Source organism: Lynx canadensis, chromosome B4 (assembly GCF_007474595.2).
Source record: "Lynx canadensis isolate LIC74 chromosome B4, mLynCan4.pri.v2, whole genome shotgun sequence".
Classification (NCBI taxonomy): domain Eukaryota; kingdom Metazoa; phylum Chordata; class Mammalia; order Carnivora; family Felidae; genus Lynx; species Lynx canadensis.
Window position 1 is genome coordinate 72,647,645 of NC_044309.1, and position 144,179 is coordinate 72,791,823.

Below are 144,179 nucleotides of genomic sequence, written 5' to 3' on the forward strand. Positions count from 1 at the left end.
AAGGGATATGGCAACCCTTTTAAGGCTGTTTATACTTATTTACAAGTTGCCTTTTAGAAAGAAAAATTGTACAAATTCTAACCAGTACTATTTCCTCATGGCACTCTTGCCAGAATTAAATTTATCAATTTGATAAAAGAACATTTTATAACATTGTTTAACTGTGAAGTTGAACACTTTTTCATGTTTATAAACCACTTTTAAGCCATTGAAAGATTATGAGTGGAGTAATCTTTCAAAATGCATATCTGCCCATATCAAACACCTCCTGCTTGAAAGATTTCAAGTTTTTCTTTACAAAATGTATTGCCCTAAGAAGTCTCCACCAGTCTTCACTCTAGCCAATTTAGGCTTGGGGTTGCCACGCTTTGAGACCACAGACCATTTGCACCTCTTTCCTCTGCCAGCTCTTTTCTCCTTGCTTAGTTCTTATCTTTAGCTCTTAAGTGCCATTTCTCCCAGGGATTCTCACTGATCACTGTTAAGTCCAATTACCCTATCACAGATCCTTGGATCACCTTATAGTCCTGTCATTCCTTACCAGTTATATAAATAGATAGATGTTATTTCCACATTATGTAGCTCTGTGAGTAGAAACAGTATTGTTTTGCTTACTCTTCCCTAGTGTGTAACACACGAGGTGGGCACTCTGTTGAATGATGCTGTGTTATCAGAAGATTAGTCTTTAGTGTCTACAATGAACTGGCGCATATAGACTCTAAGTCATAGTTGGGACTATTAAAAGAGGTCAGATGGCAACACTCTGGGAACTAAAGGAGTTGGATTTCACTGCAAAGGAATTCCAGTTTGATATAGAGAAAACAGCAATCGTTTGAGAGAATGGAGATGGGATGCGAATGGAAAATGCATGAAAGATGGCTTTAATATTAAAACCTTAATATCTCCAGGACAGGAAATATGAAGTACTGTTAAAAAGGCAATGAAGAGGTGCGCCTGGGCGGCTCAGTCAGTTAAGGGTCCAACATTGGCTCAGGTCATGACCTTGCAGTTCGTGGTTTTGAGACCTGTGTCGGGTCTGAACTGTTAGCTCAGAGCCTGGAGCCTTTTTTGGCTTCTGTGTCTCCCTCTCTCTCTGCACCTTCCTTGCTCTCTTTCTCAAAAATAAATTTAAAAACTTAAAGAAATTTTTTTTAAGTAACGGTACGTACGATATGTAATAGAATACTATATAGCCGTTAAACATCATGCTGTAGAATTTTTATTAAAATGTAAACTTCTAAATACATCATTAAGTGAAAAGGGTAAGTTACAACATAGTTCTGGGCAGTTTGATTGGCATTGTTACCTTTAAATGGCAGGATTACAGGTGATTTTTCTCATTTTTCCGTTTCTTCTACAAGTTTTTTTAAATAAAGCTTTTCTAATTTCCTACAATGATTTTGTAATTAGGAAAAAATGCTATTAAAATATATGCTTATAGCTAACTCTAAGCTTGCTTTACAACTTGGACATTAATTTATGATGCTAGTTATGTGTACAAATCTGAGAAATACTTCAACATGTCTTTGGAAACAGTTATAATGAGGCAAAAGTCAGCATTTCCCAGGAATCATAATAATAAAATGTTAAAGACACTTCTTTGTTTATCAAAAGAATTTATTAGAAAATATTACATACTACATTTCTGTTTTAAGAGTATTGTTTCAGTAGACAGAACTCCATCCTTGTACTACAAACAAGGTCTCATGGACCATGGGGCAACCACTGTGCTTCTGAAGCTCTATCTTTTGGATGGAACATTCAAACAGTACACACTGTGGCCATTTAATGGAAGATAATGGAGAAAATGTGGTAACCAGGAAAAAAAGAAATCACAAAACTTTTGGAATGTTAAAATAGTAAGTAACTACTTTTAGTCAAAATTCTAGGCATCACTATAGCCTAAAACATTGGTCAATGTGACTAGTAAGTTAATGGGACCAAGGTTTCAAAGGTCAAGTTAATACTGAATCTTAATAAATAATGAGAAATTTATAATTCCACAAAATGTTTTTGATTCAGTTTGTGCACATGCAAAATTAATGTAGATTTCTGAGAAAAGCAAGAATGGGGAATGTTAAAGCGTTTTTTTTTTAACATAAAGCATGCACTTTCTAATACATTCTTAAGTATTTCTAAGTTTTAAAAGTTTGAATTCTAATCCAGTAACATTCTTCATTAGCATTTTAAATGCAGTCTAACCAAGTACCCCAAGCAGATATGGAATACACACTTGTTATTTTCAAGACAGGTGGAAATAATTCATGGCACTGCAACCAAAGATGTGAGACTTGACCATCATACCACCTAGTTTTTCTTCAAAACTTTTAAATGCTATAAAGCAAATTTTAAAATATAACTGTATTCCCAAACATCACTGAAAGAAAATGTAGGAAAAGTATGCACTGTGTGATTAATCATCTTAGGCAATTTGCTACAAAATTTTCAGTGTGAACCCAGCTTTAACTGAAAACAGATTGAAAATTCACACAATTGTTTCTAGAGTTCAAAACAAACAAATGAGGAGGTGTGTGTTGATATTTAAAACAGTCTTAATATTTTATTAGAAGAAATATACTTCTAAACTTCTTTCCCCTTCATATCTAAACACAAACTTTAATTAAAAATATATATATAAATCAGTAGAATACCATATTACAAATGCCCAGAAATGCAGAATAAAGATCAAGACTGCTTGGAAATATTTCTAACACTTTTTGGAATTACACTCTTAATCTAGTAAAGATTATGAACTAGCACAATCATTATTGGGGCCAACAGTTCAAAATATTTGCCTTATCAAAGCTAGCACCAAGAAAGTATTATGCACATAAACTTGAGAAACAGATCATCTTTACTTCAGAAAAGCACAGTCCTACAGAGTATTGCTCTCTCTAGTTTAGCTAATACAAGGGTCATTCTGTCTCACTGATGCATATATCTTTCTGAGCCATTAACATCTTATCTGAATAGCTTTTGTTATTTGGTATCTATTGAAAATTATTACTGGAATGAAAGACAGTTTATCATGGATAACCCATTTTTTTCTTCTAAGATGCCAATTAAAATAGTGGCTCTATAACCTTCTGAACTTACCTTTTGTAAAAATTAACATATTCTAGTATTTAAAAAAAGACAATCAAATCCCTAGTCCCTGAAAGCCTAACCAAGACTCCATTAAGTCCTCTCCCTTTCCAAAACCCAGGTTTTAATGTCTAGAATTTTGCAACATGGTTAATGGCCACCATATGGTCACCTAATTAACACTTTACTCACTGTAAAGCATTTGGATACTTCTCAAGTGTAAAAAGAAATTCATTAGTGATTAGATAGATGAGCCAATGAAAGCCACTGAAGTGCGTCTCATAATTCTACCTTTGTCCCAAGGAAGGCAGGGTCACCACTCAACTGCAATTCTCCAGTTGGCACAGATAATTTATCATTTCTCTGACAGGTAGAAGATATCATGAAAGTACATAATTTTTATAAAGTCAACACTTTTTCCAAACTGTTCTTCTAAATTCCACAAAGAGTTTTAGACTTCCAAAATTGTAAATCTAGCAAATCAAACTGCTTCATTTCAATTGGTGGGGAAAAAAGGCACAAAAGAAAAACAAGCAGCATAACCTTTATTTGGTGATACAATAACAGTGTTCCAAAGTTTTGAACACTGAATTTTACTCAGGTGATAATCTGTTTTCTATCTAAGCAATTTATTCAGACGTGTGTTTTAAAAATACACATTAGGAACCCTGCAACTGGTATATTCTGTTATTAGAAATATTCTTCATGGTAATACATTATTTAACTTTCTATAAAGGGAAAAATCATAAAGATCATTCATACTTTATTTTTAGCCTGACAGAATAAATGTATTATATATATCTTTTCCAAAACCAGTGCACTTAGAAGACTCTAATTTATGCACTCCATTGTTCAAATCAAAAAGCTGTACATCTTCCAGTATCCACACTATAAGAGTCCTAGTAAAAATGCACACTCCTTTAACCCCTTTACTTTCCCTTGAATTGCTTTCATTTTCGGGAGGAGGAAAGGATAAAGAAGTTGCAGTGCAGAACTATATTTATTTAGAACAAAACTTTATATTCTACATTAAAAAAAATAATTTTATCAAAACCAAATTTCAATCACAGTTATGTATGATTTTCAGTTAAAGGTACAAGTTGAAATTGCACTTTGCAGATATCTTGATAGTGTCCTTTACAGTGCTCCCCATTTCAACCTATGTTTTTTTCGGTGGACACAGGTTCTTCCAGGGTTTTCTTTTGGCTTCCCTTCCGTGAATATTTGTATTTGTCTACATAGGCTTTAACCAGATTTGCCACCTTAGTAGAATTTACTTCTCCACTTTTACTATGACAAACCTACGAAAAAAGGAAGGGGAATATTTTTCTCATACTTTATAAGGATTAAAGCAAAATGGAAAGATTTGTGAAAACCAACCCCAAAGAGATAATCAGACATTTTTATATGTTCCATATCTCATATGATCTTACTCAAAAGGCAGAAAAGCAGACCAGAATTAGAAGTCAGTGGTTATTATTTTAATTAGACTTAAGCATTCCTTTATTAAAATAGAGATGATTCAAAACAATTACATATATAACTCTGCTAAAGCTAGAACTTACTTTATCTACTGCTTTCCGTACAATCTCTTTATATTCTTCCTTGGTGATATCTTTATTTTGGTAAAATGGCTTAATGGCCAATTTTACCTCCTGTGCTGCTTTTTCTTGGATTTGTAATTTCTGGTAAGAGGAAAAAGTATAATTATTATTTGCCCACATACTTTAAAAAAATTTCTTTTAAAATATGAAATTAAAAACACCTCACTTTTATATTATTTCAAGGAATTCTTCACATAATAATGTCATGAATATAAAAGTTATTAACACACATACCAAACATTTCTAAAAATAATTATGAAATATTACCAGTAACTCACTGGACATCAACATATCTAGACAGGACCCTTCAAATAGCATTGGAATTCAAGACTATCAACAGTAAATTCCCTTTACCAATTATACAATATATAATTTATTTTTTCATCTTTAGCATATACAGAATTATGTAGGTTGCTCTCAACCTTGAACTTGCCTTGTCTGTCTTCGAGCTATCTGCGCTGGCTTCCACTGTAACACTTACTTTGCTTTCTGTCAATTTTACAGCAGCATTAGAGGCTTTGCTGTGACTTGATGATGAAGTATTACCAGAACTTGGTCCCTGAACTGTTCCCAAATTTCCTGGGGCTGCGGTCGGAGCAGGCAAGACTGGTGTACTCATGTTGTTACTTACATGAGAAGCACTAGGAACGCCCTGTTTTAAAGAGTTATCATTAGTTAATGAATTACTGTACTCTTTTAGCCATATATTAGAAATAACAAAAAAAATTCAAAGTGAGTCAAAATTCGTATTTCAGGTCATGTATATCTAAAGGACTCTGAAGAAAAATAAGTAACATTCTCAAACAGAGACCTATGTAAATATGTCAAGTGACTTTTAAATTACACATGTGACTTGTGATGTTCTGACAGCAGCACTAAAAGCAACAAGAAGGAAAAGAATAGCACTTAAAAAATAGTTATCTTTTCCAAAAGGCTCTTTCTGAAAATTAACTAAAGTGTGTGCCCCCACTTTAAAGACGGAAGAAAAGGAGACAGTGAAGTCAAATAGCTTGCAGAGAGCTGACAGCAGAAAAATGTATAAGGTCCCAAATTCTAGAACCCTATCCCCCTTATCTTCCAATTATACACTATCAGGATTCTAGAATTTGTGAAATGCAGGCACAGAACTATAAGGAACACAGTGTTTACAAAGTATTATTCAAATTTCTATATGCCTCAGAGGCACTTCTTTTTTTTGAACACGGTAAACTCATGAACATGAAATACAGACAGTAATGGATAATGAACAGCTTTCTCTGGCGTTTGTCCCAAGAAGACAATAAAAGCATCATCACAAGTTCCCACCCCCTAAAAAGTCCAATAAATTAAGAATTATTTTAAAACACCCATCATTTGATTCTCAAAATTTTGTCTTAACCTGAAAAAAACCTGTTTGGACATAAACAACAGCATATATGTAGCTTTGGTTCAATAATATGCATCCAATTCATTTTATTTGAAGAGTGGGAGGTTTGAGGAAGGACAGTGAAGAGGGGCTATGAAAGTTTACCGTAAACCTAATCAAATAATTGTTTGGGGATGCCAGGAAACCCTCTTTTGAACATCTGTTGCTAACAGTTCAATTCTTATAGCGACTATGTTGATTACACTTTAGATGCTAAAAACATACCTGCAATTGCTTTCCATCTGGCTGTGAAGCAATGTAGCTGACTTGCTGGGATGGTGGGGGAGGGGGTGGTGGCGGTGGCAGTCCCTGAGATACACTTGTAGGAGCAGCTACCTGCATGAGAGGCACACCTGTGTGCAGATGCAAGGGTAGCGGAGGATGAATGTTAAATGGATTGCGCTGGATGTTCATCAAAGGAGCGTGAACACCCACTGGATATGGGAAGATATTCATAGGCGGCTGCTGTGCAGTCATTTGTTGCTGCATTACATTCATTTGTGGTTGCATCATATTTATAGGTAGCTGGGAACCATCTCCATGTTGGTTTGTTTGGTCTTTTAGGTTAGAATCTATCAAAAGAAAAAAGGCTTATAATAAAAAATCATGTTAAAATTTCTTTAGAGAAGCAAAGAACCACTGGTTACAGTAAGAGTCAACAGCAATTAACAGACTCAGAACACCAATCTCCAATCATTTAGTCTAATCCTATCTTTCTAAATAACGTGGACTGGTTAAAAAAAGCATTCAACTAAAATTATTATTAAGAGCAGGTTCATGTTGGTTCAACATTACCAAAGAATCAGTACCTCAAGAAACTTACTAAAGAAGTAATCATATAAAATCTAATCAGGTGGGGCACCTGGGTGGCTCAGTCGGTTGAGTGTCTGACTTCCGCCCAGGTCATGATTTCACAGCTCGTCAGTTCGAGCCCTGCGTCAGGCTCTGTGCTGACAGCTCAGAGCCTGGAGCCTGCTTCGGATTCTGTGTCTCCCTCTCTCTCTAACCCACTCACATTCTGTCTCGGTCTCTCTCAAAAATAAATAAACATTTAAAAATTTTTTTAATCTAATCAGGTTGCTAAATTACAAGAGTAACTTTTTATCTTTTTTTTCTTTAATCTTTAACAAAGCTTTTTTCTTGCAATGTTCTTAATAAGAAAAGCCAAGGAAAGATAAATTATTAGAAGACTAACTTATTTATATGAGAACAATGATCAAAAAAATTCAAGTGTGCACATCTGAGATAAAAGAAATCAAAGTTGGGACACCTGGGAGGCCCAGTCAGTTAAGCATCTGACTGTTGGTTTCAACTCAAGTCGTGATCTCATGGTTCATGGGACTGAGCCCTGTGTTGGGCTCTGCACTCACAACAGAGCCCACTTGGGACTGTCTCTCTCCCTCTCTCTCTGTTCGCTTGGGATTGTCGCTCTCTCTCTCTCTCTGCCCCTCTCCCCACTTGCTCACCCTCTCTCTCAAAATGAACAAACATTAAAAAAAATTTTTTTTAAGATATCAAAGTTAAATCTTACACAAGAACCTCCCAAATTCTTCTAAGGGAAATAATAAAGATTAGAGCAAAAATAAATGATATAGAAATAAAAAAACATCAGAACAGATCAATGAAAGTAGGAGTTGGTTCCTTGAAAGAATTAACAACATTGATAACCTCTACCCAGATTTATCAAAAAGAAAAGAGAAAGGACTGAAATAAATAAAATCACGAATGAAAGAGAAGAGATCACAACCAACACTCCAGAAATACAAACAATTATAAGAGAATATTATGAGCAATTATAAGCTAACAAACTGGGCAATCTGGAAGAAATGGATAAATTCCTAGAAACTAAACTACCAAAACTGAAACAAGAAGAAACAGAAGATTTGAACAGACCAATAACCAGCAAAGAAATGGAAACAGTAATCAAAAATCTAACAAGAGTATGAGGCCAGATGGCTTCCCAGGGGAATTCTACCCAACATTTAAAGAAGAGTTAATACTTATTTTTCTGAAACTGTTTCAAAAAAAAGAAATGGAAAGAAACTTCCAAATTCATTCTATGAGGCTAGCATTACTTTGATTTCAAATCCAGACAAAGACCTCACTAAAAAGGAGAATTACAGTCCAATATCCCTGATGAACATGGATGCAAAATCTCAACAAGACACTAGCAAACTGAATCCAAACAGCATATTTAAAGAATTATTCACCACGATCAAGTGGGGTTTATTACTGGGCTGCAGGGCTGGTTCAATATTCGCAAATCAATCAAATGATACACCACATTAATAAAGGGTAAGAACCATATGATCTTCTCAATAGATGCAGAAAAACCATTTGACAAAATACAGCATCCATTCTTGATAAAAACCCTCAAAGTAGTAGGGACAGAAGGAACATACCTAAGAACATAAAAGCCATATATGAAAGAACCACAGCTAATATCATCCTAAATGGGGAAAAATAGAGCTTTTCCCCTAAGGTCAGGAACATGACAGAGATGTCCATTCTCACCACTACTGTTCAACATAGTACCGGAGGTCCTAGCCTCAGCAATCAGACAACAAAAAGAAATAAACGGCATCTATACCGGCAAGGAAGAAGTCAAACTTTCACTATTTGCAGGAGACATGATACTCTATGTAGAACACCCAAGAGACTCCACCAAATAATTACCAGAACCAATACACAAATTCAGCAAAGTCATAGGATATCAAATCAATGTACAGAAATCTGCTGCATTTCTACACACCAATAATGAAGCAGCAGAAAGAGAAATCAAGGAATTGATCCCATTTACAATTGCACCAAAAACTGTAAGATATATATGAATAAACTTAACCTAAGACGTAAAACATCTGTACTCTGAAAACTATAGAACACTTATGAAAGAAACTGGAAAAGAGACAAAATGGAAAAACATTCCATGCTCATGGATTGGAAGAATAAATATTGTTAAAATATCGATGCTACCAAAAAAAACACTACACATTCAATACAATCCCTATCAAAACAAAGCATTTCTCACAGAGCTAGAACAAACAATTCTAAAATTTGTATGGAACCAGAAAAAGACCCCAGTAGCCAAAGCAATCTTGAAAAAAAGCAAAGCAAAGCAGGAGGCATCACAATTCCAGACTTTAAGCTGTATTACAAAGCTGCAATCATCACTGGCACAAAAACAGACACAAAGATCAATGAAACAGAACAGAAAACCTAGAAATGGATTCGTAACTATATGGTCAACTAATCTTCAACAAAACAGGAAAGAACATCTAATGGAAAAAAGATGGTCCCTTCAACAAACGGTGTTAGGTAAACTAGACAGCAAGATGCAAAAGAATGAAACTGGACCATATTCTTACACTATATATAAAAATAAATTCAAAATAGATGAAAGACCTAAATGTGAGACAGGAAACCATCAAAATCCTACAGGAGAACACAGGTAGCAACCTCTTTGACCTCAGCTGGAGCAACTTCTTGCTAGACATGTCGTCAGAGGCTAGGGAAACAAAAACAAAACTGAACTCCTGGGACTTCATCAAGATAAAAGTCTCCTGCACCATGAAGGAAACAATAAAAAAAACTAATGGGAGAAGATATTTGCAAATGACATATCGGATAAAGGGCTAGTATCCAAAATCTATAAAGAACTCATCAAACTCAACACCCAAAAAATAAATAATCCAGTGAAGAAATGGGCAGAGGACATGAACAGACTTTACTCCAAAGAAGACATCCAGATGGTCAACAGACACATGAAAAGATAGATGCTCAATATCATTCATCATCAGGGAAATACAAATCAAAACCACAACGAGATATAACCTCACTCACATCTGTCAGAATGGCTAACATGAACAACTCAGGCAACAACAGATGTTGGCGAGGATGCGGAGAAAAGGGGAATCCTTTTGAACTGTTGGTGGGAATGCAAACTGGTACAGCCACTCTGGAAAACAGTATGGACGTTCCTCAAAAAGTTAAAAATACAACTATCCTATGACCACAACTGCACTACTAGGTATTTATCCAAAGGAAACAAAAATGCTCATTTGAAGGGGCACATGTACCCCAATATTTATAACAGTGCTATCAACAATAGCCAAATCATGGAAAGAGCCCAAAGTCCATCTACTGATGAATGGATAAAGAAGGAATAGAATTTAATGATTCATCACTTATATACAATATCTAGTGCTCATCATAAGTGCCCTCATTAATTTAACCCAGCACCCATTTAGCCCATCCCTCCACCCAACACCCCTCCAGCAACCCTCAGTTTGATCACTGAATAATATTCATGGAAAACTCAATGAAATATTACTCAGTGATCAAAAAGAATGAAATCTTGCCATTTTGCAACAACATGGATGGAACTGGAGAGTATTATGTGAAGCGAAATCAGTCAGAAAAAGATATATATCATATGATTTCACTTATATGTGGAATTTAAGAAAGAAAACATGAACACAGGGAAAGGAAAGGTAAAATAGGATAAAAACAGAAAGGGAGGCTTTGGGGCACCTGAGTGGCTCAGTCGGTTAAGCGTCCGACTTCGGCTCAGGTCATGATCTCATGGTTCGCGAGTTCAAGCCCCGCGTCTGGCTCTGGGCTGACAGCTCAGAGCCTGGAGCCCGCTTCAGATTCTGTGTCTCCCTCTGTCTGCCCCTCTGCTGCTTGCACTCTGCCTCTTGCATTGTCTCAAAAATAAATAAACATTAAAAAAAAAAACAAAAAAACAGAAAGGGAGGCAAACCATAAGAGACTCATTATTTTTTTTAATGTTCATTTCTAAGAGAGAGAGGCAGAGCATGAGCGGGGCAGGCAGGGGTGGGGGGGGGGGCACAGAGAGAGAAGGAGACACAGAATCCAGAGTAGGCTCCAGGCTCTGAATTGTCAGCACAGAGCCTGATGTGGGGCTTGAATTATTGAGCTGTGAGATCACGACCTGAGCCAACATCAGACGTTTAACCAACTGAGCCACCCAGGTGCGCCCATAAGAGACTCTTAAATAAAGAGAACAAACTGAGGGTTGCTAGAGGGGTGTTGGGTGGGGGTATAGGCTAAATGGGTGATGGGTATTAAAGAGGGCACTTGTGATGAGCACTGGATATTGTATGTAAGTGATGAATCACTAAACTCTATTCCTGAAAACCAATACTGTATGTTAACTAACTTGAATTTAAATTTAAAAAAATCCCAAGTTCTTCTATTGTAGCCAACTGTACTTTAACTAGTTAAGCCTTTGACAAGATTGGAGGGAGGGGCAGTAAAAAAGGCAATAAATACTGACATATATGTATATATTTATATAATGCAAAGTGACTTGTTAAATGGGATTTAACATTATAAAACTGTAAGTACAGATCATTATAATTCATATATATGAAGTTTTAAATTTATAATCCCTTTCCTCAAATAAAAGTGTTACTAAATAAACACAGTATGTTACCTTGTTCAGTTGCTTCTTCTTCTTGTCTCATCCATCCAGACTGTGGACCTGAAGAATTCCTCCCTCGTCTTGAGTAATAGTTTTGTACATCTGCTGGTAGAGTCTTTCTCACAGCCCAACTAGATGCAGATGTCCACCCAGATCTATCTGCCGGTGTATCAAATGAGAACTCTTGCTCATTTTTCCGTTTATAGGGTTGCTGTTCCACAAACTTGAAAGACTCATTCCCTGAACTATTTGAATTCCCTGAGAGGGGTTTTCGGTTTTGCCACCGATTTTCATTCTGATCTGTATAGGCAAAACCACCTCTGTAAGTGCCTCTGCCACGGTTACCTCTACCACGGTTAGACATCCAACCTGAACCAAAGTTTTTATTCCAAGAATTCCCTGAATTTTCATTTCTGTTTTCTTCCCAGTGAGAATCTTTTAACTTTTCTGGATTTCTGGTCCTTGGATCAGGCCCAGAATTTATTTTTTCTGTTACCCAACTAGGACAGTCATTTCTATGTTTGTCAGCAGAATTTGGATCCTCAGCATCTGGACTGATGTCATTTTTTTCTTTTCTTGTATTTTCATTCTGTTTCTCTGGATCATTCTTTCTGTACCGATCATTTCCTCGTGGACATCTCCAACCATCATTTGCCCATCTTTCCTTCCACCGAGGAGAGTAAGTGTCTCTGTCATTTCTACTGAATGATGAACTCTTAATTTTTGTTCTAGATCTTGATGGTGACCTCGAACGAGATCTGGACCTAGACCATCTCCTGGTTCTTCTTTCTCGATCTCGATCTCTCCGTGACCCATCTCTATCACTTTCTCTTTCTCTGCTCCGAGACCTGGATTTTTCTCTTGGGGAGGAATCTTTCACTCTTGACTGAGATCTTCTGTTTTCTCTCAAAGTGTCTCTTTTGGGAGAGAGTGATGCAGATCTTTTGCCTTCCTTCGTGCTATCTCTTTTTGGAGATCGAGACTGAGATCGTCGCCTTTCTTTTGCGATATCCTGCTTTGGGGACTGAGAACGAGATTTTCTACGTCCTCTTGCAGATTCTTTCTTGGGAGATGGTGATCGAGACTTCCTGCTTTCTTTTCCAGTTTCTCTTTTGGGAGATGGAGACTGAGACCGCTTCTTTTCTCGTGCAGTGTCTCTGTTGGGAGACCAAGTTGTAGATGGGGAGTGAAATCTAGATCTTCGGGTACGAGGCTTTTTGGCTTTCTCCATCACATCTACTGGGCTTTCAGATGGCTGAGATACAGTTTCAACCTTTCCATTTGCAGGATCAGAAGATGGCATATTATTTTGAGAACTGTGCTCCACAGAATTTTCATTCAATTGTGTGGTATCAGCATTTACAGGAGGTTCAATTTCAGATTCATTCTGGTCACTGCAAAATGAATCACATTCCATAGGTATCATTTCATTGTTGTCCTCATTAAAATGCTTCTGAATTTGTTCAATGTGTGTGTTAGGCAATTCTGTAGATCTGGAATGTTCAACAGGAGATTCAGTCTTTTCTTCTAAAGATTTGTCTAATTTGGTGTTAAGATTATTTTTTAATAAATTATTTTCAGAGTCTTGAATACTATTCAAACTTTCTTTCTCTGAAGTATCACATGTTGCAATTATTTCTACATCTTCAGTTTCAACATGCTCAAGCAACTGAGCCTCTGAGCCCTCTATGGATTTTTTGCTCACTGTTTGTATAATTCTTCCCTCAGAAGATTCTAATTTGGGGCCATCTACAAGCTGTTCTGTTTTTACTGTTAAATCTTTATGATCAGCAATTTCTACTATAGGACTTTCCATAACTTTTTCTTCATTAACCACTGACTCTGAATTTTCTGGTAACTCATCTGAGCTTGGTACAGGTTGGAATACTTCAACTTCAGATCCTGAACATGTAGGAAGATAATTTGAAGGATGATCTGTACATTTGTCTGCTTTTACCTCTGATTCTGAAGGTCCAGATGTTTGGTCTTGATTTTCCAATGGATCACCTCCTTTTCCAGAAATATTTTTAGGAGTCTCACTTTCTAAACATAAAACATTAGCCTCTACACTTGTATTTTCGACTTTTTGAATATCCTCTTCCTCTCCAACTAGTACAGAAGGATCTTCGGTATGAGACTCAGAATATGAAGATTCCACTGCTTCCTCTGTATCATGGTTCTCAGTATGTTCCTCACTTTCTTCTACCTGTTCATTGCAACTTCTCAAGCCATTAGCAGACTCATTTTCGACACTTGCTGGCACAGTACAACTGTTACTACTTTCTGCATCTGATTGGTGCTCTTTCTCTAACACAGGTGGTGTGTCAGATTCTGCTGTTTCTTCATCTACTGAATCACTGGAAGATGATTTTTCAGGGGGAGGTATAGAGCTCCGAAGTTTCTTTTTCAATAAAGGTTGTTTTCTTCCTCTTCTTACAGACTTCCGTTTTGGAGCCTGTCTTGTTTGCTTTTCTGACATGGCTGAAGAGGACACACTTACAGATGGATTGTTGTTATCTGGGGCATCACACCCAGAATTATTTGATACTGGGGATTTCTGGGACTGACTGACTGTTTCAGCTCTTGTATTACGTGTAGATCTCCTTGTAGGAGTTGTTGCTGCAGGTTTTCGTCTTGATCCTCTGGTGTTTGATGTACCAGAAGTTTGCTTCTTCTCTTCTCCTTCTTGAGTATGTGCTAATGCATATCCCTTGCAAGAGGTACCTAATGATATATATTTTTTTAAAGTAAAAAGTTTGTTTCAATAAATGATAATAGTTTGGCTTTAGCTTATGTTAGCATAAAATACATGTCTATAATAGAGTGAAACAAAATATACTTATGAATCAAATTATGAATAAGCACATAGCTACTAACATCTAAGTAACAGCAGGTATTTACCTAGTTCTTTTAATGCTATGGAAATGAGTTATCACAAGATTTGAATTCATGTGGGCAATTTAAAGGGGTAAAAAAAAAAAAGAAAATATGTTTGGTCTGACAACTACCATCTTGGTATTACGTAAGCAAAACGTAAGAGGAAACAAGAGTCATCCACAAATATATAAAGACTGAAACTATTTGTTCATAATTAATAGGAGATGTAACTTCTAAAGATCTACATTTTGGACACTGAAGCCCTAAACAGAAAGGAGACTTCTAACCAGTTCCTCAAAGTATTGAAGATGTAATTTCTTAAAGTAAAAAAAAAAAAAAAAAAAAAATTTCTAACTGGAACAATTTAAAAGTCAATGCCTGTCCAAATATTTACAGAAATCCATAGAACTTACTATCTACATTTTATTTTTATAGCTTTTCTAAGTCATTAACACTTTTTAGGATATCGAAAAAAGCTAATAATTTTTTAATAACTAGAGAAACATTTCACAAACTTTACCAAAATTTTCTAAAGATATGGTACTTGTTGGAAAAATAGTTCTTGGCAACACAGAAGAGATGAGAGGAAGCACTTGTGTTTCAATATTCCAGGGTCTAAAACCAATTCTGAAAATTCAAAACAAAACAAAGACATTTTTGTTTAAATGTTTTAAAAAAATTATACCAACTATTTAAAATTATTCATTTTTCCAAATGAGGTTAGCAACTTTAAAATACAGTGTACTTAAATGATTTTTTGCCAAAATAAGTAAAAATGTAAATTCAAGGTTACTCATTGTTCAAAGATGGCTGCCAACTGGCTACAAAGAAAAACCTTTTAAAAGCATGTTTTTCTGATAAATTAATGGCAAGAGGGTTGAACGGTAACTTCATATATAATACATGTTTTTCTTTTAAGTAACTGAATGTAATATTTTGTCAAAAAATGTTTTAGCTTTTATTCTTCTCCATTCTAAAAAAAGTCAACTTGCATAATAAAATGTATAAATAAATAAAATGCACAGATTTTAAGTATACAGTTTGATGACCTGTGACTAATATATATATATATATATTATCTGTGTAATAATATATATATCTGTATATATATATATATAATATATAATAATATATATATTATATATATATATATCTGTGTAAGCACCACCACCACCCCAAACCAAGAAATGGAACATTTCCACCAACCAGAAAGTGCCTTCATGCCCCTTGCACCTCCCCCCTTCCCTTTCTGGACAACCAAAGAGATAATTTAGCCAAGTTAATCAAATCAAGGTTTTAAAGAAATTAGCAAGGTTAAAGAGAAATCAGTCCATGAATAAATAACAAAACTTAGAAACAGAACAGTATCACTTGAATTTGAAGCATATCATACAGACATGATTATCATATTTTTGTTAGATTTGTTTTATAGCATGTATCAAAAAGTAAAAACATCAAAATAAATAATTTTTTTTAGAAAAGAACTGATTTCGGGGCGCCTGGGTGGCGCAGTCGGTTAAGCGTCCGACTTCAGCCAGGTCACGATCTCGCGGTCCGTGAGTTCGAGCCCCGCGTCAGGCTCTGGGCTGATGGCTCGGAGCCTGGAGCCTGTTTCCGATTCTGTGTCTCCCTCTCTCTCTGCCCCTCCCCCGTTCATGCTCTGTCTCTCTCTGTCCCAAAAATAAATAAACGTTGAAAAAAAAAAAAAAAATTTAGAAAAGAACTGATTTCTATTGCTTTATTATATTGTAAAGTTTCTCAACCTAAGCTCCTAGTGTTCTTATGGACCTAAGTTTCTGCATCAAAATCCAATCCACTCTCAGCTTTTTTCTGATTCTTATTTGTTCAGTTCAGGTCTCCTAACAAAAAACTACTTTATCCAGTATAAGGTGAGATTATGGACTAGGTGGAAAAAAGCTTCAAAAACACTGTGCAACTTGTACACACACACAAATATATAACTCTGAGATTTTACATTATATATATCTGGACTTCCTATTTTTACTTCTATTGATGCTCCACCATCATCTAGATGGTGAAGGTCCTATGCAGAACCATACTGCAGTTTATATAAGGTAAAGTTATAACGTTACAGGAATAAATATAAAACTCAGGCAAGGACCTTAATCTTTACATGGGAACTTGAAGTATATATATAACACACCTAGCAATGTGACAGTAGCTTCAGGACTTAAACTAAGAAAGGTCTGTATTATAGAAAGTCATGAATGCCAGGGCAAAGTATAAAGAGTTGATCAAATAGTTATTGAGAAGACTCTTATAGAGATGTAAAGGTCATGACAAAAGCAGTGCATCAGCTAACAGCACAAAGGTAAGATTGGAATGGGGGAAACAGAAGGATGACAGATCTGAATACTATTATTAATAATGAATCTTATCATTTTGGTGCTCTCTCTTTTAAATGATTCAAATATCTTAATACTTATTAAACAGATAAATAGGGGTACTTTTTAAGGAGTTCTTTAAATAGCAATCTTCTTTAGGTATTTGAAACACCACGTTTAATTTGCACAAAACTTTCTTAGAAACACAACTATTGATTAAGATACCTCTGTGCTTAAGTATTTTAATGGTATCCTGTGCTCATGTTAACATGCGAACACTTTGGTAAACAATTTTCTTACCTTCCAATCCCAGGTGATGTATCAGGAAACCATGACAATTCCAATTCCTGTCTCTTCTGCCTAATCAATGTATTCATTTCATTGACCTCTATAAATTCTGTACTGAAAGATAAATTTTAGACCTTCATCAGAACTCCAAAAATTTAAGTTCGGCATAACAAGTGGGTTATATCATGAATAGGAAAAATTTTTGTACCTAACATTATAAACCACATTTAAAAGAAGTACCTTTTTCTAAACACCTTCAAAATGAATTCATTCCTGTAAATTTTTTACATTACAAATCAAAATTATATTGATTTGATTCATAAAAATAATGCTTGAATTTATATCTTAGGTGACAGGATATTTTTAAAAAGTCAATTTAGAATAATATCCATGTTACTGAGAGAAAAAAGCAACACTATTTTCTATGAACCATGAACCAAAGCTGTAGCAAGCAATCCCAGTAGAAACTGTATCTGCAACAATTTCCCAACAGAAACTAAGTGTAAGACAAAAGGAAAAAATAGAGGAAGGTATAGTTACTGTAATCAAAACGGATATAGTTCAGCTTTTTTTTTTTTTTTAAATTTTTTTTTCAACATTTATTTATTTTTTGGGACAGAGAGAGACAGAGCATGAACGGGGGAAGGGCAGAGAGAGAGGGAGACACAGAATCGGAAACAGGCTCCAGGCTCCGAGCCATCAGCCCAGAGCCTGACGCGGGGCTCGAACTCACGGACCGCGAGATGGTGACCTGGCTGAAGTCGGACGCTTAACCGACTGCGCCACCCAGGCGCCCCAGTTCAGCTTTTTTTTTTTTTTTTTTTTTTTTAATTTTTTTTTCAACGTTTATTTTATTTTTGGGACAGAGAGAGACAGAGCATGAATGGGGGAGGGGCAGAGAGAGAGGGAGACACAGAATCGGAAACAGGCTCCAGGCTCTGAGCCATCAGCCCAGAGCCCGACGCGGGGCTCGAACTCACGGACCGCGAGATCGTGACCTGGCTGAAGTCGGACGCTTAACCGACTGCGCCACCCAGGCGCCCGAGTTCAGCTTTTTAAAAGGCTACTCAGATGTTACTGTTTTCTTTGGTACCTTGAGCGAAGCTCTAAAATTAAATCATACAATCTTAAACCTGTCTTCTTCATTTAACCAAAGCTAAGTGATTTTAAAACCCCAACTTAATCTTCAGATTCCACAAACATCTACTTAGTATCCATATGCCAGTCACTACAGATTCAAAGACGACTGGATCTACTCTAAAAGGGTTCTTCTTGATTAAATTTAGCAAGTAGCTTTACTTATCTATCAAATAAAAAGCCTGTGTAGAACAACTCATTATTAATGAAAACAAAACCCACTAGATCATAGGCAGTCATCACATAATACAGAGGGTCACAAAATAATAGGTGATCTCCTTCCTTGAACTAATTTATTTTCCAGGAGAAACAAAAACAAAATACAAGGTGAGCCTTTATGTTTATTGAGCCAAAACTTAAATTTTTACTGAAAGTTAATTATAATAATTAAACATTAAGTATAAAAGCATCCATTAAAAGTAATAAATACTAACCAGTAAGTTCTACAGGTAAAAGAAGATTCTCCAATGTGATTACTAGAAGAAAACATATTGGAGAAAAAATTTCTGAAGCACTGACTTGTACACTGATTTGATCTTCGGGGCTAGAAAAGTAAAAAGAAGTTAGTGAAACAGCAAACAAAAAACCTCCATAATTGGTAATAGTTATAATTTAAACATTTTGATATACCTGAGTTACAGAGTTATGGATTAAACAACCATAAGGTGTTATTATATAAGAAAAAGATTTTTCTTTGTTTGAACAAGCCTTATTAATTTTTTTAATGTTTATTTTATTTTTGAGAGAGAGAGAGAGAGAGAGAGAGAGAGGCAGAGAATCCCAAGCAGGCTCTGTGCTGACGTAGGGGTGGAACCCATGAACCATGAGATCATGACCTGAGCTGAAGTCAGACGCTTAAATAGACTGAGTCACCAGGTGCCCCTATTTTTACAAACCTTATTTATCTTTATTGTTGCATTTTTCTTTCCTTCCATTTCACTGTGTGTAGGGTTTCCTGTACAAAGACATAAAAAGATTCCGTTACCTTGTCTTAATTTTTATTTCAAAAGGTTGTAAACCAGTACTGATACTGGCATATACTGGCATACTGACAAGAGAAAATTAAAATATGTAGAAAAGCTAAATTTAAAATAATAGTATTTGCATTTATGTAATTTTTCCAAATGCTAATTTTATCTTGTTAAGCTGCAGGTACAAAGAAAAAGCCACAACACAAAACAACTGGTGTGAAGCATGCTCAGAGCATCAGTATGAAAATTCTAGTCAACATTTTCTGGCAGCCTACGCAAACTTAAACCATCTTGTTACAAAAAAAAAAAAAAAAAAAAAAAAAAAAATACACATACACACACAAGATGTGAAATTATTTAATATCAGTAACACACTTAATATGTTCTTTCCAGCTATAACCTAAAAACCAGGCAGTTAACTGACCTCAAGTAGGAGCTGACCAGAGAACTGGGATCATCAGCCCTTGTCAACCATAAATTATGATTTAGCTCCTGGCACCAACATCAAGTACCCTCCTTCTTCCTCAAACTTTATAATTAAAATTAAGAAGTGCAGAAGTGTTGATAAAATAGCCCTCTGTTATAGCAATGTTTATGGCTACACTGCTTATGATTTGGGTATTTCTGGTTTTACCTGTCACATCTGCAAATTTATTTCAATGGATACAAATTTCCACACTAAGAAAAATAAAGGACAATTTCTGCTAACCACAAAAATTGTGTTAACATCTTTATAGATTACGGCTTCTAGTTGTTCTTCATGAAGCCTATATTAGTAGTCATCTTTACCTATCAATACACTTGTTGTCTGCAATAAACCGCTACTGGTACTATGGTCATTGCTCTCACCTCAGAACTCTAGAAAAAGTGTACAGTGAAAATGACAATAGGTCTTTTCAATCTTCTGCCTTGCTTGCCTCACAAAGGGCCTGGTGACTTTGTTAAAAATAAATCATTCTAGTGAGGAGGCCTGTTTCCTGCTCATGTAAAGACCATATGTATTTGGGGTGTCTTCTGTCAGTCCAGTTGGTAATAGGCTACTTTCTACTTAATAGCATACTAATTTCCATTTAAGTTACTACACAACAGCTGTTTGGTTTCCTGCTATTTTTGCATCCTTCACACATTTCCCATCCAGAAGTGTTCTAACAAATGTAATTTCAACAATGGGGAAAGAGGGGTGCTGGCTGAGTTCCAGGAGCTTATTTTCTTATTCTTCAATGCATATTTAAAAGATGATAATGATTTTTTTTAATTGCATAAAGAAGCCAGGAATAAAAAAGTGTGATAGGTACCCAGCCACATTCTTAGAAGTAACTATTTCCTTCAGCTAGACACAGTTTTGCTGTATTGTAGCTATACAGCGTCTTTTACACCCTAATGGGTAGGTAAGATTTTGTTTTCATTCAGGTTTCATTCATTTACTACTTACTGAGTATATTGCGTTTACATAGCATTCCTTCACTTGCAAACCTATCTCAGGAAGCCATTAGAACGCTCTCTACAGGAAGAACTGTTTGTTTTCTGCCAATGTTAAATATGAGTATCTAGTCCAAATGGTATTTCACCTATTTCTGGGTAATTTTCAGGTAATTACTGAGCAACTCCAATAACAATCTCAAAAACATTCAATACTGGTGGATTTATCTAAATTGTGGTCTCCTAGAGACCATTTCACAAATCCACCCTACTAATCTACCTTTGGACAGCAATGATAGGCCTTTTCATTTCTTTATTTATTTTTGAGAGAGAGAGAGAGAGCAAGTGCACACGAGCAGGGGAGGGGCAGAGAGAGAGAGAGAGAGAGATAGAGAGAGAGACAGAATTCAAAGCAAGCTCCAGGCTCTGAGCTGTCAGCATAGAGCCTGACGCGGGGCTCGAACCCATGGGCCACAAGATCATGACCTGAGCCGAAGGTGGACGCTCAACCGAGTCACCCAGGCACCCCTTTTCATTTCACCCCCCAAGCACCCCTTTTCATTTTTTATCAATCAAGTAATACATGTATATACTTTAAGAAGTCATACAGCACTTCTAGGCTTAAAGAGAAATTCCCATTCCCTAAAAGCACTCATCAAATCCCTTCAGTGTTTTTTCTGATATTTGCCTCTTTATTTCTAAATAACTCTACCTTGATTTTTTTGGTTTCAGGTATTTTCTAATTTTTTTTTTTTTTTTTTTTAACCATAGCAGATAAAGGCTTTATTCTTCTACCACTTCCCTACCCACGTCCTTAGGTGCTTCCACCCACTGTTCCTTTTAATATATCAACATTTGATATAAGCAGTACTACATTATTGTAACTATATAAACATTATTCACAGCTGAACCATGAACTTAATTATTATTTTTCTTTTACAACATCTTGCTTTTCCTAAGGTTAATAACTACTTTTTTTTCTCTATATTACCTATCATTGATTTAACTAACACTACAAGTATACATTTCCTCTTAATACAAACACATAAATGCATCTACCTAGTCTGTTTCCCACTCTCTTGGAAATACTATTCCTTTTTCCTGCTCCAGTCTGAACTGGTAACTCTCTAAAAGTTGTTTAACAGATCATTCTCAACTATCTTCTATCATTCTAATAATCCCATTTATCTTTGTGCTGGGTCGGAACTCATTTTCTGAATCTCACGTTGTTCATTTATTTTCTCATTTAGTGGAGCATGCACCCCCTCCAGTAGAAATCTGAGAAAGGGTGTATGAGAATCAATTTTTGAGCTCTTACATGTTTGAGAATGTATTTATTCTACCCTAACACTTGACTGTCAGTTTAACAAGGTTTAGAATGTCCTTGGTTAGTAATTATTTTCCCCCAAATTTTCAAGGCATTGCTCTAGTGCTCCATCCGTTGTTGATAACATTCTTTTATACATGGTCTATTCTCTCTCCAGAACCTCTTAGGAAATTGTGATCTGTAGTGTTCTGGAATTTTATGAAACATGTCAGTTCTTTCCTAATTTACCAGGTGTTAGGTTAAGTCTTTATCTGGATACTCACACCCTACTATTCTGAGAAGTTTCCTTTGTTGTAACTTTTCTTGATAACTTTCTGCCTTTTGGACTTTTTCCTTTTTGAAATTTTATTATTCAGTACTGAACCTCACAGACTAATATGTTGTCTGGTTAACTTTTCATCCCAGTTTCTGAGATTTCTCAGCTTATCATCTATCCCTGAATTTTTAAAATTTATACTATATTTTTCATTTCCAAAAGTTTTCTTTCTTTAGTCTTTCCTGTTTCAATGAAGAAGTATTCCTTCTCTTATCTCTGAGCATATTAATTTTTAAGTTGTTCCCTATTTCCCAACACTTGGTTTGTTCTATCAGGTTCCTTTTATCTCTGTTTTGACCTCTGTTATATTGGAGGTTTCCCTCAAATACCTGGTGATCCTTAATTTGTGGGACACCAAAATACTGATTGAAAATGGTGAGGATCGGTGGTCAGAGCCTTTCAACTAATGGGTTTCACTGTAGGATGATCAAGCAAAGATCTGGCTTTTTCATTTGTAGACTCCCAAATATCAATATTTCAAGTCTTTTCTCTTAGGCAAGACAATAACCCAGAAGATGTCTCCTATCTCCCACTTTGGAAATACACAAGACTGCTAGTGCTTTGGGAAAAGACCATGGGTAGAGAACTAGAGGCCTTAACATTTGCCTTAATTTCCCTCTCTTTAGGGTTATTTCCTCTATCCTCATTTGTGCCAGACTTTAATCTGGTTTAATCATTCCTTCTAGAGAGTAAGCCTCCAGTCTTTGCCTGGGTGTAGACTACTCCCCCTACCCTGTTCAACCAAGAATCTGCAGGATAAAGTCCTTTAAAACATTTTTACCAATTCTGTTTTTTGGCACCACCCATATCTCTGCCTTCAAAGATAATGGAGACCTTCAGATTCAAGACAGTCTCAGGATCTGTGGTATGTGAACTGATTTCTTCTAAACTCCACTCTCCCCATGAAAAGTTTAGATTTCAGCTTTCTGCTAAGACAAATTTTTTTAAGTAAACTCCACGTACAACGTGGGGCTTGAACTCACAACTCAAGAGTTGCACGCTCTACTAACTAGGCCAGCTAGGAGCCCCATCTGCTAAGACAATTTACCATTCACCTCACACAATCACTTTCAAGACTTGTGAACATCTTTTATCTGCTGTCTCTTCTCTCCAGTTCTTTGTCTTGTGGCTTTAAATTTTTCATTCCTTTGTTCTCAATTTGGTAGGGTTTTGGGAAGGATTAGAGAATTAAACAGGTGCTATGCTTATCAATCTGGTATGCTTAGTTGGAAGCTTGTCTTTGAATTCAGCATATCCTAAAACATGTTTCATGAAATACTAATCCCAAAAGATGTTTCATGAAAACATCTTTTTCTACAATAGAAACTAGTATAAAAAAGGCTCTTAGCTTAGAGCCCAGTACTTGGCAGGAACCCAATTACAATTTGATTAATTGATTCCAAAGTTAATAAAGCCATAATTAAATGGATTTAGCATATACTTAAAGGAGTACTCCATTAAGAAATGCCTGAAAAGGGTATACTTTTTATAAACTACATCAATTATAAAATATTAGCCCAAACCAAAGATTAATGTTCATTCTAAGAACAAAGTAGATGAAAGAGTTCAAAATTAAAAAAATATGACAACTCAGTTATCTAGCATTAGTGAAGAATGAAAAGTGACATTTCCTTAACAAATCTGCCAAAAGGTAGGTTAGCTGACCTTCCTCAGTATCTTCAGTGAGGCAACACTATCTTCCTTAAATGAAGAAACTAAATTAAACAGTTTACATAATTTTCCTAGAGTCACAGATGATTTAATGGAAAAACCAGTACAAAACCCAAGAGGCCCAACTTCCAATAAAATTCTCTACGAGGCCTGCTAGACTTTTACTAATGTTATACTAATAATTTATAATCTAGATAAAAAAATTTCATAGCCTCTTATGCTCTATTCATTAGTTTGAGTAGTATATAAGATAAAGATAAATAACTTCAGGCATAAATTCACATTCCTGCTTCTAAAATTAAGCAGTCCCAGGTAAAGGGACAAGGTTTTCTCAAGTTTTTTTATAAAAAGAAATTTAAAGTACCCTTAAGACACAATGGCTCCTGTTCAGTGTAACTGGGTAAACAAATAAAGACGTATTTAATTTGTATAACTTGCCATTAACTCTACCTTCACATTAACTTAATCTCTTAGTCCTGTAAGACATTTCCTCATAATTAACTGTGTATCAGTACTTCTGTAGTACCTACTCATAAACTACAATGAAGATTTCTGACTATCCTAAATCACACAAATAATTCAGGCATCTTAAGTAGGCACAGCACTAGGTTAGAGGCCTTGGACAGTGTTAGATCTTCTGGCAGAAATAGTCTTCTCCCTAAAAATAAGTCCAGGCAGAAGATATATGCTACAGGAAATTACAACAGTCTTAAAATTAAGATTACTATAGTGAAAGCATGCCACATTATAGTGAGAAAATCTATAACATCATTTAATCTTCCTCAGCAGTAAATTTTATATCAGTTCCTAGAGTTACTGAGCAAAGACTATCCATAAAAAAAAGGATGCTAATATATAGCAATGACAGAAAAACAAAGTTTTGATATCTAAGGTTTTTAACAAAAGAAAAATGCTATCTGACCATGGAAGTCCTTGTAGTGCAATTCATGTTAATAGTAAATTCAGAGGCAGGAAATGTGAGGATCTATAAACCTGAGAGGTCATGTTAATTCCAATCAGAGAAAGTAACAACATCCAAACTTCATAAATGTATAAAAAATGAGTTGATTATCATTTAAGAACAATGAATTCATTACTTCTATCTATAAATAAAAATTCACTGTACCCTAACCTGCAAAATAAATGCTCACCACTTGTTTACAAACAGCTCAGTAAGTTGTTCTTCTGAACAGCCTCAGTACCGAGGAGGAGTCACAAAGCACTACCATACCATTTTTCTCAGGCCCTATTGCAAAGCTTTCCTGTATGAGAGAACCATGTACTACACAAGAACAAAAGACAGTAACATTTAACTGCTCCTGTAGATAAATATGTAAGAGGTGCTTTGTTTCCCAACAAAGTTTCAAATTAGAAGTGTAGCTAGAGGCCAAACCACAACTTCTGGAAACTGTGAACTACTCACTGTCACAGACCTCCCAGCAACTGTAAGGCTGCTACTTACAGTTTCTGGCCAGCAAGGTATTTTATCTCATCTCCCCTAAGGACTTCTGCACTAATGACTGGGGTAAGACCATGTGCACGCTGCTAACCACCCACTAATTAGAAGACACACTTCTCTTCCTTTTCTAACACAAACACACATACACATGCGTATACACATGTACTCAATCACAATCTCTTCCCTCCCTCCAAGCAGAGCACAAAAAGGGTTGGAACAGAGAACAGCAAAAACCACTCCAGGAAGAAAACGGTTTACATAGGACTGACACAATGTACAGAGCTCAGTGGATTCTAGGGATGACTATTTTCCAAACCAAGAGTAAGAACTTTAACACAAATAGTAAAGTAAGAAACAAAAAAAGGTAGGAAATACAAATAAAAAAAAAAAAAAAGTCACTTACTGTGTGTTATCTTCAAATCATAAAGTTTTGCACATAATAGATCTTCTTTTATGACTTTTTTCCTGCAAACATCAATAAAGAGGCGAAATAACTAAAAGAAAATTGTCACTCTGCTCATTTATTTACAATTCACCGTCAACCAAAATGAAATTATGCACGAGGTTTTAAATTCTTGCAAAGAAAGCATGACTAGCAGCCACTCCCACTCCTATGACTTACAATGGAGGTTCATTACCAAGAAACAAAAAACCATCGCAATCTCTTCCCCTGGAACTAATAGAAGTATCGGGAAAGGGGGAGGGGGGGTGTCAGGGTTTTTTACTGCTTTAGAAGGGAGAGGCAACAATGAATGGATATCTAAGTGCTGTAAAGACTAGGTTACATGCAGGAAATATAAGACTGAATGAGATGCTAAAAACATCCACAGAGTCCAAAATGAATGTACTATATTCAACAGTTGATAGACTTTCCACCTTGGGAGGAATCATGAAGGGGATGACTTGGTGGATAAAAGCAAATTATTATTTCTGTATACCATCCCACTACCACAAATCCCTGAGAAAAAGCAGTCAAACATACGGACTACCTCAGCTGTGTTAGACCCACGATATGACTCTGTTACAGGATGTACAGTGATGACCACTATACTCTCAGGTAGGATAATTCAGAGAAAGCACAAAAATGCATGTCCGTGACAGTCATAGCTAGTGATAATGTATCAAGAATGAAGCTGCAGAAGTTCTTCAGTGTGCCTGAGGAAAGTGTGCTACTATCTTCTATTTAAAAATAAATGCAAAACTCAAAAACTGACTCATACAGTTAAAAGAAAATCTTAATAAAATTTCTGTAATGCAGTTACTAACTTGGATTTATGGTTGGGCTCTCGGAATGGGTGTCCCATAAATCCCTTAAAATCATATACAAACGTAGGTTTTATGACATGTTTTTCTGGTAGAAGGTGTCTACAGCCTTCTTTAGATTCTCAAAGAAGTCCATAACTTCCAAAAAGAGCTGAAGAGTTGCAGGATTATAAATTGTGGTATGATTTAATAAACCTTAAGAATTACTGTCAACTGTTTTAGTAACTAAATATACTCTGTTAAGAAATTAATATTCTGATTAAATGTACTAATGAATCAGATTTAGTTAGGTATTTTACAATATATATTTCTTAAGAATACAATTTTGGACAGCTCTGAATATATGTCAGATCAAAATGGGCTTAAATTTTAAATGTATTAGAACAATATAAGTATTAATAATAAATTAATTTCCAGTATACTATTAACTCAATTTACTTCAAAAAATATGTTAAATACCTATTAAACTCAAGTACTAATAAGCACTATATTTCTAGGCAATTATGTTTTAAAAACAGTACTTAAAGAAATAAATCCAAACATGTTAAAACATTTTTTAAAACACAAATGGTTGTTATGGTAGGCACCAAGTGCCTGCTACACTTGCTACAATACAAAGAAGTAAAATCAAAAAGATAATAAGCAGCTTCAATTGTAACTGTCTCATGAAGAATATGTGCTATATTATTAGTTACTTCCTACTTTTTGTCCATAAATACTAGAGCAGTGCTACTCAAAATGTGCGGTCAGTGCAACAGTGCTTCTTCATTCCTGGTTTGTCATATACAAAAAATGAGTAAGCTTTAACTTACACTGCTATAACATTTTTATTTCACAAAAATATCTGAACAGATTACAGAAAAAAACTAAAACAAAACAATTCATCAAAGATACAATTCAAATTCTACTCTCAAGATTTCAACTAGTCTTTTTTAAAATTACCAAGTATGTGCTTTAAAAGAATTAAATACATTTAAACTCCACATTGTTAAAAAAAAAAATAATAAAGCACTTTTTTTTTCTTAATTTTATTTATTTTTTTTTAGAGAGACAGAAAGTGCAAGTGGGGGAGAGGGACAGAGGGAGAGGGAGAGAGAGAGATCTCAAGGAGGCTCCATACTCAGCACAGAGCCCGACGAGGGGCTCAATCCCATGATCCTGGGATCATGAGCCGAAATCAAGAGTGGAACGCTCAACCAAATGAGCCACCCAGGCGCCCCAGCACTTTTCTTATTAGCTATCTTATGGTTCTACACATTTGGACTCCACTTCTACAGTTCATCACTAACCTCATACAGCTTTTAGAATTTTCACGATAGAAGAGCGGTTTCTTAAAAGAGCTTTCATTTTTCTTGTCTTTTGTTTCTCTCAACTGTCTTTTTACTTGAACCTAGAAGAAAAGCAAAATCATGTATTTAGAGTTGATAATCCAGCATCACAAATGATCACATACCAATTCTCCTTTGAAAGGATAAAAAAATTAAAGAAACAAAAATTGTCTGAATGAAAAGGTAGCCCAAACACACATGCTTATTCATTCACAAGCATGCTAAACCATAAGGCTAGTAGTAAGTGTGCTAAGCTCTGGGGAAACAAAATAGTGAGAGGCATGTAAACAGATAAAGTGCTCATGAGCGCAGATCTATTTATACATGTAGGACTAAGAAATTAACTCTATTTGAGGATAACAGAGAAGACTTAAATGAGTAGGTAATTTATGAGTTGGTCTTAACAAGTAGGAATTTATCTAAGGAAAAAATATTCTGAATGGAAGAACAGTGAGAAGCCAATACAGACAGGGAAGAAAATATCAGCAGGATATAAAGTTGATGTAATATATTAGGACCACACTGTAAAGACCCTCAAATAAGAAAACAATTCCATGGGAACCAGGAAATAAATGGAGTTATTAAAGCAAGTGAATAAGATGATCAAACTTGATTTTTAGGATAAGCTTTGCCAGTGATGTGGAGAATGAACCAGTTAAGGAGAGACAATAAAGGCCAGGAAACCAGAAGAAAGTTCTTATAATTGTGTAGATCTATACTGTCTGAGACAATAGTTGTTAGCTGCATGTGGCTACTGAGCCCTGAAATGTGGCTTGTTTGAAATGAAATTGTACCTTAAGTGTAAAATATACACTGGATTTCAAAGACATAGAACAACAACAAAAATAGGTAAAAATCTCAATAATAATCCTTTGAAAATACTATATGTACTCATACTACATATGTTAAATAAACTATATCGTAAAATTATTTTTTACCTGTTATCTTTTTACTCTTTTAAATTAAAGTGGCTACTAAAAATTTTACAGAGTGGCTTGTAGTATATTTCTATTGGCAGAACCAGTATGGATGACAGCATAAGAGCCTACAAAGAAGTAACAAAAGAGGAATGAAGAAGAAACAAATTTAAGATAGTACACAGGAGGACTAGGCAAAGATGATGGAGAGAGAAAAAAAATGGAAAACTCCCAGATGAATTCTGGATTCTAAATAGGGATGACCACAAGTAGTTAAAAACATAAATCTGGTTCTAAGGAAAGAGGTCTCGGTTAGTGATAGAATTTTAGAAGCCATACAACATAGGTAAGAGTTTAAAGCTACTGGAGTACTCGAGAAGACTTAAAAAGTATCCCTAGAAAATTGAAAGGCATTTAAAATTTAAGAAATTATTTCTAAAAAGGCAGAGAGATAGGAAAGAAGATTGTGAAAGGTCAGATAAGTAAAACAAGCAAGCATACATACAAACATTCATAAAAGGATATCCTATAATAGACCAAGGAAAATAAAGGGCAGTCAAGAGCACCACATGCAGAAAACAAAAAATTATTCTGAACCTTAGTGAGGATAGCTTTAGGAAAATAAAACAATAGGGGTGAATGTTCAATGGGAGTTGAAAAGCAATTGTGAAGAGGGAGCCAAGTACAGATATCTCCTTCAAGTTTAGTTGGAAAGGGATAAAGATAATAAAGTGAAGATTCAGAAGTAAAGGTCAAAGGAAAATATTTAAGAGTATGTAGGTAATATCATGTCATAAGAAATATTTTTTAAGTCTAACCAAATTAGGCTAACACTACACCAAACTTTTAATTTAAGTAAAATATAAACCATATTAAATAAAACATAAACTTCTATTCTGAGCAACAAAACAGTATTTCACATGAAGCAACAAAACAAAATTTTATAGGAAAATATCTTTGGAAGTCAGTTCATGACAATACATATTCAGCAACATAATATACATAGTCTGGAAAAATAGAGAATCTGTCTTTCAGAGAAGCCATGCTTTAAATTTGATCATAATATTACACATTTATACAGTGTTGTATCTTTTCTCTAAGACATACTAATTTATATAAATTAATTTAATAGAATTAAATAGTATTACAACAAGCAAAATCATTTTTTACATATGTTTTATTTGAATTGCAGTCTCATTTGTTCCTTATGTCAATGAGACACATCTGGTAAGAATATATCAAAACAAATTATAAATATCTATATTTATATGCTTAAATAGCTGTATGTTGCTTCCAAGCTATTATGGACTTATAGTGCTATTTGAGAACAGTTTTTTCCCCCATCAACAACATCACATTTATATATAGTAAGAATTCTTCTTCTTCTCCTCCTCCTCCTTCTTCTCCTCCTCCTCCTCCTTCTTCTTCTTCTTTTTTTTTTTTTTTTTAAACTGTACCCACAACGTGGGGCCTGAACTCACAACCCAGAGATGGAGTCGCATGCTGTACTGACTGAACCAGCCAGATACTCCCAAGAATTCTTAATTCTTAAAGTAATTTCAGCTATACACCATTCCTGACTTGTTACTGATACCTCAAGAAATCTTTTTCTCATACAGTTTACTCACTCTCCTTTTCTTTTCACCTTTTACTCACTGACTCAGGAATATGTTCCTATTTCTTTTTACTTCTTTTATTTGTAAGCCAAAAATAAATCTAAATACAAATCATAATCATGGTTCATAATCATAAATAACATCAACAAGGTATGTATAAGTGAATTTCATGAAAGTGATTAGGATTAAGCATTACAATAAAATTGTACTTCATAAAAGAATAAAGTCAGCTGCCCATGCCAACCTGGAAACTATGAGAAGTCTCTCAGGATCCCTACAAACCCCCTTATCCTTCTCTAATCACTCACTTTCCTTCAAGCAGCAGCATTTAAAAATTTTTTTTTTTTTTTTCAACGTTTATTTATTTTTGGGACAGAGGGAGACAGGGCATGAACGGGGGAGGGGCAGAGAGAGAGGGAGACACAGAATCGGAAACAGGCTCCAGGCTCTGAGCCATCAGCCCAGAGCCTGACGCGGGGCTCGAACTCACGGACCGCGAGATCGTGACCTGGCTGAAGTCGGACGCTTAACCGACTGCGCCACCCAGGCGCCCCAGGCAGCAGCATTTAAAAGCAAAGACACCATTTTATTTTTAGTTTTATTGGCTTACTCTTCCAAACATTGTGATGTTTTTCATGAAAAAACAATTTGTGGGTATTTTGAATTTAAGTTTTTGTGTGCTTGGTTTTTGAATCTAATATTCCATTTCAAACCTTTTCAATGAAAAAAGTATTCAAAGCACAATCCAATTAATCAGTAAATGTTTCTGACATACAAAAGTCCTTAAATATCTTGCAATTAACACTAAATGTGAAACTTCTTTTAAACCATCTAAAATTGTGGAAAATCATAAGTGGACCACCATGGATTTGACCTCTTTAAGGAGGACAAAGAAAAAAAAAGGTTCAGAATTTTTGTCCTTGTAGTAAAGCCTAGGCTTTACATGCTGAAGAGAAATAATAATCACAGATTAAACCTAAAGTTGAACAATTCATAAATATACTCAAACTGAAAATCTATTAAAGCAAAATCATCTCAACTAAGTTTATACGGTTCATGTTGCAAAGTAAAATATAAGCTTTACCTTAACACAACCTTCCAATGCACTCAATTTAAACACTGCTTGAAATGGTTTTCGATCAACAGGACATGAAGCCAGTATCTGAAAAATGATTAACAAATTATAACTTTATAAACATTTCTTAGATCAACATTAAACTATAACACATTAAGTTTTCCACTAGAATAAAGGAAATAGAAAAATAATTTTTTCTTCTTTCAAAGATAAAGATAAAATACTTTCCATTTGTATCATGTCACAGAGTAATAAATACCTTAAACTTGTTCAATTCATTCAAATGTTTACTGTGCTCCTACCCTACGCTAGGTTAAGTGCAATACAAAGATCAACAAGAGAGATAAAATCTCTGTTATCAAGATAATACCTACAAAGACCTGCTTGCCCAGTTGAGAACTACTGGCAATTTGAAAGGAGAACTAGACTGAAATCAACAGCTCTGCAATCTAAAGAAAATACTTGGGCAATTCTAAGTCAGAGGTAGAAGGAATGCCTTGGGCAGGTCCCTTACAGATTTTAATTTTTTATGACTTAATTAATTTCTCTCCAAATCAATTATTTTGAATAGACAGTTGCACCAGCAAGTCATTCCTTATACTATCCTTTAGGAGATATCCAATGCATATATACATATATGGTGTACCTTTTTAATATACAGCTAAACTGAATTTTGTTTTTCTCTTAATTATGTACCTTACATTGGTTTATATTACTATTTCTGAGTGGCCCCATTCTTAATAGCACGATATGCTGTAACAGTTTCAATTTACATTTCCTTTTTTATAAGTAAGATTGAGCATATTTTCCTATTTTTAAGGGCTTTTCAAAATTCCTTTTCTTTAAATTGTTTATTCACGCCCTTTGCCTAACCTTGTTATTAGGTTGCTGGTCTTTTTCAAATAGAAATGTAGGCATTCTTTATAGATTAAGGAAAGTTGTCTTTTGATCACTCTGATTCTAAATGAACTTTATTTTGATAAAAATACTATTTTCCTGTACTTTCAAAATTAATGTGTATCAACTATTAAGTGTTTCTCTGTTAATACTATTTAAATATTTGTATAGGTTTATATTATTTAAATAATTTAAGGGCCATCTGGCTGGCTCAGTCAGTAGAACATGCAACTTTTGATCTCAGGCTCATAAGTTTGAGCCCCACGTTGGGTGTAAAGATTACCTTAAATATAAAAAAAAAAATCTTATTTAAATAATTTAAAATGGAGTATATTGTCCACTAGGGCAGGAGGGAAGATTCTCTACAATATGAAAATACCAAAAGGTGACATTAATACACATGATTACAAAAGTAAAACAGGATTTTAACAATGTAATTAGCAATACTCTAAAAGACCACAAGACTGGGGCGCCTGGGTGGCGCAGTCGGTTAAGCGTCCGACTTCAGCCAGGTCACGATCTCGCGGTCCGTGAGTTCGAGCCCCGCGTCGGGCTCTGGGCTGATGGCTCAGAGCCTGGAGCCTATTTCCGATTCTGTGTCTCCCTCTCTCTCTGCCCCTCCCCCGTTCATGCTCTGTCTCTCTCTGTCCCAAAAATAAATAAACGTTGAAAAAAAAAAAATTATAAAAGACCACAAGATAGTAATGGAATTTTAACAAATTATCTTATGTTCCCTAGTGAAAAATGCTGTGATTTTTGCCTTTCTGGACCTTGGAAGATATCAAGATATGCTTATACAAGTTCAGATAGATCAGACAAATGTCGCCTCTAGTCATAGAATACATTTTCACAAAGTCTGTGAATCACTTTGAGAGCAGCCAAAATATAAATTGAGTTACTTTACTACTGTGCTAAAAAGTAATTTTTATTTTCCTGTTAAGTAAGTAGGCCTTGAAAAAATGCTTTACCACATCTTATTAGGAAATGTGACCTTACTAAATTAAATCGGTTCAGACTGGTAGAAGCCAGCTCAGCTTAGTTCCAAGTACCATGGATTTAGGATGCTATTACTTTCCCTACAGAAAACAACCATAAGAAGCTTTGCAACAAGTAGTGACATAAAGCTGTCCATATCTTTTTTAAAACTGCACTGCAAATAGCAATTCTAGTTCAAAGAATTTGACAATGTGAATGTTTACATTAGCATTTACTATATGAAATTTCTTAAACTAGAATTTGTATTAATATATTTATAATTAAAAAGAATATTTAAAAGTAAAACCTTTCACATACTTCTTATAAATAACCAAAGTTTCAGAGTATACTTATTTCTATTTCAAAGGTAAATTTAGATAAACATTCATAAAAAGATAAAACAATGCTTCCTTCATGTTTTTTTGCTTCCTTCAATGTTAAAAAAAAAAAAAAAACTATTAAGAAAGATGTACAGAAGCTCTGGATTGCTGTCTACTTTCAAATCTTGCCCTAATGTATAACCTTAAGCAAGTTACACAGACTCTATGTATCTCGGTTACCTCATTTGTGAAAATGGGGATAACAGAACTTATCTCTGAAGTTCTTAAGGGAATCAACGGAATTAGTTTAGAAGTGTATGGCATACATTAAGCATTGGGTAAAGTCTTCTAAATATCAACTAACTTCACTGAACAACAACAACAACAGACTGGTTTATTAACAAAAATGATAATACAATATGATGTATTATTATACATGCATGTGAGAGACAGGAGTTCTTAATGATTTTCTGTTGGGTTTGCAAAGTTCATGGCATACATGGAAATTAATATGTTTCATTTTACTATATCTATTTCAATTTGTAACACTAAGATCTAAAGAAAGCCACTGTGTTCAAGAAATTTACTCTATATCAGATGCACCCAATCGTTCAAAAACTCTGAAATTGCATAACCTTATTTTCTTATTAAATTTTCTCGGATGACATCAGTTAAGTGGCACTCTTGCCTTTAGTGTTCAAACTAACAGTTTCAACCTGAGCCATTCCATTTTGATCTGTTTCAAATAATGGGGTTCTGAGTAAGATTTTGTTTTTGTTCTTTTTTCCTTAAGCATAACTGCCACAGATTTGTTTCAGGTTTCATCTGAAGAAAGGGTTCTACTGCTATTACAAAACAGAAAAAAGTAGTTGGAAAACCACTGATATATATTATCACAATCTGTATATACTTAAAGTTTCTAAATCTAGTTGCTACTAGAAAACAAGTAAATAGGTTTTCTTTGGCTCAGGCTTGGCCATCAGAAAAGATGCTGAAAACCAAGTTATCCTCCTCAGTTAAGGAAAGCACATGTCAGAAAACAAGCTACCTATAGTAGACACAGTACATTTGCAATGGCTGTTGAGAAATGATGGTATACCTTTCTGACCTTAGAAGAGTTTAACAAAACATTTCAGAGGGGAAACAGAAAAGAAATTCAGTTATCCTCAAGTCTTCATTGAATACTTCAATAAATTAAGAGTAAAGAATGAAAAAGAAATCAAAACATATTTTTAAAAATTAAGAGGATCTTTAATTTTTTTGTTAATGTATACTATAATAAAAGTACAAGGCTACCTTAACATGGCAAAGTTCAAAGACACCATCAATGACAGGTATTAATAAAATTACACATTAATTTTTGTAAATTTTTGTTAATTTTTGTAAATAAAATTTACAAACAGGTTTTTAAAAATGGTTTATACTGTCTTACTTTTAAGGCAGCCCCAAGGGTATTTCACGCTTATAACCCAGCAGATATCCATTCAGAAAATGTCAGATATTTTACTTAGTTTTCATAGTTTGTTACTAACATAACTAATTTTGTTTTTAAGTTGTAGGTTTTTAAAAATACACATTTAAAGTAGAAAATTTTGAATATACTTAATTGTGCTTAAAAAATGTGATTTTAGCTTTGAAGAAAATTATCCCAAATTTTGTTTTCCTTACATACAACCAAAATAAAAACCCCATGATTGTTCACCATTTTTATTCCTTATATACAATAAAAATTAGTCTTCAATTAATCACCTATTTAAACCAATATGACTCTCATTTCAATACTTTGTAAGTATCTAATTTAGTTTCATAAAGTAATTCAATCACCATTCAATTTTGTGATACAGCTACAAAATTAATAGAATATGATCACTGCTTTACACCATAATGTGTATTAAAAAACAGAGCATACATTTTATTGTGAATGCTCTGTACTAAGGCTGTATCAGTTAAGTAGGCAATTTTGCTAGGAAAAAAAATCTTCCTAATGATTTCAGTAAAACATACCCTAGTATTCTGAAGCGTTGTAAATTCCCAGCTCAGACAAACCCATATTTAAATGTAAGAACAGGAAACCTTCCTTATTTGGAATTCAGGATTCTTGATTTCTAATATTTCTTGCTTCCTGTTGCTGCTCTATCCTCAATCACAAAGGCTGCCTACAGATAGCCCCTCCTAGAGAGAGAGAAGCAAGTGTTAAAGATAAGTGCTTAAAGACTAAATCTCAGTACCTATGCTTATTAAGTAGGTTTGTCTGTTCATGGGAATCTCTAGAAAATCTATCTTTCCTTCTAACAAATAGAGCATGTTATATAAAACTACAGTTCAAAAGCAAATAAAGATGATTTAGGAATGCATAACATTAGAAGCTTATTTTAAATCTGTTTACAAGAACTTATTTTTCTTGTTGATGGTGCCAATATACCTAGCCTGGACCTCCAAAGAAAGTGCTCACCTGTAGTCAGACTACATGTTCCCTATCACACAATTAACCACTTCTTTCAATACATCCTTGTCAATCCATAATTAGTAAAACTGTAGGTTTTTTTTTAACAACTCTCAGGAATGTATTCCTAAAGGACAAATGACTGTCGGTGACAAAATTAACACCAAGAAAGCATTTGATCTAACTACTCAAAAGGAACCCCTTCACAAGACACAACAGTTGGGTAAGAATAACTTTTAATTCTTCTTTTTACATGTAATAGTTAATACTTTCTTTTTCTAGAAAAATAAAACAGAAAATTCCATAAACTACCCGTATAAATCATTTTCAAATTCTAACATTTAAAGCTAGGCTATACAAAAATACACATTAATTTACCCAACTGGTAAAAACAGTATTAAATGAAAATGTATTACATTTATGCTTTAGATAATGAGTGTTCACTTTAGATAATGAGTGTTCACATTAAAAAATGTGTTCAAATATAAAAAATAGTCTTTGCTCTATCAAAGGTTTTTACCAAAGGATTAATCCACAAGGTGAAAACCATAGGGGATTTGGAATAATTAGTCACAAATCCAAGTTCTGGAGGGCTCAGAACTAGCAACCTCTCTTATCCACTTTAAGTATGAAGGTAGACAGTCCTGAATCACCAATTGCACGAGTTGTAAGAATTGAATGAAATAATGTATTTGACAATGCTTTACAAATTTTAAAAGATAAGGACTAACAGTATTCTTCCACAGATGTTTAAATTCTTGTTCACAGAGAACTACATAACATAGGTTTAGGAATAGAGAAAAATTAAAATTCCAGGAGAAACTGAAGAAATCCAGACAATTAAAGCTTTGCTGATTATGTTATTTAAAAGTATTCTAATTACCACAATGTGTAAATTTCTCCTCACTGCATAAAAGAACATCTGTATATAAAACACATCAGTAGTCAGGATATAAGTCAACTAACTGTTCATATTCTGATTTTTTGGTATGTATTATTAATTCAAAAATATAGTCCTCACCCGACTGCACTGAATACTGTCGTCTGACTTCTTCAAGAACTGTACTCATTGCAGTAAGACTCTCTTCATTTCTAGCCTCACAAAAGAAAACATACCTTTGCCAGTTGTCCAATTTTGGCTTCATTAACCTTACTTTCTCAAACTGAAGCTGTCAGCATTTGATATGAAATGCAGGACTGGGATAAATAAGTTGAACAAGGATAATTTGCTTATAGCAGGAAAGTTAATCACATTAAAAAAATATTTACAAGATAAGGGAAATATTTTATATTACTTTACAGATAAAAAAAAAAACCCAGTGGGTAATCAGAACCTCCTAATCACATATATTGTGTGTCCCTTTGAACAGGATAATAATAACTCTTAAATACTTCAAACATGAAATGCTTCCAAGGCCTTAAACTTTAACTGTTTTAGGGCCAAAAATTTTAACTTCTCGGCAATCCACCAAATAATAAATCCTATTGTCTCAACCAGTGTGTGTGTGGAAAAGGTATCTTACTGTCTATAGAAAATCACAGTTATGATCAGCTGTCACTACTACAGTCGTGTGTAGACTTCTTCTCTAGCCTTCACCTTTCTAATTATCTACTTTAAAATGTGCAAACTCAGAGGATCAAGGTTAAACTTATGCAAAGTAAAAACTGTCAATATGCTTAGACTGTATTGGTATAACACAGGTAAGATATATATATATATAATAAGTAAAATATAGGTAGATAATTTAGATAAAATAACTTTTTGAGTGGCTGCTTAACTTTAATGTATTGCTCTATACATATTTTATCACTTCAAAGGTCTTGTTTAGTTTCAGATTTCTCAGCTCTAATACTAATGCTTTAAACTAATAAAAATTTCAACTTCCCTCAAGTGTCAATTACTGTTTAGTTCAATATTCTATTTCCACATCATTATCATTATTATTTTACAAACCAATAGAATTCCTTGAAATTAACATGGTCATAGTGGACATGCTTAATTTCAACTTATTCTAGTGTCCCCAAGGGCAGGAAACTACGTTATGGGCCATGAAGGCCACCACAGGTTCCATTATCCTCAATCTTTCTGCCCTGAGTAAGGTGAACTATGTAAAATACCTACAGACTAAGCTCAGTTACTTGATCACTTTAAAGTCCTTACATGGCTTTTGTATTAAATAACCACAGAGCCAAAATTTTAGAGCATGAAAAGATTAAAGCTACATTTGACTTTGGATATAGGTATTTTAGGAGCATGAAAAATTTCAGGAGGGTGTCTAAAATAAATACACTACACTACCTTCAGTTAATTACAGAGGAGAATTTCTTCAATGCCTAAAATATTAAGGTGAAAGTAAATAAATGAGTCCCTCTTTTTGGTTCTTGATATCCATTCTGAATCATATCTCAATGAACCTGAAGTACAAATTTCAGCTAGCTCAGCTCAATTTCTAAAAGACACATAAGCTAGGAAGATGATTCTCAATACATTTTGCACCGTTTTCTTATTATGTAGATTTTTAACTATAAAACTCACTTTGATTTCTACCTTTTTACTAAAAAGGAACATTGGTAAAATTTTAAACAACGGATCAATTTTTTAAATTATTTTCATTTCTGGCTATCCCTTGAAGTATTTAGCAAAAAATTAGAGTTCAGAATCCTTGCCATAAATATCAAATAAACACTGACATGGTAATTTAATGAAAGAGTATTTTATTTTATTTATTTTTTTTTTTAATTTTTTTTTCAACGTTTTTATTTATTTTTGGGACAGACAGAGACAGAGCATGAACGGGGGAGGGGCAGAGAGAGAGGGAGACACAGAATCGGAAACAGGCTCCAGGCTCCGAGCCATCAGCCCAGAGCCTGACGCGGGGCTCGAACTCACAGACCGTGAGATCGTGACCTGGCTGAAGTCGGACGCTTAACCGACTGCGCCATCCAGGCGCCCCATGAAAGAGTATTTTAAAAGCCTTTGTATAGGGCCTGGCTGGTTACAAGAATCTGAATACAGATATACATATCCTAATCATGAAGTCCAAAGTAAACTGCATGCATCTCCTTAAAAACAGAAGGCAGCTAAGGAAAACGAGAGGCGCGAGCTTAACAAATAACGGCCATGAAAAAAACAAAACAAAACACCAGTGAATCTGAGAACTGATTCTATTTGTCAAAGTACATATATACTTCAAAACACATCCAATTTTTATCATACCAGTAAAAGATTCAAACAGAAAATTTAATTCAAAGCCTAAGTGATTTTGTTAACCAATATTCATTTATTATTTATAATGAATAATTTATTGGATTGTGCTCTTGTTACTGCTCAATTTAATGATGGCTGCTATCCCAATTAGGGACAATGAAATAATTCAGAACATTCTCTGGTTATTCTCTGCTTCCAAGGTAAATCACTTTTGTTTAAACAATACCACAACTACCCTGCCGCCTCTCCCTACTTTTTTTTTTTAAGTTTATTTATTTTGAGAGAGAGAGAGCATCTGAACAGGCTAGGGGCAGAGAGAGAGAGAGAGACAGAGAATTCAAGCAGGCTCCTCGCTGTCAACACAGAGCCTGACTCAGGGCTTCAACCCAGGAACCTCAAGATTATGACCTGAGCTGAAACCAAGAGTCGGATATGCCTACCTGACTGTACCACCCAGGCACTCCTCCCCCTACTTTCTTCTAAAAGCAAATTGGCTTTGGGGCACCTGAGTGGCTCAGTCGGTTAAGCAACCAACTCTCGATTTCAGCTCAGGTCATGATCTCATGGTGCTGGTTTCGAGCCCCACATTGGGCTCCACGCTGAGCCTGGAGCCTGCTTTGGAATCTCTCTCCCTCTCTCTCTGCCCCTCCCCCATGCACATGCTCTTTCTCTCAAAATAATAAACATTTAAAAAAGTAAAATAAAAGCAATTTCCAGGCTCCTGGGTGGCCCTGTGTCAGGCTCTGTGCAGACAGCTCAGAGCCTGGAGCCTGCTTTGGATTCTGTGTCTCCCTCTCTCTCTGCCCCTCCCCCACTCACACTTTGTCTCTCACAAATAAACAAACTATAAATAAATAAATAAATAAATAAATAAATAAATAAATAAAATAAATGCAATTTGGCTTCAGCAAAATGTTTCTATCCAAGAGAGTAACACAAAAGAAAGAAAATATTACATGTAAGAAAAGTGTTGATTGCAACACTACATGTTATCAAATATTTTTAATTTAAAAACATTCAACAAGAGTTAAAAACATAGATAAGTTTAGGACTGTCTAGTGGAGTTGAACATATGTACAGTCCACAACCTACTAGTAGTTCCACTTCTAGATATATACCCTAAAGAAAACTGGAGCATTTACACCATGATAAACACCATGACTGTGTTAAAGATGCATGTACAGTATAAGGATAAAGAATCAGGTCTATTTGATACATTCTAATTTCACAGAGAAAAGCACATACTCAGACTATGCTGCTGAACCTTACAATTATGTGATCACTAAATACAATCTTATAAAAGCACTGAATTGAAACCTTCTACCCATCTCATAATGTTGCTTCTCTACTGGAAGCAAAATGTCTAGTTTTAAAATATTTAATCACAAAGCAAACCAAGGTACATTAAATCTTTAATTTGGTGGCAGAGAAAAATATGCATTCCTATTTCATTAGTCAATGCCCCTTACAAATACATGGAGATTTATAATTATATTAAATAATTAAATTAAACTCAATATATTTTTCCCAAAATACATTTGTACCTCTCCTTAGTCCCTTCTTGCCAAGAACAGTTTAGGCTTTAACCTAATTAGAGCTGTTTCCAAGTATACTATGAATTCAACTGGTATAACAAATCTTCTTTCCTCCTTCCAGAACTAGGTCACAGAGTCAGTATACAGTTACCTTCTTCTTTCTACACTATTAATGAAAATGTAAGTAAAACACAGAACTCTGAAAACCCCAACTATGTAATAAGCAATTAATTCCAATGTGCTTATAGGGACATCAAACAATTTGAACGCAACTACTGCTAAAAATATTTTTGAGATTCATCTCATCTCATTTTTACACACTGAAAAACTACTAACTCAAAAATACAGCATGATTCCTATGACAATAAATTTTTACTTCACAATTCATAACAATGGGGTTTATAATGCATCTTCAAGGTACCAGTACCATAATCTACTTGGCCTGAACTAAGTCAACATAATACACTGTAAGCCTAAAATGTATTGTTTCTTAATCACTTACTATCTATCTATGAAGAATCTCAGTAATGTCTCTAACTCAGACTCTGAAATTAGTTCACAATATATTAAAAATGGTATCAGAAAATACAGTTCTAAATTCAGCCTCTTGAAGCTATGAAATCTTGGTCAAGTTCTAGGAACACAAAATTCAAGTTCCTCATCTGTGAAATCTAAGGACACTACTTCATCTGCTCTTATTCCACAAAGCTGATATAAGAAGAAATCAAATAATCTATTTAAAAATTCTCTCAAAGGGGCACCTAGATAACTCAGTTGGTTAAGCGTCCAACTCTTGGTTTCGGTTCAGGTCATGATCTCACAATTCGTGAGTTCGAGAGCTGCATCAGGCTTTGCACTAAGAGCACAGAGCCTGCTTGGGATTCTCTCTCCCTCTCTTCCCTCCACCCTTTCCCTAACTAAATTAAATAAACAACAACAAAATTCTCTAAAAAATATAAAGCATAAAACAGGTAGAAGGTAATATTAGTAATAAGCAGTATTATCCCAAGAGTTGGGTCAAGTACACCATGTATGAATTACTGCATTTCTACCAAAGAAAAAAAATTTAATCTATTATTCCCATAAGATTTTTTTAAAGATATGCACTTAAAATCTAATTATAAAGAACAAAAAATATGTGTTAAAAAAAAAACAAAGAAAATATACTAACAGAATTTGAATAATACAAGGAAATTTGTCCACAGTAAGGGGAAAATACGTTACTGTGAAATAATTTATAAAAGGCATTACCAACTCTAGGTGGAATGATACCACGTTAGGGAACTAAAATACAGTAATATTTAATTTACTGCCATACTCACCTCTGCCCATTTAAGAATACAGGTCATGCAAAAGACATGATTACAGCTTTCTGGAAAACCAACTTCTTTCTCTAATAGGCAATTAAGACATATAGGACATCTGTCAGCTTCACTGTACAACAGACCAGTGGTAGCAGTATTATCTTTGTTTTCTTCACCTATAAAGTAAAGCAGTCACATATGCTTTCAAGTTCTCCAGACCAAATGACATATGTTTGTGGCAGTAACCAGAACTAGATATTCTAAGGGGCCCTCCTACTACAAAGTAATTAGATAAACATACTCCTTGAGCATAATACCTTCAACATTTACTTATTTATGCTTTTTTAATAGGGGAGTGAAAAGAATTTTTCATTAATTTTAAAATAAGTAATAGTAACATGGTTCAAAAACTTTAAAGTAAAAAAATGTTACAGTGACAAATCTCCCATTCAAATCTACTCCATCCGTCTAGTCCCACTGAATGCAACAAGTAACAATTATTAAATTCTTCCGTGTTCTTCCAAAGACCTTTTTTTTTAATGCATAGACAAGCAACTCTTAAAACATGCCCTTTTAAAGCTCTACTCCATCCATCCAGTCCCACTGAATGCAACAAGTAACAACTATTAAGTTCTTCCGTGTTCTTCCAAAGACCTTTTTCTTTTTTAATGCATAGATAAGCAACTCTTAAAACATGCCCTTTTAAAGCTCCTTCTTCATACAAATACTAGACCACTATATACACTAGTCTGCATTTTTCTGTTTTAACCTATTATTGATGGACATTCTCTTTGTTTTCCACCTTTGGCTATTACAAACAATGCTGTGATGAAAAACTGTCATTTCACATTTTTAAAACAGCATATCTACAAGATAAATTTCTAAAAAATAAATTGCTACATCAACATGTATGTACATTTGTAATTTGAATAGATACTGTCAAATTACATCCCTTACAGTTTGTACTAATCTAAATGCCCACCAGCAATTAAACCTACAAGAGTATCCATTGTTGGCTCAAAACTAAAGGAAACTCCAAGGTTCAACATAAAATGAAACAAAAATAAAGAAATGGTCAGCTGAAATGCAAACAATGTACACAAAGCAAATGGAAAAATGGGGATTATCCTGGGAGCAAGTGTCCATATTAGTGTTCATATCTACAGACTAACCCTTACAACCAACCCAGATAGGGGAACTGATCCTAAGAAACTTTTTTTTTTTAATTTTTTTTTTTTAATGCTTATTTCTGAGACAGAGAGAGACAGAGCATGAGTGGGGGAGGGGCAGAGAGAGAGAGGGAGACACAGAATCCGAAGCAGGCTCCAGGGTCTAAGCTGTCAGCACAGAGCCCTACGCGGGGCTCGAACTCACAAACCGTGAGATTGTGACCTGAGCCAAAGCTGGACGCTCAACCGACGAGCCACCCAGGCGCCCCAAGAAACTTTAATATTAAGTTAAGATCCCCAACGGGACTAAAGTAAAACATGGCTTCAGAGAAAAGCAAATACAAATCCTCTGAAGAAAAACATTCCTTATTAGGCCCTCAGAATTCTAGAGATAAAATTTATCAAATGTGAGTTCATAATCAAACAATACCAAACCTAACAAAATAAGTTGCCTTGAGTAAGAATCAGCAGAAATAAGAATTTACTTAGATTTATTTTTTATATTAATATTTTATATATTATACTTATTTTTTTTTATTTTTTTTTTTTATTTTTTTTTTCAACGTTTTTTTAATTTATTTTTGGGACAGAGAGAGACAGAGCATGAACGGGGGAGGGGCAGAGAGAGAGGGAGACACAGAATCGGAAATAGGCTCCAGGCTCTGAGCCATCAGCCCAGAGCCTGACGCGGGGCTCGAACTCACGGACCGCGAGATCGTGACCTGGCTGAAGTCGGACGCTTAACCGACTGCGCCACCCAGGCGCCCCTATATTATACTTATTAACTATAAATGTACTTAGATACCCATTGGCTTCAAATATAAGAATTTTCAAATACCACACAGAATAATTAAACACCATGTTAGACCCAGAAGGAAAGAATATTTGTGAACTGGAAGAAATTTCAGAAAAGTAAGAGACATAAAAGGAGAAAGGAGAGTGTGAAATGAGGTCAGAACAAAGTCTAACACACTAATTGAAGCCCAATATGCATAGTTAAAGCAGTAATGGCTGAGAAAGGAGAAAGTAAACAAAAAAGATCTAACAGATAAAGGACATATAGGTATGCTACAAGAAAAATAAAAATAATCCATGCTAGAAAAAATGTAGCAAATCAGTACAACATCAAAGATAAAAAGATCTAAGAAGGAAGGGGTTGTGGGAGGGAAGATGGGCTAAATGGGTAAGGTGCACTAAGGAATCTACTCGTGAAATCATTGTTCACTATATGCTAACTAATTTGGATGTAAATTTAAAAAAATAAATAATAAAATTAAAAAAAAAAGATCTAAGAAGTAAAATGTGGGGTCCACAGGTGCATCCAACTCTTGATTTCAGCTCAGGTCATAATCTCACAGTTCATGAGACTGAGCCCCAAGTGCGCCTGCTTGGGATTCTCTCCAGCTTTCTTGCCCCTCCCCTGGGCACATGTGCATGCTCAGTCTCAAAATAAATAAACTTTAAAAAGTCAAATGGGGGAATGGACAGATCATCTATAAGGGACTGACAATTAGGCTGAAAAGAGATTTCTCTTTTCTTTTTTTTATCAAGAAGGAAAAAATAGTTTATTACTTTGGCAGGCAAAGGAAGCAGTCTAAGACTTCAAAAAACCTTCAAGGCTGCCCTGAGGAAGAGACTGGGGGGTTTTATAGGGAAATACAGGATCTAGCCAGCTTTAAAAGGAATTGTGTGCTGCCAGCTTCTTTCCTCATGTCTTTAGGGTTCCTGTGGTGTCTAAACAAGGTGTCTGTCCAATCAGATGGGAGCCCTCAAATTTGGGGCAATGGCTGGGTAGAAGCCAGTGGCAAAGGCAGTGAAAGGATTCAGCTGAGGGCAGAACAATGGAGATAGAAGTTTACTGAGTACACCCCAAGGGAGCAGCAGACAGGACAGCAGAGGAGAAGCTGTCTGCCTGAAAAGAGATTTCTTGATAGCAAGAAAAGAAAACCAGAAAATGGTTAAATAATATCTTCAAAGTGCTAAGAGAAACAAATCAATCCAGAATTATATATCTATCTTTGAACAGTTTTGAAGAAAATAAAATAAATACAAAAAGTTTAAAGTTTACCACCAACATACTTTCACTAAAAGAACTTAAAAGTCTTTCTCAGGAAGAAAAAAAGACGTGGAAGAAGAAATTCCCCCAAACACTATCTATATTAAAATATCAACTAATTTGTGGTGCTTGAAAAAATCAATAATGGATGACTATAACCTATAAATCAAGAGTAGAAAGATCAGAGTTAAAGTGTTCTAATTCTTCTCCTATTAACAGTTAATATTCAAATATTAGTTTTAGAAGCAGAGGAAAAGATCAATGCTATTTTAAAAACCAACAAAGATTTCAACATCAAAAACCAAAAAAGGTATATTGTAAGACCAGTAGGGAATAAAAATTTAAGAGGAAAAAGAAAGAGCTGAAACAAACCAAAAACCTTGGCCAATCAAAAATAAGACATGGGAAGAGGAGTAAAAAATGTGTGCAGTTCTTATTCAGGAAGATTATTTCAGAATTTAAGAACGATAAAAATAAATGAAAACAAAAAACTCTTTGTATATTTTGAAATGCATACAAATGAACAGGCTAGAACACTAAGTTTTACTTTCCACACACAAGCTTTATAAAAAATAAAAGGTTACCTTCCATGTCTTCATACTCCTGATCTCCCACATTTAGGGTATATACAGTTTTCTTCTTCATTTCTCCTTGAAAAAGGGTATCCTATAGGATGAATTAAAATAGAGAATTTTTATGTTTGCCTTCTCCCAATATCAATGAAAAACAGAAACAAAAACCCAGAACTGTAAGAAATTACTTTACACATAAAAGAATACAGTACAAGCCAAGACAGTAAATTTTATGGATAATCCAGTACTCTTTTATATTCTTTGCCATCAAGCACAGTCTTTCAAGTAAAAACCTTATACAAGTATTAAGCAACAAAGACTAAATGATAAATTTTGTGGTACAGGCATAAATATAATTGGAGCTTAGGGAAAAGAGATCGATTTGAACTGGAGTTTTCATTGAAGGTAATAGGTTATGTGTGTTGAGCAGCTTAAGGCATTTAAGGTACAACATAGTATAAAGGAATAAAATAGCATTTAACTAGGCCAATCTGAAAAGAACAAGAAGAGTAAGTGCATAAAAGTATGAGAGAGAGACTGTATGTGTACTAAGGAGCAATATATGCCAAGAAGTTCATCTGAAAGACTACAGTAATGGGTAAGTAAAGCGATAAGCAGAACAATGTAAATCAAGTAGGGACAGATGATCTCCAATGACTGAAAAGTTTAGATCCAGTCTTAATAGATTCCTCTGAAGAAGACTGAAAATGATAAAAGTGATGTAAATAAATAAATATTCTATAAGAATGATCTGCCAGCAAAGCACAGAAATGGATTAGAGCAGGGAGAGCTTAGAACCAGAGAGATTTGCATAGCTAGAGTAACTGGCTGTGAAGTGAATGGAAAAGCAAAGAATTAGCAAACTGAAGAATCTGAGATATGGTGACTAAATAAATACAGGGAAGGAGTCAAAGATTATGCTGGCCTAGAGACTAAGAAAATGGTGATTACAAGAGGCAAAATGAGAAACATGGGGAAGGAAATTAATTTGTTAGTCAAGGGGAACAAGTTTATGAGGTTAAATTATTTTTTAAGTCAACTCAGAATTTTTTCTTGAATTGATGCAAGACACATGATTATTACAATGAGCTGTTCAAATACATTTTGGAATATCTAGGCACAAGAAATCCCCAATCTCACCAGTTGATTCTCCCATATTTATATGAAGTAATTTTTGTATTACGTATGTATTGCCCAGGAAAATTCTCTTCTAGGCTAAATAAGCAGAAAAGCAAATCCATACTTTGGTTCAAAAACCAACTATAAAGCAGAAGATAAGAACATAGAAGAATGATTTAGAGGTTTTAGTAGAATGAAAAAGCCAGAATCGGTGAGGATTAGAATTACTTTAAAAAGTTAATTTAGGGGCACCTGGGTGGCTCAGTCGGTTGAGCGTCTGACCTCGGCTCAGGTCATGATCTCACTGCTCGTGAGTTCAAGCCCCTCGTTGGGTTCTGTGCTGACAGCTTGGAGTCTGGGAGCCTGCTTCGGATTCTGTGTCTCCCTCTCTCTCTGCCCCTAACCCACTCGCATTCTGTCTCTCTCAAAAATAAATAAACATTAAAAAAAATTTAAAGTTAATTTAATAACAGTCTGCCTTAATAAAGGCAGAAAGTCAAAAACAAGAGAAAACTTCCCCCTCAGCGTACATTTGCAACGTTTTAGTTCTGATGCTGTTGTTTAGAAACAACAAAATGATGAATGTCCAGGAAAGAGGACTAAACTGGTTAACAGCCTTGGAAACTATGTCATACACAAAAAACGTAAAGTAGTAGAATGGTCAGCCTGGAAGAACAGAAAGCTTAAGGAGAAGGTCAGCAGTTACCTTCAAATGGAATGGGCTATTCTGAAGGGAGGTAGAAAGACGTCCAAAGACTTTCTTGTGGGCTTTTTTTTTTTTTTTAATTCAAAGATTTACTGAGTGCCATAGGTATACTCTAGTCAGTGTCTAAGTATAGCACTGAACAAGACAGACAGAAATTCCTGCCTTTACATTCAAGTAGGAGAGAAACAATAAACAAACTAAAATATCTAGTATACTGAGATGCTGAGGAAAATAAAATAATACAATTATAAAATAAATATACACTTAGTGTGGTTAATAAGTGAGAGAGTGGAGAAGCTGTTATTTCATACAAAGTATTTAGGGAAAACTTTTCTGATAATGTGACATTTTAACTGGCAATCTGAAAGAAGCAAGAAAGAAAATTATGTGAATACCCAGAGGACCTGCATTCTAGGCAGAAAAGAACAGCAAATATGAAAGTCTAAAGGCAGGGGGAGGGGGACAGGTCTGATATGTTCAAGGAAAAACAAGGAGATAAGTGTAGTTAGAACAGAATGAAAAAGGGGGAAAGTAGCAGATGAGGGCAGAGAGGTAATAAGATCATGCAACACCTTAAAGGCTGAGGTAAACACATTGGCTTCTTCTCTGAGTCACATGGGCCAGTAGCAGGTTTTAAGCAGAGGTGGTGGCCAAGGAAAAAGGAAGGAGACTAGTCATCTAGGGAGGGACAGTGGCCTATATCAGAATAGTAGCAATGGTGATGAAAAGTGATCAAATTCCAGCTATTTTCAAAATACAGCCATCAGAATTTTAGACAGACTGAATGCGAGTATGTGTTAGAGAGTAAGACTACAGGATAATTCTAAAGTATTCTGATCTGAGCAACCACAACAGTGGAACTGACAGAAGATTACTTTAAAAATATTCAGATAGTCATAGGTTACTCTACTTGATATTCATTCAGAATCACTTCATCAATTCATTAACACTTGACAACTTGTTACAAAAGCAGGATACCTCAGGCACCACTCCAGACCTAGTGAATAAGAATCTGCATTTTATCAAGACTTACACCTGATTCATTATCTATGTTAAAGCCTGAGAAACATTGTTCTAGACAAAGTCCCAACTTAACTGATTTTACAGGCATACTGAGCTCTTGGTATGATCTATATTTGAGTATAATCTTTATTTGAGGAAATTCATACCATACCATCTCCCCTGGCATCCTAAATATCTAAGAATAAAAAATATTTAAGTTGAGAGTTAATTAAATGTGATAAAATGTCAATTTGAAAATTAAAACAATATTTTAAAGTTCTAGTCAGTTCTCAAAAGATGCAATATACCATTCCTTTATGTAGCTAAATAATTTATGTCCTATTGGATAGTCTAATCTATGCTGTTTTCACATTTCCATCCTTAATAATATTAAGCTTGTATTTTTATATTAACATATAAATTATAATTAAAATTTTACAGTAAATACTGTCTTCTCTATTTTAACTCATGCAAAGAAGTACATAAGCAACAGTTTATCAGTTACAGACTGCCCTTCCTCAAGTCAGAAATCTGCTTTAAAAACTGTGTTCCAAATTCTTACAAGTTATGTGCTTCTTCTTGAATACATTATGAAATAACTACTGTCATAACTTAAAATAATTATGCCACATTACCAGTTTATTCATTCAAAATGATAAGGGTTTTAGAATTTCACTAGATAAAAGTCAACAAGTTTTAGTTCAACAACTTATAAACTTTTAACTTGTTCATGTTTATTTGTTCTATCTGCCTAGATTCCAGTTTTTAATCTAAGAATCCATAGTTTTTAATACCTATTTTGCTTTAAATTTCCAGTAAAGCGAGCATAGGAATACAATACAGACTCATGGTCCTAAGCCAGTAAAATCTGTGGTCAGTAAAAAAACCTAAGAGATAAGCTGTAGGTCGGCAAGACTATCCCTCCTTGTGGTTACCCGAAAAGTTAGATATAACTCAATTTCATGATATTAACTATTTATGACTCTTAATCATGTCACATTCTACCTAGACTACTTATGAGTTTGGCTAAGTCTGGTAAATTAATTATCTATACATTAAACCAAATTTTCTTTTAATTTTGGTTTACCTCAAATAAATTTCAAAGAATGGTTGTTCATTCTTGGCTTTAAGTTAATTCTGTTTACTTTTCGGAGGACTTTAATTTACAAATTTCAATCTTTAATGTCTCTTCCAGGTTCCACCTTTCCAAGATCTGTAACATAATCTTTTAAAAAAAATTTTTTTAATGTTTATTTATTTTTGAAGGAGAGAGAGACAGAATGTGAGTGGAGGAGGGGCATAGAGACAGGGAGACAGAATCTGAAGCAGGCTCCAGGCTCTGAGCTGTCAGTGCACAGCTCAACCAGGCTCAAACCCACGAGAGCCATGAGATCATGACCTGAGCCGAAGTCGGACACCCAACCTACTGAGCCACCCCGGTGTCCCCCTAACATAATGATCTTAATTATATCTTCCAGGTTACCCTTTTTATTTCATTATATATTGCTTCTGTATGTATTTGAAATACTACTCCAAATATGTTCATAAAAAGTTTAGGAAGAATGACTTAATTTAAAAAATTTATCATAAAAGCCATCAACTTTTAGACATGGAATAAAAAAAAAAAAAAAGCACTGATAGAAATAAGTTTTCAGGAACTCAAAACTCATTCTCCCACACAAACCTTGGAATACATGGAAGTGAGAATCCCAGGCCAGCCATTACAGTGCATTCAAGTTAACAGCAGTGCAGAAGAGAGTTCAGTTCTCTAGAACAGGACTGCCCAATGGGGAATTGTTCAATCAAGCACTTGAAATGAGTCTAGTACAGCTGAGGAATTAAATTTTTCATTTTATTTAGGTTTTAATTAATTTAAATTTAAGTAATCCAATGTGGTTACTGGCTACTGTGCTGTACAGCACAGCCCTAGGATATAACTACCATCCTCTATAATAGAAAATGGTTTCAAGTTACAGGTGAGATGCTAACAGTGTATTTTCTATTGTAGTAGTCACTGAAGCACCTCAGTTTCAAGGAATCAGGTAGGGGACCAGAGGTTCCTGGTAATAGAAACCAAGCATTTTAGCCATGGCTAGCTCCATTTAAAATTCCTATCCTTCCCTTCTCCTCCTCTTTCTCTTCCAAAACCTGTTTCCTTCCATCTACTACAAAACAGAATTTCTTCCCTCTCCAGTTCAACTTCAAACCTCGCTCTTCTTGCTTCCTCCCTACTGTCCTTCAAGCAAGTCCATGGTATCTAAAGATATCAACATCCTAGTTAAGACTTAGACCTAGATTCAAATCCCAGCTCCACTGCCATGCAATAAATGGCTATTATTATTATCATTATTATTAGTGCTAGTAAGAACAGAAAAATAGGGAAGAGTAATAAAAATGTCAATTGCCCATTTCTTTGTTTTCCCTAGACAGAAGCGAAAGACAAAGGCAAACACAAGACTGAAAAAATACAAAATAACATTTCTGAGTAACAACTAAATTGATCCAGTCTACCAATATTCTTTCAAAAGAGTACAATCAGGGGCAGGGGGTGGCTCAGTCAGTTGAGCATCCAACTCTAGATTTCTGCTCAGGTCATGATCCCAGGGTCATGGGATCAAAACCCACATCGGGAGATTCTCTCTCTCCCTTGCCCCTTTCGCATTTGCACACTCTCTAAAAATTAAAAAAAAGGAAAAAAAAAAAGAAAAAAAAAAAGGCGGGGTGCCTAGGTGGCTCAGTTGGTTAAGCGTCCGATTTTGGCTCAGGTCATGATCTTGCAGTTCCTGAGTTCAAGCCCCAGGTCAGACTCTGTGCTGAGAGCTCAAAGCATGCAGCCTGCTTCAGATTCTATCTCCCTCTCTCTCTGCCCCTCCCCCACTCACGCTCTCTCTCAACAATAAATAAACATTAAAAAAAGTTTTATTAAAAAAAAGTACAATCAGATCCTTTGGGTACAAATAAAGAAGGCATATGAAAGGCTATGTGGCAGTTTAACTCTATTTCCCACCCCACTTCCAAACCCAATCCTGCCATTATGAAGGGCACGGATATGATAAATGGGAGCCAGGTCTGAATGAAAGGGATATTGGGAAAAAGTAAGAGCTGCCCTGTGTTGGGTATACTTATGCCAAGGACATCTTCATGAAGATGCTAAATATAAATACTACGCTGATTCACATGGCTAAGGTATTCAGAGAATCCAGTGACTCCCAGAACCTCTCTCAGATACTCTATTTTTCTTTCTCCTTTATTTCCAATCTTCTATCCAAGATAAACCAGTCCCCAAATTCAATCCTCTGTCCAAAAAATTCAATTAAAAAAGAGCGGGTATTTAGTAAGGTACTCTGAGTGGTATATTACAGTGATTAATGACTTGGGCACTGGTGTCAGGCAAACTTGTGCTCATGACATTGTCTAGCAGTAATAAGCATTTAAATGTGAACCATTACTATAAAATGCAGGATCTTCCATCCCATTTCCAGTCTTAAATAAAGGCATTAAGTGCCTTCCAATCATCTACTCAAAAATTTGATCTTCCCTTTGATAATGTTATTTTCAGCTGAAGAAACCATAGGAAGGCTATTTTTCATTGATGTCTAGGGAGGGACAGTATCCATTATGGTAGACCAGTGGTCAAAAAACTGGTTGAGTATTTCTGTAAATAAAGTTTTGTTAAAGCACAGCCATGCTCATTCCTTTATATATTGACCAAGGCTGCTTTTGCACTACAATGGCAGAGATGAATAGTTACGACAGAAACCATATACTCTGCAAAGCCTAAGGTAACTACGTTTTGGCCCTTCCCATAGAAAGTTTACAGATGTGGCTCAGTCCCTCATTGCAGAGAACTCTTCAAGCTTTCTTAAGCATAGGCATCTATCTATCTACATTCATATTCAACCCATACTCTGGCACAACAGTAACTTATTACACATCTGAGTCAATGGTTCTGCAATGTTGTCCTTGAGTTCCTTTTAAAACTCCCCTGAAGGCTCTGTGATTTTGTTGATTTATTTACATTAATTTTATCATTCTGGCTTAAACTATCACAGATATTTGCTCTAGTGCCTCCAACTAATTCACTTCAGAGTAGGGTTAAGGCAATGAACTCCTTCAGCTTAATAATTATTTCCTTTCCAGTCTCTCTGCTACATAATCAACTCAGTCCTGCACTGTCACTGTTGATTTTTAAGTCCCTTACAAAATGCTCCCAAAGTTTTGTTTTTTCTACCCAATTTCTACTGTATAATTTTATTAGACTTTGTAAGTACACTTCTTTGCTTCTAATGGGCTATTCTGACAAGTTTTTGTTTAAAATATCCCTAATCTACATGTTGGTTGCTGGAGGTTTAACACCAGTAGTGTTCAGTATAGAGACAGGAATGTCCCTTCAAGTACAGGTTTTACAAAGAAACCTGTCTAGGTTCAAATTTCAACTAGTCTGCCACTTACTAGCTGAGTGACCTTAACATCTTTAAGCCTGTTTCCTCATCTATCAAATGGAGATAACAGTAGTAACCAGTCATTATGAGGACTAAATTACATAATCACATAATCCTTTTAAAGTGCCAAGCAGCAAGACTAGCAAAAAAGAACTCAACAAATAGCACAGAGGCACAAACACAAGAACATGAACACCACCCTACCCCAAAAATCTTAGGTATACCATAAGATGTAAGATTGGTAAACCTATATGCTCTAAGAACAGATTTTCATTGTTAAAAAAACTTCTGTATTTCAAATATCCACATATAGAACGAATGTGAAGAGTAAAAAGTTCACAAAATTTAAATTGTCAAATTGCTTTTCAAACAGATCTTATACAAGGATAAATACGTTCTGTATTCTATACTGACAGTATTTATCAAAATTCCTATTTATCTAGAAGTAAAAAGGTTGAAGCAAGACAAAGTTTAGAACTCCAAAAAAAATAATCCTAGGATTTTTGTATCATATTTCCTATTTTATATAATTACAGGAGATAAAACACTACTAAGCAGTTTTAATATGGCAACTCCAGCAAACCATGTATATAAAAATACAAGTATATTTTTATATATATATACAAATATTCACAAGCTCTCTTACCTTTAAAATTCTTCAGGTCAAGCAGTTATGCAATCAGTTTTCCATCAAATGATTCTAGGGAGGGAATTATGAAAATCAGTCCTATTTTACTTCACTTTACTTCACTTTCAGCTGTTCCCATATTTATCTTGGGTTTAGAATAAAAGAGAACAACAAAATATGAAGAAGGATTTATTCCAGAGGGCCCTGAATGTGATAATTTATTTAGAATGCATGACACAGTTAAGCCTATGCCTTCACATATGAAGATACAAACAGGTAATGGAGGCAAAAATAATAATAACATTTTGTTTAGTGAGAGAAGCACAAGAAGTCACATTTCAGCATACAGGAAAAAATCAATTGAAAACAATGTAATGGAGAATTAGAAAAAATCTACCCCAACTAATAGACTGGTCATATCACCTATGAAGACAATTTAGAAAAACATACAGAAATTTAACAACTACTAGAATTTAAATTACTTCCTCAACTCCAGATATTAAGTACACTTAACCAGTAATCACTTTTTTCCCCTCTTTTTTCAAATAGGCCTACACCAGACTCCCCACTTTCCTACAGCTTGTCTTTAACTTATTTTTTCATTCAATAAATATTTAGTCAGTGCCCCTATTTTCTAGGTACCATTAGGTCTTCCATACTGACACACCTGACAAAAACAAAAACAGAAACCAACAGTTACAATGCAGTACCCAGGTGCTGTAATGGGGGTAAGCACAAGATTTAACAGGAGCACATAATGAACACCAAATCCTTGCAACATATGTGCATTTGTAAAAAAGGCTTCCCAACTGAGACCAAAAGATTTAAAAGTATATTTTTCTAACCCCCTGACCATTCTGTACCACTGTGGCATTTCCATCCTTAAAGGACTCAGAACTGGAATTACCAATTTTAACATGACAGAATTTTAATTTTCAAAACAAAGAAAGGATACACAGGTAAGTTGAAGTTCTCACGATGTTAGACTTCCTATACGGAAATGACCATCAGGCAAACATAAAAGACACCACTGTGCCTGAACCCACACCATGAAGGCTTATCCTCCAAAAAAGTTTTTCAGATTAATGGTTGGGACATACATACTGATAGAAGTATCTTTTTCTTCAAATTTTATAAAATAATACATTTCAATGCAATTATCCGAGTATATGAATTATCTAACTGAACATCATAAATTTAAAAAAATAACAGATCTTTAATAAACAAAATGTTCATTCCTTTAACACACCAATTTCTCTTTATTCGTGATCACAACAGTTATGTATTTTTTCAACATCACGTTTTTTTCAGTTAAAAATAAAATTTTTGACCAGAAAGTACAATAAAGAACCAAGAAATTATGATATCTAAATTTACAAAAACAGCAACAAAATTTTCATTTCTACCAATAGCTTCAATTTCACCCGAACTTTATAACTATCAACAGTAAAACTGAAATGGATATGAAATGCAAGACTTTGAATCAATTTTAGTTTTAGTGGGTTCATTTACACGCCGTTACAGTCTGAATGTTTGCATCCCCTAAAATTCATATTCATATTCATATGCTGAAATCTTAACTCCTAAAGGTGATGATGTTAGTAAGTGGAGCCTTTCAAAAGTGCTTAAGTCATAAAAAGTAGAACCCTCATGAATGAGATTAGGGCCTGTATTATAAATGAGGCTAAGAGAGATCCGAAGCCCCGTCTACCACACGAGGATGCAAGGGTTAAGTCTGTGACATGGAAGAGGCCCTCACCCAACCCTCCTGCCACCAGAACTATGAGAAATAAATTTCTATTGCTTATAAGCTACCCAGTTTGTGGTATTTTATTACAGCAGCCTGAACAGATAAGCCACGAGCTCTGCTTTAAGTTACTACTGCACATTGGTCCCTAGAAATACTTTCTGGGTCAGTTTTTGAGAAGATTATTAGTGAGTTGGTTGCTTGTCAGCAGCTGATCAACAACAGGAATTTCTAGGAACCTCATATTCAATTCCTTGGTTCTAGGCCTCTATCCAGAAAAAAGCTTGTTTTCCAAGCACTATTCACTGATGAACAAATAATCTCGTATCTTGTTGCTTAGCAAGTAAACTGAAAATAAAAAAGATGAAGTCATCTACACTTACCAGTCTTATAACAAAATCAGCTTCACATAGCAATCTAGGAAGTGAAGATATGCTTCAGAATGTCTCTAAAATTCTTGTGCAGTGTCTGCAACATGTGAGAGCCAAAAGAGTCAACTAATACGAGGTATGCCACCTCATACTAAGCTTTACAGTGACCTATAACTTAATTATTGAAACAAAGCATTTTTAAAAAAATTTTTTTTTTCAACGTTTATTTATTTTTGGGACAGAGAGAGACAGAGCATGAACGGGGGAGGGGCAGAGAGAGAGGGAGACACAGAATCAGAAACAGGCTCCAGGCTCCGAGCCATCAGCCCAGAGCCTGACGCGGGGCTCGAACTCACGGACCGCGAGATCGTGACCTGGCTGAAGTCGGACGCTTAACCGACTGCGCCACCCAGGCGCCCCACAAAGCATTTTTAAAAGGTTACAATGAATAAAGAATAAAACATCTCCAAAGTGAAAGGCAAGCCAGAAATCCTCAGGCAGAAAATATAGATTAAACTGAAAACAGGAAAACAGTTTTTCAAATGTTAAATAATTATGGAAAATTAGAGTTCATGAACACTATGCTCTAAAAGAGAAATTAAATTTCCTATTTCCTTTTACATTTAATGTAACATCATCTCCTCAACAGAGGTTACACTGCTACACACAAGATCACACATATACTAAAAAAAAAAAAAAAAAAAAAAAAAGTAACTGACAAACCATATTTAACCAAAATAAGGAGATTCAAGTAGCCATTACATTCCAAAATTGATAAGTAAACTGAGAAGTTCTGGTTCTGAGTAAAATGGAGTAAGCACATTCCACCTTGTTAATCTCACTGACTGAAACTATAAAACCTAGACAGAATAAATGGAGCAGCTAATTGAAATTTAGAAAGTAAATAATAGCAGGTAGACTGGGGAAGAGCCCAGAATCTGATATATTATCAAACTGGTAGTGGGCTTTTAATTTTTCCCATCCAGTTTTGCCCCAGCCTGGGCTTAACGGAGCCTAAAACCCAGAAAGTGGCTGTTGGTAACAATGGAGAAAGCAAAAGCTCTAGGAAAAAGCCCTCTATTTCTATCCAAAGAGTAGAAAAGGAGTCCCCTAACTGCTTAGAAAGAGTAAGGGAAATCTCTTCTTTCTTCTGTTCTTCACTCCCCACAACCCAATTCCCAAGCAATCTTACGGTGACAGCTGCAACAGTGGCAACAGCAGAGCCAGCAGGAGCCTAAAACTCTTAAGGAAAGGGACCATCTTCACTGACTGAAGAAACTGGAATAATTTCAATTTTTCTCCTGTCTTCTGGCACTTGGCTCCAGATACAACTGTAGAAAATACGCACCACAGTGGAACAAATGAAATGAAGATTGGGGTTTCTAGCCAGAGGATAGAAAAGGGATGGGGGGGAGGTCCCAGGGACCTAGAAAATACCATGGACATAACAGAGAGGAAAGCACTTAGCAACTTATAAGTTGTTTATGAACTCCTAGCTCACCCCTAAGCTGCACACCTATAGATTTAACCCTAAGTAGCATACTGGAGGCTCGGAAGACTAAAATATAGGATAAACCCCCATGCAGGTCAGATTGGCTACTGGGTAGTACACATATGGGAAAAATCCAAATAGTACTGCAAAGCTTTTGAAAACAGAACAGATTAAAACTGCAACCTAAAGAAAGCTGGTTGGAGCTTCTGGCCTAAAATCCAACTGAATCAACTACCTGTCCAAACAAAAATCTCAACATTCTCCATATCATTTAAATAAGACACTAAGATTCATATCATAATGTTCAAAATCTCCATAACACAACCCAAAATTACTTGGCAGAGAGAACAGAAAAATCTCAAAACTCCTGTGGGAAAAAAGAATCAACAGAAACAACACTAAGATAACACAGATATTAGAGCACTGGATGAATTATCTGACAAAGACTTGAAAGCAGGTATAAAAATGCTCAAGAGCATATATTCTTGAAACAAATTGAAAACTGGAAAGTCACAGCAAAAAAAAAAAAAAAAAGAATACTTAAAGAACCATCAAATGGAAATTTTAGAACTGAAAAATGCAATAACTAAAATAGAAAATATACTGGACTCAATAGCAGAAAGTCAGTGAACTTGAAGACAGATCAAAAGAAGGTACCCAATGTGAACAACAGAAAAAATATTGAAAATATCAGTGTTTCAGGGACCTGTGGGAGAACACTAAAACCCTAACATTCACATCAAGAGTCCGAGCAGAGGAAAATGAGTGCAGTACAAAAAAAGGAAGACGAAGAGAAATAATGGCCAGAAACTCCCAAATTTGGTGAAGATATATAAACCTCTAAATTCAAGAGTCTCACAAACTCCAAACAGGATAATGATCATGCCTAGACATATCACAGTCAAACTGCTAAAAGTTACAAATAAAAAAATCTTGCAAGCAGACTGAAAAAACAAGGAATTAATTATGAGGGGAAGGTGGGTTAATGATTTGAATAACTAGTGACATCTCATCATAAACCACATTTATCCAGGGCCAGTTGGCTGACTCAGTTGGAAGAGTATGTGACTCTTCATCTCGAGGTTTTAAGTTGGAGCCCAACATCAAGTGTAGAGATTACTTAAAAATAAAATCTTAAAAAAAAGAAAAAGAAAAGAAACTACATAGACCAGAGGAAGTGGAACAATATTCTTGAAGTGCTTAAAATAGAAAAGAACTGTAAACCTAGAATCCTCAATCTAGTGAAATCATCCTTAAATACAACATGAGAAATGACAAAAGAGCAACAGAAATGATAAATATATGGATAAATATAACTAACTATCCTCCTCTTGAATTCTTTAAAATGTTTGGCAATTAAAAGCAAACATCACAACACTTTCTAACAGAATTTCCAATGCATGTAAATGTAGCACAAGACAATTACAACATACAGAGAAAAGGGTAAAGGACCTACAGGGTGATAAGATTTCTGTATTTCACCTGAAATGATAAAACACTGATTCTAAGGAAACTGTGAACAATAAATGGACATATTACAATCCTTAGAGTAATCATTAAAAATGTGATATATAGGGGGCGCCTGGGTGGCGCAGTCGGTTAAGCGTCCGACTTCAGCCAGGTCACGATCTCGCGGTCCGGGAGTTCGAGCCCCGCGTCAGGCTCTGGGCTGATGGCTCAGAGCCTGGAGCCTGTTTCCGATTCTGTGTCTCCCTCTCTCTCTGCCCCTCCCCCGTTCATGCTCTGTCTCTCTCTGTCCGAAAAATAAATAAACGTTGAAAAAAAAAAATTTTTTTTAAAAAATAAAAAAAAAAAAAATGTGATATATAGGCAAAAACACAATTAAGATGGAATACTAAAAAATGTTCAAATAATCCAAAGAAAGAGGTTACAGAAGAAAAGAGGGAACCAAAAAAATAAAATGGTAGAATTAAATCCAAATATATCAATAGTTAAAATACATGAGATGTAGCGAAAGCATGACTGCATCAAAGGTCAGAAAAGGTCTCAAATCAATGACCTAAATTTCTATGTTAAAAAACTAAACTAAAATTAAATAAAAATGTATACAAAGAAGGCAGAAGGAAGGAAATAGAGTAGAAATCAATGAAATTGAAAACAGAAAAACAGAAAAATCAATGAAACCCAAACCCCATTCTTTAGGGGAAAAAAAAAAAAATCAATGAAATTTAAACCTCTGGCGAAACTAAGCCGAATACCACTGAATAGCCCCAGTACTGTTTAAAGAAATTAAATCTAGTCCTCCCAAAACAGGAAATCCCTAGGCCCACATAATTTCCCTGGTGAATTTTACTAAACATTTAAAGAAGCAATACCAGTTCAACACAATCTCCTCCAGAAAATGGAAGATAAATACTTCCCAACTACCCTGATACCAAAACCAAAGATAGTATAAGAAAGAACTGATAAACTAGATATAATCTAAATAAACGAACTATGGTGCATTCAGCCATACAATGGAATACTACTCAACCAAAATAAAAACAAAAACAGAAACAGAAAAAAGGAATGGACCAGAGCTTCACTCAACAACTTGAATGAATCTTAAAGACAATATACTGAAAGAAGTCAGTCCCAAAAGGTCACATACTACACAGTTGCGTTATTATATGATATTCGCAAAAGGTAAAAACTGTAATGATAAAGAATTGTTATCAGTGGTCACCTGATAACAATTTGAGAAAGGTTTGAGAAAGGTTTAACTACAAAGATAGCATGAGGGAGCTTTTTGGAGGTAATGGAACCGTTCTAAATCCTGACTCTGATGGTAGTAATACAAATACATGTATTAAAAGTCACAGAACTACACACCCAAAAAAGGTCAATTTTAACATATGTTAGTAAAATTTAAAATGTTTTAAAAGTAAAGACTAACATGAAAAAACAATTTTGGGCTAGAACATAAATTGTTAACATTTTTAACAAAGGTATGGCTTCACTGACACCTTCATAGTCTGTCTTTCCAATGGTCTATACTATCACCAACACAGAAGCCACCCACGGTTATATCACCACTGATAAGCTTGAGAGGAGGTATTTCAATTTTCTATTTCTGGTTCCTACATTTCTGTAACACTAAAAGATCGTGTATTCTATAGCCCATGGAGACAGAGAGATTAAAAGCAACAGGCACAATTTTACAACCCCACTAAATTGTTTTTTTTCCAGTATTTTTTTTATGTTTATTTTTGAGAGAGAGAGAGCAAGCAGGGGAGGGGTAGAGAGAGAGGGACAGAGGATCTGAAGCAGGCTCTGTGCTGACAGCAGAGCCCAATGCAAGGCTTGAACTCATGAACCACAAGATCATGACCTGAGCCGAAGTCAGAGGCTTAACCAACAGAGCCACCCTGGCGCCCCACAACCCCACTAAATTCTAGGGCAGTGTAGAAATAGATCAGTTCCAATACCCTACTAATGGTATGGAGCTGACCAGTTTTTCATTGTTTGGGGTAAGAAAGGCACTACACTTCACTCCCCAATTGGGTTACACTCTTATGTGACAGGTGTCCACTCTATGAGAATACATCTATGATGCAATACTTTATTTCTTTTGAGAGACAGAGCATGCATACATGTGGGAGGTAGGGGCAGAGGGACAGGGAGAGAGAGCATCTTAAGCAGGCTCCAAACACAGCACAGAGCCTGACACGGGGCTCACTCTCACAACCATTAAATCATGCCCTGAGCTGAAATCAAGAGTCAGACACTTAACTGACTGAGCCACCCAGGCACCCCACAATACTTTATTTTAAAAAGAAAAACAAGGGGCACCTGGGTGGCTCAGTCGGTTAAGCATCCGACTTTGGCTCAGGTCATGATCTCACAGTTTGTGGGTTTGAGCCCCGCATCGGGCTCTGTGCTGACAGCTCAGAGCCTGGAGCCTGCTTCAGATTCTGTGTCTCTCCATCTCTTGGCCCCTCACCTGCTCATGCTCTATGTCTCTCTGTCTCTCAATAATAAATGTTAAAAAAAATTTAAAAAAACAAAAAACAAAAACAAAAAACAAGTGCTTTCTATGTGCATGGATACATTACCATAAAGAGTTTGATAAATCATATGAAAGGCTTCCACTATTTCTTCAAATGAGAAACATTATAGGGCAGTATCCTCTTATGTCGTCCAATAATTTCAATATATATTCATGCAATTCTGTCATGGTTCTTAAGATCAAGTCCCACATTGGGCTCTGTGCTGAGAGTGTGGAGCCTGCTTGGGATTCTCTCTTCCTCTCCCATGCCCCTCCCCTGCTTGTGCGTGCACATGCTCTCTCTCAAAATAAATAAATAAATAAGCTTTAAAAAAAAACCTACTCAATATTTATGCAATTTTTCTTTAATAACTCCACCGCTGCTTAAGGTATGGTGGAGGGAACAGAAAGGGGAGCTGACTGCAATCTTCACTTGTCTTCAAGATTCTCCTCTTCATTTTTGCATCCCCATCTACTAAAACACAATAATATAACTAATTCAAGTGATAGAGGCAAACTTAAAGCTCTTACATTTTTGGTTTCTTTTTATCAGTAATTCCTCAATGCTTATTATAGGTCCCTTGAGAAGAGTAACAAGTGTGGAAAAGCAGAGTTTACATTCAGAAGATTAAGTATTATGCCTATTAAAGACAAAAAAAAAGAAGAAGAGATTCATTTCACAATCAAACTTCCCAAGAAAACTATCCCAGGAGGAGCCCTTGGGATCAACACCATACCCTCTCACAAGCAGAGCAGCCAAGAGAAGAAAGGCATCCTGGATGGAAGTACAGGAAGCAGAGGAAGAACTGGTATCTTTTCATCTTTTTTTTCTAATCCAAAACAGAAACACTGTCAATTATATCTTTAACTTAATCCTTGTCCTATGTTAGAAAGACTCCCGACCCAAAACAGCAATCTTGGTCAACCCACATCCCAAAAACATATATATAGCACAGGAAACACCTGCAAATAAAGAAACAAATCCTAAGAATTAAAGAAGAGGAATTAATGACAATAAGTGACTGCATACGAATGCTTGTTGCAGAAGAATGGAAATGGGATTTCATCTATGACAACAGGGAAAAAAGGGACAATGTTCAAAACACTGCTTCTAAAATACTCCTCTGTTCTGTTTAAACAAAATTTTACCAACCTTACTTACATTATAGTTTCAACTCCAGAAATTAGTCTCTAATTTGTACAGATGCTAAATGTCTTGAGGAACTCTTTGGTTCCTCAAGAATTGTCACTCTCTAATACTTTCTAAATTGGTACAAATTGCTATAGTGAAACAAGTATTGAAAAAAAAAAGCAATTGTTTGTGTAGTAAGCAAGACATTCACTCTCTCTTTATTCCAGCTCTGCCTATTATCTGAACTTCTTAAACTTGTTAGGTAGTTATCTCAGATAAATACCATTTCATGCTACATAGGTATATAATCAATGTATTCTCAAATGAATATTTCACACACAACAAGGCATTACACAATCCTACTTCTATAAAACATTACTATTCTAATCTGGAAATACATGACTTACAATGAAAACTTACTTTAAAAATAAAAAAAGAAAGAACATTCTTTTACATTCACATCAGGCGTGGGCAAATATTGGGATTCTTTCCTAATGTAATTTTACTATAAATGCTTCAAATGCCCCAGGAGCTGGACTTCTGGGTATGTTTTCCATACTATTTCTAGCTATTACATTCTGACATTTCCTAAGTTATCTCATTTAGCCTTTACAATATTTTGCAAAGACATCTCCATCTTATATACAATGAAATTCAGTAACTTGTCTAAGGTCACAAAGTCAGTTATAAGTAGTAGGATTGGAATTCACTAGCCCTTTGTCGGAAAAGAAAACAGATCCTAATCCAAGTCACTAGATATTAAAAGTATTAACACTTCAGTAATAAATGGAAGACAGAGGTTCTCAGGAGAGAAACAGTAGCTATAAAAAATAGAGAAACAGGGGCGCCTGGGTGGCTCAGTCGGTTAAGCCTCCAACTTCAGCTCAGGTCATGATCTCTGTGCTGATGGCTCAGAGACTGGAGCCTGCTTTGGATTCTGATTCCATCTCCCTCTGCCCCTCTCCTACTCAAGCTCTGTCTCTCTCTCAAACATAAATAAACATTAAAAAAAATTAAACTTAAAAAAATAGAGAAACAAATGGAAATTTTAGAAATGAAAAATACAGTATCTGAAATAAGATTTCAACAACTCAACAACAGACTGGAAACACAAAGGAATGAGTCAGTAAATGTGAGAAAGAAATGATCTAATCTGAAGAACAGAGAAGTGAAAGAGTGAAAGAAAATGAAGAGTCTCGGGGTCCTCTGGACAACATTCAAAGTTCTATTTTTGCCATTTGAGTTCTAGAAAAATAAGAGAAAGAGACCGGTACATAAACAAATTTTTGCAGGAATAATTTCCAAAACCTTCCCAAATTTCAAAATTCACAAATTTTAGGACATACCGAATAGGATTAACTCAAAAGAAAGATAAACATGCTCAGACAAATCATAATCAACTGCAAAAAAGTAAAGGTAAAAGAAAAAAAATATATTTAAAATAGAGAAACAGCATACAGAGGAAATTGATGATTCAAATTACTGCAAACTTCTCATCAGAAACAACGGGATCCAAGAAGCCGGACATGTTTAGTGCTAAAGAATTGTCAACCCAGAATTCTATATCTAATAAAGAAATCTATCAGAAATGAAAGTGGAAAGTTTTCAGTTAAGAAAAACAAAGAAAAAGCAAGGCTATTTTAAAACATATACTAAAGGAAATTCTTCAAGCTGAGGAGAAATGAGAGAAACTTGAAATTTCATTAACAAAGAACAAGAAAATAGTCAACAGCTAAAATAAGAGACTACTTTTCTCCTCTTAAGTTCTTTAAAAAATATATGATTACTGAAAGCAAAAATTACATTACTGTCTAGTGGATTTTCATTCCATATACATGTAATCATACAACAAGTTTAACATAAAGGTCACTGGGGAAGTTGTCCGGCTTCTACATTCATTTTAAGTGGTAAAAATATTAACTCCACATAGATTGTGAATGTCTCAGTATACATATTATAATCCCTAGAGCAGCACTGTTCAACAGAAATACAATGTGAGCCACATATGTAATTTTAAATTTTCTAGTAGCCATATTTTAAAAGTTAAAATATCAATCTAGTATATTTTATTAACCCAATATGTTTAAATATTAACATCCAACATGTAACCAGTAAAAAAAAAAACTTATTAAATGAGACACTGTGTATTCTTTTTGTGGCAGTAAGTCTTTGAAATCTGGTGTGTATTTTACATTTACAGCCTGTGTCTGCATTCAAACTGGCCACATTTCTAGTTGTCAAGAGTAAGCCTAAAGCAACCACTAAAACATAATTTAAAGAGATACAGTCAGAAGGTCAATAGATGAATTTAAAGTAGAATATTAAATATATTCACATAATTGAAAAAAGGGCAGGAAATGGGGAACAAAATAGTATATATCAATAATTACATGTAAATAACCTAAACACACTAAATAAAAGATCATCAGGTTAGATTTTACAAAAACACTGAATTACATACTGTCTACTAGAAACTCAATTTTTTTTTTTAATTTTCTATTTGAGTATAGTTGACAATGTTACATTAGTTTCAGGTGTACAACAGTGATTCAACTTCTCTACATGTTATGCTATGCTCACCCCAAGTATAGTTACTATCTGTCACCATACAATGCTATTAGAATATTACTATGTTCTCTATGCTGTGCCTCTTATTCCTGTGATTTACTCATTCCATAACTGAAAGCCCGTATCTCCCACTCCCCTTTATCCATTTTACCTATCCTCCCACACTCCCCTTCCCTCTGGCAACCATCAGTTTGTTCTCTATATTTATAGGTCTGATTCTGCTTTTTAAGAAACTCACTTTAAATACAAAGACATAGGTCAAAATGAAAGAATGGAAAAAGATATACCATAGCAGTAGTCAAAGAAGTTGGAGTGACTATACTAATATAAAATATATTTTATATTTCTCTTAAGGGCTTGATTGGCTTTGTTTCTCCTTCATTCAATTTTAGTTTCATCTACTTCTGTAGCAGTTTTGAAAAAATAAAGCTATTTTCTGTTTCATGCATCTCCCTCATATTACTCATGTTGACGTCTAAGTAACTGCACATGTACAACAGTTCCTAAAGAAATATGGCCTTAATGCATTAAAGCTGTCCTATCTGAAGGCTCTTCTATGATAAGATTTTCAGGTGAATGATAGCTTACAAATTTTGTAAGTTATTAATATTTATTCCCATTAGAACAATAATTTAAAGAAACAATTTTCTTGACAGGTGATCTAAGCATACAAAATAGTGTTACAAGTATATTTACCTTAACAGATCATTTATCATTTGTAAGCTGTTTCACTGATCCCAGAGAATTTTCAAGGCAGTGTTGCTGTGGCTGCTCTCTTTACTATTTATATTTGTTTTTGCTTACTTTAAGCTGCTGAACTACTACTTTGGCCAGGGTATTGAGCCTGGCATTGGAATACAAAGACAGATAAAGATACTATACCCCTTCCTGCTGCAAAAAGTAGAGCTGGAGAAATAGGATACAAAAGATGAACAACAGAATAGCATATGCTAAGTGCCAAATGTGAGCTACAGGCATTTTTCAGGACTCATTTAGTTAGAAAGAACTCATTTAGGACAGCAATAGGAGATAAGGGTAAAGAATAATCATGGGCCAGAATGTAAATGGACTTAAAAGTTTAAGTCCAAGGCAGGACTTAAATTTTGTTTTGTAAAAAGCGAAAATCACTAAGGAAAAGTACACCTCTATCCCATTTATCTATTTTGACATGTTTAAAATGGGGGTTTTGAAAATAATGCAGCAGCAGAAGTGGAAGAAGAAAGAAATGTATGGAAAAGTACTTAGGAAAAAAATGGAAGAATACTGGGGAGCAATAAAGTAGGCCTGATTAGGAATAAGCCCCTCAAGGGCAAAGGCCATGTTTCATTCCCAGACCTAAGAGACACATAGATATCAACAAACCTGGATCACAAGATTATCGGTAGGGAAAATGCTCATCCAGCAATAAACTGTGACATGTCTTTGCACATTTAATACTCAAATACCATACCTCAGTACATTTTAAAAATTAAAACCACCTGATATATCTTTGCACATTTAACCTTCAAAATACCATACTACAGTACATTTAAAATTTTTAAACACCACCAACATTGAACGTTAGTAACACTGCATTAAAAAGGTTTGAAAATCACTAAGTGGAGTTAACTTAAGGGTATAAAACAACAGAGATGGAGATAGCTACTATTACCACTAGACTTAGGCAAATGTTACTTAAAAAATAAAATAGGTGAGGACACTATTAAGTCACCAATAAAAGGTGACAATCAGTATATGGGACAACTAGAATGCAAAGCTAGGTCGAATGGACTATTTACTTTATGTTTATATTTATTCTGATGTCTATTTATTTTTGAAAAAGAGACAGAGCCTGAGTGGGGGAGGGGCAGAGAGAGAGGAAGACACAGAATCTGAAGCAGACTCCAGGCTCTGAGCTGTCAGCACAGAGCCTGATGCAGGGCTTGAACTCACGGACCATGAGACCATGACCTGAGCCAAAGTTTGACACTTAACTGTGACACCCAGGCACCCCTCCAAAGAACTATTTTCACTTTACTGGCAAAATTACGTTAAGACTCCCCTAAAAGTACATTTGAGAACTCTCGGATAAAAGGGAAAATAAGGAGGAAGATTAGTCTTATCGCTAACAGAGATGTGAGAGTCTCAAGAGGGTTTAAATTTTAAAGTGAGAACATATCTGATCATAATTTTCATTAAAAGTTTTGGTGTGATAATCTTTTATAGAAACAATAAGTACAATCTTTAAGAAACATATCTGTATGTTGGTTTTCTCCCTGGAGGTGTTGGAGTCCACATTAATGAGCAAGGTGTCCATAAGTAGGATGGTGAGGGAGCCCAGAGTGAGGTACTAGATAGAAGTCAAGCAGAATGGTGACATCCTCAGTATGAACTATCTGAGGAGCCTAAAATGAGGAATGCATCTTGGCACAAGAAATCAGAGCCTAAGAAGAGTGAAAATGATATTCACAGGAGAGAAAGCAGCAGTGACAACAGAAGTTTGGCTACATTTTGGTGACTGATCCCAAGGATATTGGGAATCAGGTTTCTCCTTGTAAGAGAAGAGAGTTATAAATTTGGAAAGGGAGAAAACGAGAACAAACGCTAGAAAACAAACACGTTTTGAAATTGGAAAAATTGGTACCAGCTCATGGTTTTCTATATATAGACACAGAAATATATACATCACCCAAATCTAGGTTTTCTAAATACCTTTCACTGACAGAAACCACTCCTTGGAGAAACAGCTGATTCTATGGCTACAGCAGGGAAAGTATGTACAAGGTGAACCTGGGACATTTTCTTGCATCAAACGGTAAGGAAGTGCTCAAAGCAAGTCAAAACACAGAAACTAGCTGGAAGGGGCTTTCAGTGGCCAAACTGGGACATTTTGAGAATAAATAGCAAATGTGATAAAGATTTATAAAGTTTCAAAATACTTCTCCATAGAATACTTATTAATTACTAAGGGGGGGGGGGGAACTTTAGTGAAGAAGCCTGGGAGAATTCATCTAACTCAAGTGATCAAAGTGTACATCATCAGCGATGGCACAAACTGAAATCGTATGCCACAGGATAGGATGCAATGAGAACACACAACATCATTACTGAGACACTCCTGCCAAAGAACACAATTTGAATCCAACCATGAGGAAATATCAGGCAAATCTAAATCGAGGGACATCTAACAACAAAACTAACCTGTAATCTCTTGAAGTGTCAAGGTCATGAAAATCAAGAAAAATCTGAGGGATTGTTCTAAGTTGAAGGAGTATAAAAAGACATTACAATTAAATGCAGTCCTCCTGTTTACAAATGAAATTACTGTGGAAACTGACAAAACCTGAGCAAGGTCTGAGAGTTAGATTATAGTAATATAGTGATGTTAATCTCCTTATTTTGATATATTTTATGTAAAAGAAAGTCTTTATCTTTGGGGCGATGAGAAGGCATCTGCAGCTTACTCTCAAATGGCTAAAGGTTTTAAAAAACTTCTTTGTATTGTACTTGGGACTTAAGCAGGATGGGTGTCTGCAACTTAATGGTTCAGAGGAAGAAAGTTCTTTGTATTCTACTTGTAACTTTTCTGAAAGTTTGAAATTGTTTTAAAAAAAGAAAAAGATTATCTACAATATTCATTTATAGTACCTAAAACTAGCATATAAGTAAAATGGTACTCCCTCCAAATGAAGAATATGTGTTTGCACCTCTTCTTATTGTAAGTAAAGACTCTGCTTTATTATTTATGGGATTCTCAATGACCCACTATATATACCCACTGTCGAATACAGTAACCACTATTTTGTTCCTCGGTCCCACTGGCCATATTTCAAATGCTCAACAGCCACATTAGCTACTGTATTGGCAGCAGACACACAGTATTTCTATCATCACAGAAAAGTCTACTACTAGACAGCACTGACCTAGAGTTTGAGAGGCCAACTAATAGAATGAGTAACTAAAGGCCCAAGAGTCAGATGGAGTGGAGTATTTCTTAGCAAGTCATTAAACTTCTCTAGAGCTTCAGACTCCTTTCTGTAAAATGGGTTAATACACCCAACATTTCAAGGCTACTGAAAAGATCAAACAAAAATTTATGTAAAATGTCTAAAACAGAGTGACTGGCACACAGCAAATATTTGAGAAACATTAGGTATCTTCTGTAATGTGGGCAGATAATTTCTTAACCTTTGATATTAGCACTTTTACATCTAGTCAAGCAATTACAGGAGCATCAGTTTGAAAATAAGAAGCTTACTATCCGGCTTATTAAAAAGGCCAATGAGCTTCATACTGTTAAATTCAATGAAAAATCTTAAGCTCTTACATTACTCAACTCTCATCAACACTTGACCCTACTGATTACTCTCCCCTTGAAATACTCTCTTCCTTTGGTTTCTACAATACCACACTCAACTCATACTTCTTTGACCTTCACAGTATCTTTGGGAGCTTACATTCCTTCCGCAAACTTTTTATATTAGGGGCCACTGTGATTCCATTCTAGTTATATTCTCTCCCTTAGACAATTAATTCCACCTATAGTTTCAACTACTTATATAAATGACTTCAATTTTCTATTTCCAGCTGATACCTCTCTTCTGAAATTTAGAACCATATTATCTAACTGCCTATAAAGATTTCCATCTGAAAGTTCCAGAGGTTCCTTAAATACAGTATATGAGAATCAAAAGAACCTTGGTCCTTATGTGGTATCACCTTCCACCCAACTGTTTACCTCTGAAATTTCTATCTCCCTCACTTTGGATCCATCAACAGAGGCCTGGTGACTACAAATTTCATTCACTTTTGCCCACCTCCAAATCAAGCTATCCTCATCTCTTCTGGACACTACTATAAGAGTCTTAACTAATTTTCCCACATCCACTCTTGCTGCTTCTCCTCCCTTTCAAAACCCATCACCATAATCATAATTCTGCTTTCTGTAACTACCAAAAATAAGTATAATTTGGCTTCTAAAAGACAGCATTTTAAACAGTAAGATAGTTATACCACTCTACCCTTAGCTAAGTATTCTTAGTTCCTTCTATACCCTGATAAATCAGTTCCAAGGTCACATTCTGTCATCCTCTACTTTAAAAATATGTCCCCTGATCTGAACGTAAATCATGGATAAAAGTAACTCAGCAGTTTATGCAAAAGACTGCATAAAGTTTCAAACCACAATTACTATTTTTATTGCTTTAATGTCTCCAGCTGAAAGCAGGTTAATCTGTTAAATATTGACTAAGCACCTACTATGTGCCAGGCATTGTTCAGGTGTTTGGGGACAAAACAATGACCCAAAGTGACAAATCCCCTGTTCTCACAGAACTTGCATTAAAGTGAAGAAGAAATACAATAAATTTAAGATAATAAATTATACAGTATATTAGAAATTGATAAATGTTATGCAGAAAATCTGGCTTAAAAAGTGGTAGGAAACATGGGAAGGTCTGCTGTCTTACAGAGTAGTCAGAGAAAACTCTCAGTAGCATAGTGGAAGGTGACTGGACAAAGTGAGGTAATCAAATCAGAGAGGAAGAGGAGACGCGAAACACTCAGAGCCTGGTAGACCGTAAGTACTATGCATTTTACTATGACTGAGAAGGGAAGCCATTTGAAAAGAGAAGTGACATGATTTGACAAGTTTCATCAGGATCACTCTGGCTGTTGAGTGTTAAACATCATAGGTAAACAGAAGTCATAGTGAGACTTTTGGAAACTATTTTGCAAGTGAGAGATGATGGTGTTGTTTTTATATTTGTAAAACTTTATGTACCTTAGTACTAGAAAGAACAAAGTCACAACTTTAAAAAAAGACAACAATGATAACACAAAGATGAATCTTGGGAACACCAAGACTTTAACTCTGAGCTCTACTCAGTACTAATACCAGTTAGTACAATTCAGATGCAAGATAAGGTGCAAAGCTATTCACTTATTCTTTCGGACAGAGACCATAATTAACAATTTAGGTTTTGAGCCTCTTTATTTCACTGCGCTAGGTAAGTCAAGATCCAATCTACATCACTAAAACACCAGGATAGATGGTGGCAGAGCTTCCTAATGGGAAGTTCCAATGAAAATTATTCTAAGGTTGACTCTTTTTATTACCTCTACATATGCCAGTCTCTTTAGTTAGGTTTTACAACCATCTCTCACTGGTGTACCTAAAAAGTTCAGTAATAAGTCAATGAGTAGTATAATACTGTACTCTCCTCCTACTAAAACATGCTACTAATGGTGAATCAACAACATCATGTAACTGCACTGTTTCATCCTATCTCTAGTTAATAGCACAGCTTTTCAGGAAAAATGCGTAGCCACACTGCCTCGTGCCCAAAAAATAATGCGGAAGCTGAGTGACCCCTGAAAAATTTCGATTTTAACTCATGGACTCCAATAATAGCACATAAAGATGTATCCCAAAAATCACCTTTAAGATTTTCTCCATGACACGTTTCAGGCAGCATATTTACAAACAATTTTCTATTCTTTTCTACAGTTTTATACCCTCATGACATAGTGAACAATGTTTTTGCAGTGTGAGTACACAAGGAGTAAGCAAACGACCAAATCTTAGCCCACCAAAAATCTTAAAATGTACTCAAATTCTCTGGTAAAAAGGTCACCATCTAATGAAGTAAAACTGAATGATTATAAACATATTTGCAAGCACTGAAAAATATTACAAAGAAAAAGCGGCAGCTACAGTAAGAATTACAAACTTAAAAACCCATATTGCATAAACACAATACGAAGTAGATTCAGATTATCCTTAAGAGAATAAAACAAAAAAAATCCAAAGACAATTTCAAAATTTCATCTGCCCAATAAAACAACAAAAAAATAAAAGTCCCACAAGCTTTTTACTGCAGCTCTTAACCAATAGCAAAGAGGTGAGATGATTAAGCTAACTGCCAAAGATATAGGAAGAAGAAAGCAATGGTCTGGAAAGAGACTTGATTCTTATCAAAATTTTAATACAATTACCAATAAAATTCAAAAACAGCAATTATTTAAGAATGTTTTGCCTTCAATATTCTGCTGAGGTAAGCAGTCTTATGTTTGAGTTAACTTTTAAAATGAAAATTACATCTATTAATATGCTTTTTCCGTAATTCAATGAAAATTCACAAATTGGGAAAATTTAACATCAGCATCTACCAGCCAAACATTAAAAACTTTTCGATCAGTTTTGCTTAAAGATCTCAGTTCACTGTTGGTATGATAAAAGATGTTAATTAAAACGTAATCCAGGGGCGCCTGGGTGGCGCAGTCGGTTAAGCGTCCGACTTCAGCCAGGTCACGATCTCGCGCTCCGTGAGTTCGAGCCCCGCGTCAGGCTCTGGGCTGATGGCTCAGAGCCTGGAGCCTGCTTCCGATTCTGTGTCTCCCTCTCTCTTTGCCCCTCCCCCGTTCATGCTCTGTCTCTCTCTGTCCCAAAAATAAATAAACGTTGGAAAAAAATTAAAAAAAAAATTAAAAAAAAATAAATAAATAAAACGTAATCCAATATTAATGATAATCACTCAACTCGTAGACGCTGACAGAAATACGCTACAGAAATACGCTGGGGGTATTTTACAATTCACAACATTTGAATCTCCGAGTGTTTTCATCAACTACTTAAACCAGGGGTTTACTTTTAAAACAATTTTTCAAAATGCATATGGGTGCGAAGACAGCCAGCAATCTGTAAGAAACGTCTTTGATGGTTCAAAATTCCTAGGTGAGACGAGGAGCGACTCATTAAGCTAAGTTTAGATCCGGCCCTTTTGTGGTCAGCCCAGGAAAAGGGTTTAAAAATTGTGGGGGCGGGGGGGGGGGAACAGTTCGAAATTCAGGACGTGGGGTAAACGCCGATGCCTAGCAGCACCGGCTCTTCCCTATTCGCGCACTGAGAGGTCACGACGTAGTAAAGTTTGGTTTCACAAGCGGGCTTGGACACTATTGACAAAAGCAAAGTCTTCCAAGTAAAGCGAACTTGGGGGTCGGAGAGCGCCCGGAAGCCCAGCCAGACACGTTTCCACTGCAGGGAGGGGGTGCCTGTGTGGCGACTCGGTCGTGGAACCTCTAGCCTCAACACCCCCCCCCCCACCGGACCCCGCACCCGGCAGGGGACAAGCTTCGCCGGCTGAAGCGGCGGGGAGGCGGGTAGGCCACAAGGAGGAAATGGGACAGAGTGTCGACTGTGAGGCGGCGGCGGCCGAAGCGGGGCCTCCCTCGCGGGGTAGCGAGAAGGAAGGGGGGCCCTCCCCGCCGCAGCTTCCCCTGCCTCGAGAGGCAGCTCCAACTTTCCTCCAAGCGCAGAACGCCGCCTGGGCCGCGCGCGATTCCGAAACTTTGTCCGCCCTCCTGTCGCCCCGGGCCCGCTCCTCCGCTCTGCGCCGGCCCGTAACAGCCCCCACTTCGCCCGGACAGCCGCCTGAGCCCATCCGCCCCCGGGGTCGGCCCGTGTTTACCTCAGGCCGAGGTCGAGGCGCTTGCTCCGGCGGCGGCGGCGGCCCCACTGCAGGTCCCTAGGTCCCCGTCACCACGCCAAGTTCCCCAACATGGACTCCTTCGTCCGCTTTGAGTTGTTCCGGGGGCCGCTGGAGCGCCGGCTCTACCGGCCGGGTCGGGAGGTGGCGGCGGAGCAAGGAGCGGACCCGGGCTGCGCTGCTCCGCGCGACTTGCGCCACCGCTGCTCCCCCTCCCCCCGCCTTGTCTGGCCTCCTCCCTCCCCTCCCCGCGCGTGCCCTCCCCCTTTCTCCCCCTTCGCTCCGCTCCGCTCAGCCGCACCGCCACATGTCGGCGCGCTACGGTGACGACGGCGGCAGCAGCACCCGCAGCCCTCTCCCTACTCGTTTGCTGGGCCCTGCGCGTACCGCTGCAGCGCTCAACCGGACCACTGGGGGGCGCTGGCAAACCACCCTTAGCGACGAGGAACGTGGCGGGCGGAGTGACGTCACGCGGCCTGTGAGCGGGCGGGAGGACGGCAGCGAGTGGCGCGGGCTTCTGGGAAACGTCTTCCGCAGGCTGTCATCCTCCCACTCGGCGGACTCTGCGCAGGCGCAGTGTGTAAGGCGCTCGAGTTGGCGCTGCTTTGGCGGCGCAGTCGGCTAAGACGCCGTGGACAATGAAGGAAGCCCTTGGGGACCTGGACGTGAGATGGTTTGCGTGGCTTTTGCTACCCTATCTTTATGGTAATCTGATATTGAAGAATGCTATTATGTTGTTTGGCGGTGGATTGAGTTTTCACCCAGCACCATTGCCCACCTGAAATACATCCTACAGGGAGGTTGAAGTGTCCCTAATTTGTAAACCCAACTCTTTTTTCGTCCTGGCGGGCATTTAAAAAATGCCGAGGGGAAAGGTTCTCCCTGTGGCTCATCGAGCCTAGGATATCCCCTTATCTTAATTCCCACAACGAAAAATTAAAAACTTGATTGTGATTAGAGGACCTCCACTTTGTGGTCAGACAATGACGTGATCATTCAATAATTTGTCGGGACCTGCGACGTGGAACATGTGTGCCTTGTTTATTTCCCGTCGGGTCGTTAGATCTTTGGTTTTACCTCAGAAACACCTTTACACTTTTTCAAAGCCACTGACTTCAACCTCGTAGTTTGGCGTACAGTTTCTGCACGCCCCTGACTGCTCTTCCGCGCCGGCATCCACCCCTCTTCTTCCAGGTGGCCCTTCCAGTCCCGGGGCCCCCGCCGTCGTCCAGCTAACAGCTCCCGCAGGAGGCGGCCAACATGGTTTACCCCAGGTCCCAGTCACATCCAGCCTTGCGGCTCGCATCTTTCCCTGCTGCCAGCCCCCTTCCCTTTCTGTGCGCAGTGCGCTTCCCTAACCACGCCGAGCCTTGCCCAGAATGACAATCCTCCCCGCTTTCTCGATGCCCCGCCGGCTGGCCACTTCGCCGCCCTCGCCCAAACCAGGCCGGTTGCCGTGTCCTCCCCACCCCCCAGCTCCCCGTACTGTGAGGTCGCTTCTATGGCACCGTCATCCTATGCATCGTGTTCGGTCTGCTCCGTGTCTGCCCCACACTACCAATGTCTTACCACTTTCACAACAGCTCCTGGCACAGTGCCTGTCACTCGGTAAGAACTTGGTAAATATTGCTGGAGGAATATATGAATAGCAGCCTTGTGTCTGTTTCAAAGTCTTTGGAGTTTTACAATGATACAAGGTTTGGGGATTTTGATGGGCTTCGCTGTTTGAAAAATTTGAGGGAACCATGATCTAGAGGAGTTAAAATGGTTTTTTCTGATGGTAGAACAAAATTTTTATCAAACGCCTTTCCCTGTCACTATTCTACAAGCACTGTAATGAGCCATCCAACAGAATTAGGGTGTAGCTTTGTCACGTACACATGCACATCTTCAACCGAGAGAATGCGACCCCCCCCCCCCCAGGAGTGTAACTTCAGATGGAGACTAATGGGGCAACATTCTTCTGTAGGTATTTTATGAAAATATATTTATTTGTTAAGAAAGTGTTCGTCCTTAAGTTTAATTAAAGGTTAAATGATAATATCTCCCAATAGAAAACTATTAAAAAAAAACAATAGCTCTATACCATTTCAGCAAAACTAAGCAATATGAATTAGGTTTTTTTTTTCCCCTTTATCATTTTATTTTCCTCTTTATCATTTTATTTTCATCATGATAAGTGTACTCATTAATCCCTACCCACCTCCCCTCTGGTAACAATCAGTGCTCTATACTTAAGAGTCTGTTTCTTGGTTTGTCTCTTTCTCTATGTTCTTTTGTCTGGTGTCTTAAATTCTACATTTGAATGATATCAAATGGTCTCTGTCTTTCTCTGACTTATTTCATTCTTTTTTATGGTTGAATAATATTCCATCGTACATATATATACCACACTTTCTTTATCCACTCATCCAGCAGTGGACACTTAGGCTACTTCCATAGTTTGGCAATGGTAATGATGCTGCAGTAAACATAGGGGTACATTTATCCCTTTAAATTAGTGTTTTTGTATTTTGGGGGTAAATACCCAGTAGTGCAATTCCTGGATCGTAGGGTAGCTCCATTTTTAATTTTTTGAGTAAGCGCCATACTGAACAACATGAATCTTTTGATCTATTTATTCTCTAGCAGATAATTAATTTCCACTTTTTTACAGTTGGCTTCAGGTATTATGTAAGCATGTTTTAAGAGAAAAATGCTCTTAATGCTAATGCACGAGTGGTTTCTACTTTCATGTGCAAACGGAAAAGAGGGTGGTTGTTTGTAATAGGCCATCTCTTGCCTCCCCAGGGAGAAGACTATGTGTATTTCTGTACATGCAGCATCCTCCTAATTATGTTTGCATGTGACAATTTGTTACTCTCTCTGTGGTTCCAATACTTTTTATTTACGATATAATAAAGAGATATGGAGTTTTAAATAAATGATAAACTGTAAAATGCAAGAGTAAAGATTGATATACCAACCATCACTGTCAACATTTAAAATTTGATTATAACCATAAATTACAGAAATGATACGCATCATAAAACAACCTTCAACTGAATGCCCAAATGGCTTGTTGTATTTTACCTGGCACTTAAAATATCAAACATGTCCCACAGCAACAGAAACCCATACTGGCATCTTTAAAAATAAAGGGTAATCAGTGTATTGATTTTGACAGAGCATTACCAGAGATAACTGCTATAATTAATTTTACTACTATAAGTTGAATGCAAAATAAAATTGAAATTAAGAAGTAGAATCACTGTGTAAAGACACTGAGTTAAGATGGAAACATGACTCCAATATGGACTCTCACTTGATACCTTTGCAGTTTTGAACAAATTGCCTAAGTTTTTTGGTCCTCAATTTTCATATCTATTGCAGTGGAAATTTTTATTTTAATGATCTCTGTGGCATTTTTTTAACAGGAGTGTTTGAATTCCAAGGGTGTACAGTTTAAGATTCTTATAAGGAAAAAAAATGTATATATATACACACACACACACACACACACACAATATCTTTGTAGGGAATGAAAAATACATGCCATGGGGAAAAGTTAGTTTACAGGAATTAAAAAAAAAAAAAAAAAAAAAAAAAGGCCAAACGGTTTATCCCTGTTTTCACAACTGTGAAGAATTTTAATCAAAATGATACTGATTACCCATTTTCTATGTGGAGTTAAATTTATTTCAGCACTAATCAATTGGGCGTCTACTATGTCAGAGGTGCTGTGAGGTGGTTATAGAATGAATGGCCAGTGTCTCAGAGATAGTTTACTAGGTACAGATAAGACAAGTACAAAAACTAAGAAACAATATAAGTGTCATAAAAAGAATAAAAACAAAAGGGCTGGGTGGGAAAGGGAGTGTCAAATGAGGGAGAGAATACAAAAAGGACCAAGGACAATTTCATAGAAGACCAAATCTGAGCAAAAACATAGGTATTATTCCATATTGGAAAGTCCAGTTTCTCTCAGGTTGGTCTCCCATTCCCCACAGCACCTCTTACCATTTTTTGCAACTCCCCTCAAGTCTCAACCTCATAGTCACTGCCACGGAGCCCCTCAACCCTGAGCCCAACAAAAGATCTCACCATAGCCTTTAACTTCCTCCCCTTCTTTCCCTATCCGTACAAAATCTGTCTCTAACTGTCCATATTCACACACACTTGTTTTCCTCCACCACAGAGGAAGTGCTAGGTGTTGCTTAATGCTTAGCCTTCTACTTGTGCTGTAGATCTGTTTTTCCCAGACTCTGGGATTTATAGACCATTAACATTTCTAACAGTTTAGGAACTGACACAGACAGGGCTGCTAACTTTTTAATGTTGATGAATAACAGTATACATTTTCAAAGTCCTCCCATTTCTTATCACCTGGATTTCCTTTTTAAAACATGCACTTTCAACACTAAAGAACTAAGTTTTTATTAACTGTGCTGTTTATTTGCATTTCCCCGTGGAACAGTGAAGCTATCACAGTCTTGGTACTCTTGGGATTCTGCTCTGAAATGGATCCTCTCCATCCCCTCAGGGCCCACCCTATGGGTTACTCTGTCTTCAATATTTTCAATCTCTTCTTTACCGGAGATTAACTTCTCTTTCTTCTCTCTAAATCTAAAAATGGTTTATATCTAAGACTACTTCCTCATTTCACTTTCTACTCATTTAAAAGGTAATAAGCATTCATTTTAACAATTCAGACAACACAGAAGTATAACAGTATATTCAGAAGCAAATAAAGAAAAGGATAGTTTTCCTCTCCCCATTCCAATCCTATATAAAATGAGTGTTAAAAGATTAATGATTTGGGGCACCTGGATGACTCTTAGTTTTGGCTCAGGTCATGATCTCATGGTTCAGTTCATGGGATCAAGCCCCACACGGGGCTCTGCTCTGACACCGTGGAGCCTGCTTGGGATTCTTTCTCTCCCTCTCTCTGCCCTAGCCCCGCATTTTCTCTCACAAAATAAATAAACTTAAAAATATTGTTTCTCTCCATACTTTTCCCAATGGTTATATAAACACATATAAATAGAAGTTTTGATTTTTATAAATAATGAATCAACATTTTTCTGCACTTTTTCTTACTGAAGAGTTTATCATGGACACTCTGATCTACCTCATTCTTTTAACTAGCTGCACAATAAACAATGTGCCATAATTTTTTAAGCTATTCCTTTATTAGTAGGTAATGTAGATTTGTCCAGATTTTGTACCATTATAAACAATGCTAGAATGAGTATCCTTATATGTGTATCTCTTTTAAACTGTGCAGTTTCTTTCTACAGAATCAAATCCTTAAAGTGAGATTGTTGAGACAAAAGATATGTGCACGTTTTGATAGATACTGCCTGTAGAGGTTATATATGCATTTTGTTTGCTTGTTTTGACACCCAGTATCCATCTCCTCTTTTTCTGGTAACAGCACCTCATTATCTTTAGATGAATTAGTCTTCCTCTATTAATCTGTGGATTTACAAATGGCATGGACTCCTCCATTGGCTTCTCTATTTGGTCAATAAGAGTATAATATCACACTTTATAGGTATAATATTCTATATTTCAGGGATGGGCACATGACTCCATTGAGGCCAATAAGAATTAGATTAGGGACTTTTCTTCTCTGCTATATTGTTGCTATAAGGATATAAGCTCTATTTGTGAAGAGAGACCTGTACTGAAAATGATTTTCACTCAGAGGAAGACAGAACTAAGACATGGAAAGAAACTAGATTATAATGATAACATTCAAGTAGATTCCATCTAGCTATGTCTAGATTTTCAGTTATGTGACTCTGTAAATAACTTTTGCGGGGGGTGAGTTGGGTTTTCTGTTACTTGGGACCAAAGATGTCTCGAGTGAGACACTGCCAGATTACCTCTAGAATTACTGCAGTTCACGTGCCAACCAAAAGGTAAAAGAATGTCTATTTATCCATCTCTTGCCAGGACAGAAGCATGAATCTTAAACTTTTGTCAATGTAATGTGCATTAAATGCTATCTTGCTGTTACTTCAATTAGTGTTTCCCTGAGTACTGATAGGGCTGAACTTTTTTTCATGTATTTTTGGGTTGTGTGTATAGCCTTTGTATGTTTTCATACTATTTGTCTTCATCTTTTTCTGGTCTTTTTATAGGATTTTTTTTGTCAGAGCTCTTAACCCTTGGTGTTCCATATATGTAGGTACTATTTTTTATCATAATCATCTTTTGACTTTGTTCATGGTGGCTTTTGTCATAAGAAAGTCATAATTTTTATACTGTCAAACTCGTCCATTCACTCTTAAACCCACAACAATTAGGCTTATGTCACCACCACTCCATTGAAACTGCTCCTCAAAAAAGTCACCAGTGACCTCATACTTATAAGGTGCAACAAACTATAGTCCTTAGCAAGCAGTTGTTATCTTGTATTGACTGCCTAGTGTGTACCCGGCTCTGTGCTAGGCATAGGTGGTATAAATAAGATACTGTTCTTGCCCTTAAAGACTTGACAATTTAGTGCAACAGTCAAGCAAATGAAATATTTCAATATGTAATTGATGCTGATGTTGAGTTTGTGTTATGGGCTGAATTGTGTCCCCCAGAGTTCATGTATTTAAGTCCTAATCCCTAGCACTTCAGAATGTAATTGTATTTGGAGACAAGGTCTTTAAAGAGGTGATTCAGTTAAAATAAGGTCCTTAGGGTAGGCCCTAATCCAATATGACTGGTTGCTTATAACAAGAGGAGATTAGGACATAGAGATGTATGCATGCAGAGGGAAAACCATGCAAAGGCAGGAGAAGATGGTCATCTAAGCTAAGGAGAAAGGCCAACGTCTTAATCTCAGACTTCTAGCCTCTAGAACTGTGAGAAAATAGACTTCTCTGCTTTAAGCACTCTGTGCTGTGGTACTTTGTTATGGCAGCCCTAGCAAATGAATATATCTGTCTCCACAACATCCCTTCCATCCCTCCCCATCTGTGTGGTTGTAGAAGGCAAAGATTAAAACATACCAACAATTCCCGGAGTGAACTGATTATTTTAAAGCACTCAAGGTAATCCCATACCTCTTGCCAGTAAGTGGCTTAAGAAACCCAGCCTTTGACCAATTTGTGTCTCTGAACCTTGAATTGCTAGTGACTCTGAGAAAGATTTTTCCTTATTCTTTAAATAAAGCTACTAAAAGCCTGTTCTCTTTCCATTTGGAATGTGAGGGCTGAGAATATAAACCCTGGAATTACTGCAGCTACCGTCAATGTGAACAAAGCTAGCTCTAGAATAATGCTGATTTTGTGGAAGGCAGAGCAGAGAAATGGAGCAAAACTGGTCCTTGACACCATTAATCCACTGAATCAAATCAATCCTGATACCTGTGCAGTTATGTGAGCCAATAAAGCCCCTTTTTATTTAATAAATTTTGATTTTTTACAAAAGGTCTTAACAGTTATAAGGTATGTAGGGAAGGGGAACTTCTCACAGGTCACATTCCCTAGGAAATACACTTTGAGATGAAGGCTCAGGGACAGAAATTTCATTGGGGAGTGCTCTTGGGATCCACCTGTGGAAAGAGTAAAGGAAGTAAGATTGAACAGAGGAAGAAGTTGTGTTGTGATGCAATCCAGCAAAGACCTCAGCCTTTCTACAGAGAGCTCTGAGGACTTTATGCTTACCTCAGTGACCAGTCATTTTTTCTGAGCCCAGAAAAGTAATCTTCTTGAGCTTACTTGAACTTGAAGTAAATTCTGAAGTAGGATTCAGTTGAAATCTATCATCCTCCAATACTTCTAGCAGCAGGTGGAATGATTTCAGTCCTGGATGGGGAGATCTCTGCAGTGTACCATGATATCCATGGCCATCAACCCCTTTATATATATAATACATTCTAGGAGAATCTCTTCCAAAGTTCTATCAGATCTCTTTTCCTGGAGAAATTAGAAAAAGCATTGGTGGGATTAATTACAGCCCTTAAAGCTGTTCTTGGGGCCATAATTGAGGTTGATCATCTCCTTTCTCTGCCACCCATTCTAGATTCCCCTCACCCTCTGCTTGTCAAGGTAGCTTATTTAGTGCAATGACCTAGACCCTCTTCCCTCAGAGGACTTAGCCATTGATCACCAAGTCCTTCTCAAGTTGTGGCTGTTGCGCTTATCCATGTACTACCTAAGTTGGCCAAGTGGAAACCAAGATACCCAAATGGATTACCTGAGTATGAAATGTATTCTTTCCTGTCTCTATTGCATAACAGCTGCCCTACTGAAGATCAGGTTCAATTATACTCTCCTGCTGGTTTCTTGGAATGAAGATCCTAAAGTGACCAGGAGTAGCTGGGGTTTAATGGGACTTTTCCTGAGGATGCCAAAACCTCTAACCACTGTGGAAAGAAGGTTAAAAATCCCGCAAATGAATCTCTGGTAATCAGTGTACAGAAATATTCCTACTTGCATGCTACAGCTACTGCACCCATGTATTCGCCATATTGGGAACCCTGTACCGTATAATGAATATCAATTTAGAGTTTACCTTGAGGCCTGGAGGATGATGTCCCTCCTCACAAGGTATCCTTTGCAAGCTAGCACCTCAGCTGAATCTTCCACGGGTCATTCCAGTGCTCTATGAGTCTAGCAGTTTGTCTAGATGGTATAGTTTATGAAAAGATCAGTGGATCCCATATACACACTGCTATACTAATGCCCTGGTCATTGGACCAAACACTTTAAATTCTCAGTAGTACTAGCTAAGACTTAAGCAATAGGTCTAACTTGGAATATGTTTATATTCCAGTCAAGATAGATTGATACTACTTCCAGGGTGGAACAAGTCCAGTGTAGACAACTTGCCACCAAGTACCTGGTAGGTCTTCTAAAGGGATGGTGCCATATTGTGGGCCAAGTATTGATGGGTCTTTGTTGCTGGAAAGTCAGATATTTGACAGTGACAGTAGATAGATAAGCCTTGGTAAGTGGGAGCCCACGCTGTTGGGCCCATGTATAATCTCCATTCCTGTCTCCATTCTTATTGTGTGCCCGTTGTACCAATACTGGTGTAACTAATGGCAGAGACTCAGTGATGTTATCTGGACAAGTTATTGTTTCTTGTTGTTGTTTAGTCCCTCTTCTGTAATGGATGCTCTCTGTTGGGCATTAACATGTGAAACAAAAATCTTCACATCTCATATCCGCTTTTATAGATTCATCCGTACGCCTCTTTCCTAGACCCCTTTATCTCTTGTCTTTCTCCCCACAGACTCTGACCAAGCAGACAAGCCTTTTGCCAGCACCCATAACTTTCTACTCAAAGTAAACTATCAGATGCACAAGTCAAAATTCTGCCCACTTAAAGGTTTTCTCCTCTCTGTTGTTTTCAGGGCCACTCCTAAGTGGCTGCCTGTGGCACTTGGACATTGGGACGGCCACATTTAGGTCCCCTACATCCTAGGGTACCAATGGAAGAAAGGAAGGCCAAGCCAAGCATGAGAAATAATCTTTATTGGACCCAAACCAGGAGTTCATAGGTCTTGAGGACCTCTTTGTATTTGTCAGTTGTGTTCTCTACATTCTTCTTGGCCTGTTTCTCCTGCCTCATGAACTACCACTTTTTTCTACAATGAGTCTTGGCCGTCTCCTTTCTCTTCTCCTCTAGGGTGGCTATCATGGCCTGTACTTCCAGGAGAACTTGCAAGCCAGGTGCCTCAGGTAGGCAAACTTCTGAGTGGGCTTCAGGTGCACAACCTTAGGGCAGTAAAAACCACCATCCACTTTTTCTTATGAGGTAGGGGTGATGGGACCAGGAGTGGGATCCTGTTAAATACCCTGAGGCAGTCCAGGGTGGCTGGACCTTACTTGGCCTTGAGCAGCAAAATGCCTTGTACCGTTCTTTCAACAGATGTAGCTAGGGGACTGGAAGAGGTAGGGCCCACAGGACGAGTTGGTGTTCATGCATTTGTGGAAGAAGACCAAGTATTGCAACTTGTTTATGCAGAAATTGCCATAAATGTGGATGCCCTCACAGTGCATGACCACCAACCTCCTCCCTGGAAGTATTACTTAGCCATCAGGCTCACTTGACAACACAGGAGATGGCCTTGGCTATCCATGTACCACGACTAGCCCCAACACCATCTTTGGCAGCTGCCTGGGAAAGGCCAGTAACTATTCAATGAAAGATAGTTAAGACTCCAGGGGTGCCTGGGTGGCTCAATCAGTTGAGCATCCAACTCCTGATCTCAGTTCATGATCTCATGGTTTCTGGGTTCAAGCCCCACGCTGGGCTCTGTGGTGAGTGGAGCCTGCTTGGGATTCTCTTTCTCTCCCTCTCTCTCTGCCCCTCTGGTCGTGTGTGCTCACTCTTTCTCTGTCTCTCTCTCTCCTTCTCAAAATAAATAAAAGATAAACTTAAAAAAAAAAAAGGCATTTAATTCTCCATTGCAGACAACAGGACCTCACTCCAGAAACCTAGGAATCTATGTTGTGATTCTCCCATTGGGACTTGCCATAAACTTTTAAATTTATGTATAGACAAGACAGTTCAAATATGCAAACACATAAAGAGAAAAGCAAAAACCCTATAAATCTCATCATTAGAGACAATTCTTATCATCAACATCCTAGTGAGCATCTTTTTAGATCTTTTTCTATTTATTTACATAAATAAAACTACCTATGTAATTGCTGCTGTGCAATCTGCTTTTGATTCAACAATGTCAGCAAATCTAGGTATACATCCTTCCATTGTTTGGATATATCATAAATTGCTTAACTAGCTTGTTGTAGATAATGAGTTCTTAACTGGATGGTACTGCCCTCTAGAGTATGTTTCGTGTATAGAGTATTTACATATTGAAATACATATTTTGTTACTAATCGCTTTCCTTTTATTTCTCTTTAATATTACAGTTAGTATATTTCATTGTAGGTATCTATGACTTTCATTTTAGGACTATAAGTGAAGTGTTAACAAAAATATTTATTATAAAAAGGGGACTGAGTTGGCTAGGGTTAAGAAGCATTGTTTATAGATAGGCATAGAGTATTTCCAATTTTCAATGTTACAAAGCATGCTCTAATGAACATCTATATGCCTTCATCCTTTGGAGTAGGTTTGCTACATTAAAGGGTACGTATGTTTAAAATTTTGACACATTGCACTAATTTACCATACACCAACAGGAGATGAGAATGCCAGTTCCCTCATATACTACCCACCAACAGCAGTGTAATCCTGATGTCTGTAGAGGTTGCTCTTTTCATAGGGCTATATAAAATTTTCTTAAAATTCATATTTTAAGGGCACCTGGGTGGCTCAGTTCGTTGAGCATCCATCTCTTGATTTCAACTCAGGTCATGATCTCACAGTTTGTGGGTTTGAGCTCCACATCAGGCTTTGAGCTGACTCAGAATGCTTAGAATTCTGTCTCTCCTCTCTCTGCCCCTCCCCAGCTCACTGGTGTGTGCGCTTTCAACCACTTTCTCTCTCAAAATAAATAAATAAACTTAATTAAAAAAAAAAACTCATATTTTATGGTGCCCCTGGGTGGCCCAGTCAGTTAAGCATCCGACTTCAGCTCAGGTCATGATCTTGCGGTTTGTGAGTTAGAGCCCCACGTGGGGCTCTGTGCTGTCAGCTTGGAGCCTGGAGCCCACTTCGGATTCTGTGTCTCTCTCTCTGCCCCTTTCCTGCTCGTTCTCTGTCTCTCTCTCTCTCTCTCTCTCAAAAATAAATAAACATTAAAAAAATTTTTTTTAACTCCTGTTTTACACTCTAGGATAAATCTAGAGTCTTCCTCATGATTCTGAAAGTTGTAGGAACTTACTTTATTCCTAGTCACTTCTGGTTTTAATTTCTCACTTAACTAATTTCTCTTTCTCTTCTGTATTTGTTTGCTTGCTTGTTTGTTTGTTAGTAACAGCTATATTGGGATATACGCCACACAACATACAATTCACCCATTTAAAGTATACAATACAATATTTTTTGGTATATTCACAGAGTTATTCAAGCATCCCCACAATCAATGTTTTAAGCACATTGTTTTCATCACCCCCTTCCCCCAAATCCTATACCCACTAGCAGTCACTCCTCAGCTCTCCAGCCCCCCAGGCCCAATCCTTTAGACCTAGGCAACACATGTAACACTACTTCTTCTTTTGTTCTTTTAAATTTTATTTTGTGGAATAACATTCTGTCATATGGATATGGCACATTTTATTTATCTGTTCATCAACTGATGGGTATTTTGGTTGTATCCACTTTTTGGCTATTATGAATGATGCTGTTATGAATATTCATGTACGAGTTTTTATGTGAACATATGTTTTTACTCCTCTTGGGTAGATACTTATAAGTGGAATTGCTGGGTCCATATGGTAACTCTGTTTAACCATTTGAAGAACTGCCAAACTCTTTTCCAAAGAAGCTGTACCATTTTATATTCCCATCAGCAGTGTATGAGGATTCCAATTTCTCCACACACTCAACAATACTTGTAACTCTGTGCTTTTGATTACAGCGGTTCTATCGAGTGTGAATTTGTATCTCATTGTGATTTTAATTTGCCTTTCTTTGATAGCTAATGATGTTAAACATCTTTTCATGTATTAATTTGTCTGTATATCTTTGGAGAAGTGTCCATTCAAATCATTTGCCTATTTTTAATTGGGCTATTTTTCTATTATTGAGTTGTGAGCTCTTTATATATATATTCTAGATACAAGTCCTTTATATTTTATCATATATTTGCTTTGTAAATATTTTTCCCACTCTATGAATTATCTTCACTTTCTTTTTTTATTATTTATTTGTTTTGAGAGGTGTGAAGGGGCAGAGAGGAAGGGAAAAAGAGAATCCTGAGCAGGCTCTGCACTGTAAGCATGGAGCCCGATGCAGGGTTCCATTCCATGAACCATGCAGTCATGACCTAAGCTGAGATCAAGAGCTGGACACTTAACTGACTGAGCCACCCAGGCATCCCTTATCTTTTATTTCTTGATGGTGTTCTTTGAAGAACAATTTTTTTTTTAATTTTGATGATGTCCAATTTATCTATTTTTTTCTTTTGTTGCTTGTGCTTTGGTGTCATATCTAATAAACCATTGACTAATCCAATATCACCAAGATATATACTTATATTTTCCCATAAGAGTTTAATCATTTTAGCTCATACATTTAGGGCTTTGATCCATTAATTTTTGCATGTATATGCATAAATTTTATGTATATGCACCTTCAATCTTTTGCATGTGGATATCCAGTTTTCCCAATATCATTTACTGAAAAGACTTCCTTTCTTCATTAAATTGTCATGGCTTCTGTGTCGAAAACCAATTGACCATAAATGTGCAGGTTTATTTCTGAACTCCTCAATTCTATTCCATTGATCTTTATGTCTGTCCTTATGCCAGTTGATCTTTTGTCTTGATTACAAATAGGTTTGTAGTAAGCTTTGAGGTTGGAAAGTATAGGTCCTTCCACTGTGTTCTTTTTCAAGATTCTTTCGGTTATTCTGGTTCTCTTGAATTTTCTTAAGAATTTTAGGATCAGCCTGTCAATTTCTGCAAAAAAGGCAGTTGGGATTTTGATAGTGATCAGGCTAAATCTATAGATCAGTTTGGGGACTATTGCCATTTTAACAGTATTAAGTTTTCCAGACCAGCACATGAGATGCCTTTCCATTTATTTAGATCTTTAATTTTTTTCAACAATGTTTTTATAGTTTACAGAGTATAGGTTTTGCCTTTTTTTTTTTTGGTTAAATTTATTACTATTATTTTTTTGGATGCTACTGCAAATGGAATTGTTCTCTTTCATTTTCGGTTTGTTCGTTACAGGTATATAGAAATACAATTGATTTTTGTGTATTGATCATGTATCCTGAAATTTTGCTGAAAACATGTATTAGTTCTAATAGTTTCTTAGTGGATTCCTTAGGATTTTCTGCATACAAGATCATGTCATCTGTGAATAGAAATAGTTGTACTTCTTCCTTTCCAATTTGATGCCTTGTATTTCCTTTTCTTGCCTAATTGCCCTTGCTAGAATCTTCATGACACTCTTGAATAAAAGTGGTATGAGCTTACATCCTTGTCCTTGATCTTAGGGGGAAAGCATTCATTGTTTCATCATTAAGTATGATGTTAACTGTGGGTTTTCATAGAAGTTTTTTACATTGCTGAAGTTCCTTCTCTGTTTAGTTTGTTCACTACTTTTATCATGAAAGGGTGTTGGATTTTGTCAAATACTCTTTTTGAATTTATTGAGACAATCATGCCATTTTCTCCTTTACTCTAATGTTATGGTATATGAATTGACTTTTGGATATTAACCACCTTGCATTTCTAGGATAAATCCACGTGATCAGGGTGTACAGTCCTTTTTTTGTGTTGCTGGATTCGGTTTCCTAGTTTGCCTCTGTATTTTGCAGTTTATTCTTTATCAGTGTTCAGGTATTAGCCCAAATATAGGGCACAGCTGTTTCTCATTAATTTTTCTCCAAATATCACTGTAGTGATCATTTCTCATTTATTCTGGTACCTAGAATCTGAATTCTGTCAGTCTTGATAGGGATCAGGAATTAGAACAATTCACTTTTGCAATCTCCCTTGTTGCTATGGCAGAGGCATATGATCAATTGGAAACACTTAGTTTGTATATAATTTGGGATCTAATGACACTAATAGGTTAAATTCTCTCACTGTTGCTCTCTCTCTTTCTCTGCACACTGTTAAGTGTTTCCCTATCAGAACCAGGTTTGGATATGATTTGGGTCTTTTTACCAGCTGCTTACTCCCAAGCCTAGTTCTCAACCCCTCCTAGTGCTTTGATGAGCTGCCCAATATCCTTGTATTAAATCCCTTTATTATTAATTCAACCAGAGTCCATTCTTACTAACATTAACTAGTAGATATAGGCAAGGCATTACTGTTACTTGACTTGTACTACTAATTTAGGAGATTGTGATAGTTATTGCACCAAAGAATCATACAGGAAATAATTTAAAATTGAATATTTGACTTCTTTTTTTTTAAAAAGAACCTTGGCCATTTCTCCTAACACAAGCTCTAGCTTTCCGCAAGTGCTTTATTCCATTCTCTTTATTTTTAATTCTTCCTACCACATCCTAAAATTCCTGTTCATTTTTTAAGTAGAGACTTTATCTAATTCTGCTTTCTCCTGCCAGTTCCAGATAAGTTATCAAGATCTTTTTGTAAATAAAAACAGCTTTTTTCTTAAGACAAACCAGTCACGTAATTTTTTTCATTCCATCACATTGGATATTCCATGTTTTATTGTAACAAATGACGAGTAACAAAGGATATTACACTTGTAAAAACTTGCATTCATTGAATTATTCCATTTTTTTATTTAAAAAGCTCTTTTTAATGTTTATATTTGAGAGAGAGAGACAGACAGACAGAGTGCAAGTTGGGGAGGGCAGAGAGAGGGAGACACAGACTCCGAAGCAGGCTCCAGGTTCTGAGCTGTCAGCACAAAGCCCAATGCAGGGCTCAGACTCACAAACCGTTGAGATCATGACCTGAGCTAAAGTCGGACGCCTAACTGACTGAGCCACCCAGGCGCCCAGGGGTATTCCATTTTTTAAAATTATTTGAAGACTAACATTTCCTTTGGAAATTGCCTGTGATTTTACTCCTTTCCCTATCGGAATATTTGTCTTTTTCTTGTTATTTTGTGAATTTTTTTAAAGTTTATTTCTTTATTTTGAGAGAGACAGAGAGCACATGTGTGTATGCATGCACTTGCATGGCAGAGGCTCAGAGAGAGAGAGAGAGAGAGACAATCCCAAGCAGACTCCACACTCAGTGCAGAGCCCAGTGTGGGGCTGGAACCCATGAACCGTGAGATCATGACCTAAACCGAAATCAAGAGTCAGACACTTAATCAAATGAGCCACCCAGGCATCCCTATAAATACTTTTAAGCTCTATATACAGGGAGTATTAGTACATGATCATATTTGTTGCAAATACTTTCACCTGGTTGTTATTTGTCATCATCATTGTTTATGATGAAGTTTTGTTTGTTTCACCAAGTGGAAATTTTGGTTTTATTTTTTAGGAAATAAAACCTCCTGGCTTTTATTTTATGGCTTCTGGATTTTGTGTCATGCTTAGAAAAGCTTCTCCCACTCACTGCCTCTGGCCCCAAGATCATATTTGTTTACCTATCTTTTCTTCTCTACCTGTACTTCATTAAAAATTAAGAAACTGAAGCCCAGATTGATAAAATGACTTGTTCATGATCATGCAACTAATTAAAGTTAGGAATAGTCTGCAGAGAAGATGGCAGTTCTTTTCAAAGCAGTCCTAAAGAGTGGTACTTTATCTAATTAAATAATTTTTTTTAATATTAAGTGAGATTGTCACCCTTTAAAAATTTTGGCAATTTTCTAGAAGCTTGTTTAGGAAATAAAAAAAAAATACTCTCTCAAACACTGGTAACCCAAAAGACACAGTGGGTTTTATTAGACAATTATATACTCACTCTTGAGAAATTCCTTTATTAAAACATAAGAAAGAAAACATATGGGAAAATTTGCATCAGTTTAATAAACCAGCCACTCCTCTGAAGTCTCATTTCCCTAGAGCTGTCCTATAATAGAGCCAATCAAAGACAGATTATTTTTTTTAAAAAAGGCTATATTCTTTCTTAAAATGGTATTTGGCATATAAAAATTATTTACACACTAATTTTCAGCTGACAGCAATACTGTTTTTTTTTAAGTTTATTTATTTGGAGACAGCAAGAGAGCACATGAGAGTGGGGGAGGGGCGGAGAGAGAGGGAGAGAGAGAGAAAATCCCAAGCAGGCTCTGTGCTATCAGCAAGGAATCCCATGCAGGACCTGATCCCATGAACTGTGAGATCATGACCTGAGCCAAAACCAAGAGTTGAATGCCTACCCAAATGAGCCACCCGGACACCCCTCTTATTTTTAACAAGTGTATTTGCACACCTCTCAAGGCAACAGAATGCTAACATTCAATAGATCCACTGATTTCTGCTTTATATCATAGATTTATTTTTAAAATAACATAGCAAGTCTCTGAGATGAAGTCATTCTCAGAAGGATCTATTAATATATAGGCAAGAAATAATTGGTTATTTTCCAAATTAAACATTTTCCTAGGTGAATTTGGTTTCAAAATAATTTAGTCTTTATGCTTTCTATAACAATAAAAGCCTTTGTTGACTTTTTTTTTTTTTTGACAAAGAGAGAGAGAGAGAGAGAGAGAGAGAAAGCAAGGGAGCAGGGGAGGGGCATCGAGAGACAGAGAGAGAGATTCTCAAGCAGGCTCCATGCTTAGAGTGGAGCCACCTTAGGGCTTGATCTCATGACCCTGAGATCATGACCTGAGTCAAGACCAAGAGTCAGACACTGAACTGACTGAGCCACCCAAATGCCTCTAACAATAAAAAATTTTAAATACAGTCTTTACTTTAAGTTTTAACTTCCAAGAAACATCTTCAGAACCTGCCTTATTGGAATATACCTTCTAACAATTATGATGAACAGTCAACAACAGTAAAGTAACTTTGGAATACAGAGCAGGAATGATGGACGATCACCATCTCACTTAAATATTTTTTCATGTATGCATGTTTTCTTTCAATATTTCTTTGTATAGTATACATTGCATATAGTTCAAATTTAAGTGTTAATAATTTTTTGTTACTAGTATGTGATAAAACTTTTGTTATTGACATTTGATTGACATGAATTAAATCACCACAGTATTCCTATGAGGATGTCTCCCAATTTAATTAACTATGTTTCTTTCCAACTACTAGAATATTTCAATTATGTCTTTATTGTTTCTATTACACATACTTTAAAAAAGATTCAAAACTATATAAAAACAATACAAGGATAATTGAAATATAAATAAAGCTTTATACAAGGATTAATACATAAATATGCTAAAAACCTGTGTTATTTAATTATCTCTAAATTTCATTCCAGTATATACTTTCAAACAGCCATGTCTATCATAAGTCAACCTAAGTAAAAAAGTGTGAGCCTACAGGTACTTAAGTGTGAGTCTACAAACTTTTGGGAGTGAATATTTTTCTACAGAAATATTTACTGCCAGCTGCTTTGAAAAAGGAAGTTTCTTTGTTTTGTTCAATATTGTCTTGGTCAGATTTTGTATTTCAGTCATGCTAACCTCATAAAATGAGTTGAAAAGTGTTCCCTTATTCTCTAATTTTTGAAAGTTTTGTATAATGTTAGTATTATTTCTTCCTTAAATATTTCATAATATTCACCAGTGAACCCATATGAGCCTGACATTTTCTTTGAACCAAGTTTTTATTTTATATATTTTTTTGCAATAAAGCTTTAATTATGGTTCTTTATTTTTTATATATAATTTATTGTCAAATTGGTTTCCATACAACACCCAGTGCTCATCCCAACAGGTACCCTCCTGAAAGCCCATCACCCACTTTCCCCTCTCCCCCACCCTCCGTCAACCCTCAGTTTGTTCTCAGTATTTAAGAGTCTCTTATGGTTTGCCTCCTTCCCTCTCTGTAACTTTTTTTTTTTCCTGCTTCCCCTCCTCCATGGTCTTTGTTAAGTTTCTCAGGATCCACATATGAGTGAAAACATATGGTATCTGTCTTTCTCTGCCTGACTTATTTCACTTAGCATAATAATCTCCAGTTCCATCCACGTTGCTACAAATGGCCATATTTCATTCTTTCTCATTGCCAAGTAGTATTCCATCGTATATATAAACCACATCTTCTTTATCCATTCGTCAGTTGATGGACATTTAGGCTTTTTCCATAATTTGGCTACTGTTGAAAGTGCTGCTATAAACATTGGGGTACAAGTGCCCCTATGCATCAGCACTCCTGATGCAGTCAGTTAAGTGTCCAACTCTTGATATTGGCTCAGGTCGTGATCTTGCAATCATGGGATTGAGCCCCGCATCAGGTTCTGCACTGAGTGGAGCCTGCTTGAGATTCTTTCTCTCCCTCTCTCTCTGCCTCTCCCCTGCTTGTGCACTCTCTCTCTCTCTCAAAATAAATAAACTGAAAAAAAAAAGATAATTTCTTTTCGTCTTGTGTCAAATTTGGTAAGTTGGATTTCTTAAGGAAGTTGTCCATTTTGTCTAAGTTTTGAAATTGTTGGCATAAAATTATTAAAAATGTTCTCTTTCCTTTTTTTTTAGAATTTTACTTTTATTTTTTTATTTAAATTTTAGTTAACATGCAATTCAATCTTGTTTCAGGAGTAGAATTCAGTGATTCATCATCTACATGAAACACCCAGTGCTCATCACAAGAGCCCTCCTTAGTACCCATCACCCATCTAGCCCATCTCCCACCCACCTCCCTCCATCAACCCACAGTTTGTTCTCTATCATTAAGAGTCTCTTGTGGTTTGTTTCCCTCTCTTCTCTTCCCAACCCCCACTTTCTCATATGTTCATCTGTTTCTTTTTTTCTTAAATTCTGCATATGAGTTAAATCATATGGTATTTGTCTTTCTCTTATTTTCCTTCTAATATCTGTAAAGTTTGTGGTGAGGACCCCTTCTTTCATGCCTGATATTGGTAATTTGTGCTGTCTTTCTATCTTGATCAGTGCAGCTAAGACTTAAGTGATTTAACTGATCTTTTCAAAGAAAAGAATTGCCCCTATGACTTTTCTCAGTTATTTTCTATTTTACTGATTTCTGCTTATTATTAGTTCCTTCTTTCTACTCAAGGTTTAATTTGCTCTTAAAAAAAAAACTTTTGGGGCTCCTGGGTGGCTCAGTCGGTTAAGCGTCCGACTTCAGCTCAGGTCACGATCTCACAGTTCGTGAGTTCAAGCCCACGTTGGGCTCTGTGCTGACAGCTCAGAGCCTGGAGCCTGTTTCAGATTCTGTGTCTCCCTCTCTGTGACCCTCCCCCATTCATGCTCTTTCTCTGTCTCAAAAATAAATAAACGTTAAAAAAAAAAAAAACTTTTGAAGAGGGATCCTTAAGCCATTGATTTTAACTTCTCTGATATAAACATTTTAAAGCTATAAACTTTACACTGAACACTGCTTTAACTGCATCCCACAAATTCTGATATATTGTGTTTTCAGTTTTGCCAAATTCTAAATATTTTCTGATTTCTTTTGTCGTTTCCCCTTCATCCATGTATTTATAAGGGTGTTATTTAATTTCCAAATATTTGGAAGTTTCTTCGATAACATACATATCTTACTCTTACTGATTCCCAGTTTCACTGTTCTCAAAGAGCATAATTTCTCTGATGTCAATCATACAGCATTTACTGAGACATTGTCTATAGCCAAGTGTATTTCTCTATCTTGATAAAAAAGTACCATGTGTATGTTAAAAGAACATCTATTCTGCAGTTGTTGAGTGTAGTGTTCTGTATTAGGTCAGATAGATGATCGTGTGTTCAGCTCGTCCATGTTCTTACTGATATTTTACCTATTCCATAAATTGCTAAGAAAGAGATATTAATATCTCCAAATGTATTTATGGTATTATCTTTCTCTTTAATTCTGTCAATTTTGCTTCATGAATTTGAAGCTCAGTTATTGAATTATGATTGTTATGTCTTCCTATGAATTGGCCCTTTTTCTCAGTTTGAAATGCCCCCTTATGTCTCTGGAAATACCATTTGAAGCTATTTAACGTACTAATTTGGCCACTCTATCTTTCTTGTACTTATAATTTCATGTGGTTTTTTTCCTATTTACTTTCAACTCATCTGTTATTTATATTTAAAGTGTCTTGTAGAGAGCGTATGGTTGGGTCTCCCTTTATAAAAATCAATTCTGATAATCTTTGTCTTTAATTGGATTGTTTAGTCAATTAACATATAATACAATTATCAATATGATTGGATTTAGTTCCAATTTTATTATTTTGTTTACTGATTGTCCACCCTATTTGGTTCCTCACTTCCTCCTTTCTTGACTTCTTTTGGATTATTTAATTATTTTTTTTTAAATTTCACCTCATTTTATCTTGTATTTTTAAAATTTTTACCTAGGCTTTATTTTATCTAGTCTTTTTAATTACATTTTTGCATTTTTTTTTAGTAGTTGCTCTAGGGATTACAATATATACCTTTAGTTTTTCACAGTCTACCTTGAATTAATATTATATCACTTCACAGGGTCACCTGGGTGGCTCAGTCAGTTAAGTGTCTGACTTCGGCTCAGGTCATGATCTCACGGGTTCGTGAGCTCCGGCCCCGCGTCAGGCTCTATGCTGACCGCTCAGAGCCTGGAGCCTGCTTCAGATTCTGTGTCTCCTCCTCTCTCTGCCCCTCCCCTGCTCATGCTCTGTCTCTCTCTCTGTGTTTCAATAATAAATAAACTTTAAATAAATAAAAATATTATATCACTTCACATAAAATGTAAAAACTTTGCAATTGTATTAGTCCATCTTTTTGCTCCCTTATTGTCCTCTTGGCTATAATTGCCATGCGTTATATTTACATATATTAAAAATTTCATAAGAAAAAATTATAATTTTTGCTTTGAATTATGCTATGTATTTTAAAGAAATTAAGAGGAAAATAGCCTTTTATATTTATCCAGATATTTAGCATTTCTAATTATCTTCATTCTTTTCTGAAGATCTAAGACTCTCTAGTGCCATTTTTCTTCAGTGTAAAAACTTCCTTCAGCATTTCTCACAGTGAAAATCTGATGGAGATAAATTTTCTGAGTTATTTTTTTATCCACATTTTTATTTTTCCTCCATTTTGAAGGGTATTTTCACTGGATAAAGAATTCAGTTTGATGAGTTTTTTATTGTTAGCACTTTGTGTTGTTCCAATGTCTTTTGGCTTCCATTGTTTCTGATGAGAAGTCAACCATTAACCATATCATTTATATGTTACATATCATTTTTCTCTTGCTGCTTTCAAGATTATCTTTTGTTTTCATCAGTTTAACTATAGTATGCCTAGTCATTATTTTCCTCATATTTATTATCCTTGGGAACTGGGGAGTTTCTTGTATCTGTATTTTTTATTATTTCAACAAATTGAGCACATTTTCAGACATTATTTTTTTAATTTTTTTTTTTTTCTGCTTCATCCTCTGTATTTTCCTTCTGTATATAACTTCAGTTTCTTAAATTTTAGACCTTTGGTATTGTCACACAGGTTCATGAATATCTGTTTATTTTCTTTCAATCATTCTTTCTCTGTTTTTCAGATTGGAGCATTTCTATTGATTTATTTTCCGGTTTACTGATTCTTTCCCTCTTTATCACCATTCTGCTGTGAAGACCATCCAATGAAGCATTTTTTGCTTCAGTTATTGTTTTTTTGTGTATCGGAGTTTCCATTTGGTTCTTTTTCATAATTTTTATTTCTTTTCTGAGACTTTCCATTTTTAGTTTATTATCGTGAACTTTTCTTTATCTCATTAGGCATAGTTATAATAGCTTGATTAAGTGCTTGTCTGCTGGCTTCAGTCTGCTGGTACCAACATCTGAGTCATCTTTAAATTAGCCTCCATTCATTAGCTTTTCTTTGGTGAATACATCACAGTTTCCTGATCCTTTATATGTCATTAATTTTGCATTGTATCTTGAATATTTTGAATTTAATGCTGTGGAGATTTTGTTTTCTGTCATAGTCATCCAAAGAGTGCTGATCTTTTTGTTTAAGTGTGCAATTTATTCAGTTGGATTAAGACAGCAAACTCTTTGGTGACAGATCAAATTTCAGTTTAGTTCCTATATCTAAGTTATTTGCAGTGTATTCAGAGTTTGCAGGTCAGCTAGAAACTCGGTTTTATTTTAGAAACAGAATTTAGAGGTCTGTCTTTGGTTCTGTCTTTTTTAAGGTTCCACTCTCACCTTAATGATACAGGTTGCCCTGAACTCTGTATTTTGGGTCTTCAGGCCAGAAAGGCTACAGGTTATTGGAGCCCTGCACTGTGCCACAACTTTGGCCTGACCTCAGGCTAAACCATCTTCCACCCAAAAATGTAAAATGCCTGTGCCATTCTCTTCTAATTTTGCAATTTTCCTCCCCAAACTTCCTGTTGTTTTTTACTTACTCTTTAGAATCTTCAAGTTACTGTATTTTGTCCAAAGTTTATGTTATCTGTAGAAGAGTTAATGTTTTAGGAGCTAACTCAGTCATCTAAAAAATTCTCTATTCAGCTTTTTCTTTTGAAATATATTTAAATTTTTTTCTCAAATGCCCTCTTCAGACTGCAAAAGAACATGGACATATGCAAAGAAAAAATTACTCCCCTTTTCCTCTCCTAGTCAGTTCCCACCTGCTTGGAAGTATCTATTATTAACAATATAGTCTATCTCCCTCCTTACCAGCTCTCCAGACTCACACGCAGTTATATTAAAATGTAAAGGGGGCGCCTGGGTGGCGCAGTTGGTTAAGCGTCCGACTTCAGCCAGGTCACGATCTCGCGGTCCGTGAGTTCGAGCCCCGCGTCGGGCTCTGGGCTGATGGCTCAGAGCCTGGAGCCTGTTTCCGATTCTGTGTCTCCCTCTCTCTCTGCCCCTCCCCCGTTCATGCTCTGTCTCTCTCTGTCCCAAAAATAAATAAACGTTGAAAAAAAAAATTTAAAATGTAAAGGATTTTCCTTTTTAAAAAATTGAATCGAGCTATACCTAATACTATGTAGCTTTCTTTTCTTAGTGTGTCTTAGATTTCTAGGTTAGCATAGACACAACTAATACATTTTTAATAACTCCAGAAGTCTACATTTTTGACTGTCCATATAGAACATTAGTAGATATCTTGAAGATAGAAATAACATTTCCCATCAGTTCTTGCAAGCTCAGACTCCAACCCTAGTCTGGATTAGCAGGAAGGAAGAAACAGCAACCTCAATATGGTTCTAGAATCCCTCTAAGTTAAAGAAGACTAGGGTTTCTTTCTACAGAGGATTAGAGTCACTACAGTGGAAATTGTGTAGTGTCTTCCTCATGCAAAAAAGAATTTTCTGAGAGTATTATAAATAATCAGCAAAACATAGAAGAGAATTTTATATTATTAAACCACTGATTGTGGTACCTGGGTGGCTCAGTTAAACATCAGACTCTCAATTTCTGCTCAGGTTCATGATCTCACAGTTTGTGAGACTGAGCCCCACCTGCTTGGGATTCTCTCTCTCTCTCTCTCTCTCTCTCTCTCTCTCTCTCTCTCTCTCGTGCATGCACGGGTGCACACACATGCTCTCTCAAAATAAACATTTAAAAAACTGATGAAGCACTTTTTATGACAACACTCTAAAGTTTTATGTAACTGATTTCTTAGGATGGTGGGGTCATTAGAGTCAAGTGAAAGTAGTTCCATGATGAAATAGGAAACTTAGAATAATACGACTGGGGTGTTTTTGTTTTTGTTTTTAATTAAAGCCAGATGATTTCATGGTCATTTGTGGAATTTTTGGCTATGAATTATAAGTTTATCTTATCTGATGCCTATCTAATCATGTTGTCACTTGTAGTGCTCAAGGAATAAATTTTCCTAAATCTAACATCAATTGAGATCTTTATAACACATTTAGGTTTTTTTCCTTTTGATTATATAAAACTAGCTCTTTTCCGGAGATATGAGATTTTTTCCTGAGAGAACTTTGTATCAGGTTGTTTAAACACAATGCCAGAACATTCATTCTGGGTATTATATTCTGAATATGAATATGCTTTGACTATTATAAATAGTGATGCAATGAGTATAGGGGTGCAGATATCTCTCCAAAATGGTAAATTCATTTCCTTCAGATATACACTCAAGAGAGGAATTGAAGAATCATGAGGTAGTTCTATTTTTAATATTTTGAGGAACTTCCGTACCATTCTCCATAGTGGCTGAAACTTAATTTTGATTGTGTAAAAAAACTCAACCCTTTTATTCCTTCTCTGTTTATATTTCTTATGTTGCAATATACCTCTTTTTGTATTGTGTATTCATTAACAATGTATGGTAGCTATATGTATTTTTTGTTTTGTTTTTATTTTCTTTAATTTTTCATGTTTGTTTATTTTTAATATGAAATTTATTGTCAAATTTGTTCCCATATAACACCCAGTGCTCATCCCAATAGGTGCCCCGCTCAATGCCCATCACCCACTTTCCCCTCCCTTCCACCCCCCCCCCCCAACCCTCAGTTTATTCTCAGTTTTTAAGAGTCTCTTATGGTTTGCCTCCCTCCCTCTCTAACTTTTTTTCCCCCTTCCCCTCCCCCATGGTCTTCTGTTAAGTTTCTCAGGATCCACATAAGAGTGAAAACATATGGTATCTGTCTTTCTCTGTATGACTTATTTCACTTAGCATAACACTATCCAGTTCCATCCACATTGCTACAAAAGGCCATATTTCATTTTCTCACGTTGCCAGGTAGTATTCCATTGTATATATAAACCACAACTTCTTTATCTGTTCATCAGTTGATGGACATTTAGGCTCTTTCCATAATTTGGCTATTGTTGAAAGTGCTACTATAAACATTGGAGTACAAGTGCCCCTATGCATCAGCACTCCTGTATCCCTTGGGTAAATTCCTAGCAGTACTATTGCTGGGTCATACGATAGATCTATTTTTAATTTTTTGAGGAACCTCCACACTGTTTTTCCAGAGCGGCTGCACCAGTGTGCATTCCCACCAACAGTGCAAGAGGGTTCCCGTTTCTCCGCATCCTCTCCAGCATCTATAGGCTCCTGATTTGTTCATTTTAGCCACTCTGACTGGCGTGAGGGGGTATCTGAGTGTGGTTTTGACTTGTATTTCCCTGATGAGGAGTGACGTTGAGCATCTTTTCATGTATCTATTGGCCATCTCTTACTTGACACATCAAAGGCAAGGGAATTAAAAGCAAAATTTAACTATTGGGACCTCATGAAGATAAAAAGCTTCTGCACTGCAAAGGAAACAATCAACAAAACTAAAAGGCAACCGACGGAATGGGAAAAGATATTTGCAAATGACATATCGGACAAAAGGCTAGTATCCAAAAATCTATAAAGAACTCACCAAGCTCCACACCCAAAAAACAAATAATCCAGTGAAGAAATGGGCAGAAGACATGAATAGACACTTCTCTAAAGAAGCTATATGTATTTTTAATTTTTTGTTGCTTAAGCTTTATACTAGAGTTAAGTGGTTAACACGCTACCATATTATAGTATTAAAGTACTCTGAATTTGATTATATATTTACCTTTACCCATGTGTTGTATGTTTTCATGGTACTAATTCAATGTTTTTCTTCATTTCAGCTTGAAAAACTTCTTTTGACATTTCTTGTATAGCATTTCTAGTGGGATAAACTGCCTCATGTTTATGAGCTTCATGATCATGGATGCCCAAATCTCTCCCCTGATTTGGAAACTTCTCAGCCATTGTTTCTTTAACATAATTTTAAATAACTTTTCTGCCCCCTTCTCTTCCTTGGACTCCAATAATTCACAGATTGTGTCTTTCAGTGTTATCCCACAGATCACTTAGGGTGTCTTCATTCTTGTTCTTTTTTAAAAATTCATTTATTTAAATTCAAGTTGGTTAACATACAATGTAGTATTGGTTTCAAGAGTAAACTCATTGATTCATTACTTATATATGACATGCAGTCCTCATTCCAACAAGTGCCCTCCTTAATGCCCATCACCCATCTAGCCTATCTCCCCCACCCACCTCCCCTCTAGCAACCCTCAGTTTGTTCTGTGTATTTAAGAGTCTCTTATAGTTTGCTTCCCTCTCTGCTTTTATTTTTGCTTCCCTTCCCCTGTGTTCATCTGTTGTGTTTCTTAAATTCCACATGAGTGAAATCATATGATATTTGTCTTTCTCTGACTTATTTTGCTTAGCATAATACCCTTGTTCTATCCACGTTGTTGCAAATGGCAAGATTTCATTCTTTTTCATCACTGAGTAATATTCCATTTGTGTGTGTGTGTGTGTGTGTGTGTGTATACACATATACATACATATGTACACATATACATATACATATCACATCTTAATCTATTCATCATTTGATGGATATTTGGGCTTTTTTCATAATTTGACTACTGTTGATGGTGCTGCTATAAACATTTTGGGGGGGAGGCATGTGCCCCTTTGAATCAGCTCTTTTGTATCCTTTCAATAAATACCTACTAGTGCAATTATTGGGTCTTAGGGTAGTTCTATTTTTCATTTTTTGAGGAACCTCCATACTGTTTTCCAGAGTGGCTACACGAGTTTGCATTCCCAGCAACAGTACAAAATGGTTCCCCTTTCTCTAAATCCTTACCAACATCTGTTGTTTACTGAGTTAATTTAGCCATTCTCACATGTGTGAGGTGGTATCTCACTGTGGTTTTGATTTGTATTTCCCTGATGATGAGTGATGTTGAGCATCTTTTCCTGTGTCTGCTAGCCATCTGGATGTCTTCTTTGGAAAAATGTCTATTCATGTCTTCTGCCCATTTCTTCACTGGATTATTTGTTTTTTGGGTGTTGAATTGTTAAGTTCTTTATATATTTTGGATACTAATCCTTTATCCAATATGTCATTTGCAAACATCTTCTCCCATTCTGTCAGTAGCCTTTTAGTTTTGTGGATTGTTTCCTTTGCTGTGCAGAAGCTTTTTATCCTGATGATGGCTCATTTTTGCTTTTATTTCCCTTGCCTCCAGAGACATGTTTAGTAAAGTAGTTGCTGCGGTTGAGGTCAAAGGGGTTGCTGCCTGTGTTCTTCTGTAGGATTCTGATGGTTTCCTGTCTCACATTTAGGTTGCATTCACTTTTTAATTTGTGTATGGTGTAAGAAAGTGGTCCAGTTTCATTCTTCTGCATGTCACTGTTCAATTTTCCTAGTACCATTAGCTGAAGAGAATTTGTCTATTGGATACTGTTTCCTGCTTTGTCGAAGATTAGTTGGCCATACATTTGTGGTCTGGGGTCTCTATTCTGTTCCATTGGTCTATGTGTCTGTTTTTGTACCCATACCATACTGTACTGATGATTACAGCTTTGTAATACAGCTTAAAGTCCAGAATTGTGATGCCTCCAGCTTTGGTTTTCAACATTACTTTGGCTATTCGAGGTCTTTCCTACTTCCATACAAATATTAGGATTATTTGTTCTAGCTCTGTGAAGAATTCTGGCATTATTTTGATAAGGATTGCATTGAATGTGTAGATTACTTTGGGTAGTATTGACATTTTAACAATATTTGGTCTTCCAATCCATGAGGATGGATGTTTTTTACATTTCTTTGTGTCTTTAGTTTCTTTCATAAGTTTTCTATAGTTTTCAGTGTGTAGATCTTTTACCTCCTTGGTTAGGTTTATTGCTAGGTATCTGATGGTTTTTGGTGCAATGGTAAATGGGATCGATTTCTTGATTTCTCTTTCTGCCGCTTCATTATTGGAGCATAGAAATGCAACCAATTTCTGTATGCAGATTTTATATCCAGCAACTTTGCTGAATTCACATACTAGTTCTAGCAGTTTTCTGGTGGAGTCTTTCAGTTTTTCTATGTAGTGTATCATGTCATCTGCAAAGACTGAAAGTTTGACTTCTTCTTTACCAATTTGTATGCCTTTTATTTCTTTGTGTTGTCTGACTTCTGAGGCTAGGACTTCCAGTACCATGTTGAACAACAGTGGTGAGAGTAGACATCACTGCCATGGACTTTATGGAGAAGGCTGTCAGTTTTTCCCCATTGAAGACAATGTCAGCTGTGGGTCTTTTATATATGGCTTTTATGATATTGAGGTATGTTCCTTCTACCCCTACTTTCTTAAGGTTTTTTATCAAGAGAGGTTGCTGTATTTTGTCAAATGCTTTTTTTGCATATATTGTAAAGATCATATGGTTTTTAACCTTTCTTTTATTAATGTGGTATATCACATTGATTGATTTATGAATATTGAACCAGCCCTGCAGCCCAGGAATAAATTCCACTTGATCATGGTGAATAATTCTTTTAATGTACTGTTAGATTCAATTTGCTAGTATCTTGTTGAGAAATTTTACATCCATGTTCATCAGGGATATTGGCCTGTAATTCTCCTTTTTACTAAGATCTTTGTCTGGTTTTGGAATCAAGGTGATGCTGGCTTCATAGAATGAGTTTGGAAACTTTCCTTCCATTTCAATTTTTCAAAATAGTTTGAGAAGAATAGGTATTAACTCTTCTTTAAATGTCTGGTAGAATTCCCCTGTGAAGCTGTCTGGCCCAGGACTCTTATTTGTTGGGAGATTTTTGATAACTGATCCAATTTATTTTCTATTTATGGGCCCATTCAAATTTTCTATGTTTTCCTGTTTGAGTTTTGGTAGTGTGTGAATGTCTAGGACTTTGTCCATTTCTTCCAGATTGTCCAGTTTTTTGGCATATAATTCTTCATAGTATTCTCTTATAATTGTTTATATTTCTGTGGTGTTGGTTGTGATCTCCTCTTTCATTCATGATTTTATCTCTTTGGGTCCTTTCTCATTTCTTTTTGAGAAGACTGGCTAAGGGTTTATCAATTTTGTTTATTCTTTCAAAAACCAGCTTTTAGTTTAATTGATCTGTTCTGTTTTTTGTTTGTTTGTTTGTTTGTTTATATATCATTTATTTCTGCTGTAATTTTAATTATTTCCCTTCTGCTGGATTTGGGCTTTATTTACTGCTGCTTTTCTATTCTGTAGCTCCTTTAGGTGTAAGGTTAGGTTGTGTATTTGGGACCTTTCTTGCTTCTTGAGATAGGCCTGAATTGCAATGTACTTTCCTCTTAAGACTGCTTTTGCTGAATTCCAAAGGTTTTAGACTGTCATGTTTTCATTTTCATTTGCTTCCATGTATTTTTTAAATTTCTTCTTTAATTTATTCATTAACCCATTTATTCTTTCGTAGGATGTTCTTTAACCTCTATGTATTTTTGGTCTATCCAAATTTTTTCTTGTGGTTGATTTTAAGTTTAATAACTTTGTGATCTGAAAATATGCATGGTATGGTCTCAGTCTTTTTGTACCAGTTGAGGGTTGACTCATGACCTTGTATGCAATCTATTCTGGAGAATGTTCCATGTGCACTCAAGAAGAATGTGTATTCTGCTTCTTTAGGATGAAATGTTCTGAATATATCTGTTAATTACGTCTGGTCCAGTGTGTCATTCAAAGCCATTGTTTCCTTCTTGATTTCCTGCTTAGTCGTCCTGTCCATTGTTGTAAGTGGGGTATTAAAGTCTCCTACTATAATGGGGTATTATTATCAATGAGTTGTTTATGTTTGTGATTAATTGATTTATATTTTTGGGTTCGATCAAGTTGGGGGCATAAATATTTACAATTGTTAGATACTCTTAATGGATAGAACCTTAATTATGGTATAATGCCCTTCTTCATCTCTTTGTATTGTCTTTGTTTAAAATCTAGTTTGTCTGATGTAAGTATGGCTACTCTGACTTTCTTTTGACCTGTCTTAGCATAATAGATGGTTCTGTATCCCCTCACTTTCAATCTGCGGTGTCTTTAGGTCTAAAATGAGTTTCTTGTGGGGCGCCAGGATTGCTCAGTCAGTTAAGAGTCTGACTTCAGCTCTGATCTTGCAGTTCATGGGTTTGAGCCCCACATCGGGCTCTGTGCTGACAGCTTGGAGCCTGGAGCTGCTTCAGATTCTGTGTCTCCCTCTCTCTCTCTCTCTCTGCCCCTCTCTCACTCACACTCTGTCTCTGTCTCTCTCTCTCAAAAATAAACATTAAAAAAAATAATTAAAAAAAATAAAATGAGTCTCTTGTAGGCAGCATATAGATGGATCTTGTGTTTGTTTTTTTTTTTTTAATCCATTCTGCTACCCTATGTCTTTTGATTGGAGTATTTAGTCCATTTACATTCAGGTTATTGAAAGTTGTGAATTTAGTGCCATTGTATTATCTGTAGATTTGGTGTTTCTGGTGATGTTCTCTGTTCTGGTGTTCTGGTGATGTTGTAGTCTTTGCTTCTTTCCACTCAGAAAGTTCCCTTTAAAATTTCTTGCAGGGCTGGTTTAGTTGTCATGAACTTTAGTTTTTGTTTGTCTGGGAAAGTCTTTATCTCTCCTTCTATTCTGAATGGCAGCCTTGCTGGATAAAGGATTCTTGGCTGCATATTTTTCCTATTTAGCACATTAAATATTTCCTGCCACTCCCTTCTGGCCTGCCAAGTTTCAGTGGAAAGGTCTGCTACTAACCTTATGTGTCTACCCTTGTAGGTTAAAGACCTTTTGTCCCTAGCTGCTTTTAGAATTCTCTCTTTATCTTTCTATTTTGCCAGTTTCCAGTATGGTATGTCATGGTGTTGACCTGTTTTGTTGATTTTGAAGGGATTTCTCTCTGCCTCTTGGACTTAGATGCCTGTTTCATTCCCAGATTAGGGAATATAGTTTGTTCAAATAAACCTTCTGCCCCCTTTTCTCACTCTTCTTCTAACACTCCTATGATATGGATATTGTTTTGTTTCATGAAATCACTTAGTTCTCTAAGTGTCCCCTTGTGCTCTAGTAATTTTCTTTCCCTCTTTTTTTCAGCTTCATTATTTTCCATAATTTTATCTTCTATTTCACCTATTCTCTCCTCTACTTCTTCAATTCTTTACAGTGGTGGAGTGTTTGGGCCTTTAACTAGGTCTGCTTCGATTTGTTTGTTAAAGTAACCCTGGAAAAAAGGAAAAGGTGGGGAAAGCCTGATCTCATAAAAAGAGAGAAAGGGAACAGAAGAAAACCAAACAGAGAATCATAAAGCTATAAGGCTGATATCAAGGAAAAAGAAAGGAGAAAAAAAGGAAAAAAAAAAAAACAAAAAACAAAAGATAGAAGGAAAAAGTAAAGAATAAAAAAGCCTGATTCAAAAAAAGAAAAGAGGGGCGCCTGGGTGGCGCAGTCGGTTAAGCGTCCGACTTCAGCCAGGTCACGATCTCGGAGTCCGTGAGTTCGAGCCCCGCGTCAGGCTCTGGGCTGATGGCTCAGAGCCTGGAGCCTGTTTCCGATTCTGTGTCTCCCTCTCTCTCTGCCCCTCCCCCGCTCATGCTCTGTCTCTCTCTGTCCCAAAAATAAAATAAAAATGTTGAAAAAAAAAAAAATTAAAAAAAAAAAAAAATAAATAAATAAAAAAAAGAAAAGAAAAAAAAGATAAAATGAAATGACAAAAAAAAAAAAAATCTGAGCCTGATTCCACAAGAAAAAAAAAAAAAAGAAGGAGGAGGAAAAAAAGGGGGGGGGGAAGGAGTTTCTGTTTGTGCCTGGGGGGTGGTGGCTATGCTGGTCTGGAAAAGAGGCCAGCTATGTAGGCTCAGAGTCAGTCTTGCCCCAGTAAATAAGCAGTTGCCAGGCATGAAGGGGCAGGTTTGCTGTCAGTGGTGGATCCCACGTCCACTGGGGGCTGCTGTGCTTCCCTCTGAAGTCCCACCATTTTGGTGTTGGGGGAAAAAATGGCATCATCTCAATCTCTCATCCCTGCACCAGGAATCTCAACCCTAGCTCCTCAGGCAGCCTTCACAGAATAGTGAGGGCCATTAGCTCACCCTGTGCCACAACTATCCTGAGCCCTTTCCTTGATGCATGGCTGGGATTCAAAACCCAAGGTCTTAAAGGACCCAGCACTTGATGCATGGCTGGGTTTAAAACCCAGTCTTAAGGCACCCGGCACAATGTGGATCCATTCCCCTGCCCCAGAGTAGAGCCTCCCCACCCTTTTGATGAAAGGCCTTTGGCTGGCACCTATAGGGTCTTTTGTCCTTGAGGAGGCAATAAACCCTATTTCAAAAGTGTTCCAGGAAAGGGATTGTTCTCTCCCAGGGCACCCAGAAGATCGCTACACCACGCTATGCACTCCCTCCTTCTCCCAAGGAATACACTCCATAGCTCCACTCTGGGGAAACTCATGCACTTCCAAAACCTCAGAGTTTCACTCCAGAAGCTGTTTGCAAAAACTGGGAAACTCAATACTTCTTGCTCCCCAGTTTGTAGTCCAGAGAGCTTTTCCTCTTGTGCTAACTTGATTCTGCACTATCTCAACCCCTCCCTCCTTCTCTCCCTTTTGTCTCGCCACAGAAGGGGTTCCCTCCCCTCCACAGGTCCACCACTTTCCCTCCCCCAAGCTATCCACCAAGCTATCTCCCTCCAACTGTGGAGATCCTTCTGTCGCTCCGCAGATCGATTTCCCAGGTATTCCAAGTAATCTGCCTCAATACAGCTGTGTTTGAGGGATGTGGCAAGCCCAGGATCCCCCTTCTTCTCCGCCATCTTAACTCTCAGAAATCCATTCTTTTTCATTTTCTTTCTTTATTTTCCTCTGACTGGATAATATAAAGGTTATGTCTTCTGATTCACAGATTTTTTCCTTGTTTTATTCATTCTGATGTGATGTAATCTATTGCATTTTTTATTTCGTCCATTATATTCATCAGCTCCAGAATTTGTTTTGTTCTTTTTAGTTATTTATATCTCTTTGCTTAACTTCTCATTTTATTCATATATTTTTCCAATTTCATGTGTTCTCTTTGTTTTCTTGACGCTAATTGAGATTTCTTAAAACAGCCATTTTGAATTGTTTATTGGGTAAAACACAAATTTCTGTGTCTTTATGGTTGGTGACTAGAAGATTTTTGTGATCATTTGATAGTGTCATGTTTCCTTGATTTTCATGTTCCCCAATGTCTTGCATTGTTGTCTTCACACACTTCCTTCAGTCTTTACTGGGTGACTTTGAGAGGCAAACCCCTTCCATCAGCCTTGCTACAGATTCTGAGACTTTCTCAGACCTTTTATGGATATGCCTGCTCAACTTCCTTTTCCTTTTCATCTTGTGGCAGAATTCTTACGCCTCTTTGCCTACTGCAACACCCCAGGCCAGGCACCAATAGCCTACCCTTTGCTTTCCCAAGGGCAGTACTAAAGCTCAAATTTGTGGTCTCTCTTTGACTCACTGTTACAGTCTGGCTTTGTGTTTATACTCATTAGCTTACTCTCATTGTCATTGAGAATGCACATAGGGAGCCATCCACAGAGTGGGGTATGTGGGTGAGGCAGGTTGAGTGCTGGGGATACCTGTGTGCAGTTGGAGGTGATCTTCAGATAAGGTGTCCCCAGTGACTTATGAGAAGGCTTCTTGATGGAATTCATGCTGCTGCTAGTAGGATCCATGTCTGTTTAATGCCCTCTGAGAATCCTATCTGCTGCCCTTCCAACCACTTCCCATCTGCCAGTTGTGAAGCTCAAGACTCAGTACTACTTTGGGCGGGGGGAGAGAGAAAAATGAACCTCCTTGACTCCATCACACACAACTGAGAAAGCAGATACTCACTCATACACACTCACTTTCCCCTGCAGGAGAAATCACATGCTGATTAGCTCTCTCTTGACACTGAGCTGTGTTACCTCATAGGAGGAGTGACGTGAATAAAGTCAGACTTTTTCTTACCCTCTCCAACGTGTCCAAACTTACATCTTTTTGTTCCAGCAGTGTGCTGCAACTTTTGTGCTGGACTTCTGAACTTTCACAAAGGCTCTGCAGGTGATTGTCTAAGACAGCATTCTTCACGGGCTTCCAGACCACAACCAAGAGGGATTGGAGCTGGTTTATGGACCATCACAGGGTCAATAGCCAAGACCAAGGTCAGTACGGCTACTACCAAATGTATGGGGTGGACAGTACTCCTCCCGGGTCCTTTGGTGTGTGGTGCTGGATCCCGCCGATGGAACTTTTTTTCCTGTGGATGGATACCAAATTTTGGGGGTGCTTACAAGTGAGCCATATCTTACCTGGCCATTTTGTTAATGTCATTCCCCACTGTCTTCTTGCTTGCATGGTTTCTGAGAAGTTGGATGTGATTCTCATCTTTGCTCCTTTATAGGTAAGGTGTTATTTAACTGTGGCTTTCAGCATTTTATCTATATCTTTGATTTTCTACAGGTTTTTTCTATGCCTAGGTTTAGTCTTTTTTGTAATTTTTTTGCGTTTTTCCTGCTTAGTGTTCTCAGAGCCTCCTGAATCTATTGTTTATGTTCTCTGAGCCTCCTGAATTTATTGTTTGGTGTCTGATATTAATTGGGGGGAGATTCTGTCATTGCTTCACAAATTTTTTCTCTTCCTTTTTCTTTATTCTCCCATTCTCTCTCCCTCTTTCTTTTTTCATTCTTTCTTTTTTTCTCCTTTCTTCCTTCTGATATCCCCATTACGTGTATGTTACACCTTTGGTAGTTGTCTAGGACAAAACAATCCTTGGTTTTACTTTACTCTCACACTACTACCACACTTTACTTCTGAAACCAGATATGTGGGCTTTGCCCCCGCTAACCAAGCAATTTTCAGCAACACCATCTGGGTGTCCTATAATTCAATTCAATTTTTTTTTCAACGTTTATTTATTTTTTGGGGGGACAGAGAGAGACAGAGCATGAACGGGGGAGGGGCAGAGAGAGAGGGAGACACAGAATCGGAAACAGGCTCCAGGCTCTGAGCCATCAGCCCAGAGCCCGACGCGGGGCTCGAACTCCCGGACCGCGAGATCGTGACCTGGCTGAAGTCGGACGCTTAACCGACTGCACCACCCAGGCGCCCCAATTCAATTTTGACACTATCTGGAGTTAGTGCAAACCCTACAGGTTAAGAGCTTGGTCCCAGAAGACTGCCCTTCCCATGTTAGATGTCATTTGCAAGTCCCAGCTTGTCACCTTTTCTTCTGACCAACCAGCTATAAACAAGATCTCTGTGACCCCTCCCTCCTTGGGTTCAATTTTTGCTAGAACAGCTCACTGAACACAGGGAAACAGTTACTTCTGTGTTTGTTATGTAATAAAGGATATAGATGAACAGCCACATGAAGAGATACCTTGGGTGAGGTCCTGAAGAGTCCTGAGTGCAGGAATTTCTGTTCCCGTGGAGTTGAATGTATCACCTTCCTGGCACATGGATGTATTCACCAACCTGGAAGCTCTCTGACCCCTTTTCTTTGGGAGTTTTTATGGAGGCCTCATCATGTAGGTATGATCAGTCAGTAACTCAGTCTCTAGTATCTCACCCCTTCCTGACAGGAGATGGGGTTTGGAAATTTCTGGTTCATTTCTGCTGAACAACTCCCATCCTGAAGCTATCCAGGAGCCCACCAAGAGTCACCTTATTAGAACAGAAGACACTCCTGTCACCCAGGAATTCCAGGAGATTTAGGAGCTTTGTGTCATTGACTGGGGTCAAAGACCAAAAGACCAAATAGCAGAAGAAAAGATGCTCCTAATACATTACCACTTAGGAAATAACAAAGTGTTTTATGATCTCTGTACGAGGAACTAGAAGAAGAGACCAATATACATATATTTTCTATTATCTCACAGTAATTGTCCCACACTTCTTGGACAGCCTGTTCTGTTGGGTTTTTTGGTCAGTGTTGTTGTTCTCTTTTCCTTTCATTTTTTGAAAGTTTCTATTGTGATATCTTCAAGCTTGGCTATCCTTTTCTCAGCTGTGTCTTCATTTCTATTACAATATTTTTGACTTCTAGTATTTCTTAGAACTTTCATCTCTTTGCTTACATGGCCCATTATGTGTTCTTGCATGTGTCTATGCAGTAGAGCCCTTAGCATGCTAATTGTAGTTGTTGTTTTAAATTCCTGGTCAGATTACTCTGTTATCCTTGTCATATCCGAGTTCTGGTTCTGATGCTTTCTTTGTCTCTTCAAACTGTGTTTATTGCCTTTCAGTATGCTTTGTGATTTTTTTATAGCCATTCATAATATATTAATATATTCTACTATAGACTGAATATTTTCATTTTCCCCAAATTCAAAATTTTCCCCAAAGTGTTGAAACCTAATCCCCAATGGGATGATATTTGGCAGTAGGGCTTTTTGGAAGGTGATTATTTTATGAGGGTGGAGCTCTTACAAATGGACTTATAAAAGAAACCCCAGGGGCACCTGGGTGGCTCAGTTGGTTAAGCATCCATCCAACCCTTGATTTTGGCTCAGGTCGTAATTTCACAATTCATGAGGCCGAGCCCCACATGGAGCTCTATGCTGTCAGCCGCCAGCTGTCATCACGGAGCCTGCCTAGGATTCTCTCTCTCCCTCTCTCTCTCTCTGCTCCTCCCCTGCTCCAGTGCGCGTGCGCTCTCTCTCTCTCACTCTCTCTCTCCCTCTCTCTCTCAAAATAAATTAAAGAAACTAAAAATAAAAAAGAGACCCCAGAGAGCTGCCTTGCCCTTCTGCCATTTGAGGACCTAGCCAGAAGATGACTTCTGTGAACCAGGAAGTAGGCACCTACAGGATACCTTGATCTTGAACTTTTTAGCCTTCACAATTGTAAGAACTAAATTTTTGTGGTTTCTAACCAACTCAGTTTATAAGCTACTATAACAAAAATTTGGTGGTCCCAATGGACTGAGACATACTGGGTGAAAGTGACTACTTTAAGTAGGCCTTTAAGAATATGATAGTAAATTGTAGGGGGTGGGGAGAAGTGTTCTATAGTCCTATGATTGATCTCAATCTTTTTTTTTTCTTTTTTAAAATATTTATTTTTAGGTAATCTCTATACTTAATGTGGGGCTGGAACTTACAGCCCTGAGATCAAGAGCTGCATGCTTTACTGTTTGAGCCAGCCAGGCACCCTGATTAGTCTCAATCTTTTAGTAAAGATTGCCCTCTGGACTGTGGGCTTCACAAGTGCTTCTCAGTGCCCCCATTTCCTGCTTAGGTGGGAAGAGTGGACTGGTGTTAGGTATTTCTTTCCCTCCGGTTCAGTTAGTATCTGATGAAACTCCCAATAGCTCATGCTCTGCTGAAACAGTTTCTCTTGAGGATAGGCCTTGTTAAGAACAGAATGCTCTGGCATATTTAAAAATGTTTACTTTCCCTTCCCCCTGCTGTAAGCATGAGGGTATTTTTCTCTGATATTCACTATGAGAATTGGGTAGAGCTCCAGGAGTTCTCACCAAAGTATGGAAGCCCTTCTATAAGTGGGTCTTCCTGAAGTTCTTAACTATCAGAATTGTCCACACTGAGTTTCCATAAATTCATCAGTCATAAGAATAGTTTTTGGTTTTTCAATCTGTTCAGCTTTCACTTGTTGTCAGGATTGAGTGGTGACTTCTATGCTCCTTATATGTTGGACTAGAAACCAGAAGTACCATGATGTCATTTTAATGATGAAGAAAACTGAAGGAGTAATGAAGAATTGTTGAATAAAATGTAAGGTAGTTTAAAACTCAAGAAAATATTATTCCTCTGTACATTTCAACTCAAATATCATCAATATGCAATTCAAATATATTATTCATCTGTATATTTAATAAGAAAAAACAATTTGTGGGGTGCCTGGGTGGCTCAGTTGGTTGGGCATCCAACTTCAGCTCGGGTCATGATCTCGCCATTCATGAGTTCGAGCCCCACATCAGACTCTGTGCTGACAGCTAGCTCAGAGCCTAGAACCTGTCTTCAGATTCTGTGTCTCCCTCTCTCTCTGTCCCTCCCCTGCTAATGCTGTTTCTCTCTCTCTCTCCCCCTCTCTCTCTCAAAAATAAATAAAACATTTAAAAAAAAGGAAAAGAAAAAATTTGTTAATGCTTCTCTCTAATTAAGCATAATAGATTCTCAGCTTGAGATTTGACTATATTTTCTGTTGGTCGAATAAAGATTCTTAGTACAGTTCAATAATTATTACTCAATCTATCTTGGGTCTAGCCCCTTAAATACATTTCTGAGTCCCAGGGAGACAAAACTAAATGACTTTAAGAAAAAGTGAAAAGTGTTGTTTCATTAAAATTTTTAACCCGCTGGGTCCCAAATGTCTTTGGTACTCTACTCATAGAGTAAGTTAGAAATCTGAGGGAGCGATCTGCCCACCCCTGCTATGGACAACAATGCAGTTTGGGCACCTTGAGAGCTAAGTGTGGTATTTGTCTTTGGAAAACTGCTGTGCCTGGCAAAGCTGCAGGAAGGACTACAAAATGCGGAGGAACAACATATGATGGTGTTAAGTTCCCACCAGTGCTCAACAGAGCAGCAGTAGTCATCAGCAAAGAATTGCTTTGCTACATGAAACAGTAGGAGAGGTTTTTTGTAGCACAGTAGAACAAATATGGGAGTTTAGGACAAGTGAGATATTCTAGGATTACTTAGGGGATACTTTGGAAGGAATCAGAGAAGTTATATCATCATTAGTAAGTAACTAGGAAGTAAAACTTGTGCCTTAATAAAACCGCGACATAATTTGTGATGCAAGTGAAATTTGGCTATATTATATTAATATCCATTCAATGTCTTGACACGTAAGCCCTTTCTACTCTTTTTACCATTAGTGAGAAGAAGCAGATTTTTATCATAGGTTTAAGATTGTTACCAATGAGTGTATGAAGCAAATAAGTGAAAGAACCTGTGCTTAAGTGTCGTCACTCAACTAAGAGGATAAAGTAAAACTCATGTTTCCTTACATATAATGTCAAAGGGATAAAGCAAGCCAGTATTGATTATCCATAAGTCACAATATGCCATTTTCAAAATGAACTTTTATATTTTTATAATGCATATTAGAATGCATTTTATAATGCATGTTAAAGAAAAAACACATTCTAACTTTTTAAAACAAAATTGATGACTCACTCCACTAACAAATACATTTTATAAGAAATGCAATCTTAATTTAGAGACCACCAACATCAACATTGTTCCTTTCAAATTAAAACACACAAAGGAAATTGTAATAGCATCCAATAGAAAAAGTTATCTCATTATAAAACCTATAACAAAGAGCTCCTATATTTTGGAGGAACAACGAAATGAGATGTTAGATAATTGACCATATAATGCTATTTTGCCATATTGTCTCCTGAGGAAGATATTGAATAGATGGTTTTCTTTAAGTAGAGATCAAGCTATTTCAAGTGGAATCCCCACTGATTATTTTAATATCATATTGTTTTAGTTCTAACATTTAACATTTCCTGAAGATTCTGAAACACTTAGTTACTAAAGAGAAGACACTAAAATTTATATGACTCAAGGGAAGAAATGAGCATTATGTTTCTTTCTAAATGGTGATAAAAATAAAATTTCCTGAGCTTTCTTGCTTGTTTGAAAATCCATCATTCTGAGTACTTGGACTAATTTGGAATCAGGAACATTAATTCTGTGGCAGCCTTGAATTGTCCCTTAAGCTTAAGAATATTTTACAGTCCTTTAGAAGAAACTTCTGTCACATTGGCTCTTTTTCTCAGATTTACTCAAGTTTTACAGAAACATCAGGAATAAGTATAAGGCACTTGTTGACCTTAGCAATAAATTCACTTTAAAATTTCTTCACTCGAAAAACTAGTATGGAATATGACAGACCATCTCTTATGTGCTTTTTGTCACAGACATTACTTTTACATAAAAATCCCAAGGCTCTTAGTTATTCTATTTTTAAAGGATAGACTTATTTGAAAGATTTTATATGTTAATTCTAGCAAAATTAGATCTCTGTCATGATCAAGGTGTTATAAATGGTTTTGGTGATAGTGAGTAGATTCACTACTTCAGACATTGACCTAAATAAGTCTTTGAACTGATTATCATATATGCAACCTAGGGATCTAGGATCGTAGTGTTAATAACTGTACATTTTCCAGTGGTGTAGAGCAGTAATCCTCATAAATTTTCTGCCCTTCCTTATGCCTTTACAGCACATCTTCCTGTTGTTTTTTGTGATTGTATGGCAAGGGATCCTTGGAATGTGTCTATCCCTCTTTCTCAAACACATTTACCTAATATTATATACTTTAAAGTTTACCATGCCTGGCAGTTGTTCTGTTATGGTGTGTTTGAAAAAGATAATTAAGGTCACAGACACAGATCTGAACACATAGTAACCAACACAAAACTGAAAAAGAAGAATAAAATTGGAGAACTCACACTACCGTACTTACTATAAAACTACACTAATCAAGCAGGATGGTATTGACAAGATAATAGACACATAACTCAATGAAACAGAATAGAGAACCCAGAAATAGAATTTCACAAATACAGTCAACTGATTATTGACAAAGGTACAAAGGTGATTTTGTTCAATGGAGAAATAATAGTCTTTTCAACAAATACTGGTACAATTGGACATCCACAAGCAAAAAAATTAATGTAGACACAGAGTTTATACCCTTCACAAAAATTAATTCAAAGCATATCATAGATCTAAATATAAAATGCAAAACTGTAAAGCTTATAGAAGAAAACATATAAGAAAATATTCATGATTTTGAGCTTAGTGATAAGGTTTTATATACAACACCAAAAACATGATTCATAAAAGAGCAAATGGATGTTGACCTCTATTAAAATTCAAAAATTTTGGGGCGCCTGGGTGGCGCAGTCGGTTAAGCGTCCGACTTCAGCCAGGTCACGATCTCGCGGTCTGTGAGTTCGAGCCCCGAGTCAGGCTCTGGGCTGATGGCTCGGAGCCTGGAGCCTGTTTCCGATGCTGTGTCTCCCTCTCTCTCTGCCCCTCGCCCGTTCATGCTCTGTTTCTCTCTGTCCCAAAAAAAATAAATAAAAAACGTTGAAAAAAAAATTAAAAAAAAATAATTCAAAAATTTTGCTCTGCAAAAGATCCTGTTAGAAGAATGAAAGGACAAATCACTGTCTGGTAGAAGATACTTGCAAATCATATATCCGATAAAGGACTTGTATCCAAAATATATAAAGAGCTCTTAAAACTCAACAATGAGAAAACAAACATTTAAAAATAGGTAAAAGAACTGCCAGCATTTTTCACAAAGCTAGAACAAACAATCCTAAAATTTGTATGGAATCACAAAAAACCCTGATGGCCAAAGCAATCCTGAAAAAGCAAAGCAAAGCTAGAGACATCATGATTCTGGACTTCAAGCTATATTAGAAAGCCGTAGTCATCAAGACAGTATGGTACTGGCACCAAAAAAAAAAAAAAAAAAAAAAAAAAAAGATATGTAGAACAATGGAACAGAATAGAAAGCCCAGAAATGGACCTACAACTATAAGGTCAACTAATCTTTGACAAAGCAGGAAAGAATATCTAATGGAAAAAAAGACAGTCCCTTCAATAAATGTTGTTGGGAAAAACAGACAGCAACATGCAGAAGAATGAAACTGGACCACTTTCTTATACCATACACAAAAATAAATTCAAAATGGATGAAAGACCTAAATGTGAGACAGAAAACCATAGAAGTCCTACAGGAGAAAACAAGAGAAACCTCTTTGACCTCGACTGCAGTAACTTCTTACTAGACACATTACTAGGAAAGGGAAACAAAAACAAAAATGAACTATTGGGACTTCATCAAGATAAAAAGCTTCTGTACAGCAAAGGAAACAATACACAAAACTAAAAGTCAGCCTACAGAATGGGAGAAGATATTTGCAGGTGACATATTGTATAAAGGGCTAGTATCCAAAATCTATAAAGAACTTACCAAAAACTCAACACCCCAAAAAACAATCCAATTGAGAAATGGACAGAAGACACATTTACAAAGAAGACTTTCAGATGGCTAATAGACACATGGAAAGATACTCAACATCACTCATCATCAGGGAAATGCAATTCAAAACCACATTGAGATACCACCTCACACCTATCAGGATGGCTAAAATTAACAACCCAAGAAACAAGTGTTGGTGAGGATGCACTGTTGGTGGGAATGCAAGCTGGTGCAGCCACTCTGTAAAACAGTATGGAGGTTCCTCAAAAAGTTAAAAATGGGACTAACATACATTCCAGCAATTGCACTACTAGGTATTTACCCAAAGGATGTAAAAATACAGATTTGAGGGATGTCTGGGTGGCTCAGTCAGTTAAGTGTCTGACTCTTGATTTTAGCGCAGATCATGGTCATGTGGTTTGTGGGATCAAGCCCCATGTGGGACTCCATGCTGACAGCATGGACCCTACTTGGGATTCTCTCTCCCTCTCCCTCTGCCCCTCCCCTACTCTCTCTCTCAAAATTAAATAAATGAACTTAAAATACAGATTTGAATGGGTACATACACCCCAATGTTTATAGAGGCATTGTCAACAATAGCCAAACTATGGAAAGGTCCTAAATGTCCATTGAGTAATGAATGGATAAAGAAGATGTAGTTATATATGCACAATGGGGTATTACTCATCCATCAAAAAGAATGAAATCTTACCATTTGCAATGACATGGATGGAGCTAGAGTATATTATGCTGAACAAAACAAGTCAGTCAGAGAAAGACAAACCACATGATTTCACTCATGTGAAATTTAAGAAACAAAGTAGAGAGAGAGGGAAATAAGCCATAAGAGACTCTTAATGATAGAGAACAAACTGGGGGTTGATGGAGGGAGCTGGGTGGGAGATGGGCTAAATGGGTGATGGGCTAAATGGTGTGATGAGTATTGGGTGTTGTGTGTAAGTGATGAATCCCTGAATTCTACTCCTGAAACCAATATTGCACTGTAACTAGAATTTAAATAAAATTTTGAAAATAAAATAATAAAAATTAAAATGGGCAAAAGAGAGATATCAGTGAAATGGCATAGTAGAGAACTCTAGAAGTCCTTCTCTCCATAAACGCAATGAGTAAGTGGGAAAAAACAAACACACACACACACACAAAAACAAAAACAAAAACCAACAAAAACAATAAACCTTTTTAAGGGATTCTGGAATCTAACAAAAGCTTGCAAGAAGCAGAGCAACCTTTAATAAAAAAGAAAAAAGAAAAGCTTACTTTTAGTGAGAGGATAAATAAGGTCATATGGGTAGGGCCTAATCTGGTAGAGATGCCAGAGATCTCTTTTAGTGCATGCATGCACAGAGAACAGACCGTTTGAAGACACAGTGAAAAGATTCTGTCTACAAAGCCAAAGAGAGAGAGGCCTCACCAGAAACAAACCCTGCCTGATACTTTGATCTTAGACTTCCAGCCTTCAGAACTGTGAGAAAAATAAATTTCTGTTGCTTAAGCCATTCAGACTGTCGTATTTTGTTATGGTAGCCCTAGCAGTCTAAGATGACTGAGAATCCTATATCCAATCAAACTATTCTTCAAGGGGCGCCTGGGTGGCGCAGTCGGTTAGGCGTCCGACTTCAGCCAGGTCACGATCTCGCGGTCCGTGAGTTCGAGCCCCGCATCAGGCTCTGGGCTGATGGCTCGGAGCCTGGAGCCTGTTTCTGATTCTGTGTCTCCCTCTCTCTCTGCCCCTCCCCCGTTCATGCTCTGTCTCTCTCTGTCCCAAAAATAAAAAAAATAAACGTTGAAAAAAAAATTAAAAAAAAAAAAAACAAAAAAAAAAACTATTCTTCAAAGATGGATAAATTAAGACATTCACAGATAAACTCTGAGGGAGCTAACTGACCTGCTCTACAAGAAATGCTAAGGGATTCCTTCTTGCTCAAATGAAATGACATTAAAGAGTATTTCAGGGGTGCCTGGATGGCTGAGTCAGTTGAGAATCTGGCTCTTGATTTCAGCTCAGGTCATGGTCTTGTAGTTCATGAGATTGAACCCCGCATTGGGCTCCATGCTGTCAGCTTGGCATTCTCTCTCTCCCTCTCTCTCTGTCCCTCCACTGCTTGTGCGCTCTCTCTCTCTCTCTCTCTCTCGCAAAATAAATCAATAAACATGAAAAAAACAGTACTTCAAGTCCATATGAAGAAATAAGGAACCTGGGTAAAGATAATTATGTAGATGAATATAAAGTAAGTATTAATGTATTTTTGGCTTGTAACTCCTCTTTTTTTAATATGATTTAAGAGACGTATAAAACAATAATTGTAAATATATATTAATAGGTACACAATACATAAAGAGCTAATTGTGACAATAACAGCATAAAGGTGATGGGGCTATGTAGAAGCTAAGTTTTTATATACTACTGAAATTCAGTTGTATTTTAAATTCTTATAAGTTAAATTGTTAATTGTGATCACCAGGTAACCATTAAGAATAGTTATCAATAATTACATGAAATGTTAATGGATTAAACTCCTCAATTAAAACACAGAGATAGTAGAATTAATTTTTAAAATGATCCAACTATATGCTGTCTATAAGAAACACACTTTAGATCTAAAAACACAAATGCATCATAATTGAAAGGATGGAAAAGGTTGTGCTATACAAATTCTAACCAAAGGAGATATGGAGTGGCTATACTAATATCAGATCAGAAAGACTTTAAGCCAAAAATTGTTTCAAAATACAAAGAGGAGCATGATACATTGATAAAAGGGTGAATACATCAAAAAGATGTAACAATTATATATGCACCTAACAACAGAGCCCCTAACTATATGAAGCAAAACAGAATTGAAGACAGAAATAGACAGTTCAATAATAATAGTTGGAGACTTCAATGTCTCATTTTCAATAATGGGTAAAACAATTAGATAATCAAGAAGTAAATAGAGGACTTTAACAACACTATAAGATAAGTAAACCTACCCAACAACAGAAGAATACTCTGCACTCTTACTAAGTGCACATAGGACATTCTACAGGATAGATTATATGTTATGCCACAAAACAAGTCTCAATAAACTTAAAGTGATAGAAACCATTCAAAGTTTCTTCTCCAATCACAATGGAATCAAAGTAGATATCAATAACAGAAGGAAGTCCAGATAATTCACAGACAGATGGATATTAAACAACACGCCCTTGAAAAACCAAAGAAGGAGATATCACAAAGAGAAATGAGACAATATCTTGAAACAAATTAAAATGAAAACACAGCAGTTACTAGCGGTTGGGGGGGGGGGAAATGAAGTGTTAGTCAAAAGGTAAAACTTACAGTTATAAGATGAATAAGTTCTGGGGATCTAATGTATAGCTTGGTGATTATAGCTAATATGTATTATATAATTGAAAATTGGCAAGAGGTAGATCCTTAATGTTCTGACTACAAAATAGAAATGGTTATTATGTGACATGATGGAGGTGTTAGCTAACTCTATGGTAATAATAATTTGGCAATATATATCAAATCAACACATTGTGCACCTTAAACTTATACAATGTTATAAATCAAGTGTATCTCAAAAAAGCTGGTGGGGGGTGGGGGAAGAAAAATAAGCTTACCCAAATTTGTGGAATGCAGTAAAGGCAATGCTAAGAGGGAAATTTTTAGCTTTAAACAATTACATTAAGAAAATAAGGAAGGTCTCAAATCAATAACCTACGCTTCCACCTTAAGGAGCTAGAATAAGAAGACTAAATTAAACCCAAAGCAAGAAGAAGGAAATAATAAAGATTAGAGTTTATGAAACTAAATATAGTTTTATCATATGATTCAGGAATTATGCTCCTAAGTATTTACCAAACTGATTTGAACAAATTACGTCCACACAAAAGCCCACATGCAAATGTTTAAAGCCAGTTTATTCATAATTGCCAAAAACTGGGACAATTTAACATATTTTTCAATAAGTGAATGCATAAACAAACTATGGTACATCCACATAATGGAATACTATTCGGTCATAAAAAGAATGTGCTAGCAACAACGCAAAACATGGGTGAATCGTAAATTCATATTGTTAAGAAAAAGAAGTGTCTGAAAAGGCTGTATGTTGTGTGATCCCATTTATGTCACATTTGGGAAAAGGCAAACATATAGAGATGGTAAACAGATCAGTTCTGCCACAGGTGTTTGGAGCAGGGAGGGTTGAACAGGTGAGGCACAGGGGATTTTTTTATGGTGGAAAATATTCTGTAAACAATGCCAGTGGTGAATATATGACATTATATATTTGTTAAAACCCGTAGAACTACAGCACAGAGTAAACCTTAATGTAGTAAATTTTAAAATACCCACTTAGGAGGTTGGGCAATCTCAAGATGGAATGCACACTCTGAGAAAAGAAAATTGGACTGAGGGGAGGTGCTCACGTTACCAACTTTGTAAAGAGTGGGAACTAAGGTTAAAGGCAAAAAGAACTGTACATAATAAGCACTGTACTCTAGTTGGTAAAGATGTTTCTCATAGAGATATGACATCAGTATGAATTCATGTTTAGCTTAATGTAGATACAGATGGGTGCATAAAGAAATATTTATAAATATGTATGTAATATGGGTGAGTACACACATATATTTCCTTTCTCTGTCAGCTAACAGGGCTTAGAAGCAATGACACACTAGTAGCAATGAGCACACCCAACATCCAGATCTTGATTTCTAATACGACTCTTCAACAAAAGGAACCAGGGCTCCTTGGAGAAATAGCTGTTAGTAGAGCTGGTGCAAGGAATATATACAAGGTGATCCTGGAGTGTTTCGTAGTTCCAGAAAGTAAAGGAGCTCTCAAAGAAGTAAATACTGAGACAATGTGAGTGTGTCAAAAGGACACAAGAGCCAACTGAAAGAGTTCCCAATGGCCAAAGTTGGAACAATTTTAGCAACAAAATAAATAAGGTAATACTGGATTATAACCCAAAGTATAAAATAAATATCCATGATTGATATAAGGGAATGATTAAATAAAAAGTAAATGTGAGACAATATACAAATTTTCTGTGCAGAATCATTCCAAATTATTTATATAAATATTTTGCTGTTAAGGAGATGGAACGTATCTCTCTACCCCTCAAGTGTTGGCTGTGCATAGTAATTTCCTCCCAGGGAATTAAGTATGAAAAGGAGGAAAAAAGAGCAACTTCACAGTATAGAAACCTGGCAAATACTACCTTATCCAGGAGGTTAAGGTCAATACCAACAGTGATAAGTCATGTTGATAGTATGTACACTTGATATGATGTGATGAGAAAGGCACTTTACATCTGTAGTCTTTCTTTCCAAAATGCATTACACCCCAGTCCAATCATGAGAAAAACATCAGACATAACCCAACTGAGGAACATTCTACAAAATAATGACCAGGACACTTCAAAACCGAAGGTCATTAAACATGAGGAAAGTCTGAGAAACTGGCACTGTATAGAGGAGCATTAGGAAACATGAATGAATAAATGTAATATGATACCCTGGATGGGATCATGGAAATGGCATCAGGTAAAAATGAAGAAAATTAGGATAAAAGGTAGACTTCAGTTAAAAATTACATATCAATATTGGTTTATTCATTATATCAAATGTACCATATTAATGTAAAATGTTAACAATAGGGGCAAATAGGAGGTATATGGAAAATAATGTTCTATTTTTGCTACTGTTCTATAATATAACTCTTCTAAAATGAAAATATATAGAACTTCTCATGTAAGGATGCATTCATGGGTGATATAAGTAGATAAGGTCTTCCAACTGGACGTATGCATTAATAGTGCTAGTAAGACTGTACCCACTGAGTCAGAAGAGACTGCAGTGATAGGGTGCTCTGGGCTTAGAGCCTTGCCCTCAACAGTCATAGTAGACTTTGTTGTTAATAACTCTTACTGAGCACAAACAAGATGTTCACATGACTTGTAGGTACAGCTACTCAGATTTCCTTTGCTTCCTCTGTAGCCACATCTCATAGCATTCTTTTCTTGATTGTTACATCTAGCTACACTGGAATTTTTTAGTTCCTTATAGATGCAATACCCTCCCTCACCTCTATGTCTTTTCCTTCTACCTGCAGTTCTTTCCAAGTCTGAAGCCCCACCTTTGCCCAATTAATTCTACCTCATCCTTCGGTTGAAATGCCATATTTTCAGGAAGGTCTTCCCTGCCATCCTTGACAATACACTGACTATATTTCTCCATTTGTGACATGCATCCTACTTGTAATTGCTTGTTTCTTTTTAATTAAAGAATAATTGAGGCATACAACATAATGATTCAATACTTGTATATACCATGAAATCACTACAATAAGTCTAGTTCCTCCTGTTGTCATATAAATTTACATAATATGTAATACAATATTGTTGACTATAGTCACCATTCTGTAATTACATCCTCATGACTTATCTTCTTTATTACTGGAAGCTTGTACCTCTTGACACTTTTCTCCCATTTTTCTTACATCACAAAACACTTCCTTCTGACAACCACCAGTCTGTTTTCTGCATCTGTGAGTTTTGTTTTGTTTGTTCATTTCTTTTGTTTGTTTTAGTTTCCACATATAAGTGAAATAATACAATACTTGTCTTTCTCTGGCTGACTTATTTCATTTAGCATAGTGCCCTCAAGATCCAACCATTTTGTCCCAAATGGTAAGATTTCACTGTTATGGCTGAATAGCGCGCGCGCGTGTGTGTGTGATGGAATATTACTCAGTCATCAAAAGGAACGAAATCTTGCCATTTGCAATGACATGGATGGAGCTAGAGTATATTATGCTAAGCAAAATAAGTCAGAGAAAAACAAATACCACATGATTTCACTCATGTGGAATCTAAGAAACAAACAGATGAACATATGGGAAGAGAAAAGAGAGAGAGAAACCATAAGAGACTCTTTTTAATGATAGAGAACAAACTGAGGGTTGATGGAGGAAGGTGGGTGGGGGGGTGGGCTAAATGAGTGGTGGGTATTAAGGAGGGCACTTGTGTTCAGCATTGGGTATTATATGTAAGTGATGAATCACTAAATTCTACTCTACAATATTACACTATATGTTAACTAGCTAGAATTTAAATAAAAATTTGAAGAAAAAGAAAAGGATCTATTTAAATCCTCTGCCCATTTTTAATTAAATTGTTCATTTTCTTGTTATTGAGTTGCATGAATTCTCTCTCTATATACTGCATATTTACCCCTTATTGAACATATGATTTGCAATTATTTTCTCCCATTCAGTAGGTTGCCTATTTAGTTTGCTGATGGTTTCCTTCAGTTTTCAGAAGCTTTTTAGTTTGATATATTCTCATTTATTTTTTGCTTTTGTTGACATTGCTTTTGGAGTCACATCCAAAAAAATATCACAAAGGAGGATGTCTAGGAGCTTACAAACTATGTTTTCTTCTAGGAACTTTATGGTTTCTGAGCTTATATTCAAATCTTTATCCATTTTGAGTTAGTTCTTGCATATAGTGTAAGATAGCATCTCAGTTTTATTCTTTGGCATGTGACTGTCCAATTTTTCGAGCACCACTTATTGAAGAGACTGTCCTCTCCTCATTATAAATTCTTTCTCTTTTATCATATATTAATTAGCCATATATGTGGTGGGCAGGAGGTTCTGTGCTTTCTATTGTGTTCCATTCATTGGTGTGTCTTATTTTTATATCAGTACCATACTGTTTTGATTATTTTAGCTTGGTAATATAGTTTGAAATCAGGGAGCATGATGCCTCCAGCTTTGTTTTTATTTCTCATGATTGCTTTGGCTTTTAAGGATCTTCTGTGGTTTCATACAAATCTTATGATTGTTTATTGTATTTCTGTGAAAAATGCTATTGGGATTTTAAAGGGATTGCACTGAATTCATACGTTGCTTTTAGTAATATGGAATTTTTTGTAATGTTTATTAATTAACATTAGAGAGACACAGTGCAAGTGGGGGAGGGGCAGAGAGAGAGGAAGATACAGAATCCTAAGCAGGCTCCAGGCTCTTACTTGTCAGCACAGAGCTCATTGTGGGACTTGTACCCATGAACTGCAAGACCATAAACTGAGCTGAAGTCAGACATTTATTTAAAAAAATTTTTTTAATGTTTTTATTTATTTTTGAGACAGAGAGAGACAGACCATGAGCAGGGGAGGGGCAGAGAGAGAGAGGAAGACACAGAATCCAAAGCAGGCTCCAGGCTCTGAGCTGTCAGCACAGCCTGACACAGGGCTCAAACTCACGGATGGTGAAATCATGACCTGAGATGAAGTTGAATGCTCAACTGACTGAGCCACTCAGGCGCCCCTGAAGTCAGACATTTAAACAAATGAGCCATCTAGGCGCCCCAGTAATATGGAATTTTTAACAATATTAATTCTTCCAATCCATAAGCATGGATTATCTTTCTATTTATCTGTCTTCTTTAGTTGCTTTCATCAATGTCTTGTAGTTTTTAGTGTACAAGTCTTTCACTTTCTTGGTTAAATTTATTCATAGTATTTTTTTCTTTTTGATGCAACTGCAGGTGTGATTGTTTTCTTAATTTCCCTGATAGTTCATTGTTAGTGTATAAAAATGCAATCGATTTTTGCATACTGTCTTTGTGTTCTGCAACTTTATTGAATTTATTCATTCTAACAGGTTTTGGGTGCAGTCTTTAGGGTTTTCTAGATATAAAAAATGTGTTGTCCACAAATAGTGACAATTTTATTTTTTTCTTTCCAATGTTGATACCTTTTATTTCTTTTTCTTGCCAAATTGCTCTGGCTAAGACTTCTAATTCTGTGTTGAATAAAAGCTGTGAGAATAGTCCTCCTCCTCTTGTTCCTGATCTTAGAAGAAAAGCTTTTAGCATTTCACCATTGAATATAATGTTAGCTGTAGACTTGTCACATATGGGCCTTGTTAGGTTGAGGTACATCTCCTTTATACCTGCTTTGTTGAGAGCAATGATTCAATATTTGTATACACTGTGAAATGATCACAGTAAGTCTAGTTCCCCCTGTTGCCATTGAATTTATATAATATGCAACACAATATTAGAGACTCTAGTCACCATGCTATACATTATATCTTCATGACTTATTTCTTTTTATGACAGGAAGTTTGTACCTCTTGTCCCCCTTCTCCCATTTCTCCCACCCCACAAAACTCTCCCCTTTATATATTCTGCTGCTTATATGTCGGGCACATAAATATTTTTAAATGTTATATCTTCTTGCTGGATTGACTCTTTATCATTATATAAGCCCATTTTGTCTTTTATTACAGTTTTTATTTTAAAGTCTGTTTTGTCTGACATAAGTATAGCTACCCCAGCTTTTAATTTACATTTGCATGAAACATCTTTTTCCATCCCTTTACTTTCAGTCTGTGTGTGCCCTTACACCTGACGTCTCTTGTAGGAAGTATATAGATGAGTTTTGTGGTTTTTATCTACTCAGCTACTCTGTCTTTTGCTTGGAGTGCTTAGCTGTTTACATGTAAAGTAATTATAGATAGGTATGTGATTATTGCCATTTTGTTACTTGTTTTCTATCTGTTCTATAGTACCTCTCTGCACCTTTTTTCTTCTCATGATCTCTTCCCTTTTGGTTTGATGCCTTTCTTTGGTGTTATATTCTTATTCCATTCGCAATCTTTTGTTTATCTACTATGGGATTTGCTTTGTGGTTACTATATGACTTACGTATATCAGCTATATATAAACCTGTTTATTTTAGATCAGTAGCAAGTTACATTTCAATGTATTCTAAAACTATATATATATATTTTTTAATTTTTTTTTCAACGTTTATTTATTTTTGGGACAGAGAGAGACAGAGCATGAACGGGGGAGGGGCAGAGAGAGAGGGAGACACAGAATCGGAAACAGGCTCCAGGCTCTGAGCCATCAGCCCAGAGCCTGACGCGGGGCTCGAACTCACGGACCGCGAGATCGTGACCTGGCTGAAGTCGGACGCTTAACCGACTGCGCCACCCAGGCGCCCCTAAAACTATATTTTTAACTCTCCCCCCACCACCACATTTTATGTTTTTGATGTCAAATTTTAATCTTTTTATTTTGTGTATCCTTTAATTGTTGTTATAATTATTTTTACTGCTTTTGTTTTTTAACCTTCATGCTAGCTTTATAGTGATTAATCCACTAGCATTATTATATATTTACCTTTACCAATGAGATTTTTACTTTCACATGTTTTCTTGTTACTAACTAGTGTCCCTTCTTTTCAGCTTAAAGATATTCCTTTAACATTTCTTGTAAGGCCAGTTTAGTGGTGGTGAGCTCCTTTAGTTTTTGCTTGTCTAGAAAACTCTTTATTGCTCCTTCTATTCTGTAAGGTAATCTTGCTCAGTAGAGTATTTTTGGCTTGAAGAGTTTTTGCTTTTAGCACTCTGAATTTATTGTGCCATTTCTGGATTACAATATATTGTGTCCTGTTTGGCCTAAAAAGTTTCTGCTGAAAATCTGCTAATAGTCTTATAGGGTTTTCCCTTTTATGTAAAAAAGTTATTTTTCTCTTGCTGCTTTTAAGGTTCTGTCTTTATTTTTAACTTCTTTTTTAAGATGAACATTTTATTCATTCATTATTATTTTTTTTTAATTTTATTTTTTTTAATTTACATCCAAATTAGCATATACTGCAACAATGATTTCAGGAGTAGATTCCTTAATGCCCCTTAGCCATTTAGCCCATCCCTCCTCCCACACCCCCTCCAGTAACCCTCTGTTCATCATATTTATGAGTCTCTTATGTTTTGTCCCCCTCCCTGTTTTTATATTATTTTTGTTTCCCTTCCCTTATGTTCATCTGTTTTGTCTTTTAAAGTCCTCATATGAGTGAAGTCATATGATTTTTGTCTTTCTCTAACTGACTGATTTCACTTAGCATAATACCCTCCAGTTCCATCCATGTAGTTACAAATAGCAAGATTTCATTATTTTTGATTGCCAAGTAATACTCCATTGTATATATATATACCACATTTTCTTTATCCATTCATCCATCAGTGGACATTTGGGCTCTTTCCATACTTGGGCTATTGTTGATAGTGCTGCTATAAACATGGGGGTGCATGTGTCCCTTTGAAACAGCACACCTGTATCCCTTGGATAAATGCCTAGTAGTGGAATTGCTGGGGCGTAGGGTAGTTCTATTTTTAGTTTTTTGCGGAACCTCCATACTGTTTTTCAGAATGGCTGCACCAGCTTGCATTATCACCAATAATGCAAAAGAGATCCTCTTTCTTGGCATCCTCTCCGATATCGGTTGTTGCCAGAGTTGTTCATGTTAGCCATTCTGACAGGTGTAAGGTGGTATCTCATTGTGGTTTTGATTTGTATTTCCCTGATAATGAGTGATGTTGAGCATTTTTTCATGTGTCAGTTGGCTATCTGGATGTCTTCTTTGGAGAAGTGTCTATTCATATCTTTTGCCCATTTCTTCACTGGATTATTTGTTTTTTGGGTGTTGAGTTTGATAAGTTCTTTATAGATTTTGGATACTAACCTTTTATCTGATATGTTGTTTGCAAATATCTTCTCCCATTCTGTCAGTTGCCTTTTAGTTTTGCTGATTGTTTCCTTCGCTGTGCAGAAGCTTTTTATTTTGATGAGGTCCCAGTAGTTCATTTTTGCTTTTGTTTCCCTCACCTCCAGAGACGTGTTGAGTAAGAAGTTGTTGTGGCCAAGATCAAAGAGGTTGTTGCCTGCTTTCTCCTCGAGGATTTTGATGGCTTCCTGTCTTACATTGAGGTCTTTCATCCATTTTGAGTTTATTTTTGTGTATGGTGTAAGAAAGTGGTCCAAGTTCATTCTTCTGCACATTGCTGTCCACTTTTCCCAGCACCACTTGCTGAGAGACTGTCTTTATTCCCTTGGATATTCTTTCCTGCTTTGTCAAAGATTAGTTGGCCATAGGTTAGTGGGTCCATTTCTGGGTTCTCTATTCTGTTCCATTGATCTGAGTGTCTGTTTTTGTGCCACTACCATACTTTCTTGATGATTACAACTTTGTAGTATAGCTTGAAGTCCAGGATTGTGATGTCTCCTGCTTTGGTTTTCTTTTTCAAGATTGCTTTGGCTATTAGGGGTCTTTTCTGGTTCCATACAAATTTTAGGATTGTTTGTTCTAGCTCTGTGAAGAATGCTGGTGTTATTTTGATAGGAATTGCATTGAATATGTAGATTACTTTGGGTAGTATCTACATTTTAACAATATTTGTTCTTCCTATCCAGGAGCATAGAATCTTTTTCCATTTTTTTTGTGTCTTCTTCAATTTCTTTCATAAGCTTTCTATAGTTTTCAGTGTGTAGATTTTTCACCTCTTTGGTTAGATTTATTCCTAGGTATTTTATGGTTTTTGGTTCAATTGTAAATGGGATCGATTCCTTGATTTCTCTTTCTGTTGCTTCATTGTTGGTGTATAGGAATGCAACTGATTTCTGTGTGTTGATTTTATATCCTGCAACTTTGCTAAATTCATTAATCAGTTCTAGCAGTTTTTTTGGTGGAATCTTGAGGGTTTTCCATATAGAGTATCATGTCATCTGCGAAGAGTGTAAATTTGACCTCCTCCTGGCCGATTTGGATGCCTTTTATTTCTTTGTGTTGTCTGATTGCAGAGGCTAAGACTTCCAATACTATATTGAATAACAGTGGTGAGAGTAGACATCCCTGTCTTGTTCCTGACCTTAGAGGGAAAGCTCTCAGTTTTTCCCCATTGAGGATGATATTAGTGTTGGGTCGTTCATATATGGCTTTTATGATCTCGAGGTATGATCCTTCTATCCATACTTTCTTGAGGTTCTTTGTCAAGAATGGCTGCTGTATTTTGTCAAATTCTTTCTCTGCATCTATTGAGAGGATCATATGGTTATTGTCCTTTATTTTATTGATGTGATGAATTACATTCATTTTAGTTTTTCAGATATTGAACCAGCCCTGCATCCCAGGTGTAAATCCCACTTGGTCGTGGTGAATAATTTTTTTAATGTATTTTTGGATCCAGTTGGCTAATATCTTGTAGAGGATTTTTGCATCCATGTTCATCAGGGAAATTGGTCTATAGTTCTCCTTTTTATTGGTGTCTCTGTCTGATTTTGGAATCAAGGTAATGCTGGCTTCATAGAAAGAGTTTGGAAGTTTTCCTTCCATTTCTATTTTTTGGAACAGCTTCAAGAGAATAGGTGTTAACTCTTCCTTAAATGTTTGGTAGAATTCCCCTAGAAAGCCAACTGGCCCTGGACTCTGGTTTTTTGGGAGATTTTTGATTAATAATTTGATTTCCTTACTGGTTATGGGTCTGTTCAAATTTTCTATTTCTTCCTGTTTCAGTTTTGGTAGTGTATATGTTTCTAGGAATTTGTCCATTTCTTACAGATTGGCCATTTTTTGGTATATAATTGCTCATAATATTCTCTTATTGTTTTTATTTCTGCTGTGTTGGTTGTGATCTCTCCCCTTTCATTCTTGATTTTATTTTTATTAATTAATTAATTATTTATTTATTTTAATTTACACCATGGGCTTTTGTTTTCTTTTCAAGAAAACAACAACAAAAAAAGCAATTTATAAAATTGTTTTTCAGATTATTACTTTACTCTTGTTAAAAGTCCCTTTCCTTTTTCTTTTTGATCAAACTGGCTAGTGGTTTATCAATTTTGTTAATTTTTTCAAAGAACCAGCTTCTGGTTTCATTGATCTGTTCTATTTTTTTTTTTGTTTTGATAGCATTAATTTCTTCTCTAATCTTTATTATTTCCTGTCTTCTGGTTTTGGGTTTTATTTGCCATTCTTTTTCCAGCTCTTTAAGGCATAAGGTTAGGTTGTGTATCTGAGACCTTTCTTCCTTGTTTAGGAAGGCCTGGATTGCTATATACTTTCCTCTTATGACCGCCTTTGCTGCATCCCAGAGGTTTTGGGTTGTGGTATTATCATTTTCATTGGCTTCCATATACTTTTTAATTTCCTCTTTAACTTATTGGTTAGCCCATTCATTCTTTAGTAGGATGTTCTTCAGTCTCCAAGTATTTGTTACCTTTCCAAATTTTTTTTTCTTGTGGTTGATTTCGAGTTTAGTAGCATTGTGGTCTGAAAATATGCACAGTATGATCTCGATCCTTTTGTACTTGCTGAGGGCTGATTTGTGTCCCACTATGTGGTCTATACTGGAGAACGTTCCATGTGCACTGGAGAAGAATGTATATTCTGCTTCCTTAGGATGAAATGTTCTGAATATATCTGTTAAGTCCATCTGGCCCAGTGTGTCATTCAAAGCCATTGTTTCCTTGTTGATTTTCTGATTAGATGATCTGTCCATTGCTGTGAGTGGAGTGTTGAAGTCTCCTACTATTATGGTATTATTATCAATGAGTTTCTTTATGTTTGTGATTGATTTATATATTTGGGTTCTTCCACATTTGACGCATAAATGTTTACAATTGTTAGGTCTTCTTGGTGGATAGACCCCTTAATTATGATATAATGCCCTTCTGCATCTCTTGATACAGTCTTTATTTTAAAGTCTAGACTGTCTGATGTAAGTATGGCTACTCTGGCTTTCTTTTGTTGACCGTTAGCATGATAGATGGTTCTCCATCCCCTTACTTTCAATCTGAAGATGTCTTTAGATCTAAAGTGGGTCTCTTGGCTCACCAAACTCCACACCCAAAAAACAAATAACCCAGTGAAGAAATGGGCAGAAAACATGAATAGACACTTCTCTAAAGAAGACATCCAGATGGCCAACAGGCACATGAAAAGATGTTCAGCGTCGCTCCTTATCAGGGAAATACAAATCAAAACCACACTCAGGTATCACCTCACGCCAGTCAGAGTGGCCAAAATGAACAAATCAGGAGACTATAGATGCTGGAGAGGATGTGGAGAAACGGGAACCCTCTTGCACTGTTGGTGGGAATGCAAATTGGTGCAGCCGCTCTGGAAAGCAGTGTGGAGGTTCCTCAGAAAATTAAAAATAGACCTACCCTATGACCCAGCAATAGCACTGCTAGGAATTTATCCAAGGGATACAGGAGTACTGATGCATAGGGGCACTTGTACCCCAATGTTCATAGCAGCACTCTCAACAATAGCCAAATTATGGAAAGAGCCTAAATGTCCATCAACTGATGAATGGATAAAGAAATTGTGGTTTATATACACAATGGAATACTACGTGGCAATGAGAAAAAATGAAATGTGGCCTTTTGTAGCAACGTGGATGGAACTGGAGAGTGTTATGCTAAGTGAAATAAGCCATACAGAGAAAGACAGATACCATATGGTTTCACTCTTATGTGGATCCTGAGAAACTTAACAGGAACCCATGGGGGAGGGGAAGGAAAAAAAAAAAAAAGAGGTTAGAGTGGGAGAGAGCCAAAGCATAAGAGACTGTTAAAAACTGAGAACAAACTGAGGGTTGATGGGGGGTGGGAGGGAGGGGAGGGTGGGTGATGGGTATTGAGGAGGGCACCTTTTGGGATGAGCACTGGGTGTTGTATGGAAACCAATTTGTCAATAAATTTCATATATTTAAAAAATAAAAAAAATAAATAAATAAATAAAGTGGGTCTCTTGTAAACAGCATATGGATGGATCTTGTTTTCTTATCCATTCTGTTACCCTGTGTCTTTTGATTGGAGCATTGAGTCCATTGATGTTTAAAGTGAGTACTGAAAGATATGAATTTATTGCTATTATGTTGCTTGTCGAGTTGGAGTTTCTGGTGGTGTTCTCTGGTCCTTTCTAATCTTTGTTGCTTTTGATATGTACGTATTTATTTATTTATTTATTTATTTATTTATTTATTTATGTTTTTATCTTTTCTCACCTCAGAGATTCCCCCTTAAAATTTCTTGCAGGGCTGGTTTAGTGGTCACAAACTCCTTTAATTTTAGTTTGTCTGGGAAACTTTTTATCTCTCCTTCTATTTTGAATGACAGCCTTGCTGGATAAAGAATTCTTGGCTGCATATTTTTCTGATTCAGCACATTGAATATATCCTGCCAGTCCTTTCTGGCCTGCCAAGTTTCTGTGGATAGGTCTGCTGCAAACCTGATCTGGCTTGTAGGTTAAAGACTTTTTTCCCCTTGCTGCTTTCATGATTCTATCTTTGCCTGAGTATTTTGTGAATTTGACTATGATATGCCTTGTTGATGGTTGGTTTTTGTTGAATCTAATGGGGGATCCTCTGTGCTTCCTGGATTTTGATGTCTGTGTCTTTCCCCCAGTTAGTAAAGTTTTCCACTATGATTTGCTCACATAACCCTTCTACCCTTATTTCTCTCTCTTCCTCTTCTGGAACCCCTATGATTCTGATGTTGTTCCTTTTTAATGAGTCACTGATTTATCTAATTCTTAAATCATGCTCTTTTGCCTTAATCTCCCTCTATTTTTCTGCTTCATTATTGTCCATAAGTTTGTCCTCTATATCACTGATTCTCTGTTCTGACTCATCCATCCTTGCCCCCACGGCAATCCATCTGTGATTCAAGCTCAGTTATAGCATTTTTATTTCATCCTGACTAGTTTTTACTTCTTTTACCTCTGCAGAAAGGGATTCTAATCTATTTTTGACTCCAGCTAGTGATTCTAAATTCTGGTTCAGACATCTTGCTTGTATCTGTGTTGGTTAAGTCCCTGGCTGTCGTTTCTTCCTGTTCTTTCTTTTGGGATGAATTCCTTCGTTTCATCATTTTGAAGGGAAAAAGGAATTAATGAGGTAGAAAAAATTAAAATTAAAAAAAATTAAACAAATATTGGGGTGCCTGGGTGGCGCAGTTGGTTAAGCAGCTGACTTCAGCCCAGGTCATGATCTCACCATCCATGAGTTCGAACCCCACATTGGGGGCTGCTGACAGCTCAGAGCCCGGAGCCTGCTTTGGATTCTGTATCTCCCTCTCTCTCTGCTCCTCCCCTGCTTGTGCTCTATCTCTCTCTGTCTCTCAAAAATAAATAAATGTAAAAAAAAGTATTAATATTAAAATTAAAAAATTAAAAACACACACAAAAAAAATCGAATAAATGATGCTAGATCATAGGTGTGCTTTGGGTGTTGAAAGTGGCTTGAGGGGCTTGAGGAGCCTGGGTGGCTCAGTCGGTTAAGCAGCTGACTTCGGCTCGGGTCATGGTCTCGCGGTCTGTGAGTTCGAGCCCCGCGTCAGGCTCTGTGCTGACAGCTCAGAGCCTGGAGCCTGTTTCAGATTCTGTGTCTCCCTCTCTCTGACCCTCCCCCGTTCATGCTCTGTCTCTCTCTGTCTCAAAAATAAATAAACGTTAAAAAAAATTAAAAAAAAAAGAAAGTGGCTTGATAGAGAAAAAAGGGGGAAAAAAGGAAAAAAAAGGAAATAGTTTGAAAATTTGAAAAAATGAATACACTGAAGTAGACTAAGTTGAAATATGGAAGTAAAATAGAATTTGAAAAAATTTACACAAAAGTAAAGAATATAGTAGAAAAAAATTAAAAATATTTTTAATAAAAATTAAAAATTAAAATGAATTTTTCTCTTTCTGTATTCAAGAAAAAGAAAAGAAAAGAAACGAAAAAGAGAAAAAAGAAAAAAAGGAAATCATTTGAAAATTTGAAAAAGTGAATACACTGAAGTAGACTAAAATAAAATGATGGAAGTAAAATAGAATTTGAAAAAATTTACACAAAAGTAAAAAATATAGTAAAAAAAATAAAGAAAAATATTTTTAATAAAAATTAAAAATAAACATGAATTTTTTCTCTTTCTGTTTTCAAGAAAAAGAAAAGAAATCAAAAAGGGGGGGAAAGGAAAAAAGAAAGAAAGAAAATTGAATAGATGGACCTGCTAACAGACTGAAATATGAGTGAAATTACTTCGTTTTCCCCTAGAAGTTAGACTATGAAGCACTTTATAGTCCATAAACTAAGCAGGCGGTGAGACTTCTGTTCTTGAAGGCCTAGTTGGGCTGGGCTTAATGTAATGGCTGTATTCTGCACTAGATGGTGCTGCTAGCCTACCAGGGTGGATTGTTGTGGCGCTCATAGGTGCATAAGCGCATGCGCAGGAGTGGTGAAAATGGTGTCACCCAGCTACCCAGTCTCTAGTATTGGAACTCTGTTCTCCCCGATTAGCAATTGTGCACCCATCATTTGTCTTCACCTTTTGTCCATTCCCTGCTTTTACACTATCCGTGACCAAGCCCCAGGTAGTACCTCTCTCCCGAGTTTTGTCTCAGATGCGGCTGTTTTCCCTGGCCCCTTACTTCTGAAGGACTGAGGCTTTGACCCGTTCTGCTCTTCTGCAGAGGGTCTCACTGAGCAATGGCCGAATGCCGGCCATACCCAGGAATGTTCGCAGGACCGTGCTGCTGCCGATGCCCAGAGACTGCGGCCAGGTGCCAGCCGACCCCAGAAAAAGTCCGGGAGATAGTGTAGCAGCAGCCTTCAGGGATTATGGAAAATCACAACACACATCTGGCACCAGGCTTCACCCTTAATGACCTTGTTCCAGCACCAGTGAATATGTCATTCTCTGGGGTCTGCTGGGACTAGGTGGCCTCACAGTCTCTACCAAATGTCCTTCTAGCAGTGGAACCGCTTCTCCCTGTGTGGCCTGAGAACCTCCCACACCCCATTCTGCTCCTGGGGATTTGCCCTTCCCACCAGAGCACTGCCAGGTATCTAGCTGTGGAGTTGTGGACTCTGCACTCCCCCTGTTTACAGTCTTAATGGAATTTAAATCCTCTTTTTTCTCCTTCCTCCCTTTTTAGTTCAGTTCCTGTGGCTATTCCAATTTTCCACTTTCTCTCCAGCTATTTTTGGGGAGCGGTGCTTTTCCTGTATTCTCCACCCCCACACCTGTCTCTGTCCTCTCTCTGCCCACAAAAGCGGCTCCCTGCCCTCCACAGCTTCTCTCTCCCCAAGTTCACCTCTCCGTGCCGTGTACCTGCTGAATTCTATGGTTCAGGCTGTGCAGATTGTTGTGTTAATCCTCAAATCAGTTTTCTAGGTGTGCAGGATGGTTTAGTGTTGGTCTGGCTGTATTTCATGGACACGAGACACATAAAAAACTTCCATGTTGTTCCACCATCTTGGCTCCCTACTCTTTATTTTTAACTTTTAACATTTTAATTATTATGTGTTCTGAAGTGGATCTCTCTGGGTTCATCTTATTTTGAACTCTGGGCTTCCTGGATCTAGATGTCTATTTCCTTCCCCAGGTTAGGGAAGTTTTCAATAATTATTTCTTCAAATAAGCTTTTTGAGGTCCCCTATAATGTGACTATGTTCCTATGGATGTTTTCCCATAGCTGATTTAAGCTGTCTTTACTTTTTAAAATTAATTTTTCTTTTTGCTGCTCTGTTTGAGTGGGTTCCATTACCTTGTCTTCCATGTCAATGATCCTTTCTTCTGCTTTGTCCAGCCTACTAGTGAACCCATTTATAGAATATTTTTTAATTCAGTTATTGTGTTCCTCAGCTCTGTTACTTCTGTTTGGTACTTTCTTATATTTTATATAAGTGTTTATCCATTCTTCTCCTGAGATTGGTGAGTGTATTTATGACCATTACTTTGAATTTTTGATTAGGTAAATTATCTTTGTTTCATTAAGCTTTTGTTGTTGTTGTTGTTTGTTGTTTTTTTGTTTGTTTTTTCTGGGGTTTTATCTTGTTCTTTAGTTTGGAACATATTCCTCTGTTCCCTCATTTGTTTGATTCTCTGTGTTTGTTTCTATGTATTAGGCAAAACAGGTATCTCTCCCAGTCTTGACAGAGTGGTCACAGGAAACTGGGGATGCATTTGTGTCTCTTGTCTGTGCAGTTCCCGGAGAGTTGTAGCCTGACAAGAACTCTGATTGTTTCAGTCCTGTGGGACCCAGAAATGCAAGCCCGCCTGGTGCCAGAGCCAGGCATTCAAAGGGTCCCTGTGTAGGCTGCATGCCCCTGTTGGTTTTGGTGGGGCTGTGGAAAAGTGCTGGGTTGGGGCAAACCTGTCTGCCACTTTTGGTGGGGCAGGGCCACAGTTTGGAGCATGGGTACCAGGCCAGGTTATACCTGCTGGGTTTAACAGGGTAGGGTTGCTTGAGTCATTGACTAGGGCAGACCTATCTGCTAGGTTTAGTGGGGCAGGGCTGTCAGGGGTGGTGGTGGTGCTGGGCCAGGGCAAGGTAGAGATAGAGTGCAAAAATAGTGCCCACCATGCCTCTACCCCTGGACAGAGTTTCAACAGATCTCTGCCCCACCAGCAGACCCTTTACAAGTAGCCAATGAATCTTCTTTACGTATGGTCTAAGTGCTTTTCAAATTGCTACTTTTGCACTGGGCCCCAGGTAGAGTGAGTCTGTGCACAAGCCCTTTAGGAGTAGAGTCTTTTTTTTTTTTAATTTTTTAAATATTTATTTATTTTTTTAATGTTTTTATTTATTTTTGAAGGAGAGAGAGACAGAGCATGAACTGGGGAGGAGGAGAGAGAGAGGGAGACATAGAATTTGAAGCAGGCCCCAGGCTCTGAGCTGCCAGCACAGAGCCCGACGCGGGGCTCGAACTCACGAGCCGTGAGATCATGATCTGAGCCGAAGTCGGACGCTCAACCGACTGAGCCACCCAGGCACCCCAATATTTATTTATTTTTGATAGAGAAGGAGAGAGGGACAGAACACGAGCAGAGGAGGGGCAGAGAGAGAGAACGACACAGAATCTGAAGCAGGCTCCAGGTTCTGAGCTGTCAGCACAGAGCCCAACATAGGGCTTGAACCCATGACCCGGGCGATCGTGACCTGAGCCGAAGCCAGATGCTTAACCAACTGAGCCACCCAGGCAGCCCTAGGAGTGGAGTCTTAGTTTGCTCCATCCCTTTGGGTCTCCTGAATGTAAGTCACAATGATTTTCAAAGCCAGATATTCTGGGGGCTCACTTCTCTGGTGTAGGTCCTAGGTATTGGGAGTGCCTGATGTGGGACTCAAATGCTTCTCTCTTCAGGGATATACTCCATATTTGTGAGATTTCTCCCACTTGTGGGCCACTGTGTTTGGGGTGGGGTTTGGGCAAGACCACATCTCTGCCTCTTCTATCCATCTCAATGTGGTCTTTTTGTCCTTTGTTGTAGAGTAGCTGTTCAGCTAGTTTTCAGTTCTTTTTCAAAAAGAATTGTCCTCTGTGTAGCTATGGATGTGGTGTGTCCATAGGTGGAGGTGAGTTCAGGGTTTTCCTAGGTTACTATGTTGAACCACACTTTCCTATAATTGCTTCTTTAGTCAGACTTCCCTAGTAGATTGTAAGCTGCCTAAGGACGGCACTGCTGTATTCCAGTGCCTAGCATAGAGCCTGCAATATCAGAGGTGTTCGGTAAGTATTTGTTGTGTTGAAAACAATGAAGGAAGGTTTAGGACTAAACATGTTCAGTAGAGCAAGAACTCTGGAATGAGTAGATATAGAGAAGATTGAAAAGGCAGACAGAAGAGAGATTGTAAAGGAATCTATGAAGGCTGACCATAGTTTGGACTTCATCCATAGTCTTGAATGGTCTAAAGCTGAAGAATGATACAAGCTAACTGGTACTGAATTTCCTGAAATTTCACATGCTGAAAAGATTTCTTATTACCTTTATACTTACAAGACAATCCAGCTTCTTACATGCTTTTCATCTTCCACTCCCTGTCATTCAGATCCTTACAAGCATTGCAGCACTATCATTTAGCATTGACTTTTGTTATGATGAAGTCTAAGGCCAATACAATTTTTTCCCTTTTCTATGACCTGCTTTTTTCTACCTGGATGCTCCCATCATTCTTTAGCCTTAAATTTTAGTCACTATGCCAAGAGATGAACTATTATTACTTATCCTGAATCACATTATTCTTGCTTTATAGATTTTCAGTTTTAAGACTTCCTTATTTTAGAAATACTTTGAATGTTTAAGAGTACAGATTGTTAAATAAGGCAGTTTTAAATCCTGGATCTACCACTAACTGTGTAACTTTAAGCAAATTATTTAACTTCTCTCTGTTTCAACCACCTCATGTATAAAATGAGGAGAATAATAATAGCTAGTAGGATTGTTATGAAGGTTAACTGAGATAATTGTCAGAAGTTTTAGAACAGTGCCTGGCACATAAGGGCTCAAATAAAGAGTAGCTATTATAATTATCATTGTTATCGTTAATGTTATTAGATTTTTAATTTTTTTTCATTTTATCTTTCTGCTTCAGAGATGCAAATACTAGCTATTTTATATCTGCTGTGTCTACCATTCATAACATGTTCACAAGAACTATCCCAGTAGTTTGTTCTCTTTTATTTTCTCATACATACTATTCCCCAGAACTGTGTTTAACTTCTGTTTATTCTATTTCTAATGTGACTTTTTATCTCAATGACATTTTAATTTTTCTCTCGTTTCTTTCCTAAGCTTTGCTGCTCACTTTTTGTCTCCTTCTATTGCCTTATAAGCTCTTCTTTGAATTATTTTACTTCTTTTTTCAGCTCTTTTTAATGCAAAGTTATGTTTGTCATTTCTTTGAAGCTGTTTCTTTAACTTTTAAAAATCTATTTCCCTGGAATTATTTTTTTTTAATATTTGTTTATTTTTGAGAGACAGAGCATGAGAGGGGGAGGGGCAGAGAGAGGGAGACAGAATCTGAAGCAGCCTCCAGGCTCTGAGCTGTCAGCACAGAACCCAACGCAGGGCTTGAACTTGTGAACCCTGAGATCATGACCTGAGCCAAGGTCAGATGCTTAACCGACTGAGCCACTCAGGCGCCCCTTATTTTTGTTTTTTAGATATATGCCATGTATCTAAAAAATTGCAGAGGAGTCTGGATGCATAAAAGGATGAAGCTAAAGTTTACAGATGCCTTCCACAACTTCAAGTTCTTCCTTGTATTTCTTCTTGTCTCTCATTTCTTCCCTTGGCTTTCCTTCCTTTCTTTCATCCTTCTCTTTGTCTCTCTTCTCTCTGTCTCTTCCTCCTTCACTTCTTTCTGTCTGCCTTTCTGACAATTATTCATGTTTGCTGAATAAGGTAGGAAAGATGGTGGGAGCAGAGTAAGGTAAAATGCTGAGGCATGAGCCAGAGCAGACCTGCTGCCTCTCCTAGGAAGGATTGCTAGATGTAGTCAATTAAAATACAGGATGCCCAGTTAAATTTAAATTTCAGGTAAACAATGAATAATTTCTTAATATAAGAATATAGTGAATATTGCATACTATATTTTATCTGGCAAGCCTATTCCTAAGGTTTTTTAGGAATCTAAATCCCTAAATCCCTGGGGGTCCATTTAACCTGTTTCTGGCTTTCCAGAGATTGATAGGCCTTATAGCAAAGGCTCCTGGGATCTTCTTCCTTTATCCTACCTCATTTCAGTGAGGAATTTAAGTCAGATGGCTTGGACTTAGGTATTAGAAATAATATAATCTCTCCTGCTACACTATCATTTGTTGTTGTAAAATTGAATCTCTACAGGATAGTACCCTCTGTCCTCATGGATGGCTGAGACCACTAGATTTTATTGTCTTGCTTATCAAGAATAACCAGCTATTCCTTTCAGCAGACCCTCCCCATTTGTAAATGGAGGCTCTGTGGCTCTGCTCTATAACTCAAGGGTGTGAATGGACCCTCTATCTCACTTGTCTAAGCTCCTTTCCTCCCCACTTCCCAGAAGTTACCAATAGCCATCTCTTATGCCTACGTGTCCACACCCTGAAGAAGAGGGGGTGGGGTGGGTGGGAGAAGTCACCTCTGCTCTCAGCAGGACAGACAACAGGAAGAGGCATATACAGACTCTAGAAGATGGTTTGTTTAGGTGAAGAGAATTCTAAAGTCTCACATACCTGGAGGGTGTTCTGGGGTTGGGAGGGTGAGTGGACACTAGGTGGCCATGGATGCTTGACCCTGTAGACTCCAGGCCTGGAAGGAACCTAAAGCTGACAGCAGATTTCTGCCTCAGGACATCACTGCCTTTTAGAACAACAATACTGCTTTTGGGAAATTTGCAGTTGCTTGAAGTTCTGGAAGGCATCTGTAAGCTTTAGCGTCATCCTTTTATGCATCCAGACCCCGTTGCAGTTGGCAACAGCATGTCTAGTCTCTTACCTTCTTACCTTCTCTCCAGCATCATGGTGGAACCATCTGCTTCTGGCAAAGGCAGCCTTTCCCATTAACAAGCACCTGTTCAGTGACATCACTTTAGCAGTTTTCCTCTCATGTGCTGATAATTTCCCCTCTCTACTATATCTTTTTCATGAGGATACAAACATGCTATTATTTCTCCAATCTAAACACACACACACACACATACAACCAAACTAAACCAAAACAACCAAACAAACAACCCCCCTGTGGATCCCATCTTTCTCTCTGGTTACTGTCCCATTTCTTTCCTTCTTTTCTCAGTGTACTCTGCAAAAAGAATACCTTGACTCTTGCCAGTTTCTCTCCTCTGATTTCCTCTTGACATCTCTCCAGTCAGACTTTTGTCTCACCATGCCAATGGAGCTACTCTTACCAGGGACATCAGTGGCCTCTATGTTGCTTAATTCAGTGGTTAATTTTAGGCCTCATATTTCTTACCAATCAGCAGGATTTGACATAGATGACACCTTCTTTTTTTGAAACAATTTCTTGACTGTATCTCTAGCTCAGACATCTCCCTTGAACTCCAGACCCTATGAATCCAGATGTCTATTTGTCATTTTGTTTGGATGTATAATAAGCTTCACAAACTTCACATATCCAAATTTAGCCCCTAGTATTCCCCATGCCACCTTCTACCCAAACCCATTCCTCCTGTGGTTTTCTCCATCTCAGCTAAAGGCACACCATACTTCTGTATACACAGAACTAAAGCCCAAGAGTCATCCTTATCTTTCCTCTTTCTCATATTTCCCACATCCAATCCATTAGCAACTTCTCCCAGGTCTCTCTTCAAAATAAATCTAGAGGGGCTCCAGCTATTCCAAGTGGCTCAGTAAGTTAAGGGTCTGACTCTTTATTTCAGCTCTGGGCATGATCTCACATTTTGTGAGATCAAGCCCCGAGTCAGTCTCTGCTCTGACAGTGTGGAGCCTACTTGGGATTCTCTTTCTGTCCCTTTCTCTCAGCCCCTCCCTCACTCATGCATGCTCTCGCTCGCTCTCTAAAAATAATAAACATTTTTTAAAAAGGTTTACTTTTTTAAGAAAAGAGATAAATCTAGAATTCAACCATCCTCACCTTCTTCCCTGCTACCATCTTGGTTCAAACCACCATCATCTGACATAGGATTGTTATAATGACCTGGCCTCCCTGATTTTACTATTGTTCCCCCTGTAGTGTAGTCTCAACACACCAGTCGGAGTGACTCTTAAACTAAAAGTCAAATTATGTCACTTCTTTGTTCAAAACCCTGCTGTGGCTCCCTATTTTTCTCAGAGTAAAAGCTAATGCCTTTACAGTGACCTAGAAAACTCTACATACCAACTCCCACTCTGATTTCCCTTCTGTCTTCATTTTACAGTACTCTTGTCCTCTCTTGCTAGGGTCCATCCACATGGCTTCTCTGCTTTTTCTTCATTATGGCAGGCATATGCCTTTTCAGGACCTTTACACTTGCCTGGAATGCTTTCGTTATGTATTCATGTATCTTTCCCAGATAGTTTGTGCTAGGAAAGCAAGAATAGTGCTTGATACTTTCCCTTTATTCTTTTGTTTGTTGTTTTCAGAATAATGACCTAGTACTCTAGCAGCCTCCAAAAATGTCAAATGAATTTTTTTTAAAGAAAAGGAAGAAAATTAACTCATAATACATCCTGTGTGTTTCAACTTAAGGCAGTCATTAATGTTTCTGATGCTGAAGTTGTCTTATATTTGGCAAGTAAGAGCCCTCTCAACAGGTATCTTAAGTTCTACTGACATGGCCCAGTAGTCTTCAATAGTTTTTTGTATTCTTTATTTAAAATTTGAATTAAAACCTGCTGTAAAGTATGGGCTAGGAAATCAGACATATCTGGGTTTAATTCCAGGTTTAACAGTTATAATATCTGTGAAACTCTGAGAAAGTTAACTTCTCTAGTTCATGCTCTTAACTTACAAAGTGAGAATAATAATACATATTCAGCAGGATCCTTTGACAAGTAAATGCGATGCAGTATATAAGCCACCTGGCATATAGTAGACACTTAATAAATTGTAGTGACTGTTATTAAAATTAGAGGCAAAACCCTGTTATCATGCAAAAGTAACAAGGTGCCTCACCATTACCCTTTAGGTTTGGTTGTCAGAAAAGTGAAGCTAATAATAATTTACATTTATTGTGTAATTATTATATGCCAAACACAATGCTAAGCTTTATTACTTTACTTCAGTTATTCCTTTAAATAATCTTATAAAGACAGCCATTAATATATGTTATATATTTACATGTGCCATGCAAATATATAATGCATCATAGTATTTTCCTATTATGAGTCTGAGGCTCAGAGAGATTAACTCATTCAGATGAGCTAGGAAGCGACAGAATTCAGAATAAAACCCTCTGACCCCAAAGTATGAACACTTAACTCTATTTAGATGTATTATATTATTCTAAAATGGTAGTCTGGCTAAAATGCTCTTCTGAGTACTCTCAAATTCCCACAGATTATCTTGGCACTTATGACTTACTTATCTGCTTTTCTCCAAAGAAAATACTGTGTTTTAAGCAATAGCCAAACTGGACCAATAGCCAACAGTAGCCAGAAACCAGAAGTTTTATTGACAGACTTTTGTGAGAAAGGAGAATGGATGTGAATCATTCAGTGCTGGGAGAGGCCAGGGCAGAAAGAACATCAAGAATAGTTTACTGTGTTTGCTCTGTTTTTGTCTTTTATTCTTGTATCTTTCTGATTTTGAAATTTCTCTCCTTCTTTCCCTCTTGTAGTGTGGTATTTCTGTAATCACATCTAAAGTGTTTATGTTTTGCTATTATGCTAAAATAAATAAGTCAGTCAGAGAAAGATGTATCATATTCACTCATATGTGGAATTTGAGAAACTCAACAGATGAACACATGGGAAGGGAAGGAAAAATAAGATAAAAACAGAGAGGGAGGCAAACCATAAGAGACTCTTAAATCCAGAGAACAAACTGAGGGTTGCTGGAGGGGAGGTAGGGGGGTGGGGTTAAATGGGTGATGGGCATTAAGGAGGACACTTCTTGAGATGAAAACTAGGTGTCATATGTAAGAGATGAATCACTGGGTTCTACTCCTGAAGCCAAGACTACACTGTATGTTAACTAACTTGAATTTAAATTAAAAAAAAAAAAAAAAAGAATTGCCTCTCAAATGATTTTTAAGTCATTTGGACACTTTCACATCTGTATAGTTTAGGTATTCTGAAAGTCTTAATCTGATCCTAATCACTGCTTCTAGTATGGCACTGGGCATGTTATGGGCATCACTGGCTTTTTGTGGCTAAAAATCTCAGATAGCCTTCTTATACACTTTTAAATATAAATTTTCATTTTGGAAAGTATTTTGAGAGAGTAAGTTGTGTAGTAGGAAGTTGATGAACTAAGAGTAATGTAAGAAATTCAAAGGTGGTGGGGCGCCTGAGTGGCTCAGTTGGTAAATAAATACCTGATTTAAGCTCAGGTCATGATCTCACGGTTGGTGGGTTCAAGTCCCATGTTGGCCTCTGTGCTGACAGCTCAGAGCCTGGAGCCTGCTTTGGATTCTGAGTCTCCCTCTCTGTCTGCCCCTCCCCTACTCATGCGCTCGCTCTCTCTCTCTCTCTCTCTCTCTCTCAGAAATAAATAAACATTAAAAAATGTTTTAAAAAAGGAAGTTCAAAGGTGGTAAGAGAAAATTAAACGTGTACAAAATTTTAGGGACTTACCCTCAAATTTGTGCTATGTAACTATTTTACAACAATGAATGGCCATTTTAAAAAATCCCATCTATATCTATTTCAAAAATCTAATCTGCCATTAAACTGTTCTTGTAGAAAAAGTTCTCCACCCTAAAACTGAAATGTAAAACATAAAAATTAACTTCTTTCCACTGCAGTTCACTTCACCAAAGTCTTAAACTCAAAGTTTAAAATTGACCTTATAATTGCTAATACATTCACAAACTAAAGATG

General features: G+C 36.7%; 1 protein-coding gene and 1 pseudogene across 3 annotated transcripts; both read right to left on the reverse strand.

Moving 5' to 3' along the window:
* Positions 1-1,599: 1,599 nt before the first annotated feature.
* On the reverse strand, positions 1,600-73,916 carry SCAF11 (SR-related CTD associated factor 11). 3 transcript variants are annotated; one of them, XM_030322397.2, is made up of 16 exons: positions 73,670-73,916; positions 53,943-53,996; positions 46,040-46,121; positions 42,249-42,406; positions 31,558-31,635; positions 27,902-28,002; positions 25,753-25,814; positions 19,083-19,141; positions 18,621-18,730; positions 17,062-17,163; positions 14,937-15,043; positions 11,552-14,263; positions 6,319-6,665; positions 5,170-5,340; positions 4,650-4,769; positions 1,600-4,385 (listed from the first exon to the last, which is right to left on the reverse strand). In XM_030322397.2, exons 3-16 carry the CDS (start codon positions 46,098-46,100, stop codon positions 4,239-4,241), a joined length of 4,335 nt encoding a protein of 1,444 aa, XP_030178257.1. In that variant the 5' UTR covers positions 46,101-46,121; positions 53,943-53,996; positions 73,670-73,916; the 3' UTR covers positions 1,600-4,238. The 3 variants fall into 3 exon arrangements, with proteins under 3 accessions (XP_030178257.1, XP_030178255.1, XP_030178258.1); XM_030322395.2 differs by having other exon boundaries at positions 5,122-5,340; XM_030322398.2 differs by having other exon boundaries at positions 5,122-5,340; positions 42,249-42,319; positions 73,670-73,881.
* Positions 73,917-83,146: 9,230 nt separating this feature from the next.
* LOC115518684 lies at positions 83,147-83,756 on the reverse strand (annotated as a pseudogene).
* Positions 83,757-144,179: the final 60,423 nt, after the last annotated feature.

What these genes read in the sequence shown, in the direction of transcription:
- SCAF11 (XM_030322395.2), bottom strand. Translation starts at nt 46,100, where the DNA reads ATGAAGAAGAAAACTGTATATACCCTAAATGTGGGAGATCAGGAGTAT. An exon ending in GTATTCTTAAATGGGCAGAG is followed by an intron (nt 31,636 to 42,248) that starts GTGAGTATGGCA and finishes ATCATTTTTCAG; the next exon opens with ATACTGGCTTCATGTCCTGT. An exon ending in AGAAGAAGCAACTGAACAAG is followed by an intron (nt 6,666 to 11,551) that starts GTAACATACTGT and finishes TTCTTTTGATAG; the next exon opens with ATTCTAACCTAAAAGACCAA.